Source organism: Tinamus guttatus, unplaced genomic scaffold (assembly GCF_059628265.1).
Source record: "Tinamus guttatus ecotype Peru unplaced genomic scaffold, ASM5962826v1 Tinamus_guttatus_pri_ptg000376l, whole genome shotgun sequence".
Taxonomy (NCBI): Eukaryota; Metazoa; Chordata; class Aves; order Tinamiformes; family Tinamidae; genus Tinamus; species Tinamus guttatus.
In genome coordinates, this window is record NW_028288910.1 from 1,589,406 (window position 1) to 1,719,302 (window position 129,897).

General features: G+C 49.1%; 1 protein-coding gene across 1 annotated transcript; it reads right to left on the reverse strand.

Annotated features, from left to right (window-relative positions):
• Nucleotides 1–3,993: 3,993 nt before the first annotated feature.
• On the reverse strand, nt 3,994–75,337 carry ARHGEF26 (Rho guanine nucleotide exchange factor 26). The gene is made up of 17 exons (XM_088530442.1): nt 75,256–75,337; nt 74,458–74,520; nt 67,085–67,224; nt 36,280–36,480; nt 35,157–35,196; nt 33,207–33,352; nt 30,541–30,597; nt 28,153–28,313; nt 15,228–15,380; nt 14,506–14,635; nt 13,970–14,044; nt 12,275–12,364; nt 9,291–9,445; nt 7,165–7,347; nt 5,376–5,443; nt 4,834–4,938; nt 3,994–4,136 (listed from the first exon to the last, which is right to left on the reverse strand). The coding sequence occupies exons 1-17, from the start codon at nt 75,335–75,337 to the stop codon at nt 3,994–3,996; spliced, it is 1,992 nt and encodes a 663-aa protein (XP_088386568.1).
• Nucleotides 75,338–129,897: the final 54,560 nt, after the last annotated feature.

The window sequence follows — 129,897 nt, forward strand, 5'->3', positions numbered from 1 at the left end:
TTTGTTTTGGATTTTTATTATTATTACTTAAGCTGCTGTCAAATCCTCCCCCTTATTACTGGAGAAGAAAGAAAAACAAGGTTTAGCAAGACCAGAAGGTGCTATTCTGCTTGTTCTTGTGGTGTGTGGTGCTCGTGATTGATAATGGCCGAAACACCCTCCTAACCCGAGGCTGGGAGCGCACAGGGGTGGCTGCTGCTGCGTTCCCGCGTTCAGCCGCGGCGGGAGGGACTGTCGGGTTTCCTGCCCCCTGAGGACCCGTGGAGGCGGCCGTGGCCCCGCGGGACCTGCTCTCACCTAGAGCAGGGCGGCTGCTGTGGCCCTGGTGGTGTCAGCTGCGCTGAGCTGCACTAAACGTTGTAGTGTAACCTTGTTGACACAGGAGCCAGCCGGGCGCTCCTGGGTTCCGCAGAGCTTTGCAAACACCTTTTCTGAAGCCAGGCCGCGAAGCGCCCTGGAGGCTGCTGCTGAAGGCGGGTTAAGCTCCTTCCTGCAGCACCCGGTGCCTCTCGGGGCAGCTCCCCAGCTCCCACATGGGGCTGTTGCGGCGCCGGCCCCGCTGCTCCCGTCCGGCCCCAGGACAGAGCTGCCAAAACCCCCTGCACGAGGGCCAGGAGCAGAGCCTGGGCGCTGCCGCCAGGTCCTCCAGCTTTGCTGCCAACACGTGCGCCCTCCTGGGATCTTAACTGCCTCTTCAGCAGCAGGAAACAGACATCTGTGTGAACATGCGGGAGAGGACAGTGCATGCGAACATGGTGGGGTGTGAATTTCACTAGGCTGGGTTAAGTTGACTGAAGGTAATACGTCTTCTGCATCAAGAAGAAACATTTTAGTCTTTGCTCGGAGTGGCAATTCAACGCTGTGCAACAAAAATCCATAGCTAACAAGCATACTGGTTCTTATATTCTTAGCATGATAGTATGAAGATGCAGCAAATGCAGCATTAAGAGCTGGTCTTCATTTCTGTCACACTGGTATGTGGAATCCTGGAGCTGGGGCAAGCTGAGGTGGCTGCCAGAGCCCCGGTCCCCGTTCGGGCACCCAGGCTGGCCGTGCAGCCCCGGGCCAGGGGCACCCCGGGCTCCTGCTGACGTCCAGCTGTTTTTGACTGGTCAGTGTAAAACTGGTAGGTTGTTTCTGTCCTCATTAAGCACAAGGGATTTGCTGAGATTGTATCACTTACTGAAACAGTTCAACTTTAGGCTGCGGTACTCCATCTCTGCCAAACTGTGTTTTAATATAATTTTAACTGAATATGCATGAATGCAACTGCATGCGCTTTAAAGCAACGCTCCTAACGAGCCAAGGGAAGGGGCTGCAGCGCGACTGCATGGGAGGTGTCTGCGTGGAGCCTGGCATCTTCTCCTGGACATGGTGCATTCCTGCTATGAGTGATCATCTTCCTGCGTATATACATATGCACACACACACACACACACATATATATATATATATATATACACACACATATATATTCAGCTACACATTGCTGTAATGTGTTAGTCTTCCTACAGCTATTGTACTTTATCTAGCAAATAGTATTTTCTAGCAAACTGCAGTTTATCTAGCAGTCTTGTTTAGCACAAGAGCTGAATTCTGCCCTTGCCCTTTCCCCGTGGCTGCTCCACCCGGGTGTCCCGTTCAATGAGCCCGTCCCGGCCGCGCGGCGCTGGCGCAGGGCAGGGAGCAGCCCCGGGGGTTGGTGCTCGGGGCCGGCCGGGGCGCGGGAGGGCGGCAGCCCCTCTCCCTCCTCTCCCCCTGGTTCCCAGGGGCTGCAGGGCGGCCCAGGGAAACTCTTCCCTCCCCGGCCGCGTGGGGCAGGAGGGGGCACGAAACAGGGCCCAGGGGCTGCTCGTTAGCGCTAGAGCCCAGGAATCCATCACTGCCCCTCCAGCGCCAAGAACAACTTAATGACAGGAATGACATTAGCGAGTTGTAGTGAACTGCTGGTCACTGAAGAAAAACTGAGACTTTGTTAGTGAGAATTTAAAAGCATTTTATTGATTGTTGTCCTATAAAAACCACAGATGTCTTTCTAATTCATCAAAAGCTGTGTCTGGGAACAGGAAAACATGAAAAATAGCTTTAAAAACCACTACAGCATTTCTGGAAAAACTAGGTATGAAAAATATATACAATGTATTAAAAAATCTGAATATAATTAATGGCTGCATTTGTACATTCAATAATGTGTTAAAAATCTGCCTGTAGGCAGTACAATTTGTTAAAAATATTAGCATTTTTACTATGTTAAATAAGACTTTAATTTACAGTTTGTAGCTTTTACTGTTTCATCAGTCCATGTATATAAATTAATTTTTAAGGCTGTATAACCACTTGTCAGACTGAAAAGGTAAGTATTTTTGTACAAAATTACTGCTTTCCTAGTATAGTTTTAATTGTTAGAAATTTATTAACATCAAATTCATTCACAAATCAAATATCCAAAATATTACAGAATATAAAACAAGACCCCCCCCCCCTGTAAAAAATACAACAAAAAGAGTGTGACAAAAACGCAGCCTTTGTACACGTTTTTACCTTATTTTTTTGCCTTGTTTTTTTATTTAACATGTGCTCAACCCTACTGAGATATCAGCTGGTCCTTAAAGGGAGGAAAATTATTCCAAAGCAGCAGGCGCATTGTCACACTTCTCTACACAGAAACGATGCCCTGGTGTGTACGTCGCCTCTCGCGCGGTTCATCACCCCCCGTGAGGTGGTTGTTCTCCCGGTGCCATCCCAAAGCTGAGGGGCGGCCGCGCGGCTCCGTGTGGGGTAGCGTCACACGGCTGGGGCTTCGGGGCCACAGGAGCCGTGTGGAGCAGCCCCAGGGCCAAGGATGTTTTTATTATTTTCTCCTGCCCTCCTTGGCCCATGCCCGAAGCAGCCCCTGCCCTTGTCACGGTGCTGGAGAAGCAGCAGAGAGAGCAAAAACTACCGGGTTACTCACGGTGCTGAGGGCTCTGCGTCCCCATCTCGCCTCATCTCTCAAGACCCAGCAGCCCCAGAACATCCCTCCAGCCCTCACCTGCCTCCTGGGCCTTCACCGTGCCGGAGCTGGAGCTCAGTGGAACTCCTGTCTCCACAAAAGGACCCTCTCTCTCCTCTGCTCTTCTGGAGCAGCAGGTTAAAAGCAAAACCCACCCCATGTCCCCCAGACTGCAGCGTTGCTGGAGTTGTCATAGCAAGAATGTTAATAAGGCAGTAAGTTTAACTAGGACTTCAAGATGCAGGGAAAACTGAACCTGGGTGGACTTACTGCCAGCAGGTACAGGCTGCGTTCAGACATCCACATGCTGACCCAGACCGGGGTAGCAGCTAAGATAAAGTTGAAACTAGTCTGAAAACCTCTTTTAGCTGTTCTGCATATGGATATTTGCTGCAGTTTGGAAAGGCTTGGTGAGAATTAAGACTATGGCCCTAAATCTGAAAACAATGACCTCCCCCATGCCCCTGGCAAAGCAACTGCTCTGCAAAGCAGGGCCTGAGAGCTGGAAGCAGCTGGAAGGACAAGGGGTCCCTGGAGGGGCCCCTTTCTAGCAGCACCTGAGCAGGGCCACGGGTCCCGCAGGAGGGGCACGGGCTGCCGGGCGGGAGCAGAAGGAAGGCCCCGGCCCGGGGTGCTGCTCACCCGCACGCAGCGAGCGGCGGCGCTCAGCCTGCACAGGACACACAGAGCCTGAAATAAATTAACGAAGGGCTGGAGAAACGCAGCCCAAGTTGAAAGGGAAGTGAAGGCAGAAGAACACGTGGCCGCCCTCCAACACCAAGAACCTGCTTCCAGGTGGACGGTTCTGCTCGAGCCAGGTGTCAGCGCAGACGGCGCTCCAAGAACGGCACCGCAGCAGCGGGAACACCAGTTCCCAGGTGGGAGAGCCCTGTTGTGCGGCCGTGACTCACGGCTGCCGCGGTGCCTGCAGCCGGGCCCACGGGCAGCAGCTAGTGCAAATCCTGTAATAAGGGAACAGGAGGAAAATGGGGAAAAAATGTCTAAACGTTCGTCTCAAGTCCAAGTAGCCGTCCCATCCGCTCCATGTTTTTGTCGAGGGTGGCACGGCAGGTGATCTCCTTGGCACATTCCATTGGGAACCAGCCTCGCTCGCCGTCCCGCAGCCGCTCCCCTTCATACCAACCTGTAATGACAAACAGACAAGAAATAACTCGTCTTTACACCATTTCAAAGGCTTTTTTTTTTTTTTTCAGATGGTATTGCACTTTATATAGAGACAAATGACATGCTCATATATAGTGGATGCATTTACCTTTAAAAAATAATACAAATATATATATAAAGATAAAAGTAGATTTGGCAGGATTTTTTTTTGAGAGACATATGAGGAAGAACACTAGAATAAAAATAAATATGTTGATAAATTTGAAGTGATTTATTTCTGCAATCCAAAGCAATGCAGGCATAACAGAAAAGCTCAATTTCTTATGAATTATTAAATAACTGCATTGTCAAAATTTAACAAGAATCTAACATGACAAAAGACAGGCATGTCTATTTACTGTTGCTCAGAAAAAAAACGGTTCTCACTACCGTGTCTCCAAGATCTGTGCTGGGAGGGAGGATTTAATTCCATGTATTAGCTGTGGACATTTCACATGTCAAAAGCTCAGCGCATCATTTCCTCTGCAATTATGTATCCATACCCTGTCTCCAGGCTTTCACAGATGATGAGTTACTTTAACCATCTTTTGCCTGGGTCAAGGCTGCTGTTCTAAAGCCTGAACCCACAGTTTTCTTCCAGTGAAACTTAATTCCCTGAACTGCACTGCAGCTCCCAGCAGGACTGACGCGTTAGTGCCAGGGAAACGTTCACTCACCGTCGTTTACTTGTTGATAAACCAGAACGACATCAGCAACCTGGAGCGAGAGCTCATCCGCCTGCTTTGCGGTGTAAGTCCTGACGATCTCCACCTGAGTCAGAGCTGGGGAGGCAACGCGCCAGGCGGCGTCACCCAAAGCACATACAGCGAGCTCATTACTTAAACACCAGAACAATCAATCACCCACATGCTGTTATTGTCACCACGTCCACGTTGGGATACTCGCCTCGACGCACTCCGGCGGAGGCAGCAAAGGGCTTTCTAGGTGAGCACAACCAGCTCACCCAGGTTACACGAGTGATTTTTGCCAATTGTGTTATCAAGTTGAAACAATTCCCCAAGCCCCAGATTAAAAAAATGCATCTGAAATCCCTGCACACACGAGGCTGCGTCAGGAAAGCTCCTGCGCTCAGATGACGACAAGTTCAGTTGGCCAGACCGAGAGATGTCCTTTCTTTTCAGATTATTTACGGTCTCCCCTTGCTCGGGTCTCGGACAGGGCGTTTTCCTGCTCTCCTGTCTCCCCGGCTGTGACTTACTTGTCCGGTCGGTCTCGTGCAGCTCCCGGCCCTTGCCCAGCACCGCGATCCAGCGCGCTCGCTCGCTCCTGCAATGACAAGCACAACTTCTGCCCTTGCTCGGGGTACAGACCATTTCCTTTGCAAGGGCACATCAGCTTCTCCTGGTGCAAAAAACAAACCGCATAAGAACCTTCCCCCCGTCCCCCCCACAATATAGCCAGGAGCTGAGATGCTACTTTTAGTAAGGTACTATTCAAACGTAATTAATATGTAAAGTATGTTGAAGTAGAAAATAGCCTACATCCATGAGACCTGCCTGGCATGGTGTCATAGGCCTTTGCTTGTGCTACTTAACAGTAATTAATTTCTCTGCTAGGGTCCATGACTAATACCCATCATTAATCTACAAGAATCCATCTGGTGAACAAAGTGGCTGGCAAATGTAATACAGCAATTTAATGCCAACAGGTTTCTTGTAGGGATTAGTCACTGCATGTTTAGAATGAAGCTCAGGAATAGAGAAGGGGAATCAAAGCTGGCGTTTCTCAATAGGCCCCTTGTTGGTCCGAGAAATCAGAGCGAGCTCCGAGCTCACGAGGACAGAACTGAGCCCTAAATTCATCTCGTGCATCTGGCCGGGTTAATCTGGGAAAGACGTGACCAGCTCCGGTCCAAGGGGCTGCAGAGCCCAGCCCGGAGAGGGAGGGCGGGAATTCCTCCAGGTCCTGCTCCTCCAGGTACCGCGTCCGAGCCCTCCGCTTCCTGTGCCCTGGATTCCTCCGGATGCAGCAGGTCCCCCGCGCTCCCTGCCGCAGAGCCCGGCCCCCGCGCGGCTCCATATCCGAGCGCTCCCGCCAGCCCGGCCAGGCAGGAAGGCACCTTCTCCTGCACCCCAACACCACGATAAAACAGTTCCAAAACAAGGAATTATTTACAGAAAAATTTCCCTGAGAATGACAATCTGCTAGACCCCTATTTATATGACAACACAGCAGACACCAGAATAATAGTAAATCCATAGAACAAAATGTCTTTAAAGGAAACCCAAACAACTAAAAATGCTCTGCATGTTCCCCCCAAACACGGTCTGCAAACAAGCGTGACTCATCTGCTGCTGTCCGAGGAGATTCAACAGGGAACGTTACTGCTCTATGGCGTCTTTCAGGGTTATTCTGAACGCCCAGCAGCAGCCCCGCGCTGTCATCGTTTCCAGACCGAGCGCGTCTGCTGGCCCGGCCTGCCCTGCTCCCCTCACCCTGCTCCGTCCTTGGCCGGGGCTCCCGGCGCTGGGGAGGAGCCGCGGCCTCCGCAGGGACAACAAGGGGCTCCTTGTGGCTCCCTTGGGAGCCGAGTGCCGCCCGGAGCCGCCGCTGCTGCGGGATGAGGGCCGAGTCTGTCCCCGCGACGCGGCCGTTCCCCGGGGCGACGGGCGCTGCCCGACCCGCTGCCGCCGCGACCCCGCCGGGCCACGTTCCCGCTGCTCCCGCCTGTCCCGGAGCCGCGTTCCCGCCGCTGCTCCGTGCCCGCGGCGCTGGAGCCCCGAGCTGCGTCCCGGCCGGCACCGCTCAGGCTCAGCACCCTGAGCGGGTGGTGCCGCCCTGCCATTCTTCACCCATCTGTGAACGGGGGCTCCTCCTAGGACGAGCTGTCCACTGGTGACAAGGAGCCTCCTCTAGCTGCCCGCGAGCAGACAGCCCTCAGGGAGGGCCCCCTCTTGGTCTTTGCTTATTCCTGAGCTCGCCAGGTAGCCGGGAGCCCGCGACAGGGCGCAGGGGGCACGAGGAGCCCAGGAGGGGCGGCCACTTACGGAGTGTCGGCGCCCAGGAGCATGTGCGCCCGCTCGCCCGCGTGGCTGCTGAGCGCCAGGCGGAAGGGGCCGTGGCGCGAGGCCGGCACCTTGGCCAGGGAGGCGCCCGGCTCGTCGCCCTCGTCCGGCGCCACCGCCAGCTGCTCCCTCAGCGAGTAGTCGGTCACCGTGTAGCTCTCGTCGCTGCAGGAGGAGGGAAGCGACAGCATCAGCAACCTGCACCTTGGTGACTTGTACAAAACACGACACACCGCCCCGACGTTTCAGATAGTCAACTTCTCCATCTTGCGAAATGCAGTGTTTAAATTACATTTTAAAAGTCTTTCCGCATACACGTGTAATTTGTAAATAAATATATCTATCCTAAATGATATGAATAAGGATTGCTATATGTACCTATGAATAAGACCTCAAATAGAAGACAAGAACAAATGTCATTTTCATGATGTTTCCATTTGTATTTATTTCTTACAAATTTCTTAATTTATTTCTTATTAATAAATCAAATTCTATGCTACAAATATATATAGTCTAACTGAAAGTGAAATCTATTTGGATCTCCACCCGAAGTGATGAAAACCTGTGCCCGAGTTCCACCCTGCAGCACTGCGGGGCTGTGGGATTTTGTGCCCTGCCAAGAACCTTCCAAAAGAGCAGCAGACGCAGCTGGCAATGGCTGATCCGCCACGGGAGCAGCCCGCACCGAGGGACAGCAGCCCCGAACGCGGCCGGCGGCCCCCTCGCCCGGGCACAGCCCCGCGCTCGGCGCGTCCGGAAGGCTGCGGAAATCTGTCCCTCGGCATCCCGCTCGCCTGGGGGGCTCCGCGCAGCCAACGCGCCAACCCCACCAGGAACGCCGAGTTCTCTCTCATTCCTGGGCCCTTAAGGACACTGGCACTTCCAGCAGCTGGAAGTCGTTACAGATCAGCAGTCCGGACAGGGACATTGTTATAAATATCTCGCTTACAATCTGGACAACAGGCCATCACATAGGAAACCAATAAACAATGTAACAACACAGATAATAGATTTTTCATTGTTTTCTCAACTCAAACATTTACTTAGCTACTGACACAATAATATATTAGCCATAGTTCCATGAGAAAAGAAACGCAGTGTTTAAAGAACGTGTGATACAACTCTGATGTGCTGCCAGCATCGCAGCGAGCTCCTTGCAAAACCGCTTCTGCTTCGATAAACACTGCATCCCAGGAACACATCCACGGCACGAGAGACCTGCAGAGGGTCCGCTCGCTCTTCTCGACATTTGTACACACACACTTTCACTTAAAGCTAAGCAAAAATGGAGGAAAAACGGAAAGAAGAGAAATTGTATTTCTCTCCACTTAAACATCAGCATTTCCTTCCCAGATTCTGTATTATACCTTATTCCTCAACTTAAGTTATGGAATCAAAGTTTCACAGAGGGAAATCTTTTAAAAATAGCTCTTTTCACTTAACCGCCCTACCCAAGAGCAAAGTAATTGTTCTTTGAAACTACTTTAGCCTCAGGACTAAGGTTTCTCTCTCAGAAACGGCACCAAGCGAAGCCGTAAATGCCGTTAAACGTAAATCATTCTGACCCTGCCCTCGAGTCTAGCGAGGAAACCTCGAACGGACACTGTTAGCAGCAGTCTGCAACGCTCCGCTCAGCTGCAGTGCAGCCAGGGAGGGCAAACAGAACCACCTCTTCCACAGCCTCTCCAACCTCCTCCCTCTGCATGACGGATGGACTTCTTAATGTGACAATTCGGAATTTCATTTCAGTCTGCCAAAACCCAATCCTGTTGTCATTTCTAAACACAGTCTGATAGAGAAATATTAGAAACTCAAAAGCCTTCACAATCCCTTTACTCTAAGACGCAGTATATTAAAGCACATAAATAGCTTCAGAACTGCTGACTAATTAAACGTGCTTAGCCCATTTCTACCCGTTTTATGTTGCAAATGGACCAAATCTATTAATTTCCACTTGAATCTCCTTTATACTTTCAAAGGAATGGCCAGAAAACACACGCTGGAGGCACTGCAGTGTTCCTGGGTGAACGGGGCCCGCGGCAGCTCGCCCTTCCCCAGCTCCTGCCCTCTCGCACCCAAGGCGCCCCGGACGCAGGCGACGCTCTTACCTCTTCTTCTTGGTGATGATGAGGACATCGTTGAAGAGGAAGAGGTAAACCTGCTGCTTGGAGGTTCTCTTAGAGAAGAGCCCAGTGTCTTCTACGTAAGCTGTTAATTCACCCCTTTTCACTAACCATCGGGAAGAGGAAACCAACGGAAATGGCTATAAAGGAAAAAAATATACTATTTTAATCCTCCAAACCTAGGGGTTTTTTTTTGTTTTTTTTTTTTTTTTTTGTTGTTGTTGTTGTTTTTGTTTGTTTGTTTGTTTTTCCAAAAGTGAATAAACTCAGAGATCTTGACATGGAACAAGCATGGAACTGAGATATCAAGATTTCAGATATTTTGATCATTCAGGAAGTAGACAAGTAACAGCCCATGAACATTTGAAAAAAATCGCTCGTCCTCCTCATGGCCTAATTGCTCCTCTGAGCTAACAACTGAACAATTCAAGGAGCCAGTCTGCAAGGCCAGAACGGTCCCAACGCCTGACCCATCCTGCAGGCTCCGCAGAAGGGCCCCGCGCAGCGCGGGCGCCTCCGTGGAGCCCCCAAGGCCTCCGCGAGCCCCGGTGCCAGCACGCTGCTGCCGTGCTCCCCGCTGCGCTGCCCGCTGCGCCCCTCGGGGTCCCGCATGAGGGGATGCGGCGCTGTCACCCTGCTCCCCGCTGCACCCCTTGGGCCCCGCACGTGGCGCTGCCGCTCTGCTCCCCGCTGCACCCTGTCGCGTCCCGCACGTGGGGACGTGGCGCTGCCGCTCTGCTCCCCGCTGCGCCCCGTCGCGTCCCGCACACGGTGCTGCCGCTCGCCGCTGCCCGAGGACCAGGCTCCCAGGGTAGCGCCTGCCCGCGAAGCTCGAGCCCGGCCGCCCGCAGGCTGCAGGTCTCGGACAAAGTATCCGCCCCGCCACAGCCACTACCAGGGTCTGCACGAAGGCAACGGGCACTCACCAGGGGATTTTATGGGGCACATGGGTTTTTCTTATTCACCCAGAGAGCTTTACTGAACTGACATCAGTCTGTCAATACTTGACCCATAGAATTATGCCAAAACCACAGCACGGTACTTCAGCCCTGAACTTATAGGTGGAATGACAACACCTTAACTCCCTCACTGTATATGAGGGAGGATGGAGATATACATATATATATATCCATCCCATATACCTATCCCCTTGTTCCTGAGCTCTGAGGTCCAACCTGACTCTTACTCACCAGATGCTCTCCTGCCACCACACAGGGCCATGGAGCCCAGACAAATCGCTGGACCGAACCCCTCTTCTTGCCTCTTCCTACCAGGAGTTAACCCACCGAGCAATGGATGAGGATTCCTCTAGAATTACAGAGCTGTGGTAGCCCCTAGGAGCTATTGCAAGTTGTTACAAATTAGGAAAGCCTTTTCTTGCTTACCCCAGGCTAATTAATATTGCCACTATATCCAGAATAGACCCACAGAGCCAGTGAACGTTCATTTTCATCTGATCTTGAAAAAAGACACCCAACCTCACAGACTTGAAGGACTCTGGGCTAGGAGGTTCTTTAACAGAAAAATCGCAGAAGACTTTTTGTCTTCTAGAACCAATATGTTCACAGAAAACACTTCTATGCTACAGATGAAGGCTGCTGAAACGTAATTAGAAAAGAATCCTACAGAGAAAAGCTGTGCAGAAGTGACAGGATTTCTGAGTAGCTTCTCTTGTATTTCTGCATTTATCCATACAATTACAACTGACAAAATAAAAATCTCCAAACACAGCATGGAGTTGAGTAGGCAGAGAAACTGTTTACTTGGTCTCGAACACTTATAAACCAGAACTAGAGCACCATGATGACTGTTTAACAGGCAAGAGTACTTACAAGATTTCTACTTGTATATGAACTAAAAATGCTTCCAGTCTGGATTCCAAATGAGTTCATCGCATTTTCTGAGTTGACTCTATTCCAGAAGCAGCTAGTTTTTACTTTAACATAAATTTACTAAATTGCCAAAAGAGTGTAACATGTATATCATCTCCTCCCTATGCAAAACAAGCTGTCTGAACTTAAAATGTATTGAGATGTGGCCAAAGCAGTCTTTTACACTCCAGCTGGCAAGCTCTCAAACCTCAGAAAATGTCTAAGCCACTAAGAATTTATATCTAAGATACACAAAGTAGAAAAACTCGCCTAACGACGCGGAGAAACGAGGCTGCTGCTATTCCCAGCGCTCCGGTGAGGGCTCCCGAGCGCAGCGCGTGCGGCCGGACAGGGCGTCCCGGGGCCAAGCGAGCACCAAGCACCTGCCGCCTCTTCCCACAAGGAACGTAAGAGACTTGAGGCATTTAAGAAACTTAGTTCCTTTAGAAACACTTAAGAATCGATCCTGGTTAGTAAACTGAAGTGAATCCAAGCAGATCAGCCCAGGACTCCAGACTATTCAGAACTCTGCTTTAAACTATTTGAAGACTTGAGATGTTGGCCACAGCAGCCAGCAAAGCAGTGATGACACTTCTTTAGAGACAGGCCATTTATGCTTGTTGCAAGTAAATATTATTATTCATCTCAGTTTTTACTCGAAGGCTATAAATACAAACACTCTGGAAAAGCTGACAGGCATCACTGAAGAGAGTGCCTCCTCAAAGCAAGACGGAGCAGGAGCCTTTAAGAACTGTGTTTTTGAAACTATAAACCACCATGTACTGCAAGTAGGATTTAAAACCCCTTCTCACAGCAGAACATCCTTATGTAACAGTATGAGTCATTTACAGAAATCTGCCAGGGTGCAAACTTTCCCCGCATACTAAGCACAAGGGTATATGGCCTGTGAAAGCAGCTCTCCATCAGCCACCGAGCTGCCAGGGCCTCCACCACCCCCAGAGCACGAGCTTGGCCTCCTCAGCCAACGAGTTGGGCTTGCGCTATAAGCCAAGCTGATTTACTGTATTTGTTCTGGCAATGAAACTATTGAAACTTAACGTATATGCACATAAAGTACAGGCAGAAATAGCACCATACCTTGATCTTAAATTCCAGCTGGGAGTTAATGGTGTACATCATCTCTGTCCTTTCCATTTTGCGAGCTCCTTCATTGCACAAACGCACCAACTAGAAAGGAGGGATTTACAGGTTTAAGGCATTCAGAACCAATACCAAACACTATTCTAGGAATACTGCACCACAGCCAACTTTCAGAATGAGACTTTATGGCAGCCTATGGTTTCCGTGAGGTCCGCACTGGACGAGGAAGGCAGAGGGAGGGGATGAGAATCACTGCGTCAGCCTCCTGCAGGGACCTCCCGGGAGCCGAGGGGCCTCTCGTTGTTCCTGCCCTTCTCCCTGGCTAGGGATGCAAGGGGGAAGGAGATGCGGGCGGCGGGCTGGAGCCAGGACACCCTCCCGAGCCGGCGGTGCCGGGCGGCAGGAGCCCTGCGGTCTGCGCGGCGGGGACGGCCCGTACCCTGCTGCAGCCCACGGCCACGCTGGTGTAACGCCACCCGGTTTACAGCAAGGGTTGTTCTGCGGTGTTCACACAGCCACTGCGCTCTCACGGTTGAACAGGCTTGGATAACAAACAGCAGAACGACACAGAACCCTCAGCAGAGGACAACCTTAGTCCTTCAGGAGATTTTTCTAAAGGAGCCTGTGATAAAATCACTGCTATCAAGGGAGGCTTCCCCACCACGTGGGCACCGGGGAGCTGCCGACGCGGGGGAGGCGGGAGCCGGGCCTCGCTCGGCCCCGTCCGTCGCACGCAGCGAGCGGCTGCGCTTGGCGCCCCGTGCAAGGATCATTAACATGATTTAGGCATGAAGCGGCTCCCTAGGGGCTCTCCTAAGAAAGCAATTTAGTACTTGTATCCTTCACTGCTCTTCCCCTTCACATCATTCATGCAGGGAAAAGGCCACATTCTCCCCCGAAGCCGATGGGAATGCTCGTGGCCGAGGGTCCAGCTCCAGCACGCAGGTGGCGAGGCGCTTAACCAAAACCGCCTAACCAACCCCTTGGATAGCACTACCCATCCCCTTGGATAGCACTCTGGGACGCACCATCGAGAGCTTAACGTCAAAATGACAACTAGTCTGCAGATTTTCTTTAAAAAAACCCTACAGTGTTCTGCTTTAAACAGCTTTCCATTTCCAGATTTTTAAGACGTATGGTATTTCACACCAACATAAAAAATACTTGGTAATCTAGTTGCTAAGTTTCAAATGAAGCGAACTGCAATTTATTATACAATTAAGCACTGTTGGCATTTGAAAACTATGCACAGTGAATGGAGTTGTGCTCTTTCATCTTTGATTTTTGCCAAAAAAGCACAACTCCAGGATAACAAGAAAACAACTTTGAACAACTGGCAGAAGCAGAAATGGTCTACTTAAAACATGCCAAAAGCAGAAAGCATTCTTAAGGTTTCCTAGGCAATTCAGCCTCCTTTTCTGTACTGTCGGGTGTTCTTCCTGGCTTTTTATGGATGCAGTCTCTCAAATGGCTTTGTTGGAGTGACTGGCAGCAGATAGAATAGCTCTGTGAAACAGGTGAGCAAAATAAGCAATGAATGTGAAAATTCATTATCAAGTGACTAAAAAAACCCGAAGTAGCTATTCCTCAGAGTGCATTTTTGAAATCACCAAAGCATGCAGCACAATTTAGGGAAAAAAATCCCTGCAAGAGAAACAACCCTGCAGCCAAATAAAGCTTTTAGGAACGTACCTTACTCACTTCTTTCAGAGCTTGCTTGCAGCTCTCATATTTTGGTGAGTCTTTAGGCGTTTTCTGGCAAATAGTCTGAAACAAAAGTTTTGTGGTTTCAGAGGACCAAGAAGCACCAGCAGTAACAAACACGGAGCTGGGGACGGTGCATCGCAGCGTGACACCCGCTGGGACGCGGCACGGAAGCACCCGGAAGGTGACGGCCTTCCTCAAAATAAGGTCTTATTGCAAGAGGGCCCTTGGCCTAACCCTGCGGGCAATTTCTGTGCTAGCCTCTTCTGGGATTTCAGCAGCATTTTCACCTGCTACTGTAAAACTTTTAGATCAAAACAAAAATATTTTTGATCACATGTTTGACTGATACTTTGTTGTCAACAGATCAGTATCTACAGCCCCGTAAATGGTAGAAGCAAGATAGTATGAAGGGATTGGAACAAAATGGGAATTGAAGAAAAACGAACAAAAAAAACCCCAAAACACAAATAAAACATGAATGTACACCCATTAGAAATAAAAGAAAATAAGCCTGTTCTCACATCCATCAATAATGGAAGACGAGTAACTCTCTGCATTGGGAGTATGAGGAAAGAGATCATAGGTAAATTCCTGCAGTCTTCATGGGACTCAATCCGTGACAGCACCTCTTTAAATGCAGGATTTGTAGCTCTGGTGAGAAAAGGGGAAGGGTGGTTAAACAGAATGCTTTAACAAGAATTCCTTAAAAACCATTCTTTTTTGCTAAAATGGTAACATTATTCTGAGAGCAACTGAGGAGTCATAAAGAAAAGTGTGATGATGTTATACTGTAAGGGGTAATTACAAGCATTATCAGCATACCATTTTTTCTAAATCAATTATCAATTTGTTTCTTACAGGAAGTGCAGTTTGGGGGTTCTTCAGCTTTGTTTATTTAGATGTGGAAGACCAGTTTTAACACTTAGAATTCCTGCAGTCTCCCATGCATGCAAGGGTGCCAACGAGCAAATATGCAATACATAAAACATGACTTGAACAAATTAGTAAAATTGTACTTAATTGTACTTAAACAGAATTGAGCACATGACTATAAGTGGGATTGGACTATGCAACCAGGCTTATTTTCACACTTAATTACTCAAAGGAACTCGTGCATTAAGGAAAGCCGGCATGTAACTACATGCTTAGCTAGAAGCTATGGGTTTTGCACCAAAATATCCCAACCTTTGGCTCCTACTAAAAGAGGAAGATTTTGCAAATGTATTTTCAGATTATTTCTTACAGTAATTTCTGTAGTGTTCGCTGCTGATAGACTTCATTAGTGCAATATTTTACGTATGGGTCAAACGTTGAAGCAGCATGCTTTCCCACTATATCACTAATATCATCAATGAAGATGTTGTTCTGATGTTTTGCTTCAAGTTCTTTAAAGAATCTGCAAAAACAAAAAGAAGCTATTCTGCTCATCCCCCAAATAGCAGACCCTCTCCAGCAACAGCTTCCCCTGGCACAACCCGTGGTTTTAGTCAGGGAAAGGGCGAGTGCTTTGTGCAAGGGTGGGAGCCTCTCTCCTTTGGAGACCTCCCGAGGGCGGCAGCGCGACCCGGCAGCGCGGGTGCCACCAGGCTGCTCCATGTTCCCCATCACTGCCATCCCATGGCGAACAGGACACTCTAGTGACAGACAGAGGCTTCCTAGCGCTCTGCAGCGCTACCCAACAGCCGGGGCCGTGGGGAAGCTCTCCAGGGCCCCCAGGCTCCTGCATCTCCCTTCGGAGCACGAGATCCCGGGCCAGGCCAGGGCCTGCACCACGTTACGGTTCTGCTTCCGCAGCCCAGGAACGGTGCAGTCCAACAGAGGCACTAACTGGCAAGAGGGCTAAGCTGCAACGACCCTCCTGCAGCACATGCACTTCTGCTTAACAGCAGGTTTGCAATTTCACTGCAATTCTAGACTTAACAAGAAGGTAAGAAAATTAACCTCAGCGTGGCACAGCTGAGCATTTCTCATGTTCCCCCACAGCTGAATTCAACCACTGAGCACCACAAACTGCAGACAGCAACTGTGATCCGTTCCCACCCTCCCAGACGTATCCGCAGCGGGAAGAATTTCTCAGCACGCTGCCAATTTACTCTGCTCAGGAAACCAGGCAGCGCAACACTTCGTGCTGGATGCTCTCGCATGCTGACAAGGCGTGCGAACTCCCTGGGCCAGAACTTCATTTTTTAAACTTATCTGGGACTTCATCAAGGACATCATCATCAGACAGCACAGTCCTGGTAGGGGACGGTGCCAGCTCCTGGGTAGTAGGAAATCAAAAACAGAGAAGAGACCAGGACAGGCCCATGCTGCTGCCGCCGATGCTACAGGAACCACTGCTCTGAAAAATCACCCCTCAAGGCTTGAATCTAGGATTATCCTGCCGTGCATCCCATCCAGTAACTCCAATATACGTATCAGTAAAGCAGACACACCATAAAAACCCCGCATTTAAAATTTTAGGACAAAACCCATCATAAAGATCAGTATAGATAAATCACTGTCAATTTAGCCAGCTACCTGACTGCAGTGTGTGCTTGGCCTTTTGCTTAATACCAGGAGGAGCTATGTGAGTTTGCACTGTTTAAATCCAGAACTTTTCTGCTTAAAGCTGGATCCAAACAAGTGAAAGCCAGAGAGTATCACCAGGACTTGATTCGCTTTATCTTGCCCCTGTAATACAGGGGAACTCTTCCTGCCCTGAGGACTGTACCTACCAATTTAGAAGCACAGATGTAATTCACCTTCTACTTCCTTACAGCTCAAGATCCAGGAACTCTCGAGATCTCAGCAATACCAACTTTGTCCTGTCTTTGAGAGGCGCCTCCTCCTTGAGGTCTTGGTGGTTCTCGTTAAGGGTCTTCTCACGTCTTGACAAGGTCATTAACAGTCTGGTAATTGTAACCACCAACAAAGTTCTAACCTTTGCTCAGACGTGCTTTTTATTCTGATTTTTCCGACTTCCTTTATTCTCTGACTGATACCCATAATTTTAAGCACACTATGTTAACTCAGACGCATAAAAACAAATGCACAGTGGAAGACACACAATGCTGCAAATAATTTCCTACAACTCACCCTTCTAAAACTGAGGCTAGGTCTCATTCCAAATGCAAAACAATTTTAACAGCAGTTTCACCAAAATAGATGCCATGAGTACCCAGACAACAACAAACTTCCTAACATTAATCATGTTGGTCAAACTTCCTGGCAACTTCCTTCGCCGCTGGACCTGGCAACTGCGCCGCTGGACCTGGCAACAGGGTTTCGGCTTCTACGACCATGGGTCTCTGTTTGATGACCAACAGCTAGTGGGGAACGATGGTACTCATCTTAGCAAGAGGGGCACACGTCTCTTTGCAAAAAGGCTGGCCAACCTGGTTAGGAGGGCTTTAAACTAGGCAAGAAGGGGGAAGGGGAGTGGCACACTGACGCGGCAAGCAGTACCGCACAGCCCAGGTCAGATGGCGGCCAGTGGGAGTATGGTAGTGGGGAAGTGAGGATAGGAAATGATCACGGAGGGTCCTCTTTCGCCCCTCCTGGGAAACCTGTGGCCTCTGTTGCTTCCCTGAAATGCCTGTATACCAATGCGCGAAGCATGGGGAATAAGCAGGATGAACTGGAGATCTGTGTGCGGTCCCAGCGTCATGATCTCATCGGAATCACAGAGACGTGGTGGGATAGCTCGCACGACTGGAGCGCTGCCATGGAAGGCTATGTGCTCTTTAGGAAGGACAGGCTGGGAAGGCGAGGTGGTGGAGTTGCTCTATATGTGAGAGAGCAACTGGAATGCATGGAGCTCAACCTGGGAGTCGAGGATGAGCGAGTTGAGAGCTTGTGGGTAAGGATTAGAGGGCAGGCTAATGTGGGAGACACTGTGGTGGGTGTCTGCTACCGGCCACCTGACCAGGACGAGGAGGTTGATGAGGCCTTCTATAGGCAGCTGGATGTTGCCTCACGGTCACAGGCCCTGGTTCTCATGGGGGACTTCAACTATCCCGACATCAACTGGGAGGACAACACAGCCAGGCATAAGCAGTCCTGGAGGTTCCTGCAGAGCGTCGACGATAACTTTTTGACGCAGGTTGTGGAGGAGCCGACGAGGAGAGGTGGGCTACTGGACCTCGTGCTATCAAATAGGGAGGGCCTAGTAGGAGATGTTAAGGTGGGGGGTAGCCTCGGCTGCAGTGACCATGAGTTGGTGGAGTTCAGGATTCAACGAGGAGGAGGCAGGGCTGTAAGTAGCCTTGCGACGATGGACTTCAGGAGGGCCAACTTTAGCCTCTTCAGAGACCTCCTCGGTAGAATCCCATGGGCTAGTGCTCTAGAAGGCAGGGGGGCCCAAGAGAGCTGGTTAGTTTTCAAGCGGCACTTCCTCCACGCCCAGCAGCAGTGCATCCCTGTGTGTAGGAAGGGAGGCAGAGGGGGCAGGCGACCTGCGTGGATGAGCCGGGAGCTTGTGGCAATGCTCAAGCAGAAGGCAGCGGTATACAGAATGTGGAAAAAAGGACAGACCCCCTGGGAGAAATACAGGAACGTAGTCAGGGAGTGCAGAGATGCGACAAGGAAAGCTAAGGCACGTCTGGAAGGCAAGCTGGCAAGGGACGTTAAAAATAACAAAAAAAAATTCTTCAAATACATTAACAGCAAAAGGAAGATCAGGGAGAACGTGGGTCCGCTGGAGGACGGGATGGGCACCTTGGTTACAAATAACACAGAAAAAGCAGAGTTGCTCAATGCCTTCTTTGCTTCGGTGTTTACCAAGGGCAGCCCTTTAGAGCCCCAGGCCCTAGAGGCAAGAGAAGAAGCGGGTGGAGAGGAAGACTTGCCCTGGGTAGAGGAAGATTGGGTCAGAGAGCACCTAAGGAACCTCAATACCCACAAATCCATGGGCCCTGATGGGATGCACCCCAGAGTGCTGCGGGAGCTGGCAGATGCCATAGCTAAGCCGCTCTCCATCATCTTTGAAAGATCCTGGAGAACGGGGGAGGTGCCGGAAGACTGGAAGAAGGCCAATGTCACGCCAGTCTTCAAAAAAGGCAAGAAGGAGGACCCAGGCAACTACAGGCCAGTCAGCCTCACCTCCGTCCCCGGAAAAGTGATGGAACGGCTCATACTGGCTGTTGTCTCCAGGCACATGGAGGACAAGAAGGTGCTCAAGAGTAGTCAGCATGGATTCACCAAGGGAAAATCTTGCCTGACTAACCTGATAGCCTTCTATGATGAAATGACCGGCTGGATAGACGAGGGGAGAGCGGTGGATGTCGTCTATCTCGACTTCACCAAGGCTTTTGACACCGTCCCTCACAACATCCTCCTGGGCAAGCTCCGGAAGTGTGGGATAGATGAGTGGACAGTGAGATGGATTAGGAACTGGCTGGATGGCAGGGCCCAGAGAGTGGTGATCAGCGGTGCAGAGTCTAGTTGGAGGCCTGTGGCTAGTGGAGTCCCCCAGGGGTCAGTCCTTGGTCCAGTCCTGTTCAATTTATTCATCAATGACCTGGATGAAGGCACAGAGTGCTCCCTCAGCAAGTTTGCTGACGATACCAAACTGGGAGGAGTAGCCGATACCCCAGAGGGCTGTGCTGCCATCCAGAGGGACCTGGACAGACTGGACAACTGGGCGGTGAAAAACCTCATGCAGTTCAACAAGGCCAAGTGCAAGGTCCTGCACCTGGGGAGGAATAACCCCAGACACCAGTACAGGCTGGGGACCGAGCTTGTGGAGAGCAGCTCTGCGGAGAAAGACCTGGGTGTCATGGTGGACGACAAGTTGACCATGAGACAGCAGTGTGCCCTCGTGGCCAAGAAGGCCAATGGGATCCTGGGCTGCATTAAGAAGAGCGTCTCCAGCAGGTCGAGGGAGGTGATCCTGCCCCTCTACTCGGCCCTGGTGAGGCCGCATCTGGAGTACTGTGTCCAGTTCTGGGCTCCACAGTACAAGAGGGATGTGGAGCTGCTGGAGAGAGTCCAGCGCAGGGCTACAAGGATGATCAGGGGCCTGGAACATCTGCCCTATGAGGAGAGGCTGAGGGAGCTGGGCCTGTTCAGCCTGGAGAAGAGAAGGCTGAGAGGGGATCTAATCAGTGTATATAAATACCTCAAGGGAGGGAGTGCAGAGGACGGTCATGGTCTCTTTTCAGTGGTGGCCACTGATAGGACTAGAGGAAATGGCCGGAAACTGAAACATCAAAAATTCCATAGGAACTTAAGGAAAAATTTCTTAACAGTGAGGGTGACAGAGCACTGGAACAGGCTGCCCAGAGAGGTTGTGGAGTCTCCTTCTCTGGAGATCTTCAAAACCCGCTTGGATGCAGTCCTGTGCCACGTGCTTTAGGTGTCCCTGCGTATGCAGGGGGGTTGGACTAGATGATCTCTAGAGGTCCCTTCCAACCCTAAGCATTCTATGATTCTATGATTCTATGATTCCTTCTCAACATTTACTCCCTCTTCTACCCTAAATAAAATATATTAACTAAGGCTTACAGGATACTCAAAAGTGGGGATTCACTTAAACAAATACTATATTCCAAAAAATTAGCAAATCCTAATTAAGCAGCCAGAAGAGGTTATAAGCAGGCAGGCAAAAAAGGAGTTAGAGGAACAAGCACCCTCATGCACCAAACCTGCTGCGGGGCGCAGGAGGCGCACGGCTCCACGGAGGGCACGGCGGGGCACTCGGTGCCTCTCACCAGGCTCTGCAGAGCATCTGCAACCGCCACGAAATAACAACTGACCTCCCCTCGACCCGTGAGGAATCCCCGGGGGATTTTAGAGACCCAGATTTGTATGGACATAGAGCAAACAGAGCTCATGCTCCGTATGAAACCAATCTCAGCCAGCACATACCTCATCCTCCCTGCTTCTTCCATATAGATGGAAGCTGGAAAATATTTTTAAGGCTTTTTTTTTTTAAGGCACAAACTAGTGTAAATATTCATTAGATGCTCTGGAAGTTGTAAATCTTCAGTCTAATAATTGTATTTCCTACAAAGCAGAAAGAGCTGTAACTTTAACACTGACCACATTAACCTCCTTGGCACTGAGGAGCGTGAATTCCCAAGCACCAAGAACTAATGAAAAACAATATATGGCCTGCAGAATGTCGACGGCCAGTGCCAAGTTCCTGAGAAAGCAGCATATCCTCATGGCCGGGGCATGCGGGGAGGGGGATCCGGCTTCCAAGCTGCGGAAAAAAAAAAAAAAAAAAGAAAGAAAAAAAAAAATCACGGCTTTCTTTTTGGGGAGAAAGCACCACGGCTTCATGCTAATGGGAACATGCTGTGCCTGCTTCAGCAGGAATTCCCTTGCTAACAATAAGAGAAGTAGCACTCGCGGTTTTTAAATTCTCAGTTCTCTCTTCGTTGTAGTACAGCCGCTCTTTCGTCAATAAGGCAGAAATACATGAAAAGAGCTGCCACGAAATCATTGGGTCTCATGGAACATTCAAGTTATCAGTGGTTTCATTAAGGGCACCTATAGGCATTTGCTACCTCAGTCTTTTAAAGAGGCCAATCCTAAATAATGGTTCATATTTGATAGACCTAACACAAAATCTATAGCATTATCTCATAATCCACAAGAAATACTTTTGATTAGGCAATATCCACCGAGCAACTACAGACAGACACAAGAAGGAAGGCGCTGGCGAGCTCTTCCTGCAGAAGAGGCTGTTGCCCTCTCAGCGGGTCGTGGCAGAAAGCCGGGTCCGTGGAGCGGCCCGGGCAGCGCGGCCGGGGTCCAGGGAGACTCCCCGGAGCCCAGAGCGCCCAGCCCGACGCTCTGCACCACGACTCGACCAGCTGCAGCCGGGACAACGGGAGCCCCGCGGCACGAGCACCGTAGATCTTCTTGATAAAGCACGGGGATGTGACAGCAGGCGGGTTCCTTTTGGAAAGCTTTCCCATGCTGAACAAAGCAGTGCTGCTTGCTATGCTGCTAGGGTAAGGAGTGGGACTGTGCGTCTCCTGGGTCTGAAAGTCAGCTACGTTTAACCCATTTAACACAGAAATGCATGTTCGAACAGAATTTGTGAATTATCTTGTGAAGCTCCCCAGCCCCAAGAGCTGCAGCCACGTAGCACACTTGGCTGGATTAGACAGCTAGATGGATAAACACAGCAGAAAAAGCACTCGAGAAGGATCTAGGTGCTGTCACCTCCAGCACCCAGGTTCCAAATCAAACATTAGCATTAGCAAGTACTGCCTTGGTTGCTGTATGCAGGATAACTAATTCAGCCCGGTATTTTGGAAGGTGTTTCTGTTAACAACGCGCAGCCGAAGCGCACACAGCTCGCGGTGCGCTGCCCCAGGGATCCTCGCAGGGAGCCAGGGAAGGACATATATCCTCCCTCTTGACGGGCTGCCTAAACACAGCTATTTCCAGGCTTAGGAACGGCTCGGCACCTCCTCAGAGCTGTGCAAAAAAAGGCAGTGACCTTTTATCCGAGCCCCGGCTGATGTCTTGAAGCGCTATCGTTCTTTCAGTCACAGCAAAGAAACTCTTCCTTATTAGTCTTGGAGAAGGAAAGCAGAGATCCAAGCTCGAGCGTCCGGTTAGCATTCACTTTGCTACCAAAAACCGTGCAGATAAATACATTTTTCCTTTTCCATGCTTCCCGCAGCGATGCTCACACCGGCTCCCCGGCAGCACTTGGCTTCGGCAGCTCCTGCCCCTGTCCCGGTACGGACCCAAATGGTCCTTCCGTACCCGCATGCGCACGGCGAGGCCACGGGCAGGACGGCTCCGCTCCGCGGCTCGGCCGCGGCCCTCTGGGCAGGGCTCACCAACACGGTCATTCACCAGCTCACGGTTTGAATTCTTGTCCAGCCAAGATTTAATCTCTAGCTGAGATACCTTTCCTTGATGCCACTATTATCTGTTGCTGGATAACACAAAATATCCAAAGTCAGTGCGGGGGGAGTCACCGTCTGCTTTAAGAAATGAAGATATACTGGTAATATCAAAAAACGAGCAGAGAATGAGGCGGGTAGAGACCTATGAGATCCTAGGCCGAGGAGCCCAGGCGGCCCAGAGCAGAGCACTGAGCACCGCGGCTCTCCCGAAGCACGGAGCGATCGGAGCAGGGCAGGGCAGCGCGCGCTGCCGGCCTCCCCACGGGGAGCACGAGCTTCCCCAGGGACCAGGGAAGGGGAGCGGCTCCCCCTCCTTCGGCGGAAGGACTGGGGGTTGTGACGGGAGCATCTCAACGTTGTGACAGGAGCATTTTCATCTGTTACTCGGGACCTTGGCAAACGGAAACGCTGCAGGTTTTAACTGCATGGTAAAATAGACCAGAGGGTGTTCATCTCCATTGCCAAGTAAAAAACCCTGAAGTCCCAAGCTCCTTAACTGTGAAATCATTGAGAAACCATCCCCTGAAGGTTTTGCTCTGAGGAAAGCAGCAGATGGCAGCGCCAGGGCGAGGTGGATCCTGCTGCGTGACCCTGCAGGCGCCCGGCCTCGCGCCGCGGCGGGACATGCGCAGGGGGCTGCTGCCACCAGCTGCCCTGGCGCAAACAACCCAGGGCCACGGGCCACGTTCCAACCGCGAGAGCAGCGCCAGCATCACCGCAATCCAACGCTTTCCTTAGAACACTGCACCGGTTCCACTGAAAAGGTTGGGATACGGGATATATGTATACACACACACACACACACACACACACACATATAAAGGGGGTTAGACGTGCCCGTGCAACATCTTATGGCTATTTCAACATTTGTTGAGTGAAATGGTAGGAAAGAACAGAAAACCAGCTACACGATCAGCATTTCAATACCATCCCAAATGACCTCTGGGATTTGGCAGATTTTCTAATTTAAATATCAGTGGCATAAAATTTGCATTTAATTTCACTGCAGCCAGCATTGAAAGAAAAAAAAAAAAGAAAAAAGAATCCCAAAGACAGCAAGAGTTTTACGGGGCTGCTTCTTGGAGATGGTGCACGAACCAACGCATGGGAAACACATGGAATGATGGCTGGACCTGGGAGTTCTGCACGCACTTCAACAGACATTAAAAACCTTACTTTGGACCTCCAAGCTTACTGCACTTTCTACAAAGCCAGGTATGTTCCTCAAGGGTGCTTTTTTGTAGGTGATTGCTAGTTATTTACTAAAAGTGCAACTCTGTTCAGTAGTTATTTCTGGATATTACAGTCATATACCTAATTCTGCTTCCAATAAGCAAGCTAACATGTAAGAGAACTGGTCAGGAAACCAAGCACCACCGTATATTACTTTAAAGTTACCGCTAACCAAGACTACTTCTCATTTGCAGTGAAGGCCAACCCAGGGAGTTTCTTCAGCTGCCAAAATAGCTCAACAAATAACTCCCAGAAGTCAGGCAAAGCAGCTCAGAGAACCGATGCTAAACCACCAAGGTGGCGATGTGAAGAAACATGAATACAAAACCACCGTGCCAAGGAATCAATAGGATGTAAGATTCCACCTGTGCTCTGTGAGCAGGCAGAATTTGGAAACAAAACCAAATAAAAACAACAGTATTTTGGAGCCCCGGGCGCACGGCCCCGCCGGGAGCGCTCGCCTGGCCTCGCTCCCGTCTCGTGAACCACGGCCAGCACAAGGCGACCCGGGATCCGCTCGCCACCTCCAACGAACGGTCCCGTGCCAACGGCCGGCACGTGAGGGGCGCGCGTCGCGGCCACGGAGCTCCTGCCCAAATCACTGGGTGCCCAAACACCCACATCATTAAATCTCTCCTGAAACCACGCAGAACTGCAGCAACCGCGGTGAAAAGTACAACGTGGAGCACGGCTGTGACAGCCCACCCCGAAGAGGGGCTGAGGATAGTAACGACCAGCAGTACTGCTGCCTTACACCTGTGGATCAATGTGGTGAGCTATAATTCATGAAAAAACATGAAAGAAAATACATGTGCATATAATTTATGGGAAAATCAAGCTTCTGATGTTCCGTGAGCTTCTTGTCTTTCGTTGGTCTAATGGAAGAGAAACAAACGCCAGAGCCTTCCCTGGCGCCATGGACGTGGTGACAGCCCCGCTGCTCTCCCGCGCGTCTCCTCGTCGAGCCCGGGAGGCTCCTGGGCACGCAGGGCCGTCCCGTGGTCCCCGGGGGCTCTGCTCTTACCGGGCGCCTTCTGCAGCTCGCCGAGCTCGCCTGGGGGACCACAGGCACTGCAGCCACGTCCTCCAGCTTCTTGTTTTATGTTTGTGCAGAAAATGAAAGGCTGCCTAAAACAGAACACGTGCTGAGACAGAAACTCAACTTTCCTATGTTTTTGAAACAAAACGGTGGGTTTTGCTACTACCTTAAATGGGAAGTGATAGTTTGAACACAGTGAGACAAAGGCTTTATTTTAGAACCACTGGCATTATCTGCACAGTGAGATGGTAGAAATCCAGACTTTGTTAGAGTCAACAAGATTGTATAACTCTGAAAAGTCTTAATGGGAGTTATGAATTCTCTTTTCACTGTGAGTTATAAAAAACAAGTTCTTGAGCCATTAGACTTTCCAAACAAGAAAGAATGGGATCTTAATTTTAGGCTGCTGCAGTATTTTCCAGCTCTTTTTCTTTCCCCTCCTCCTTCAAAGACCGTTAATCAAAAGGGTTTCAAAAATTCTCCTAAAAATATTGCTTTTCTCCCCCTCCCTGTCTGTGCTTTAAATAGTTCAAGTGAGATTTTTAGAGGGGATTTAACAGCTTGGAAGGCTCCTGCATTGAAAATACACGAAAACCCAAACAAACACTATCCACATGGCTATACTGATGCTATGCACTGTGTAACTGTGTCTTACAGAAACAAGTCAAAGCAGCAGCAAAGTTTCCGGGCTACCTAAGCCTCTAGTTTCTATTAAACTATCTAAGATAAAGGTGCCAATGACATTTGTCCAGCAAACGTGGGCTCAGGATACCTTGTTTTCAGGCATGCGATTCCCGTGCCACAGAAGCAGCACCGTTAACGAGCACCGTCCCGTGGGGATGAGGACTTGGCAAACCTGCCCTGGCAGCACTGCTGCTGGGTGACCGCCCGTCCCCGCGGTGGCCGCGGGCCAGGAGACACCCGGCCCTGGCAACTCCCCTCCTTACAAGGAAAAGAGCAGCACAAGGGAGCGGGGCAGGGCGGAACGCGCAGGTATACGGAACCAGTCCGAATGCACGACTATTACCTGGCTCCTAGGTTATGTTTGAACTTGTCACTAATGTATTGGCCTCCTTCACACAAACGCTTCACGAAATAAAATCCTATCACCACAAAAACCTCAGATGCATCAAAACAGAGTGCTGCACAACAGATGTAGAATTCCAGAGGCTGCGCGTGGTCTCGGGGAGCCAGGAGAGCCTTACCACAGCAGCGACTGCAAAGCTGGGCAAGGTCTGCAAAGATAAACGCAGGCTTAATTCACAGCTTGTACAAAAACAAAAAGGGACAAAAGAAAAGGAAGCAGAAAAAAGGTGAAAGAGACTGCAGAAATATTCCTGGTCTGACACATTCCCTGTCCAGTCATTAGCTCCATTTCTCAAATAAGGCTCAGCACTTTTGTTTTTTGCACAGAAATGGAAATATACTTAAAAGTTCTATGACATTAAGAGTAAGAACAACAACTGGTGTCTTAGCAATTCTTTAGCTAGTGCTTGACTTCAAGGTAGAAAACTAGAAAATAAGGACTAAAGTATAGGCATTTGGGGGTTTTGGTTATGTAAGTGACAGTGATTACCTGCTAGCACCGCTGTGTAACCAGGCTGCGAGGATGCACCAACGAAAGCAAATCCTCGCTAGGCAAGTGCTCGAGGAGCTGAAGTCTCTGTAACTGCCACAAACGCAGCCCCGCAGCGAGCGGCCAGAACAGGCTCTGCAGCACTCGCCGCGTTCCAGCCCGGCCAAGGCTTCCTTGGCAGGCGGCCGCGAGTGAAGCTGCTCCCTCGGGAACAGCCGCGCGCTGAGGGCGCCCGGCCGGGCCCCGCGCTGCCGGAGCCGCCGCGCGCCGAGTGCACGGGCTAACCGAGCACGGACAGCGCCGGCAAGAGACACACACACCACAACTGCTCCATCCTCAGTTCAGTTCAGGCACAGTGGGTTAGGAAGTAGTCAGGAAAACACACGCTGAGCATCTTTGATCTCCCCTACCTGCTACATCAGTACAGCCACGAAAGCAAACCACTGTGCTGCTGGAAAAGCAAAGAGAACCTGGCACAAAAAGCTGAGATTCTTCCTAAATACGAGCACGGTGCCTCTCGGGAGCAGCAAGTAACGCACAGGGTGAGCTCCCAAGTACTGGCTATGCCACACACTGCACCCAAAGCTCTGCCCTCCAGGAGCTGCCATCAGGCACGCACAGAAAATGCAACCTGAAACAACGAGGGCTTGCTCGTTCATAACGCAGGAAAAGAGAATCCACGCTTAGCAAAATAAATAGATAAAAGTCAGAGCTTCATGAATTAGATTAATTTAAAAAGCACCACTTTCTCAGGGCCTGCATGAGGAACTGAGCCCTATGTTCAACCCCCAGGAATGCACAAACCATCGAGCAAAGAGACACGGCAGCACGTTCTCGAGCATGGACAAATCACAGACACCTGCAGCACTTCCAGTGACTGTTCCAGGCATTACTAAGCCTAACCTTGTTGTGAGAGCCCGTGCCAGTCTGGGAGGCGCTTGGGAATGTGTAAGCTCTCCGGTGCCCCGGGCAGAGGCAGCGCTGGAGCCGAGCGCGTGGGCACCCCCAGCTCTGCCGTGCTCCCCGCGGCGGGTTCTGCCTCGGCAAAGCTGGCGGAAAGGCCTGGCCCCTGCTCCTGCCTCCGCACGGCCGCGGCGCGCGGCTGCTCCCACCACGGGCAGCACCAGAGAGCACGAGGCCACGGCTGCTGGCAGCGCTGCGCGCCGGGGCCACCGCGCGGGCTGCGGCACGGCCAGCGACGCCGGGCCCCGGGCAGCACACACAGCTCGGGGCTCCCAGAGAGCCCAGCGCCGCTCTGAGCAACCCCCGGCCCGTGAAAAGCTGCCACTGGGGTATGAACACAGGTCAACCGGGACTGCTCTTTTTACAACAGCCAGCCTAAGCCCTTGGTGAGGGCCTGCCCTGCACACTGCGTCTCACTGTGTTCACGGATGTTTTAACTACGTCCAGTCACCTTCGGGTGAAGCATCAAGGAAACGAGAAGGATTTATACCCCCACACTTACTTTTTGCTTGCTTCATAAACATCTGCAATGTTGGAGAAAAGGTGGTGGCTCTCTGTTTTGGTCATGGTGAGGCTCAGTTCTTTGGAATTTTTGAACATCCGGATCAGGATCTCCAGGCTCAGTAAATACGAATGTTCAGAAGATATTACTTCAAAAATAGCCTGCAAGAGGGGGAAAAAAGACTATTGATTAGCCTTTAAAAATGATAAATAAAAAATTGGGAGGGAGGAAGAGGAGCTCAAATATATTTCCATGACTATTACTACACCACCTGCTCTTAGGAATACATGATTTAATAGTGGTAAAGGCTGTAGTAAGTCTAAGTAGTGGTAAAGACTGCAGTAAGAGGCCTGGCCGTTCCTGCAGCGCGAGGTGGCCTCCGAGCAGCACCAACGCAGAGCTCTGCCCCCAGCAGAGCCCACGGACCTCTGTGCTCAGCATCACTAACGTTAGTACCGCTAATTATTACTGTTAATACCAGGTAATACCATGGTATTTGCAATTAACTTCTCCACGCAGTCTCAAGAAAGAAGAAACACTTTAAGTGCGAAAGTGCAGACACGGTATTCAGAAGGTTAGACTGCCTCTGCCACATCCCTTAGTCACAGACCTAGGATACCCGTGTGTGCCAGGCAGCCCCTGGGGCAGCCCTGCCCGCTCCCAGACTGCCAAGGGCAGAAAGGTGTCTAAAAAGGGCATCTGGGCCCTTGCATTCCCGACGTTCAGCCTCCCTGCACTCGCAGGGAAAGGCCTGCTAAGGATCTCTGCAGCGCTCCAGGATTAATTGGGCACCAGCCAAATGTTTTTCAGCACAGTAGGAAAATAGAAACTTTTATTATTATTTTGGAGCGGGTGTTTTTATGCTCTCACTGAGGGCCCTCGTGGCTTTCCTCCAGTTTGATGACAGCAGGACCACATTAGCCGAGTCACAAGGAAACGGTGCACGTGGATACTCTGCTTCTGCTGTTTTCCGGGGGAATGAAGGCACGTACCGAGCAGAGCATGACAGAGAGCATCATCTCCCCAAACACGTCTCAAAGAATGGAAAGGCAGGATGAAGCATCCATCATCCTGGCCTCAACGCGTGGCACGTACCCTGCATTCCCGGGTGGTGGCACATGCAGGGCTGCAGCTTCCAGCAGCAGAGCCAGACACCACCCACGGGAGGGGATTCCAGGTCAGACTGCTCATCTGGTGCACTTGCCTTAGGCAAGGGGTGCACAGGGATCCAAGGCACTACAAGGTTCCTGAAGATGGGAGGCACAGGAATGCCTGAAACTTTGACATCTGACCAACGCATAAACCAAACGCAAGTATCTTTCTCTGCAGTGATGATACATCATGATGACAAAGACAATCTGACAAATAAACTCCAAAATGTTACATTAACCACAGAAAAAAAAAAGGAGCTAAAGCACCACTTGATAGCACAACTACCTCCTAAGAGTATTTCCTTAGCTCCCCTTTGAAAGGAGGAATCTCTCTAGCACTCGGGTTTGAAAACCTTTTGGTAGCATTAAAGAGTTTGCATTTGAAATGCATCTTAAAAACTTGTTCTCTTTAAGAGATGCAAGTATGATTTCAGGAAGCATTAAGTACACCAAGGGCTCATAAAGGATACAAGAGGACTGAAACAAATGCCTTGTGTCTAAAAGCTTTCCACCAGAAAGAGGCAAGGAGGAGGCAGCACTCATGAGCAGCAGCTGCTGCACACCCTCTCCCCAAAGAGCGAATGGAGCTGGCAGGACACGCGGGTTTCCAAAGCACAGCCCATGCCCATGTCCTGCACGCGCAGCGCCGGGCGCGCGGGCCTCCTGCTCAACACGGCGGCAGCAGCTCACGCAGCCGCACCGGCGCCTGCGGCGCGCGGCACACGTGTCCTCGGAATCACGGAAAGCCCCACGCAGCCTGATCGGATGAGGCTCCCACAGGTATTTCCTGAAGCGAAAGGGAGATTTGGGAGAAAATTAAACACGGCAGGCGGCTCTAGAGAGCTGCTGCTGCAAGCCCTGTCTGCAGGGCAGGACATACCTCTGCACGGCAGGTATGTGAGAGCTGGTCAGGGCAGGCCGCCCCGAGCGCCTCCTGCTCGCCCTGGCCCCTCTATGAGGGCAAAGAGGGGAAAGCGGCGGATGAAGGGGACAAGGGAGCACAGAGGAGGCGCAGAGCCGCGCAGCGCCCGCGGCCAGGGCTGCTCCCCGCTGCTGACGGAGAAGCCCTGCAGGAAGCTGCCCAGGAGCCGGCGCCTCCGCGGCTCCCTTCCCGGCACGCCGAGGTGCTGCACGCCAGGACAGGGAGCCGCGCACCCCAGCCCTCCTTACGGACACACAGCCCTGCAGCCTGTCCCGAAATAACCCCCAGGAACGACACACAATTCTGAATGAGTACCTCCTGTCTCTTCCTTTCTTCCAGGCTGATAGCTTCTGATAATCCGTTCTTCTTTACCTAGTAAATAAACATATAAAATTTAACAGCTTTGTTAAGAAAACAGCATTTTTTTTTTCAATCTTGTACTAACAAATCTCAATTCTAGTATCGTACTATGAATTCAGCTAAAGAACCTGGCTCCTCCAGACAGCAATAAACTAGCAGAAATAAATAGCTTGATAACGCCAAATGGACTTGCCCACAGAGCAAACCAGCACGCTGTGAACTGTCCCAGGACGCGCACAGAGGCACTTCAGCAAGCGCATTCCCAGCTTGTCACCCGTCACCTGCACGACGTGGTGGATACTGCACGCTCACCGAAGCGGGAACAAACTTCCTTCTTCCAGTTTAGGTTTCATGATTTACACACGTACAGCATCACTTGGTTTATTTTCTGAGTTGGTCTGAAACCCTTCAGCTACTCATTTGTGAAACAAACACATCTAAAGGCCTTTTCGCATGGCTAATTTCCTATCCAAAAATCGCTCTGGAGGAGCTCTGCTCTCGTGCTAAGCAAACCCTGCGCAGTGCTGAGGGAATGCTGCTGCACTGCCCACACTCGGGGCCTCCTCCTGCGCCCGCTCCGCACGACGAGCCCGGCCCGGCCGCGACGTCCAGCAGCTCCTGCGATAGCTCCCAAGGCTCCACCACCGCATCTGCTTTTCCAGCCTCCTGTTCCCCGAATTCTGCACGATCCTGCACACCTGGATGGGAGGTTCAGCAGCAGGAACAGCACAGTGTGAAGAACTGCTCTCCTTCTGCTGCACAGCACTGCAGTTTGTGCACGTTACTTTGTTTTATGTGCTTATAAAGAGTCAATAGGTATTCGGGTACGTTAAAGCAATTTATCTTTTGAGCACAAATTGCAGGTTCCTACGCCTCTACAAGTATACACCTCGGAGCACCAAACAAGAACTAGCTAGATGCCTTCCTAATTATTAAACTGAAGTAAGTGCACTTTCAGTTAACAACCTGAAAGCTTCAGGGCACTCCTAGGAAGCGCAATGTCACTTGTTTTCTGGAGGCCATTGAGGACTTTTCTAAAAATATGCTGACAGAGGAAATACCTATGACCGTATCCAAGAACCGAACGCTTCCTGTGAATACCACGGCCGCCGATTCCCAGCGAGGTCAGCGTGGCCACCGCGCCGCTCCCGTTCGGAAACCCAGCGGTGCTTCGGACCACACGTGGCTGTCACACGTGGCACGAGCACACAAAGTGCAAACATATACATTCTCCTTATAAACATCTGGCTTAACCTTATATTCTACACTTATTAACGGTAAAACAACTCAATACTGCCTTTGCTGGAAAGTAAACACATTTCATATGCATACACTATATTTTTGACAATATCATTCTATATATCTGCTGGAATTGTTCAAAAATGTTGGAAAATTTTTTTGCACTACATTGTGGAAATACTGACAATTCCTCCAAAATTAAAATTTTAGGTAGGAAAGAATAGAGAGAGTCATCAAGCTAGTTCAAACTGACTGACTGCACAGCCACTGCCAGGTGCCTAACAGGAATCCGAAGAGCAAAACAGTTTGACAGAAGAATTTCAAAGGAACTGGATTAAGATCTTTTTTAAAATAAGCAAATCTGTGTTTTGAACCAAAAAAAGAAGCCCAAAATGAACTTTCTTAATTGTACTTCTCCCTATACAAAAACCAATAAATGATCAAGATCCTCATGTTCTCATGAAATGAAAGTTCAGGGACAAAATAAACAAAAAGGAAGGCCTAGGGCTAACGGTTTTGCCCCGTGATGATTCCAGGCTGTTTGGGCTACCTGGGAGCAGCCGCTCCCCGAGCAGGGCCGCACGCACCGCGGGGCGGTTCATCCTCGCCGGGACGCGCGCCGCAAACGCCCTGCGCGGACGGGGCCCTGCGGCCGCCGCGGGCGACCGCGGAAAGCGTGGCCTTACACAAAAACAGGGTCTTACACAAAAACAGGGCCTCACACAAGAACAGGGCCTCACACAAAAACACGGCCTTACACAAAAACACAAGATGCATGTTTGACTTTTCCAGCACAGATTTAAAAAAAGGTAGGAAACACATACTCATGCGTAAACATATAAAGCATCTTTTGAAACTTAAAAGATCAGCAGAAATAAAAACTCTTGTGCAAATTTTATTTATACTATATACAAACTTTATACTATATAAAAAATAAAATTTTATACCTCCATACTATGTTTTATTTATACTATATAAAAACTTTTTTCCCCTTTGGTAATTTCAAAGCACATCCTCTATCTGTTCTGTTGTGTGGCCACAGGAGCCTGCAAACACTCCTGCCAGCAAAAGAAAAAAGGAGGCCTCAGGATGGGAACAAGTAACCAAGGGGCACTTGTTCTGGCAGGACTATTTGTCTATGCCTATTAAAAATGAGCCAGAAAGCATGATTTCAGGTTTCTTTGGGCTTACTTTATATAAAACCTGAATAAAAGCTAAGCTGTGTTCTCATGAATTGGGCAGTAGCAAATTTGACAGTAACAGGATCCTGAGAAACATGAAGTATTTTGGAAGGAAAGGAAGATGACAAGCTTCAGCTGAGGACACCAGCGTGCTCCTAGGCACTCTGCTTCTGCCTAGCTCTGCAGTGATCCAATACTCACAACAGAGAGCTGACTCCATGTTGATCTCAAGGGCTTATAGTGAATGACAACCTTTTCATCCAATTTCTGCTCTTGGGGCTCAGGCTCCTCATCAGAGTCTATATCCAGAGCTTTTTCTTTATAGTTCTGATATAATACAGCATTTTCTGTAAGAAAAACAACAGCATGTCATTAATCGCCAGAAAGGTAGCTTATTTGCTTTCATAAAAACCATTTAAAATAATTTTCATTTAAGAAATGGAATCAAGCAAAACATCAGTGTTCTGCTCACAAACTCCAGAGGACAAAGATAGCAGCTTATTCAGGATGACAATGGCTGAGGACAGTGACAATGGCTCACTGTACCACTGCTAGAAAGGATCCTGCTGCCTGAATTAAAATACAGATGTGCTCTTTGTCAAGGAAAAATAAAAACATAAGAATTTTTTCTTCCTTGGTTTGTGGTACAGTGTTTCATAACTAGCAGGGATTTAAAGAACAGAATACGCGTGTCAGCAGAGCGCTGTCACTAATGCAGAGGGCTGGCTCTCTTCATATAGATGACCATTATAAATCCACCACCCATGCTGCTTCCCAATCTGTCACTTTTCAACAGCCTTCACACTTCACTGCGAAGGAAAGGAACCAGGTTTCAGAGATTTTGAAGACAGAACTATTCCAGAGAGAAACCGCAAAGCACAATAAACATTTACCCTCGTGTCTGCATGAGGCTTGTGCTGAACTGAACACGTGTTACGTGTGCTGGACGCCCCTGCTAGCTCACCACATCACTGCCAGGCTGGGCGCGGGAGCACATCCCTCCTCTGCCACCCGCTCCACCGCAGCTCTGGGACCAGCCCGGGGGAAGGACAGAGACACCCAGCAACGAACGCGCTCGAGCCCGGCCTGCTGTGCAGGGAAGCTCCACGAGGAGCGTCGGACACGGCCGCGTCTCGGACGCCGTCCGATTCCCCCACACGGGGGAGAGGAGGAACAAGTACAAGATCTGTCTGCTCTGCGCACAGCGGGAGCTTCAGGTTTTACACCAGTCTGGGCAGATCCGTTTTACCTGCTCTGACTGCACAGCTCCACCAAAATATTGTACGAGGTGTGACCTCTTGTACAAGCAACATACATACATATACATACATTTTTGCTATTTGGAAAGTGCCTACGGTATTTACATATTCTAAAAGACAGGAAATTGTAGATAGCAATGGAATTCTGCAAACTATTACACAGAAAGTTATTATTTGGGTTTGGTCCAAGATAAAAGGGAACAATTGGAAGAGAGTCTAGAAGATATAATTAGGAGAGAATGTGAGAAAAGATGGGAAAAATAGATAGTGGGCCATGAAAATGGGAACATTGTGGGCAGTTTTAACATAGAGACAAGTGGAAAAGCAAGATAACACAGCAGCTTAGATGACCTTAAGGGGGAGGAAGCAGGGGAAAGCCAAGAGAGCAACAGTTACTGTAATGGAGCTATTCCACACATCCACGGACTTGCAACCTGGGAGGAATTTGCGTGCAGTTGAAATCCTGGGAAAAGCAGCAAGCTGGCAGAGCTCACGGCACGAGGACGCAGATGCCCGGGCAGGGTTTTCCCACAGCCGAAGCCTCCGCAGCCAGAGGAGCACGGGACTAGCAGGGCAGGGAGCCCCGCGCTGCCCCCGCGGGCACGGGGCAGGGACACGGGGACTGTCCCGCTCCGCGCGGCCCTATTCCTGCGTCCTACAGACCGCAGGGGAGGGGAAACCCTGCAAACGAAGCCACACCTGGAACCTGCCCTTCTGTTCTTTAAAATACTGCCAAAGGGCCTATTGGTGAAGCTGTAATCCAAGATTACAGTCAAATTATTGAAAACCAAGGACTTTGTGCCAGTATTCAAGAACTGTAAAAAAGGGATCCTGAGGTTCATTTCTCTTGTGATTTCAGCACATCATCAAGTCCGTATAGAAAAGGTCTTACCTTCCCCATCAAACGTCCCTTGTGCCTTCGGGATTTTCTTCTAATAATATCAACAAGGAAGAGAGAAATAAACGTTAGAAGAAGAACACAAAGCAACCAACAGTATCAACAGCTTGTATTTTATCTGATCCTAAGGCACTAAATTAAAAATCCCGAATCCGTGACCTTTTGCTGCTGGAAAACCATCCATGACAACTATTGTTTCATCGAACACATGTGGAGCAGCTCCTCCCTTTTCTTCTCTGGCACCTTGTTCACCCGCATTCCCCCGGTTGTCGCCTCCTGCCCGGCTCCTCCAGGCATTCTGCACAGGAGGCCTCGCAGCCCCTTCGCGCCGCGGCCGCGTTCCCCTCGCGCGGCACCGGGGCCGCGCAGGGCACCCGCACACCAGCGCCTGCAGACCCAAACAAAACCCTGGCAACCAAACAGACGGCTCGCTGCAACAACTTGTATAAACTAAGAAGTTGATAAAAGTGTTGCTAGTCAAAAGAGCGCAGGGTGTTCAGATGAGCACTGCCAGGTTGTCCCGTTTTAAGCACAACTTCTCACTGCTTTTGATAAAGATGCTCTGCTAGCAAACCCCTTGCTCAGAAGGGGTTCACAGCTAGAGCTATTGCTATTTTGTCACTTATGCCATTTTTGCAAAACCTCCCATACCCATGATTTTTAATTTGCCTGAAAACTGTCATGAAGCTGATAATTATATTAATAGCCACTGGTTTAGTGTGTTAGCTGAAGTACCTTATTACACAGTTCTGGAACACCAGAAATCAACCTATTAAAATAAGAACTGAAAAACAAAACTAAATAATAGCTTACAACAACATGATATAGCCAAGGAAAGCTCTGTTTCGGTCTGTGCTCATGTTGCAGCTGCAGCGCAGGAACGTTCGGTGCCGGCTGCCGCTCGCAAGGGCAGCGGCAGCAGCGCGGGGAGCGGGCACCCCGCTGCTCCCGGCACGCGCTGCCGGGGAGGCTTCCACGGGGCCTCCCCGGGTTCAGCCCCGCTGCGCTCCCGGACCCGGGGTTACCCCGCGCGGCGCTCCCGGGACGGGGCAGCGCCCGGGGCCGCGGCTCGAGGAGGCTCCGCGCGGACGCCCCCGTCCCCCCCGCGCGGACTCACCGTGCCCGGGCTGCCCCGGTCCTCGGGCAGCGGCCGCAGCACGGGCTGCGACAGGCAGTTCTTGTCGCTGGCGCCGCTGCCCACGGCGCGCCGGTACGAGGTGGAGCGCAGGCCGCGGCGCAGCGCGCACGGGCTGCCCTGCGCCGCCTCCTCGGCGTCCTCGTGCACGGGGAAGTCGGTGACCAGCAGCCCCGCGGGGCTCTGGTAGGAGCGCGGCCGGGCCCTGCCTGCGCCGGGCGGCCGCGGCATCGGGCGCCGCTCGCAGCGCCGCTCGCGCTCCATGGCCGGCGGCGCCGCGGCCCGGGGCGGGGCCTCCCCGTCCGGCCCGGCACGGCACGGCTCGGCTCGGCCCGCCCCGCGCCGGCTGCGCACGGGGCTGCCCCTGCCCGGGACCCCGCGCACGGCGGGGCCGCCCCGCTGCTGCGGGACCCTGCGGGGTCGCCCAGAGCCCGCCCGGGTGTCACGCAGAGCACCGGGACACAGCGGGCTGCGGCCGGCAGCGCTGGTGGCCCCGCGCTGCCCTCACCTGCGCCTCCCCGCGGGGACCACGTCCCCTCGCTGCGCCCCGGCAGCTAGAAGGGCTCTCCACGTCCGCGGGGACGGCGGCTCTGCTTCCACAGCACCGTGCCAGCGCGCGGGCTCCCGCCGGCGCGATCCTCACCCGGAGCTGGGACGCTCCTGGCGCAGCCCCTGCACCGCGCGGCGTGCCAGGCAGCCCCCACGCACGGGCACCTGCTCTCATCCGTGCGGAGAGGGCGCACAAAGTAATTCCCCCAGCAGCAAAATCCAAGGGAAAAAGTGATTAAGACTGAAGTGAAGCAAAGCGCACTGCTATTAGACCCGGACCGGCCGCGAGAGCAGCCCCAGGCAGGCCGAGCTCGCGGGAAGAGCCACAGGCGCAGCTCGAGCGCCAGCTCAGCTGCCACCCAGGTGTCACAGCCCTATGCACCAACGTGAAGAAAAATCACGCACAGGACTATTTCTCCAATTAACTCTAGACTTTCCATATGAACCTGCCAAAGAAATTGGATACAGTCACAGCACATTACTTAGATCATAAAACCCACTAATTAATAATTGAAGAAATCGGCTTTTACAAGATTATTCTCTTGCACATGCAAATTAAATATGATTCAATTAAAGAAATAATCTTCCTTTCCGAACGGTGACCTCAGCATTCAATTCCATACACTACAAAAGAGAAGCAAGACTCCTGCAATAACATTAAAGTTATAATAAAAGTAAAATCAACTGCACAGTTTTAGAGAAGGAAACTGAAATGTAATAATTAACATCTCACACAACGCACAGCTTCGGTACAAAACCCCAGAGGTTCTTTTCCAACGTGGAAAAAGAGCTGAAGAGCAGGTGGAGGGAGCTGGTTCCGCGGGCGCCACAGCTGCAGCTCGGAGGAGCCGGCCGCGAAGCGCCGCGAGCCCCGGGGCAGGACACGCGCCTTCACCCCCATCAACGTCGTCAACATTTACCAGGGACATTTTTAAGTCAATGCACCGTCTTCCAGCTGGTACCAAAGATCGAAACGCCCAAATTTGCACCGAACCAGGGTGCATTTATCTACTTGTCGGTCTTTCAGCATGCCAACATGCCTTGGTATCCATAGGACAGTTCATCGTAACAAGTTTCGGGCCCTACAAATTAAAGATGGCTACTTTTTTACTTTTTTTTTTTCTCTCTTTTTCAATGGTGAATGTGTGAAATCCTGAAAATCTCAAAATGAAGAAATCTCTGAAAACCAAGAAAAATGAAGAATGGGTCATGTTTCTCCCTGTCCAAATGCAGAATACACTTTTCTCAGTAATTCCGAACACTGACGCTGCCTCGGGCGCAGAGGCGGCCCGCGCTCGAGGAGCTCACGCTGCAGCAGCTCACCCGAGGCACAGCTCTGTTTCCAGCGCGACGTGCACACGCCAACCCATGCCGTGCTCGTGTACTGCTCTCGTCTGCACAGTGGCAGCACGGCAGCGCCAGCCCGGGAACGCTCCAGGCCTCCTTCCCGAGCTGCAGGCGCGAGCCCTGGCGCGTTACAGACCCGGCGTGTCCCACGGGGTGTCCGCGGTCGCCCCCGTGCCACCCGAGCACCGGCGGCGCTCAGGCTCCGCGGCGTAACGCCCAGCCCGGAACACGGCCGCTGCTGCTGCAGCATATCGCTAACTGCGTCTATCAACAAATTCCTATTCAATATTGTAACGCCGAGTTTTGCCTCTAGGCTTTAGGGACAGGGAAAATCTGCAAAAATAAAAGTATAATTTATAATTGCCAGCCTTAGATTGATCATGCCGCTGTATAAAATTCCAAGAAAATCAGAGACTGAACTAAAAAATAAGAAATTTCGAATCTAACTTCACAATTATTTTCCAGATAGGGCTGGCACTTCAAACATCAGGCAACCTACTGGTGATCACTGGGTCAAGAGCTACCGGCTGAGTTCAGTCCGCCAGGATCATCCGGGGCCCTCTGAAAGCACGAAGGGACCCGAGGACACACAGGTGTAAAATCAGCAGAACCGGCCGAGATGTACCTGACTGTTACTGCGCAGGAATCGGAGTTCAGCTCTGCTCCGTGTGCCCTCGATGCCCAACTTCAGCACATGGGATTTTGGCATGGACTGCTAACTCGACAGCACGATTCCCTCTAGGAAATCAGAGAGGAAGCATGGGTGAATTTATTTATTACGAAATTCCTGTGACTTTACAATACCTGCATGCACTACTAATTGTATGGAATCTGTAGGATAATTTTTAAATGGGTGGACAATATAATCACTATTATTCCCTAGATATTTTAAGTATTTGAATATATACTTCTCTCAAACCCCCTACAGCAGAATTACATTTTCGTTGTCATTTAGATTCAAACGGGAGATTGTCTCAAGATAACATATAACAGCCGACGTAAGCGTAAACATACGTCTGGGAAAGTTACAGCAGCAGGACGCGCTGTTCCCAGCCCCTGTGCGTGCGCCGAGGCCCGAGGCACTGAGAGGGCACGAGGGCATCCCGGGGCGCCTGCCAGGAGCTGCTCCTCAGTCTCCAGGGCACAGGATTCAGAGCGAACACGCAGCTCGCACAGACTCAGAAACATCTGGGAAAGTGTCGTGTTTTTGCTGTCTGCTTTAGTGACAGAGAGGAATTGATGGGTTTGATTCACGCCGTCCAACTGGCGCAAGAAACGCCCCCATTTCTGCAGCGCCTTCCAGGCCGAGTGTCACAGAGGCGACGTGTGCCAGCTCCTGACCAGGGACCCTGTCACCCTGCCCGTCCCCCTGGCCGGCCGCGCTGCGCCCTGCCGCGGGCAGCACGTGCAGCTGCCAGACCCGCACCTCTCTGGTGCAACGCCGGCATGCGGCAGCGCGGCTGCTCTCCAGGAATCCCGGCCCCGCTTCGCTTCCAGGCAGCTGGATAACTGATTAACCCGTGGCTGTGTGCAGCCTTCCCCTTTGCTGGCTGTAATGCTGGAATTTGGTGAATGTCAGAGCCCCCACGAACACAGAGCCGGGCAGCCGCTTCCAACAGCTTCGTTTTCAGCGGTGTGTCCGAGCTGGCACAGGGAGCACCACGTTTTGTGCACCACAACTTGAGGCTCAAAGCCCGTGCGCACCCCCAAAAGGACCTTGAACCCACAGCCTCCTGCAGCAGCAGCAGCGCAGCAGCCCGGAGCACAAAGCGAGGCAGGTGCCCGCGCTGCCCCTTCCCCTCACGCTCAAGGCTGCTACTGGCACCGTCTGCTGCCCCTCTTGGCCCAGCTCCTTCAGTGGAAACTGCGTGAGCACACGCAGAACAGGTGAGACCTGGCCCTGCTCAACACTGGGGCCGTTCTGTCACTGCCTCAGCCGGACCAGGATCATTTTAGCTGCAATATGACTAATTCCCCAATCCATTTAGTGGATCATTCTCTCACTTTATCAGTTGCTCTGCATGGCAGAGTACCACGCACACTGTGCTGTCCAAATAATGTCGGGAGGGTTTTTTGCAATAATATACTTTAAATATACAAAAAAAAAAGATTATTTAAGACTGCTACTTTCCTAAACACTTTGAAAATTGTGCACTTTTACAATCTTTCCTCTTCAAGCAGCTAAAGTGTTCCAAATTAATTCTCGATCTTCTAGTTAACTTCAATGGGTTTCAAATACCACGATGCACTCCGTGGTGTGCTCTGCAATTCAGCAGTACGGTTTCTTGAAGCTCAAGTATAATTTTCTGCAGTTATCTCCTTTCCAGTCAGACTTGTGCTCTCATTTGCTAGCAATCACTGGAGTGCTCTTCTCACGTGGAAATCACGTCTGCCATACGAGTCCCTTTTGCATCCTTTACCTTCACTGCAACTCATTTCCTCACCCACCAGGCAGCAGAACTGCAAGGGTCACTTGCACCTGGGCTTCTCAGAAGGTCCTTGAGAATGGAAAGATGCATCCCAGGTTGAACACTCGTTAAATCCCTCTGCTCTTCCACCCAACACATCCCCGCCTTCAGAACCAACTGCCTTTCTTCGGACAGCATGCCCCTGTGAAGTAATTTTCACAATGCACTGCTCTAAAACAACCTTATGTTAATTAAGATGAGAGACTACTCATAGCAAAAACAGAACTGCAGTGCAGGATTACCCACATAGTTCCACCGAAATAATTCCTGATGTTTAAAATGTTCAGACATGTATGTATATGTGTATATATACACACACACCCAAACAAGTGCACGAACCACCGAAGCACAGCAAGCACAACCATTAAACACAACTCGGGCATCCTTCAGGAGCCCTCGCCCCGGTGCTCGGCCGGCTCGTGTGCTACCCCTGTCCCAGTGTGCTCGGGAGGACAGGCACCCCCAGCTGCGGGGACAAGGACCTCGATGGCCTCTCCGTGGCCACCCAGGACGTCTCCATTGCCAGCAGGGCAGCCAGGTCAATCCACATCTTCCAAACTCCAAGGTGGCTGCACCACCACCGCTGCGTATCATACAGGAGTATCAAGAGTGACTTCGGCAAACCCAAGAGGAAGACTGTGCAAGAAATGGGATTCCAGCCAAACACCCGTGGTTCTTGGTGCTTTGTGTTATTTATATTCTTCTCAGATTTGGTAATTTTTACACTTGTACATACAAGATGTAATTATTTGTTACAACTTGTACGTGTAACAGCTTATTTGTGATTATATTTCAAACCCACCCGAGCTGGCTCTACCGCTCCCATTCCCAGGGCCACGGCGCTCCCGCCGGGCACCGTCTCCACGGCGCTGCCGGGTCCCGCCGCGGCGCCGAGCGAAGCCGGGCCTGGCCAGAAGGGTCCTCCCGGCAAGGGAAGCGCTGGAGCTGCCGGGCAGCGCCGAGGGGGAGCGGGAAGGAGAGGAGCCGTGCCAGGGTTGGGGACGCCAGGGACCTCCTGCGTGAACACGAGCGGCCGAGACGCCTGCGAACGTGCGGGAAAAACCGCTGCAGAGAACCCGGGGAGAGGAGCAGAGGGGAAGGCTGAAGTCGCAGCCCAGAGCAGGGCCCCCAAGGCAGCAGGCCTGGATGGGGCAGGGATGCAGCGCGCTCGCTGGGCCGCCCCGCCGGGCTCTGCCGAGCAGCACATCTGCCTGGCTGAGATTAGCGACGTGATTTAGGAAACAAGCTCCCGCAGATGGAGCGTTCTCGGTGCCCTTCGGTCTGCTTTTGGAGCAGTCGCGCACTGGTTTTATCGCTGAAATCCCATTGCAGGTGGCCAAGGCCTTGGGGACGGCCTTCTTCCAGAGCGGCAATGCCCGACCCAACGCAAGGAGAGGCCCTGCCCGCTGCCGCCGGCGCGCAGAACGCGCTCTGTTATAAACCTGAACAAGAACTCGCACGCTTTCCAAATGACTCGGGAAAAACCTTATCGCGAGGGGCCCGCAGAGCTCTGCCCCAGCGGGAACTGCAGTCAGGTTTGGCTCCTTCACACAGCAGGTGGCTCCTCGGGGCACGGAGCCGGGGAAGGAAGGGGGCTGAAGACCTGCACACACACCAGCTTCCTGGGAGCCCAGCCCAAAACCGCCCGGCTCCCCACAGCTGCCCTTCTGGATTGCTGCATCGGGTTAACACAATTGCGCCCCATTCTCATTTTATACAAATTTTCTCAGGAAATGAAAAACCATGTGCCTGAAAGTATTTAAGAGCTGCATTTCTTTTTCCTATGTGAACATTGAAAAATGTGTTACGAGTCAATTTGCCCAGCTTGAAATTGATCTTCCTGCTCTGCATTCATAACTATCCCTTCCTTCAAATAGCAAATTAAGCAAAATAAATGATGTTAATTACTTTGCCTTGAGTTCAATGTGTGTTTTAGAAAGGGCAATTATTATTAAGACCCAGCTCAAGGATGTTAAACGCCAGCTAGAAATGCGTGTGAGCAGTGAGCGCCCTTGTGCTGAAGGGAAGAGGACTGGCATTTTCACCACGCAGGAAGATTCTCCTTCCACGAACCTCTATGGATTTAATGGCACCCGTGTTTGCACGTGGACTCTTGTGACTTGGCAACAGCTGCACAGCAAAGGTCCCGGGGAGGAATTTGGCCCTGCACCGCGGGCTGCGCCGCGCCACAGCCCACACCTAAACAGCTCTGAATACCCTACAGCAGTTCAGCGCCGCTCAGCCAAACCCCTCTGCAAATACTCCTACATGAGTTTACTATTTAGCGTGATTTTCTGAGCTAGATTTATAAAAGCCAGGTTTAAACTGCTTTAAGAGTATCACAGGGATACAAAAAATTACAGTTAACCATATAAAACTGGGACGAGGAGGTGAATTGCAGCACCTTTGGTAGGGAGTCTACATGACGCAGAGCGAGCAGAGCACAAGCCCAGCACAGCCCCCAAACAGGGTGACACTCACCACGTCCCTGCTGGGCATCAAGCCGCGCTTAATCAATAACATGAAGTTCAACTGCCGATTCCCCAGCATCCCCTCCATCCCATTCCAAGGAAAATATTTAAGCTTAAAGTGAGAGACATTAAAAGGGAAAGCTGGCTACAGATGTTCCCATGTTTGTGAGCAAAGACCTAGAAATATTTGAAATACTCCAGACAGTTATGACTGGCTAGCAAACTCCACAGCAAATATGTATCTTTATTTTAAGTAAACCATTAACTGAAAAGTCCAAACAGAATGATAAAAGCCACATTGATATTCTTGGCCCAGATTACTTAACTGTAACCAGCCACCCCAAACCTCAGCTAAAACACGGAAACGGTCCAGCTGGGACTCCCGAGAGCTGCGGGAAGAGCAGGAGCCGTGGGGAGGGCAGGCTTGTGTGAAACAAAGCCTGAAAACCAGCAGCAGGTCTGCAACCCAGGAGGAGAGGCCTGTTAGAACCACGCTGCATTGCACCAAAGGGGCTACTCGAGGTCTAAAAACCCTCTCCCATCGTAAGGGCACAATCCCACTTTGCACCAACGCATTACTTAGTTACTCTGGAACCAGAAAACCTTTTTGGCCCCTTGACTACATAGCCTAATTCTGCTTCTTCATTAGCCACTGGATTTAATCCACGGTTATTATTTCAGAGAGAAAACAGTGTTTTAACAGAATCACACGCCTCTATTAAACTCCTTGCATTTCTGCACTTGGAAGGACTTTAAATACAGATCTACTTGGCATTTTATGCACTGTTTGCATTGTGAATGAGACGATTTGGAAGCAACTGATTCCTCAGGTCTCCTGTGCCCCGTCGCAGAGCAGGGAACTCTGAACACCCACGTGCACCTCTGTGAGCAGGAGCCTGCGGCGGGGCCTCCGCCGCGACCCGGGAAGGGAGGGATGTGCACAGGACACCATCAGAAACGGGCTGCACCTTCCCGAAGCACCAAGGTCCTGCTCCGAGCAGCCGCCGCGACGCCACGGAGCGCTGCTCCCAATCCGCGCAGGGCTGACGAACCAGGCGGCAAGCAGAGAGCAGCCAGTGCACACACATAAAGGCTCTTGTCAGGGTGAAAGAAAAGCCCAGCGTGGTTTTAGCTCTGTGTCTGAGAAATGCAGTGTGAAAGGCTCTTCTCAAGCTAAAGAGAGGCAGGCGAGGCAGCAGATATAATAGAGCCACATTAACAGGCAGGCAGGGAACACTGGGATTCATTAAGAGAGAGGTTTCAAGACTTAGAGTTCCCTATTCTCTGCTGGGCTATGGACACTTTTTTAGTTGCACATGCTTCGCATTTTGTCTGTTTGGTTTTATTTGGAGAAAGAGAAGTGAAAAGACTGTTCTGAAACATGAGAATGAAACAGGACACATTTAATTGTACATTAAACTATTAAAAAACTTAAGAATGAAATTAATAAAGGAGACCCTTTAAAAAGAAAAAAAAGTAAGATAGGGAGAGTTGCTGGGATTCTCGGGAATGCGGCCGCCACTGCGCCCGTGTCCGCAGCGCCGAGGGCAGGCCGGGCAGCGCTCGGAGCGAGAACGGCTCCGACACTGGGAAAACAAGCGGAAGGCAGGCACTGCCCAAGCCTGCACCCACAGGCCAAAAATATTTTCTGTGAAAATGAAAATGACTTAATCATTTTAATAAATAAGGCCTCTGTTTTGGTTTCAGTGCTTTGAGAAAAAGTTTCTAATAGGCTTTTTCATGGGCCTTCCGTGATGCCCAGCTCTAGGTCGGGGCTCTGGAGCAGCAAGGGCAGTCACAAGCGATCATTATGGCCAATTAGCTACTTAACGAAGTTACTGTTTGGCTCCCTCCTTCGAAAGGAGGCAAACAGAGCTCCGAGGAGCCGGGCACTGCTATCCCTGCGTTGCGAGGGGCTCTGTTTGTGCGTAAGTCAAACGTGAGGAGCAAATCAGAGCCCTGTCTGGGACCCTGCGAGAACACCAGAGCTCTGCAGGGCCCACAGGAACACAAGTGTCCCTTGTGGGGAGGATGACCTCAACGCCGGCTGCGCTTCCCGCCGGGAAGGCGGAGGGAGGGATCTCCCGGCGCTCCCGTGCCTCAACGCACACGATTCCCGTTGGATTGTTATGCACAAGGAGCTCACAGGCTTATGCTTACCCGGCTGCTAAACTGTCACTTACACTGCACGCAGCAGTAACAGGCATTAGAGCATTTGGGGCAAAAATCAAAGCCCTGCTAATCCTCTGTTCTTCTCTATTCAAAGTCTCATGTTAGATAAAGAGCTACAGAAGTTAATGACTCGCATTATTAAACCAGAAGTTTCTTTCTGAATAATCTTTACAAGGCTCCAGCTGAACATGCAGTCTACCCCAGCCGTGAAGCTGCGAGCCCAACATCCTGCCCGTATGTAGCAGGGTTTTTGCAGCCTTCCACGGGGAACTATGAGCACAGTTACTGGAAACAACCCTGAAGGCCTCGTCAAAGAGGCTGCACAAAGCTTAGCTGGACCGTATACAACACCCATCCAAAACACATTCCCTTTCCAGGGCGAGATTCCCAGGACCTAACTTCTCTTCCATATACACCGGTACAGATGCAGAAAGGCCCCTGGTGCACTTGGACACGGTCTGCCTCGGGCCTGCCCAGAGCCCAGCCTGACACCAAAGCAGAGCCACCACAAACAGCACAGGCAGGAGAGGAAATAAAGAAGGCAAAAAACACCCCCCAAACTCCCCAAGGGAGCAGATCCCGGCGAGAGCGCGGGGTGAAGCCTGCAAAGCGAGAGGCGGCCAACGCGCGGCAAGCGCGGGCGATGGCGAGGCCTGGAGGAGCCAGGAGAGCACGAAGACAGCGCAGTGCATCAGGACTTGTAAAGGGAGGTGCAAGAAGAAGCCACAGCACAAGAGGAGACCGGAAAAAGGGGGACATGATCCAAGACTTGCAGCTTTAAAGACATAGGACAGAAATAGCTGAGAAAAATAACACACCAGATTCAACCTGCCCTCCTAGAGAGGAAGGAAATAATGCAAAATCATGGGGCACGTGGTGAAAAGCCCTGACAGAGCTCAGGAAAGGATGGGAATCAAAGTCCTGAACTGCTTCTGGGCAGGGCAATTTGCAGCCTGCAGGTTTCCATCCTTGTGTCTCTCTGCTTATCTTCAGTGTTTGCTTATGCAGAAGTGAGTCAAGGCTGCAGGCTACATCGCTTAGGGGAGGTGTTAAAAGGGAGGAGCCAGATTTAACAAGCGCATTCCTTTAAAACATTCCCTTGGCTTTACTGGAAGCATCAGGAAGGCACGCAAGCTTGGACCTCACAGGCAAGTCCTGCCACACTCCATTCCCAAGGAACAGCCGTGATCCTCCTGCTGTCCCCACTGCTGGGCTTGCAGGGAAGCGGTTAAGCTTGTCCCGCTAGAACAGTCCTTGTTTCAGCAGGGCTCTGGATGTAAAGCACTGGTGGCAGCCGCGGTGCCAGCGCGCGCACTCCCGCTCCGGCCTCCTGCGGCAGCAGGACACGCTGCCCGCGACGCTCGTGACACCCGGCCCGCCCAGCTCCGACCTCTGCCCGGCTCCGAGCCGCGGGCGCCAGGCAGGCGGCGCACGCCGAGCCCTTCCCCGAGCTGCTGCACGCGCTCTGCGCTACTTGTGTGTGCTGTGACTCACCGCGGCGAGGAGCAGCTCTGCTCCCGCACCTGGCTGCACTTTGCACAGACGCCTGTGTGTATCCAGCCACACACAGACACACACGAACCAGCCGCAACCCCAACGGCCTGCCCACCTCCTCCCCTCGCCTGCCCACCTCCTCCCCTCGCACTGCTCTCCCCCTTGCGCGGGGAGACCTTCTTTGCTCCCGCTCAGGAACAGGCCCGTGTGCCACGGCCTGCCTGGTGCGGGGCTGAGCCCGCAGAGCGGGACAAGGGACGCGGGCAGGGGAGCCACCCACTGAGCAGCCACATTTTTTAAGACCCCAGGCAAAAGCTTAGACACAGAAAGCTGGTGGGACAAGGGAGAGGGTGGCCCTACGGCCGCAGGACATGGCCTTACCTGTGCCCCAAGGCTCCTCTGCTCCAGTCATGCCAGAACAGAGCATAGGATAAAGCTGCCGTCAGGGGAAGCTTCTGCAGCCTACGGGCATAAAACCCCTGTGTCAGTAAAACAGCTTTCAGCTGAAGAAGAAGTTCTGCTTGTCTAGGCCCATTTGTATGATTCCATCCACCTGAGCAAATGCTAGGGCTGCTAGAAAAAACATCACCTCCCAGGTTTAACTGATCACTGTGGTACTGAGATACTCCAGTCAAAGATCAATCCTACTATAAATGTAACCTTAGGAGTTTTCCAATCCTAATCCTACCCTCTAAGCCTAACCCTAACTAATGAGTTTCCCTAACGCTAAGTATGAATTTACTCACGAAGAACACTTGTTCTCTACAGGCTGCAGTGCTCGGGAGGTTGTTTTGTCACAACATGCCAATGCTGAATCAGTGCAGCTCCAGCAGTACCTGCAGCCTTTTCCACGCGACAAAGTGAGCCAGCAACGTATTTTTAAACTCACTCAGCTCAGTACATATGGCTTGGGTTCTGCTGGAAATAATGAAGCCCTTCTGCTGTAGTTATTGGAATTGCCACTAGACAGAGCTGTTTATCTCCCTCTAACCCCGGGAAGGGGCCGCACGGCTCTGCTGCGCGGCGCTGCCGCTGAGGGGCTGCATCCGCACAAAGAGTCTCCAGCAATTCCTGAGGGCCGGCAGAAAGAGATGACGGGATTTTTTTTTACTCCATGAGAGTACAGTGCTTCTGCTGAAATGGATAGTAAATCTTCTGGAGAGGTACAAGCCCTGTGAGAAGTTGCTAATTCTGTAGTTAAGTGTCCAACATATTTTACCAAGAGACTCTTGGAACAGGGCACCTAACTGTAGCTCTGGGGAAAACATCCCAGGCAGGCAACACACATCCGAGTCAGCAGTGGGTGTGACAGCAGACTGGGTGCAAAGACCAAACCGATTTGAACCGATGGGAACGCAGCGCTGCAGGTTAATCACTCCCAACGGCAGGACTACTGCACGCAGCAGCTCCTCCCGCCGAGCACCGCAGAGCTGAAGGCCGTCGTTAAGCGCTGGGGACACCGTGGAGCCGCCGCGCGGGTTTGGCCGTGTCACGACCTGGCACGTTGCGGTAACCGCAGGGCCAGATGCACCCTCCTCCCCTGCAGCCGCAGCGGGCCGGACGCCGCGCTCCGCGCCGCACGGCACACGGCCATCCCGACACCGACTTGCTACAGCACGCCAGGTCCAGCGTGACGATGCCGAGCCGGGTCCTCGTCACCCTGCCCAGCGGCACAGGCCCGCGCGCGGCGTCCCGCTCTGCTCTTGGCACACGGGTCCCGGTGCCGCGGGGACGGTAACGCACGCGCGGCCCCGGCACCGAGCGCCGGCTCCACCTCCTCGGGCGAAGTCCGCAGGCCCGGCCCCGCTCTGAGCACGCTGCCCCGCGCTCGGCACCTGCAGCTCCAGCGCTGGCGACTCCTGCAAAGCTGCATTTCTTGCACCCGTCAGCTGGTGACTGCTGGTGACAGCACCAGGTGCTTCCTGCTGCCTGCACCCAGGCCACGTCCACGCGGGAGTAAGAAGGAGGGAAGGAAACGAAGAGCCTGTTTCCAGGATGATCTTTGGATGTGGGTAGAGTACCACTCAGGTTCTGAAGATGACGGCGCAGGTGTGTGAGCAGCAGTGCAGGGGGACAGGCAGGGCTGCAGGGAGCCCAGCAGGACCGGGGCCGCTCTGCGTCCTGCTCTGCCTCCCCGCCACGCCGCTGGGAGTGACAACTGCGTGAGGAAGGGACAAGGGAGAAGGGAGAAGTCCTTCTGCACTAAGGGCAGAACTTCAAAGATGATCATTTTAAGGCCCTCACATTTCCATTTTTCAGAGCGTGACACTGATCCGTCATGAAGCTGGAGGCCAGGGCCAGCTGCAGCTCCTCCAGACTGATGGCAGGGCTGTCCTGCCTGCGGAAGCAGCAGCTCCTCGGCCCGCTCCATCCCTCACGCTTTGCCCTTACACGGCAGGTGTTTTGCAGCAGAGAAGGCAGAATGCTTGCCTGAGTTTTCCTCTTCTTCCCAAACCTCCTGAGTTTGCAGAACCCGACTGCAAAGCCCCTGAGCGCTCTCTGTGCCTGCAGCTCTCCAGCGCGGCAGCCGGGATCCCGCTTGTCAGCTCTGATAAAACACACGCACTTCCAAGCTTTCACATGCAGCTACAGGGATTTACTTCGCAAAGGAGATTATCCAAGGTGGCAGAGCAGATAAAAATCTCCCTGGATAATCCTTTTGCAAAGGCAGGTCTATCAAACCAAGGCAATCTCTGGTCTTCATCTCATAAAAACGTGTTTGTTCTTGGAAGGGAAAGCGCAGCTGCTGCAGCCTGCGGGTATTGAGAGAGCTACAGAGCACCCAGGCAGACTCCACCGGCTGCAGCGCCGGGACAAGTGATCAGCCACGACCAGCAACGCACAGCGGTGCCGGGGGCAGGGGGCTTCCACCCACCCTGCAAAGCAAGGAACACTCCTGTCCTTTGCAGGGGCCTCGACTCCGTGCATTAGGAGCTGATGTCTAAAGATATCCATTACACACTATGAAATAATCGTGAGCGTAAACTGAACACAAAAATATGTGAGTATAAAAATACAGAGCTGACCAAAAAATGGCCCTTTGGGCAGTGTGACCCAGAGGAGGTGGGCATGCTCTTTTGCTGTTAAGGGCTCAATCCTTAGAGGTTTTGAAGTGCGTTACCAGCTCTTTTGGTTTTGTACAAAATCCGTTTGACTGACCTAACTAATCTGAATCATGGTTGTAGTAATCTGGATCCTAGTAGCAACAGCTTCCTAACAAGCACTGACAAGTCACAAACAAGAACTTGATTAGCGCCTGCCATGGTGACTTAGAGGAGTCAAGAGAGAACAGAAACAGTAGGACACTTCGTGAGAAACCCGTGTCACATACCTCCCAGAAAATGCTGCTTATGGGCAGATCCTTTTCTCTTTTAGGTTTTTGTAAGTGTTGTAGAGTGTCTCTCTCCTACTTACTGCATGGTACTTCTTTAATCACTGTTATCCTGACGAAAGTATCTATGTCATCCAGAGGTTTTGAGCATGCAAAGATCAAAATACCACATTATGCTTGCTCACAGCCAACACTGTAAACATCTGCCTATCTACCACAGCACTTGATAACTAAACATTAGTCGCTGAGACCTGATCAGCATTTGATCCTTGGAAAGGCAGGCCGGGGAGGAAGGCTCCTCTCTAGATATTTCCAGAGCCTCTGGCAAGCAGTAAAACACAATGTTCATTTTGGACCATGTTATCGCATAGGTGGGAACTCTTATCCTTTGACAACCTGTCTTGGGCACTTTGCTCCAGATGCACCAGCATCCAGGTTACAGTGAGGCCACTTCTCTCTGGCAAAGTGTCTCCCTGTTGGTTTCATGTCAGCCATCCTTCAGCACCAAAGAGGATATGGGGGCTCAAAGAAGAAATATTTTTCTTGCAGTGGATCCCAATGTTATCCCAGAACCAATGTTTGGATAACGTACGCTCCAGACACAGCGACCGTGAGCAGGATCTGAGTCTCGCCTGAGCTAGGGGAGAAGCAGGGGACCGTGGTGACCCTCTCCTGCTGCTGTCCTCACCCTGCCCAGCGCTGCAGGAATGCTCTGGCAAGAAGAGACTGTAATGAACCACAGAACAGCCCGCGGGCATCTGCTGAGGAAAACGGACTGCACTTGGACGGAAAATGACTCACCAAGGGCAGAATGCTGCCAGGGGAAAGGAACAAAGCAGGGAACGATCTAGGCAGCGCTGCGGGACGGCACGTGGGCAGCTCTGGGGGCACCAGGGCTGCAGCGCTGGGCATGGCTAAACCACGGGCAGAACCTCCACAGCTTGGGTGACGGCCTTCTACGGAGTGCAGGGAAAATACACACATGCACACGCATGCACGCACACGGACACGCACACATGGACATGCACACATGGACATGCACACACGCATATGCACGCACACTCACGCACACATGCACAGACACGTGCACTCACACACAGACACACACGGACACAGACATGCATGCACACTCACACGCACACACACAGAGGCACGCACAGGCATGCACACACGCGCACACACATGCACACTCATGCCCACACGCACATGCCCACACTCACACACGCACACTCACACACCCACGCACACTCACGCACCCACGCACACTTCTCGCTTCCGCCGCAAAGTGGCACTGCAGCAACAGCCATTCCCTGGGGCAGCGGCTGGCCCGCGGCGCCCTCATCCTGCCCCTGCTCCCAGTACAGCACCCTGGTCCCCAACCATCACTGGGCGCTGTCCCCGCTCCCGCACGGCGCCCTGCCCGCGGCGCCCTCGTCGCTGTCACTGCGCGCGCCGCGTGCATCCCCGCCTCGCTGCTGGACAGAGGGAATCCCAGAGCCCCCACCGTTGCCTCTGAAGAAGGGCAGGCGCCCGGTGATGGCCCAGGCGCGAGGGCACCGCGGGACGAGGCTGCAGCAGCCCGGGCCACCAGCCGAGACGCGCAGGGCAGCCCTTGGCCACCGAGCGGGCGACCCCTGGCGAGGAGCGCCTGCCGCCCACGGCCACGCCACGCGCGCCCTGCGCCTGGTCGCGATGTCACTGCAGCCACGGCCACGTGCCCGAGCTGGCCCTGGCAGCGACCGCACGAAGCAAGGGCTGGGAACGAAGGGAGGCAGCAGCCGTGCCCTGCAGCACGCCGTGCCCCGCTGCACACCGATATCCCGGAGCACTGGGCAAGGCTGCGATGCCACCTCACTCCGTGTCCCAATATCCCACAGCGCTGGGCAGAGCTGGATGCCGCCTCACTCCGTATCCTGATATCCTGGAGTGCTGGGCAAAACCGCAATGCCGCCTCACTCCATATCCCGATATCCCGGAGTGCTGGGCAGAGCCGGATGCCGCCTCACTCCGTATCCCAATATCCCGCAGCGCTGGGCAGAGCCAGATGCCGCCTCACTCCATATCCCGATATCCCGGAGCGCTGGGCAGAGCCGGATGCCGCCTCACTCCAGGCTGCTGGGCAGACCCTGCTCCCTCCCAAGGGGCTGCTGCTTCTTCCCGCCCAAGAGCCAGAATAAATCTCTAAAATGATCTAATGAGGTTCGAGCAGCCCAAGGTGCTATGTCTTTTCCTAATGTGTTTTCTTGAAACCCCTTCCTATAAATTAAGTCTACAAAAATACATAATGCAAAGTTTAAAGAGTTTTGAACCTGAACGGCCTTGAGAGACAGGTTCATGTCTGGAATCCAAGAGGAATGAAGAGGTCTCCAGGCAAGGAGATGATGCTGGTCGCAGGCAAAACCGGCCTCGTGGTTCTCCACGGAGCCCTCAGGCGCAGTGTCCGTAACGTCCCGGGCAGGGACGCACAGAGCTCTCTGCAAACAGCGCTCGGAGGGGAGGAATCTGCTACGGTGACCTCAGCACCATGAAGACAGGTGGAAATCTCTTATTATAAGGGTGCGAAACATCAAATTTTCAGCACTCTCTTAGCAGGTTTTAATGGTTTTCATAAAATAATGTAAAAAACACTAATGCAGAAAAAATAAGGAGCCCTATAAAATTCTTTCCAGCTGCAAGGGAAACACCAAGTTTTGCCCAGACTCTGCTCAGAGAAAAGGGTCTTGCAGTAACGTGGCCACGGGCTGCAGCAGAAACCCTAGCGCTGAGCCGAGCTGCTCTGGGAGCTGCAGGCGCCAGGTGTTATTTTTATACTTCTGTAAATTTAGATGCTGTATGGAAATGTATGTGTCATGTAATTGGGGCCTTGCTTGGGTAATTATTTGAACTAAATAGCAATTACCACAGAAAAATCAAGCAACTGATGTGCCTGTTAGATCTGGCCTTTGACAGGCTTTCTGCCAAAGCGAATTTTTACCCAGAGAAATTCACAGATTTGCTCTTTGGAGCCAAGCAAACCTTCTGTTCCTTACAGACCTTTATCCTTCTACCCTGGTTCTCCCTCTCGTTAGGGAGGTGCAGAAGGTCTGTGCCTCACTGAGGGGCTTTTCTTGCACAGAAAGCACAGGCTCATTTTGAAACATTCAATCAATGGAAATCCATGTAAAGCCGAATGGCTCCACGCCAATTTTTCCTTTTAGATGTAAATACCTGGCTTCTCACAGCAGATTTTTATAATGCAGCGATACATGAACATCACCAGCTAAATACTTAAATGCATGTTGTTATATGCAGTACTCGATTCTTCTCTCTTGCTCTCAACAAGCCACAATCCACAAAGTGCAAGGCAGGAACAGCCCATTACTAACAGACAGCAGATTCCTCACAGGCCACTATTTATAGTGAGCTGTTAGTATTAATTACATTTCTTATGAAAGGCATGTCTCTATAATCATGCTAGATCTAATGTTACTCACCTGAAAAACACACTTTGATATTTTTTAATTTGTACAGTCACAATGAAACTAGTGGATAAGTTACTTTTGCTACTTTCCAATCCGCTTTGTAAATACAAACAAAACCTGGCTTCAGTTTGCAGTGCGAGTCAGCACACGTCCGACACCTCAGCTAGGCATTATGAGCGTGTGATGAGCAAACCCACAGAACGGCATCGCGCAGCCGGCCCGGCACGATCCCGATCCCGCAGGGCTCCGACCCCGCCGCCTGCCGCGCTAACCAGGAGGATGAGCCGCGCGTTACCAGTGCAGCGCTCGTGGGGAGCCTGCCCGGCCGCGCAGCGCGGCGCTGCGAGGGCGCCCGTGCGCAGCCACGCGGCTCGGCCGGCGCGCGCTGCCGGGCGCCGCGCACCACTCGTTACTCGGGAAAGCGCTCACCAACGGCCATTCACGTTTCACTGATCATTACTGAGCTTATCCTCCCAAAGAGGGAGGGTGCTCTCGGGAGTTCTCGCAATGGGCAGTACGATTAAAACCAAAGAGCACCCAGGAGATGTCGCGAGCAAACACGCTCGCCCTGGTCCCGGGATCCGGGGGTGACTCTCTTGGAGGCGGCTCTGCCTGGAGCAGGAACCACCAGCAGCTGCTGCCGGAGCAGGCGGGCAGGAAGAGGCCCAGCAAAGCGGGAGCGTACGCAGCGGCGCCGGACAGCACGGCCGGAGCTGGAGGAGCCTGGGGCCTGGTCGCAGCCTGCGCGGGAGCGCTGACACTCGCGGGCACGTGGAGCGAGGCTGCAGGGTCACCCAGCACGGCAGCGCGGCACCGCCGGCGTGGCCTCGCACAAACCCTCCGCTGCAGCATCCACCAGCACAGGCAAGCGCCAGCCCTGCCTGGTGCCGCCTCTGCCTGCACCGGAACCACCGGGGCCTGCTCTGCACCGCCGAGAGCAGCGTGTCCCACTGCACCGGCCCTGCCTGGTGCTGCCTCTGCCTGCACCGGAACCACCGGGGCCTGCTCTGCACCGCCGAGAGCAGCGCGTCCCCCTGCACCGGCCCTGCCGAGCATATTTCCCTAACCGTTCCGAATGACGGATTTACTGCACAGCGCTCTTCTTTGGATGTAACCCAAGGGTGCCTCTTCCTTCCATAGTCAGTGATTGAAACGACCCTAAAACATACTACTTTGACTACATGTCTACGTGTATTTTTAACTACCACTTACTATAAATTTCTATAATGCTTTACTTATTTTCCCCATATCACTAGCACAGCAAGATGGATTTCTAGAGCTTGGAACACAAAAACGAGCAGTGCTCTGGATATTTAAACTCACTGGCTGTTCTTTCAGTTAACGAAGTGCAGATCCGCTCCTTAAGTTGCAGCTGTTCAGTGCTTGCAGTGCCTTTGCCTTCTCCCTCATTTGTAGAGACAGGTTATGATTTATAATCACTGTGAAGTGGAAATGACTTTTTTGTCACATTTTTGTCATCAGCAGTTGAAGACAGTCTACAGTTCCATGAACCTTCTTAAGAACACGAAGATTTTCCCATGTCGAAACATGGCCAAACGCTGCTGCTGTCCTGCCCATGCAGAGAGGGTCTGCAGAGCTCCCACACGGACCGCCCCGGGTAGCAGCACGCCCAGAACAGGCCTACACCTGGAGCCACGCTTTGTTGTGGCAGCAAGACCACACTCAGACACGTGTCTGCACTCCTGCCCAAGCACAGAGCAAGGCCAGGCGCTGCTCAACAGGCAGGGCCCAGAGAGTGCAATTCCGCGGGTTTTATTTTAGCTCTCTAAACTTTTGCTATGGGGCAGAGGTGCAGAATATAGCGCCTTCTTTTAATCCTCAAGCAACACTTACACTGCAGCGACGTCTGAATAAATCCATCCTCAGCTACGATTCCACCGTGTCACGGGAAGGCCTTAGGCTTGCCAAAGGAGAGCAGCTCTGGCCCAGCACCTAAGGTAGAGCTGAGTCCCTAGCTCTATGCCCGCGTGTGCCTCTAACCACCAGCGAGTCCTGCTCCTCCCGGAGTAACCAGAGGCAGCAGGAGGGATGCGAGCTCGCACGGGGGATCAGCCCCCAAGCCTTGCACCGGCTCTGCCCAGGAGGCTGTGCCTCCTGCAAGCCCCTTTCGGAAGCCCTTCCCGGCCCCAAGCGAATCGCCCGAGGAGGCAGCGCGCCCGAGCAGGAGGTGCTCCCAGCTCTCGCTCACGGCCCTGGTGACTGACTCCTCAAGGCTGTTTAAATGGCTTGGTACGCCCCAACGCCACACACACCTCCCACTGCTGGCAACATTAGGAGACCTACAGAGATGCACATGACGGGATTTTCAGTGTTAGAGAGGAAGAAAAAGGAAGCAGCAAATGCTTTCCAGCTGGCATATTTAAATGCTCCCCATCTTCATCTGAGACATGTGCAGGTTAATGTCAGCTGATGACAGATCTCTCGTCCAAATGCTGCTCCAGATAGTTAAGAAGCCATTATACGTCCCCTGCGATGAATCTAAACAAGGGATCATTCTTAAAACCGTGTCTGCATGACGGCAGTCACACCATGGTTAAACACTATATTAAGTGCAAGTGCAGAAACAAGGCACCAGGTTTGAACACAGCCCCTGAACTGATCCCGCACGCTGCAGCAGCTGCCGCGGCAGGGACGGCAGGCCACGGGCTGGAGCGGCGCCGAGCGCCACGCAGGGCCGTACGGCAGGCACGCAGCATGCAGCGAGAGCAATGTACACGCGGCAACCGTACGTCCTGGCACTGCCGCAGGGCCCCTCCTGCTGCAGAGGAGGCTGCACGGACTGCACACGCAGCCAGTCCCTTAGGTTCCTTTTGCCCTTTTGCACATCGCTTTCACCACACCCACACGTGCGGCACGGCCACGGCGGCTGTAACGGCAGCGCAGGAGCGGCCGCGCTGTGCGGAGCAGCACACCCCGCCGGCACGTACAGGCGGCAGGAGGGCTGCTCGGCGGCTCCGGCGCTGCCCAGGGCGGCCGGTCCGTGCGGAGACGCAGCGCCCGCCGGCCACGGCGAGGCCCGTGCGGCCGCGCTCCGGAACGCGAGGCACATCCCAGTGTCACCGCTCTCCAGGGGACCAGCAGCCAAAGCCCGGGGACGCTGACGCAGACGATTCCTTCCCTCGCAGCCCAGCAACCTTCCCCACTAAGCAGGGCTGTGCGGCTCCCACCCAGCATCTCCTCAGCTGGGCTGGGCCTTTCTGCCCCCATCTGCCGCTGCCGCCGCACGCCAGAGGTGCAGGAAGCTGCCACTTGTGCCCACAGCATCACAAGGAATTCCTGGCACAACAATTGAAAGGGCAAGATTTAGACAGAAAATTTGTGCTGCATTTCAATGAGGAAGAACTGTATCCTGGAAATAACAGTTCTAACAAGGAATATCCATAAACGAAGCACTTGGAAAGAAACTTGATGCTAATCATATGCTAAAAAAGGCAATAAATATTAACACCCTCTTGTCTATCTACTTGTTGATTCATACGAGACTGTGGTAAGGAATCTATGGCATTACTTTTTGCCTACTTAATTACAGAATCATCTACCAAATAAGCATCTTCAGAAGAGCAAACTCCCTTTGCACTCACCTAGGCTGTTGGAGGAACAGCTGAATAAATAATACAGGGTCAGGAGGTAATATAGTATCAGATGTCCTATACAGGAGGCAAAGCTAGGGAGTCACCATAAAGACAGAGCAAAGTCTGAACACTAAGCCTTCTCTAGTACCGTATCCTATCTAAAATTGTGTTTGGTGAAACAACGATTTAATCAACAGAGACAATACAAATCACAATTTCTCTTACGGCCGTACATAAAAGGTGAATATTCCGTGGTCTTGTTCACTAATACAGACCATAACACAGAGCCTACATCTCACCTAGTCAACCCCGGGCAGAGGCGCACGCTGCTCAGAGCGCTTGCACCGGGACGACGCCGTCACCTCTGAATCCTCCTGCCCTCTGCAGTCACTGATGCTCAGGAGACAGGGCAGCGACCCAAGGCAAGGTTCAAAGAAACCAGTACAGAAAAGAGCTGTCACCAAAATTCTTTGGTAATATCTACACAAACTACATTATCCTATAAACTTTCTGCCCCTCTTTAATTGTAGCTGAACATTTTGTCAGTGCATTATCAAATATAGAGAGGGTTGTAAGAGACAAAACCTCACAGCACTGACATCAACGCAAGGATCAGGCCCTGCAGGCCCTGTGGTGTTTGTAATCTAATTATAATTGCAGTTAATCTCAAATGTAATTGCAATCTAAGATTCACAGGGCGCCGCGTCCCATTCGAGCCCGGCACGCTCTCCTCCCTGTTCCTGGGCACAATTCCCAGCACAGAGGGTCGCTCCCGCCGTCTCCCCGCAGGAGGAGCTACCAGGGAGCTCGGAGCGGCGCCCAGCAGGGCCGCGAGCGCCGCGTCCATGAACGCGGCAGCAGCGCAGGAGGCTCATTAGCAGCAGGGATTGGATTTGATTAATTTCATGGGAGCGCTGATTGACTTGGACAGCACATTTTGCTAACATTTATACTGCCATGAAACCTAATTGCAAGTTATTTTACTGAGTAATTGAGTAAGATGACAGAAAGCATGCAAGCACATTCTGAAAGGACAAATTAGGTTGCTCTTTCTAATTGCTTGACAATGACTTTTCAGTGTTATTAGGGCAGTTCAATAAACACATGTGATCAGATGAAGACCTGAGATCACATCAATAAACAACGGTCACGGGACGCTCTGGAGCCCGCGTGCCCATGTTTCCATCGCTCGCCTGCAGCGCTGCACCAGGACCGGGCCCTCTTCAAGCTGCACCCGCTGCCAGGAGGACACTGTCACCTGTCACACAGTCGCTCTTCTTTTCTTCCATGCCCTGCTCAGCGCCCGGGACGCCGCGATGGCCTCGCGCAGCGCAGCGCCCTGCTCGGCACCCTGGCAAGAGGCAGAGCTTCCAGAGGAGGAGATGGGTGTTCGGGGACAGGAGGCTCTTCCAGGCCAGGACACCACACGCTTCCTCCAAATCCTTCCCCAAGGTCTCACCCTGCCGCAGTCACTAGCCCAACTCACAAAGGTCTCCCTGTTTATAGACACTTAAAAACATTCTATAACTGCCAATAAACAGCCCCATCTTTCTTATTTACCAGGCTCACGCTTTTTAATATAAGACTGTTTTGTTATGGATTGAGCTACCCAGAGGACAGCAGTCTTCCTCCATTTCATCTGAGTCAAAGATATTTTCTGAAAAACAAACTTCTCTTTTCAGTGAAATAACATGGATTGAGAGTTTATGACAAAAACAACATCTAATTTAATGCCAAATCAGGAGAAATACGAAACAACATGAACACGAATCCAGAGGAGCTGCCTCCTCCGTGGGGCCGCCCCGCGGGCCTCGCCGCTCGCCCACCTGCACGACCCGTTGGACCGCCCGGCCGCAGGGCAGCTCCCGCGCCACCGCTGGAGGAGCCAGCGCTGCCTCGACAGAAGATGCATGGGAGTTCAGTATCAGGCATCAGGCCAATGTAAACCAGATGGTGTTTGAAAAACTGTCTGTATTTCAAGTTTCGTACAAAATTCGAATCCCAGGAGGGATTAGCTGTGGTTTGTGCAGCCACTCCTGACAAGGCCAGCCCTGGGGAATCGGCTTCTCTTAGGAGATGTAACTCCAACTGTTAAATGTCACCTCCGGTGATCATTCCAAGGCCTGCAGCACGCTAGCTGTAAGTCCCGCACATCCTGTGAAATCCCCAAGCACAAGGAGCTGGGTTTGTACAAACCATGTAAAATGCTGCCTTTTGGAAAGCCTTTCTGGGGTTCTGCTGCAAAGCCTGCGCTGGGGTCCCAGGCTCCGCTGAGCACTGCCCCAGGATATTAACATAGGGAATACGTTAATATACATTACACATAACTATATATACAATATCTAACAATATAACAATATTATATAAATTATATATACCTAATAATATACATAATATTATTATGTCAACATGTTCCACATTAAATTTGGTCCAAATTCCTCTTGGAATCCCATTTGGTCTACTACCAGTACCCTGCCCAGGAATACTGCACATTTGTGTCTTCTTTTGGGATACTGTTAACTTGGCAAAAAACTTCACCAACAGAACTCATTTTGAAAAGGATTTTCTAGTTAAACCTTTTCAATTTCTTAAGAACATGATGAGCAACAGACTGCCAAGTGCAAACAGGGGCTCATCCTTGAAGATGACCTTATCGTTATCATCATTATCACGGGTTGCTGGTGCTTAATATGCAAGCTTCCTAATTCTCCTCTGAAAAGCTGTCGGAGGAGCAGTGCGCCACGAATACATAATGATGTAGTTAGTCCCCCAAGTCCTTCACATACACAAAACAAAGGAAAATGTAACAGAAGTTTCCTTATTATTAATGGACTAGACTATATCAAATATAAATTGATTTCACTAGCAAACACAGCTAGCTTAGAAAAAAAAAAGGATTTAACTATATTCGAATTCCCTATCATTTCCTATTGCAATGTTTAGAAATTTGTATTTAAATATTGCCTAGCTCTGCTAGAATATCAACATTATTTTTTATTCCCAATTCTTTCATTCACAAACAGCAGGAATGCTAAGACCAAATCTCTCTAGTTTTTTAGAGAAAAAGCGCTTCACTTATGTCAGAATTGTTCGCTGTTGAATGTCATAACTGAACTGGCACAGCAAGAAACCATGACATTTTTCCAGGGATATGTATCTCTAATTCTCTGCTAGATACTGGAACTACAGCCGTGGAAAATGGAAAAAGAAAAAAAAAAAAAAAAGGAGAAAAAGAAAAAAAGCAGCTTTAATTTACAGGAAACAAGGTGTTTAATTCTTCTCTTGTTGCTTTAAACAGGGTTAAGGAGAGAAAGGGGATTCTACACTATAATGAGGCATTATTTACAGTGGAGTAAAACCTGAGGGACAGGAGCTAACCCCTTCTTTGGGTGGAAAGAGAAACTAATGAATGAAATAGAGATGCCAACGTTTCAGATGGACTAGGAATTCGAAAGGCTTCTGTTAAGACCCAAAATAAGTTAACAGAGCATTCAGAAAAATTTAGAGTGCACATATGCAATGGGAAAAAGTATTTTTGAAATACACGTGACTGGTGGCTCGGGCCGGACACGCACGTCAGCTGCTGAACGTGCACCCCAGGGAGACACCCCAGGGAAGGACGGGCTTCGAAAAAGAAAGAGTTTTCCCTAATCCACAGATTTTCTTTCACCAAAATCTTTTTTTTTCTTCAGCAGATGTTGAACAGATGCTTTTTACTACAAACAGGTGTGGAAGATTTTTCAATTTCCAATTATTTGAAGTGACAAAAAGTTCTGCTGAATAACTTAAGAGATAATACTGAAATAACATTAAAAAGAACATTAAAATAACATTATTAATCCAGATTAGCATTAATTAACATTATTAATCCGTCATTATGAGCAGGGTATGTTACGGCTCTGGGTATGTTTGGGATTTCGCCCTGTCCACTCCGCCCGGCCGCGCACGGGGAGCGCGGCCCCGCTGCCGCCCTGCCCGCTCGAGCTGCAGCGCCGCGGGCAGCTCTTCGTCTCCTCCCCAGCCGGGCCCAGCCTGGAACCCAAGTTGCTCCCGGCGCTTCCGCAGACCCCCAGGAGTTTTGGAAAGCCCCAGAGCTTCAGCTCGCCCGAACAGTTCGTACAGTTAGGGAAACAAATCTGTAAACCGTGCACATCAGAAAAAAAAAAGGAAAAAAGAAAGGTGACACTTTTACCTGTACCCTCATGACTAGCACTTCTGTACTATTAACCTCATTCAAGATTTTTTAGCATTGTTGCCCTGTGAGATTTTTGCAGGCATTGATAATGCAGTGTGTGCTGCCCTCCCCAAGCACCACCAGCAGCAAACTTGGAAAAGCTTCACGTAACAGCAAAGAAAAATCACAGAAAAGGATTTATCTTTGGTTCCCAAACATCCATCAATGCCTTTGGCAACTGCAATTGTTTGATTTTCAGCAGATTTCTTTTTCAAATATTAAAACAAGAACAAAACTTCCTCTTAATTCCCATTTGATTGTAGAGGGCATCTGTGTGAAAAGATATTCCTGTATACAGAAAGGAGCTGCTGGAAACGATGCCTCATGCAGCGCCTGGGAAACACAGCAACAACGCGCAATCCGGGCAACTCTTTGTGGGGGCAGATGCAGCAGCGGGCGCAGGGAACACGAGCAGATGTTATTCTGCATATTTGCTGTTTCAGGGTCTTTAGAAATTCCTGAGGGCGTTTGTGGGTTTTGTGAATCCTCAGTCTCGGAGCAGCTGTTCAGCCCACGCTGCGAAGACGCCCCAGACGTTACTGCACCTCGGCCACGGGCTGGCAGGTACCGCGGCCGGCGCGGGGCAGCGACGGACGTGGGGACCCTCCTCCCCTGGCAATGGCCCTGCCATGCCCAGCAGGTCCCACCTGTGTTAAGTACAGACCGCAGGCAGAGCGCAACTTGCTCAAAGCATCGGGCTGGCACCAGCAAGTGCTTCAGCCTTTCCTTACCCGGGCGTCACAACACGGGCCACGCGGAGCTGCTTCCCGCACAGTTACACTTACCTTAGCACAAAAGTACTGGCCAGGGCAAAATTCTATCAAGTTCCTGAGGCCCACACTAGGTAAGGCTGAATTTGTCAATGAAAGGCAAATGAGAGCCACCAAAACACGAAATCAAACTGGAAACAAAAGGCCCTGCAGGCAGGCCAAGGCAGGACGCAGGAACGTGAGGCCACGGCTACCTGCACATCAGACACTTGCCCCGCAGTGCACCGGCTTGTCCAGCTTTGTGCTGTCGCCCAAGGGCCCTGGAAAGGGCTCAGGGCACTGAGCAGTGTCTCAGTGCCACCCCAGCTACCCCGGCCAACAGGAAATGCACTTGCAGCAGCAAAAGGAAAGCAGGAAAGCGCCAGTCTGTGTCTGCCCACGGACATGGGGACACAGCAGCCGTTTTGACACTTTCAATATACCTGCAGGAAACGCCTGAGGTCCAGCTGGCCTTTTAGCATCTCTCCGTGCTCCCACATCACACACGGGTGACAGGGCTGTCCCCATCCAGGGTCTGCTCCGAGGTGCCCAACCTCGGCTCTGAGTTACGAGCTGCCTAAGCCTCTGCTGCGACTGAATTTCCCAAAGGAAATGAAGCTGTTCAGGAGTAAGAGCAATCCTAACAGCGGAAGCAGAAAACAGCTCTGACAAACTCAGGCATTTGGACTGCCAAATGCTCTGGGGTTGTGTTTCACCTGCAGCCCTGTCAGCCAAGGCTGGGGGCCTTTACATGAAAGCGCTGAAGATCTGCATCTGAGCAGACATTTGCAAGGTAAGATGTTTATCTGGAAAGCAGACCCTGGTGAAATTCTCCTTGCTGAGCTGTTGAAGCCTCCTCCTGCACTCGCCCGCGCCAGGGCTTCCCGCCGTGCCTGCCGGGATTCCAAGAGCACCTGCGGAGCTGCAGCACTTCCCATGCAGCCCTTCCCTTCCCGCGACGACGTTCCCTGCCTCGTCGATGCCTCGAGTCTTGCACCCAGCCTGAGCACTAGGCTCTTCTAAACCGCGTTTAGAGACGTGTAAGCAAACAGGCTCCGTCGGCGCTAACTCCCTCCTCAGCCAGCAGAACCCAGGGAACGCAGTACCGAGGACACGGTGACGGGCCGGGAGCCCCTCATCCGCACGCCTGCCCACTGCCCCTTCCTGAAATTCCCACTTCGGATATAAAAAGTAGGAATGACTTCCAAACCATACTCACCCGTTTTTTTTAATAACTAATTATTAAATAAAATCTTACAAAATACAGGCTAATTGAGAGTGGTCATGCTTCTGCTGAAAGTACACTTAATGAAAAAGATGCAGAAATCTAAGGTTTAAGGTCATTTTAACAGAACAAAAAATACAGCTTATATGCCATTTGGAACTGGAAACTGCTTTCATTATCTTAAAAAGTGTCATAAAGAAAGAATACTTATCTGCACATTAAGTAATTGTCAGAACGTTCCCCAAGCTATCCAAATTACCATGTGTGCAAATTAGCTGTCATTCTGATTGCTCATACAAGCCAGTGTGTGTACAGCTCTGAACACTCCAGGAACAGTGTGATTTACTCTTTATCAGGCTGGGAGTAAGAATAACCATCAGAAATAAATGCAGTTTTTGATGCAGCACCAGAGTATCTAGTGCCGGCACGGCCCTGTGAATCACTCTGCCCTTTTAAATACGGAGCCAGCACCTGGGAATGCCCAGGCTATGGAGACCCGCAGCTGCCCCACAGCAAACACGTCCTATCACTTTGTTTTAGAGTCCTGTCTTCTTTGGCAATTATTTTAAACGTTCTCAGGAAAATCAGTTTTGATCTACAGGTTTATACACAAAACATTCAAGCCTACAGCCACGGAAAAGCAACCCAGCCAAGACAAGTGCAATAATTAAACTACCAAAGGCACTACTTCCCAGGTAAAATACACACAATCCCATGGGTTTTTTGAGGTGCTTAACTGAAAATTCTGCAGCATTTACAGGACATGCCATCTACCCTTTCAAAAGAGTTTGTCTCCAGTCAAACCAGTGCTGAATCTTCTGCTCTGACTCTGCTTCTAAGCACAACATAAAGCCCAGCAGGAGCAGGGCCCTGCAGCGCTCTGGATGAACGTCTTGGTGCACGTCCTCTGCACAGCATGTGCAGAGCACGCAACACACGGCTGCATCTTCGTATTTCCACCATGCCTGGAAGTTACTGCATAAACAAAACAGCTGTATCAAGAGCATACAGTTCCCAAGTGGGATATTCCAACACCTGCGGTGCTGCTGGTGAGTGGAGCTATTACTAGAGAAAACAAGCACCAGCTTTTAAAATGGAATGCTAATTTATAGCTTATACTGCAACTGCTATATACAGCGAACCAAAACAGACCTCTCATATTTCTCACTTTCTAAACAATAGTACTAACATAAATGCAGAAGTTCATGTTCCGTGCTATCAGAGCAGTCTGAAGAACGGCCACACAGAATTCCCTTGCAGAAGCAATTTAGCAAGACGTGTCAATAAAGAGATGCCCTGGCTGCGATCAGTGGGGATTACGGGAGCCACCTTGGCTGTCCGGGCACTGATCCCTTGGAGAGCACCAAGCGCCAGCTCATGGAGGCCCGCAGGGAAGCGCTCCACGAGCCCAGCGCCGGGTTTGGGGGTGCCCCCTCCGGGCACGCGCCCGGCCTGCCCGTCTGCTGGGTGAGGGTCCCGCGGCTGCCCCTTCCTCCGTACGCCCACACGCGCGTCCCGCGGCTCCAGCCAGCCTCTGCTTAGCACCAGACACTCTGAGCACCTGGCAAATGGAATAAAAGCACTTTGTGCTTGACACAAAAAAGAAGCAATGGAGACCTATGCTACTTTGTTTTCCTTCCTTAGCTGTTGCTGAAGGAAGGGTTAATTTTTTCCGAGGTTTTGCTTATGAAACTCTGTGAAACTTGAGCCTGGCCAGCCTGAAATGCACTGTTCAAGTGGCTTCGAGGAGGACCACTCGCTTGTGTAGCTGTGTCACTGTGGCTGCCCCCCAGGGCCTACCCTGTCTTTACAATGTCCACTTTGAAAGGGGCCTCTTCTGACAAAGGATTTTTTTCTGCTGTCTCCAGAAGTTTTCAGATCAGTTTTAAACATTCAATATTACAGGACTTTATACTTAAAGAAAAACAACCACGCACACACGAAACATTGTAAAATAAAACTTCTACCAGGCCACTGGGAGGTCTGGCAGTGATGCCACCCATACTGCTCTTGCGCTTATTCGGTTAGCCACAAAGGCGACGTTTTTGGTACCTGTCGGTGTGAGCCCCGCGCGGGGCCACGTCCACGGCTCCCGCGCAGCAGGGCCCCGCTCGCCGCCCTGCGAATCCCACCCGCACCCAGAGCCTTCCCTCCGGCTCCGAGCATCCCCACAGGCTCCTCATGGGCAGACCATTCCCAGCCGGGTACTCTCCATGAGTCTCCCCCAGACACGGACTCTCTCGAGCAAAGCTTTTGCCCTGACCAAGTCCCGTATCTATGTTTTGGATCAGTAAGGACACGACAAACAAACAGTAGTGCACAAGCATCTTCAAAATGCTCTTTTGAGATCCTTCACCAAATCCTAAGGAACCCAAGAGCACTAACAAGCTCGCAGCTCCTGCTGTGGTAGGAGGCTCTACCTCCACAGCAGAGGAGGCTCTTCCTCCAGGGAGCACACAGCAGGGCAATCCTCTTTCAGACCGAGTTGCTCCTACCATTCCTCACAAGTGAGTCCTTGATGGCCGCGCCATGCACGTCCCACCCTCGCAATAACGGAGGAGTGTAGGATTGAGATGTAATTCCCTCCTGTGCAGAACACCTGACTACTGTTTCTTTTACTCTGGAACCTCAGGTGTCCTGAATTTTCCTGTCATGCTGGCAGTAAACCCAGCATTTCACTTGGTAAAAGGGAAGCTCCTCCTCGGTCCCACGGAGCAGCGGCGGTACCAGGCACTGCCATCTCGCGTGTTTGTCTCTGCTCAGAAGCTGCTTGTGGAAGCGGCCCCCACGGCACCTCCCCGGCCCCCTGCTCGCCCGCCGCAGCCCGCGACCGCCCACGCAGCTCCGCAGCGGCCGCACTGCTCACGGCACACGAGTCCTTACACAAAACCAGCCCTTGGAAAGGGCCGCGTGGCCAATGCCGTCCTTTCATCCTAGCTTTGGTGTCTTCCACTGGTTCTGTTGAGTAAATTGTGGCTAATGTTTACAATACAGAAAAAAAGTTAAAAAAAAAAATCTTCCCAGTTTCTGTAAGGTGAAGCAAGCGCAGTGCGGGATCCAGCATCGCGTGAGGCACACAGGAAAGGGGCCGGGATCGCCTGCGTGCACGAGCCGGCTGTGTTGGAGCGCTGCTGCTGGGCCCGCACGCTGGCCACGCGGGACCCGCCACGACTGCCGGCGCTCACGAGCTCCTGGAGCGCTTCCACGTTTTCGTCATTTCTAAGCTCCAAGTCAAGCAAGAAAGGGCAAGCGAGCAGTTCTGACAGGACGCTGACAACACGCTAACGTTTCTGACGCTGTGCTGGGCGCTTTCCAAACGGGCTGCGGAGCTGAAGCGCGGAGGAGAAGGCAGCGTGCGCAGCCCGCCGCGCTGCAGGGCGGCTCCCCCGCGCCACGCACCATCACCCATGTCCCCTACCTGTCACGGCCGCCTCACGTCCCGTCACTGGCGTGGCAGAAACCTGACGCGAGGGCGACCCAAGGGCTGAGCGTGGCCGGATGGGCACTTGCAGCCTCGCGCCAGGCTGCGGCGCCCCGGGCAGCCCCCCGGCGCCACGAGACCGGCCTCGCTGCGCCACAGCAGAGCCTGTGACCTGCACACGGGCTCGCGCTGCGCGGCACGCCGTGCAGGAGCGGGGCGCGCTGCCGGCCCCGCGGCCGCACCACAGCCTGTCTTTGGGACAGGGCACGCACTGCGCCGAGCTGCTTCTGCAGCACCGTGAGCTCTGCAACGGCGGCCCAGCTCATTGGCAAAGCGCGGCGCTCCACGGCTACGGCAGCGCGGAGCACGGCCTTACTGAGACTTGCTGCTGTGACGTATCTGAACTGCAAACCTAGGCCAAAGTAAAAATCACTGTGTTAAAAATAGCTCACAGGAGGATTTAATAGAGCGCAGTTTCTGTACCACTGAAGACACCCAGTTCTACACTGAAAATTGTCACAAAACATGGAAGAACAGGAATGCCTTTCACAGAATGCTCACCCATTTGGTATACAAATGAGTGGGATCTCTGTTTAGCATCTAGAAGTCCATTATGGACATTTTTCTACTATACTAATACTTGTGAACACTATTCCCATTTCTTTTATTTTTTATAATTTTACAGGCTCAGCAGTATCTTCCTGAGCTTTTTCAACAAACGAAGTAACAGTGCCTTGCCAATTCATTGCGGATTTCCTTTTTTGGTACCCGTCAGGGGACTTTATTCCCTATAAAATTGTGATTTCTATTTAGGACTTGTTATGTGCCTGTGCAAGAAGTCCTATGCGATCTGGCACAGAACAGCCACCGTGCTGGAAAATCATCCGCTGCACCATGTGGCAGGGATGGTACATACGACAAGGGATCGGAATGAGCAAACCCTCGGCCGTGTCCCACCGTCACCCTTCATGCTGTATCCAACGCTCAGACAGGTGATTAGGGGAGTAACTTCTCTCAGTCGCTATTCCAGTTCCTCCAAAACTGCAGTGAGAAGGAAAAACGGATCAGCCAGTGACCCAGGTTCAGGAGCACCTGTGTGATCTTCCCAGGTCAGAACAGGGAACGAGGGCCAGGCCAGCGCAGGGCAGGGCGGCAGCGAGGCCCCGCGGCGCGCTCCCCGCCCGGAGCCACCAAACCGCAGCCACAGCTCCCACGGCTCCTTGGAAAACGCTCGTGTGCATTTGGTGGCGTGGTACCCTTGGCATGACTTCAGGAAAAAGAAAGGTCACGGTTTTGGCTGACTTGTCCTGTCACACAGTTCCAAAAAAGCATGTGGAGGAGCTCTCTATTCACAGAAAAAAATATAAATACTTCACATGCACAGCAAATTATTAACAGGCTTTGCTTCCTATCACTATTCCCACTTGTAAGCACTTACATTCCTACTAAGTGCAGAATGACACAGATTTCTTCAGGATTACTGTTCTGGGCAGGTAAGAATGGCACCTTTTGACCCTCTGGACTCCATCTCTGCTCTCGTTTCAAAGTGTGGCCTTTGCCACCTGCTGGCAGGCGCCCCGGGAAGCCGGCACCGACCCCAGCGCCGACCGCGTCACAAGGCAGGAGCTCCCCTCGCCACGGCCGGGGCAGCTCCGTCATGGACCTGGGGGGCAAAGGGAACACGGAGACTTCGATCCAGAAACCAACCACACGGCTGCGACTGCTGTCCTGCGACCCCTCACGTGTGCCCCTTCCTCCCGTCTCTAATGACAGCGCTGGCTCTCTTCCAAGTGTTGGACTGTACCTGTTTGGAGCTGTATTGAACAGCAGTGCCTGACGAAAACGAAGGCTTCCCACTCAAGCCATCACCCAGTGCCTGCAATTTTCCTTAGGAATTTTTTTCTATTGATAGCACTTACAAGAACTTTCCTGCCATTGATGGTTTTAACAATATTGTTCTATTATTAGAATAGGAAATACACCATTTTTGCTCTTGCGAGTGTTGCAACCACAGATTTGTCTTCTGTTAAACTGTCAGTAGCTGTTCACTGAAACCACTCCCATCTTCAGAAATCCTATCGCCTTTTTCCTAGTGGAGAAATTAGGGAAAACGGCACGCGAGCTCACTGCAACCTCTGAGCTGGCACCCAAGCTCTTGCCTGGCTCGTGCCCGGCACGCACGTTCGCTGCAGCAGGGAGCTGGGCTGCCTGGAGCGCCATGGGCTGCCTGGGCACATCGGGCACGGAGCGGCTGGTGCCGCGTCCCAGCAGCGTTTCTGAAGCGCCACGCTGAGGGCAGCAGCTGCTGCAGCTCTGGACCTGGAGCGGGCCCGGCTGCGGCGCTCGCAGCAGCAGCGGGGTCAGAGCGGCTGCAGGGCCAGCTCGCCCGGGGGTCCTCAACCGCCGCCTGGCGCAACAGGCGACAGGGACCGCTTCAGGCCAGAGCAAACGCGAGACCCGAGCGGCGGCACCGCCTGAGCTCCCAGGGAAGCGGCCAGCGCCGAGCCCCTCGGCGCGACCGAGCGCGCTGCTCAGGAGCCTGTGAATTCCTCGGTCAGGACAGCCACACACGCAGCAGTCACTGCCCACGTCACGCTGTCTTGGACAGAGGCCGGCAGGGCGCTCGCTCCTGAGGACAGCCGGTTCCACGGTGCCAGTGCAGGCACCGATCCTCCCTCCCACCGCGACAGCGCGGTCACAGCCCCAGCCTCAGCAGTCACACACAGCCAGGGGTTTGCAGGTATTCAACTACATGAAAACTTACAAAACATGGCTCAGCTTGAAATCCACCGTATCCGCAGGAGTGGTTCTATTCTGGTGTGTGAGGGTAGGGAAACATGCTCATTCAGTGTCTTTCCTAAGAAATTATCCTTTTTTTTCCCTGGTGTAACTGCCAGGCCTTTAACCCAGCTCTCTCTGTGGTGCATGGCAAGTCTGGGGCCTCTTCTCCAGCAGCTGTGCACAAGGACTGCATGGCTTAAAGGTTGTTTTCATAAGGATCTCAGTTTGTCTGCCTATTTGGAGTTGCAGCGTTATAAAGTTGACAGATATAAGATCCTAGATTACAGGTTTTTTGTTTGATTTTTTTTTAACATGTTATTAAATAGCTGGCACATACAGAAAGCCACAAGCTCAGCTAAGAGCAAAAGCCATATACATATACAATACGTATACATTTACACACACACGCTCATTAACGCATCACGAGGTGCGCACACCACGCAACCACATGAACACTGCGGCACAGAACTACTTGCATGTCATATTCACCAGTGAAAATGTGAACAGATGACTACTGATTCACACCGTGCTTTTCCTGCTTGTCAGATTTTGACAATTATGAACCATAACTCGAAAAAGTACTAAAAATAAAACTGCTTCACAGCCTGGCTCTAAATTCTCCTTTTTCCCTCCTGTTTTCTCTTTGATACTCTGCTTGGTATTGGCAATAATAAAACTAGCATGACTCATAAAACTATCACATTATTTTAAAATAACATAAAAAAATGTGTTACCTATGGAAAGGGGGTTAGTCATAGTATCTAGAATTTGATCTTGTACATAATTTTTAAGGGTAAGTGATGTACATACATACATTCAGGATGCATATATGCACAAGCACTCACTGCATTTAGGGGATTTTTTTAAAAAAATGTGATTTAATATGTACTTGCAAGAATAAATTAGAATTGTTTATATACCTTGGGGTTGGGAACAGCCTACACTCTTGTTAACACTGTTTTTAGTGCCAGACTGAACACTGTATATGGCGAGCAAAGCAGACAGAGAGCAGTTTCAGCTGGGCTTAGGGACCCTGACCTTCCTCGTGGCAGAGCTTCCTAGCAAGGTCACATTTCACTCCCTGGAACTAAATTGCCTTTTCTGTCCAAACCTGCTCTTACTTTCATCCAAGCCTGCAGACAGGTGCACCTCGTTTGACACTCATGAAGTCAATGGAAGGACTTCAGCAGTTGCTTCTTTTAGGACGTAAATGAAACTTTGATCTGTGCAGCACACAACATTGGTAGACACTATTTTTGTGTGCTCAGGTGGGCATACATCAGCAAATGTTCTTAGGGAGACAAGTTTTTCATTTATGTGCAGCACAGAAGAGCTGTGGTGTTGCCAGGAGGCACCTTATCCTAAGGATGAGGCAGCTTAATCCTTGTGCTGATTATGAGATAATTCAGACAGGAAAATATTAGGTGAACGAAGATTTCGAAGCCTCTCAAAGGTGTCCACCCCCGGGATCACCCCAACGTAGAGCCGACGTACCTCAGGACCTCCCAAAGCAACTGCTACGGGACAGGGAGGGCAGTGCAGCTGGAGCCAGCTGCTCCTCAGAAAAGCAATGGAAATAAACCCCTGGCCGCTGAGCCGGTGGAAAGCCCGTTAGCAGACGCAAAGCACGAGGTGCCACCGGCAGGCCGTGAGCCCGGACTGCTCCTCGAGGCAGTAGAAGGAAGCACAAAACTCCAAGGGCTCAAGGCTCTGTACGGAACGTGATCCCTGTTAAGACTCGCTTCCTTATTCATGGGATGAGTAAGCAGAGCTGGCCAGAATGCTCCTGAAAACGTGTCGCCGTTTTTCCCTTCTGCCACGAGCTTGGTTCCAGGAGGGCACCCGCGCAGGGAGACCCTGAGGCCCTCCCGGGGGCAGCCCCGGGCCAGGCGCGGGGGCTCGGCATGGCACGGTGCGCGGCGCCAGCAGCCACAGCACGCTCCCTGCCGCGTCCCCACGCGTGCACGAGCCTGCCACGCCACCATTCCATAGGTAAGAAGCAGCGTTTCCCCCCAGCAGAAAATCTAAACCTCTGAATTAAGAAGAAACGAGACCGCAGGTATTCCTTGGCTTGGGGAGCAACAGGACTTGCATCACCTCCCTTTCTCCCCTCTGCACCTTTGCTTTGCGTGGATTTAGCACAAGGGCTTTGCTTCCTGCTTTGGCCACTGTCCCTGCCTCCTGGCAGAGGCTCCTACGGAATCGCCTTGTCTTTCCAGGCGTCGCGCGGCAGGAGAGCTCCCCCAAGCCCCCAGAACTACCAGTCGTTGAAGGCAAATTACCACTGCACTGGAGTGCTCGATTTTTAGAACTACACACATGGCTTCAGAGCCTCGCCGTTCCGCCGCCTCGTGTAACACATGGAATACAAACACGCGAGGAAAAATTAATTCAGACAAAACACGCTGCGTTGAAAGATGAAATCATGGGTGCCAAAATCACTGGTAGAGCGTGCAAACTAATAAACGGGAAGGTCATTTTCCAAAAATGACAAATTACTATTAAAATCTGCTTAAGGGAATACTGAGATAATCTTATTGTTAAAGCGAATAAACACAAAGCACATTAACAATGTTTCCTAAATATCATTAATTTTGAAGCCTGATTATCATTTTCAATAGGAAAATGAGTTATCTTAAAGAGCTTTCTTGGTTGCACACTGTCAGCTCCTGAGAGCAATTAGCAGGCTATTGCTATTCTCTGTGCAAAAATCTTGTCAAAACACATTTTAGGTCTTGAAAGAAGACTAAGGGGAAAATATAACATCATACTGGAAGTAGTAGACGGTTAAAATGAAATACTGTCTTATAATGAAATATCTTCTAAAATATGATATTTAAGACAACGTGAACATCTATATACCATTCTGCCCACTTTTCATACAGCAATATTATTTAAAATTATGTGTAGCTCAAATAGTCTAATTAGCAAGAGAAAAATGGTCTAATTTTATCTATAGCATTTTTCAAGACTTACCCAGCTAACCAAAAGCATAAGCTCATTTGCAAAAATCACCATAAATGCTGTTAAGATAAGGAGTTCAAAAATGACATAATAGAAATAAATATTAAATAATACCAATTAAATAGCTAGCTGGCAAATCTGCATAGATGTTATTTCTATTTATGATGAACAGTCAATTAACACAATAACGAACACACTGGCTTGTTTCTGTAAAATGATTAATGCAGCTTTTGGAAATGCTGTTCTGCTTTAACTGCCTTAGTCATAGCTGTCACAGAAGCTATGATTTTGTCTTCTTTCTTTGTCAGATGCTTGTTTCGGAAAATATATTCCAAAAAGCTTGAGCGAGAAGCTTGGTTCCCATGGCTCTAAGCAACCAGCTACCCTGTACCAACCTGCACGTACCATCAAATGGCAGCGGCAGCAACTGCAACCCAAGGCCAGATTTGTTGGTACTTTGGTGTGTTCAGAGCTTGACCAGATTCCCAAAAGCCCTTTGGCACCACACTTGCAATGATTCCCTTACGAGATATGCACCCCATTTTCCCTATCAAATCCTCAGAGTGGTAACTTGGCAACCTCAAACCCCTTAAAATCTGGTGTCTAGTGACATTTTTGTGGTTTTAAAAAAAAAAACAGGTCTCTAGTTCATTACAAATAGAAGATCTCAGGTTGTCCTGCTGCAAGCCCCATTCCAGCTCTGACCACTACGCAACGGTTCTGCCTCCCAATTGTGTCTCTGCTTGTGCTGTTACCAGCACCACCTCTGCGCGGCCTGCTAACACCAAGCATGGAAAGGGGGGGAAGAAGAAGCTACTGGAAAGCAAAGTTCACATTTTGAGAACTGCAGATACCCTGTGCCTATCCTGCATGCTAACTTCAATTCATCAAAGTACACTTCAAAAGATAGAAATTCATCACTTCTACTATAGCAAACAACTTGTACAAAAATTAATTAAACATCTTGTTCTAATGTGGCACAACCTTTGCTCTGCCCAGCACCCACCGTTAATCTCTACAACTGCAGCACCTTTCCAGGAACGCGGCTGCTGAGCTCTGCCTGGACTGGGTGGGTGCCCTGACAGCTCCGCGCTCGTTCTCGCACAGCGCCGCAGACAGGGGCAGCACGTCGCTGTCACAGCGCCGCGGCGGTGGGCAGCTCCCTACGGAACACAACCCGCCTGTCCCCAGAACTCCTGCACTGGAGCCGCTGGCCTCGGGGCAGGCTCAGTTTCAAACACCACCATTTCTCACACACAGCAGTACGGCTGTTGCAGGGGTTCTCGCTGCCCAGTACGGGAAGCTGCAGGCTCTGCCCTTGCCTGCCAGGCTGCCTAACCAGGCCCAAACTAGGGAGCGTGACCTGCTGCCCGATGAGCTACTGTTTCACACTGAGTAGGAGAGAGATCTTCGAAACGCAAAGATACGGTAACAGAGCTGATTATTAATCCTCATGTACAAGTCAGCAGCACCAGAAGAGGCAAAATGCAGACAAAACACAGGCAGGGGGGTTGGACTAGACGATCTCTAGAGGTCCCTTCCAACCTTAACAATTCTATGATTCTACGATTTTAGAACATAAGGTAAAATACAGCCTTGTCAGTGTTACGATGCAAGGGAGGCACAACTCTCCCACTGCAGTACACATGCTGCCAATACGTATACATGTATGTATACTGCGCAGTGAGCAGCGCCCCTCGCTGCACAGCGGGCAGCAGGCAGCGCACCTGGGCGCACACGGCACATCCAGGCTGTTGTTTGGTCTCTCGGGTGGTTTTCTTTGGGGCACACACTTTTAGGAGGGAAACATGCTTCCTGTTCAACAGACACATTTCTTGTGAAGGAAACCACAGTGTCAAACTTTTCCTGCAAAGGCAGGAACCTACCTACACATGCTCACCCGTAACTTCAGAAAGATGCCCCTGAAACACATTCCTGGCCAGCCTGGAAGGCTCCTGAATTCCTGCGGGGGCAGCGGAAAGAGGCACGGTATCTTTAAAGGAAACAGATTTGCTTCAGAGAGGGGCAAGTTGAAGAAACATCTGCAAAGACTGATAATAGTTCAACTTCCTGAAATTCTTACAGACCCGCTGCTGAGGAAAGCAGGAAGCAGAAGGGAGCGAGAAAACCACAGAGGAAAAAGCAAAGCTCTGCTCCCAAGAAGGGGCAGCAGCTCCTGGTGCTGGAGCACAGGCCACGGAGGGGGCGCAGGGGCCGGTCGCGGAGCAGAGCCGGGCGCAGAGCGGGGTCGTGAGGGTCCCGCGGCCGCCCGGGGCGGCCCCCCTGCCCAGCTCTGCGACGGGCACGCGCCAGCGCCAGCCTCACCACCACTGCAACCTCGGGCACATCCCGCATCAGCTGTTCCGACTTTGGGAAGCGGTACTGGAGTGAGGGGGCCCTCCGGAGCAGGACCGCACACCGCTGCGTCTCATCCTGAGTACTGCAGGTACACACACATACACACACGTTCTTCTTTCTTTACAGAAATCCTACACAAGAACAGCAGATCCTGTATAGTTGCACTTATTTATATATTAAAAAACCACACATATTTCTCTGAAAAGTATTTGCGACTATTTAGCACTAACCTCAGCCCAAATTACCCCTTCTCTTTCTTCTTTTTTCTGAGGGGTGCGTGGATAGGAGATCCAATCCGTACATTAATCTTCTCCTAAACCAGACGTCACCCCAAACTCACGGAGCCAGCACCTCTCCTCCAGCACGCTCCTGTGCAAAGGAAACTCCTGGAACTGCACAGAGATATCTGAAACTATGACCATCTTACCCTGCAGGTCAAAACCCTTGTATCCAACTGCATCCCGACACGAAACTGCAACTCAGGCTGCCTCTCAAGCAGAGACAGCTAATAGCAATTAAAACCCTCAGTAACTATTACACAAATTCTGATCTGGCTTTTCCATTTAGGCGCCTTTTTTTTTTTTTTTTTTTGCATCCATGGAAATTGCTTTTGTTCACACTAATATTGAGAAGGAGGCTTTATTTATGCAAATAAATGCATTTGTGAAAAAAGCATATTTGCATGTAAATGAGCATATCCGTGCATCAATTAGTAAATTTGAGTTCTTCTTTGCTGCAAACACATCCATTTCAGATGGCCATAAATGACTAGTTAGAGAGAAAAAGGAAACATTAATGAGCCGATTTTCCTGGGCACTTGGCAGATATGCAAAATGCCTATTGTAGACGAGAATGGGAAGCAATACAAACGTAGAACGACAGCGGTATAAATCAGCGTATCCAAGGAACTACAATTCTCAGTTAGCCTTCTTAATCTTCTGAGAGACAAAAGCATCAATGCTATTCTGAAAAACAAGGTTTATCCTGTCTGTGTTCTGCAGACGTGCTAATAAAACTTCATTGTAAAGGGCATCAAAGACAAAACTAGACAGATGCTTAAAAAAGTGATAGTCAATGGAGAAAGGCTTGTTAGTAAGAGCAATCCCAGTGATAAGATCTCCCCTGAGAAGAAACAACAGGCCACTAAACATGGGATCTAAACCATGCTGAAAACAGAATTGGAGTAAATCCTGCTCTTGTCTTCATCTGTAGCATGAAGATGATGAAGAACAACAGGACAAACACCTCCAATCCACAAATACCACCACATTTATATATACAGTAGTGGGAACCAAATATTCCAATTATCGGTTGATTTTTTTTTTTCCTTAATGCTGCTCTTCTTTGGGGTTATTTCTGCACATAAACGTGCTCTTTCCACATCCTGTCTCACACGTCAGTCCCGGGGACAAAGGGTGGGTGCCGTTAGCAGCCTCTTCAGCAGGCAGCGCCGGGGCTCCCCGAGCCCGGAGCTCTGCCACCGGCCGCCCGCGCCGAAGGACCATCGGAAACGGCCGTCTCTAACTGCGCACGGAGCTTTATGGAGATTTAGTGATGGCAGGAATCCTAGTGAACACACGGAGCCTGCTCCCGGCAGCATCGCCGCGCTGGATCCTGCACCACGCCGTGCATGGCCTCCTGCCACACATTGTGTTAACGCGGAGGGAAGCGAGAGGTTTCCTCGAGAAACACCCCTGTGCACAGAGGCTGGGGTGACTGAGGAATAGCCCAAATATCCTAGGGGTTGTCACTAGGGTGGCTGTACAGCTGCTGGCAGGGCTGGGAAGGCATGTCCGCACTTCCGTCCTGAGGTTCAATTTCAATCAAATAACCACATCTCAGGCATTTACACAAAATCCTGCTGCTCAGGAATAAACTGGCAGTCGCTTTCACGCATCTAGGGTTCATCCGCACAAGGAGCCCACCAAGGACAGTGCCACACACCGGCGTTGGCCCCAAGTCCTGTCTCACTGCTCACCAGCACCCTGGGCGGATTACGGCAGCCAAGCCATTCCGGAGCTCCTGGTTTGGAAACGTGAGCTGAAAAGGGGAGCAGCTCCCGCCATTCCCTTTCGGGACAGAGCCGTCCAGAGGAGGAGGAGGAGGGAAGTTCCTCCCACTCACTGTAAGGGCAGTTCCCTCAGAAGCAGAAGCTTCAGTCCGCGCCACGGCACGGGGTGCCCACGTTTCACTGTAAAATATTCACACATGCAGGACACATGGCAGCAATTAACTTGCCTGTGGCCCTATATGTTACTGCCAGCCTTCAATGAAACGGGAAGTTCACAGGACCATCTGCTGTTTATTAACTGCTATTTGATCTATTCTTTCTGCCTACTTCTTTGAAGAGATTTCTTGAGGTCTAAAGTCAGGGAGAAGAGAGGAAGAGGGAAAAACTGCAGGTAGACTCCAGCAGAGCCACTGTGGTGAAGGGAGGCCCAACTCCAAAGAGGTGAACATCTTGCCCACCACGGCTTGCCCTTTGCTTTTATCTCAGCGAGGACCATGGCACTTAGGTTTAAAAAGCGCAGTTTTCTTTGGGGCAATTTTCACTTGAAAGGAGTAGATAAATCTTGCTTTTGGGGAAGGGCTCAGGGACCGTTCAAGCACATTTCTACCCCTCTTTGCACACACAGTACCTTTGAAGGTAAAACGATAATCCCGCAAATTGTAACGTTTGATAATGGAATTCTCCTTGTGCCATGTAGAGCCAGGAGCACACGACACAGCTGGGGTTTAAACTACAGGGCTCTACAATTATTTTTGCTCCGTCCATTTCAAATCCCACAGTGAGCTTGAACACACAAGAGAGACAATAGCTCTGATTCCTACGTGTGTCCTTCATAACACAGACACCTGCTCGCATTTTCTCGTGTGATGGAACAGTAGAATTCACAGGGAGTCTCTGAAATGAGAACAACAAAAGCAGGACGGACTCCTTGGAAAAGCCACTAAAGAGAAGGAATTTGGAGAGATGGCAAACAGGAACACACACGGTCCCCTTACAGGAGAGGGGTTATAAAGCAGACTGCTAAGAATATTACTAATTATTACTGTTAAGTCACATCAAAACCAAGCTATTTGCCTCATATATTCCCTCCCGTGGGTTACAGAGCTGCAACGAGCTTTGTGCACATGCAGTCTGTATGCGAAAAGGACTAGTGCAATCACTGCTGCGAGGAGGGGAGGAGGCCGACAGCCCGACCGCACGGCCTGCCCGAGGAGCAGCTCTCCCTGCTCCCGGAACGACGCATCGCATCCGCAGGTCGGAGCGGCCTGGGCCTCCTTTACATCACTCCTGCATACGGACAAGTGTTAAATATCTATATAAACTTTTAAGTCAAACACAGAAATAACTCTATTCCATTACTTTAACACATCATTTAATTCCAAGAGTTCTCTTTTCTTCAGCAGAGATGTTTGTGAGTGAACTGAAATTTCTCACACACTTACCCAAAAACAGTGATAATTCTACCCACAATGAGCTTTGAGCAGTGAAGTGAGCCTGTGTAATGCATCCCATTACAGATAAAACTCAGACATTTGTAGTAGTCAGTGAGTCTCAAAACTGCTTCTTTAAGCACTTTGCCAGAGAGGCAGGTGACGAGCGTGCCCGCGAGGCCGCTGCCACCGCGCCAGTCCTGCTGCCGTGTCCCCGTGCCGTGCGCGGGCAGCCAGGCCGCCACTCGGACCCGAGCACACCGAGCACGGCACGGGGACACCAGGGACACCTGGGCATATCCCTGTCGTTGCCGCCTTTGCTATCAGTGTCATTTGGGGTAGTTGTACTTCCAGAAAAAGGGATAAGAATGTGTTTGACCAATGTCACACCTGTGGAGGGACATTAGACACAAGGAAGCATTTACTGAAATAAAATGTCCCTGGTTCTACAATGGCTTGTTCTTAAACACTGCAATTAGAGCGTGCCATCGTGCAAACACTCCCTTATTCTGTCATCCACTGCACAGAGTTTTTTTCTTAGAAAAGAATAAACCCCCTTTCTTTAGACAACCATGTAAAACACAAAAACAATGGGCATTTCAAAAACCTAAGAAGCTGTTCAGGCAATAATATTCTCAGCTGATGTTTATGCAGCATATGCAATTAAAAGCTTAATTAATCAGCTTAATCTTAGTATTCAAAGAGCAGAGGAAATAAGCTTTTGCTACTCATTATATACCATGCAATTAGATAATGAAGACATCAAATCATAATTATGTGTCATAATAATAATTCCATGTCAGAGAGGTCCCATATATGTATGTGTGTGTGTACATATAAAAGAAAGCAGTCCTGAACAGTTTGTTCTTAGGCCCAAGAGAATGATTTTAGAGAGACTTAGGCATTGCTGCATCCTAAGGACCAAGGGGATGCGCAGGGAGGAAGGGGCTCCCGCCTCAGAGAGCATTTAACACAGCATTCCACTGCCACGCTGGCCAGGCGCTCACAGGGAGCACGGAGCCACGGAGGACACGGAGCCACGGAGGACGCGGAGCCACGGAGGACACGGAGCTGTGGGGCAGCTCACGGACATGAGGTTTGTGTCTTGTTCTCAGCAGGCAGCAGAACAAACAGCAGTGCATGGGGGGTTCCCCACAGCAAGGCTCTGGGAATGAGACCAAAGGCTTCTTCCCCTCACTGCGTCGAGGTATGATCACACTGACAATTTAAACAGCACCTCAGTGTCTCCCGGGACTAGATTTTTAAAGCAGCTTACCTGTATTCTGGCTTACCTTTGGAACGTCATCTGTGCGTGGGATGTGACTGGGAAACGATCCACAGGAAACACTGCACCACGTAACCTCTGTGCCACCTGAGACCCAGTTGCCACACTGGTGGCAGCGCAGGGGTACATTTCATTTACAGGAGGGCCGGGCAGCTTTGCAAATAATACTGCCTTGTTTCAGGATCTTTAGAGCAAAAGCAATCAGTAAATCCTTCACAAGATCCCAAACCAGCCCATTTCTCATAACATACACAAAGGTTCCTGCTTACAGATGACTGACAAGGTAGAGGAAAAGAAGATTCTCCCAAAACAAGCTGGTCCATCCTCCCAAGCCCAGGAGAAATGCTTAGCTGAGGCACGCTGCCCAAAGCTGCAGAGTGCGCGTCTGTGCGTTCTTTGATGCAGCGGCACTTTGTGCTCCTTTGAGACCCACACACACAACACCACTTCTAAGTGCCCTTTGCACCATTCCGTCCTTCCTCTATCTACATCTATCTATCTGCACTGGGCCTGCTTGCTTCACCTCATCTCCACCTATGTGTCTAAACTGACTTCAAAAATTATGATTTCATCCTTTAGAGATACTGCTCAGGGCAGCACCCAGAAAAGAATCGTGGAGATTTTAATTGTATGAATGATGGTTGGTTTTAGCTTGATAGTTTAAGTGTGAGCATGAGGAGTCATGTGGGGTCAACCCGGAAAAGGCTTCATTTTCCCTTTATTTATTTTTTGTCTTTTAATCCCTGCAAAATAAGAAGGCCAAAATTGTAATTTCATATACGTTTTCCTAAATAGGTTTCATATTTGGGTATTCATGGATTTTTAGATACACCAACAGAGGTTAATCCTTGAATTTAACATTAAATGTGAACTGCACTTTTTAAAGAACAAATTTATTATTTGTCAAAATACGCCCAGTTAGGGATACACAAGGCTCTTGTGAAAAGGCCCTGGCTGTTTGTACAGGCCCCACAACTCTGGCTCTGGTGTTTAGCAAGGACACGCTGCCCATGTCCCTCTTTAGAAGGGGCCTGATTTCCTATTAAACACTGCAGAAGCATATAGGCTGTTTTAAAGACTATCTGAAAAACATTTAACATTCTTTACCATTTCAGATAAATTCTTATTAACATCCAACTAGTTCCTTTATCATTTTCTTGATTTAAGCCTCATTCGGCTCTGTGTGATTACAAACTCCGTGGCTGCTGGTGTTCGAAGCCCATGTGAATAACTGCTCCCATCTATACTGCAAGTCAGGAAGAGTGAAAGGTCCCCGTTGGAAAGGACAGAGCACTCACCAGTGTGACACATCTCAATCCAGGTGTTTTAGATACGGACTCATTCCGTGGCTCTGTAGAGTCGTTTTTCTTTAGTGTGGCATATTCTGAAGAAACACGAAACAAATGTGTAAAAATGAGCTGAAGTAGAAATATCAGAGATGAAAAAGAAAGTATGCCCATTTAATGTAATGCTTCCCTAAAATCAGGAAGGCATAGAGTCAAATAAATAAAAATTCGGATCAGGCTGAAGTGGCAGGATTAAAAAAAATAATGCTCATGTTAAGATATGTTACTAAAAACAACAAAATACTGTGGCAGTACTAGAATCTGTACTAATTAACAGAAAGTACTTTTCAAAAAATATAAAGCTCAAACTATTAATCTGAAGACACAGATCTACATCCATTTTTTCCTTAAGGCATCCACCCATGGAGTCTGGATTCTCGGACACCTCCGCTGCTCAAGCTGCACTGCGGTTCTCAGTTACGTCCGCTGTTTGCTCCAGCCATGTCCCCACTGCCACCAGCCAGCAGGGCTCACTCCTCCTGCTCTCCACCTTAACTGCCTTTCTTCCACGCACCCAGTTCCTCATCACACAGCGGAAAATTATGTATGTCAGAAATACATTCCCCAAGTACCGCAAGAAATAATTATTTTCACTGCTATAGAAACCCACAACATTTAATTTTCCTGTAAGGTTATTTTACAAATTGTGACCTGTATTATAGTTATTTAACAGTATTCCATATTTGGGATTTGACAGGTTGATAAGGTCTTCCATTACACTATTTTTAAAAATGCTACACAAAAACACAGGAGTTCTAATGAACCAGTGACTCTGCTCTTTGTCAGACACTGGCTCTGCTGCCTGAGATGCGGATGACGAAGCAGTAAGGCCCTTAGGGGATGTTTCAGGGCTGGGTGGCTGGCTGCAGCGGCTCTGCTCAGCGGGGCAGGGCAGCCGGCGGCTCCGCTGCCGAGAGCCTCCCTTCCCCGGGCCACCCGCGGCGCAGCCCCCGCCTGCTCCGGAGCAGGGCCTCACCGCGCCCGGCCGGCTCCGCTCTGCGCCTCGCTGCACCGCGCACGCTGCCCTCCGCTCGCACAGCTCCTCGGGCTCCGCAGTTTAGCCCTCACAACCAACTCCGCTGGCAGGAAGTTCTTCTAAAGAATACAGAAAAGCAGCTGCTTTTTTTCAGACTCAGAAAAATCTCAGAAGACGGGAGGGAAACTTCTCCATCTGCTGTCAGAGGCTTCTGCAAAGCTGAGGAGGAAAGTCCAGTGAGGAAAGGGCCTCACTGCTCGGCACGGCCTTTCGGGGCATGCCCACCAGCACGCATTCACCTCCTCACAGCACCAACTGCCAATGGGGCATGAGGTTTTCTACTAACTCTCAGACATTCCTTTAAAAACATGCCATGTTTTATCCGATTAGTAAACTGATATTAAAAACAGGATAGCGATTTTGTTTGCAATCACTAGTGCTGAACTTCGGAGCAGCTGCTTTCATACAGTGAACCCCACTCCAGAGATGTGCTGGCAAGGCAGTCAGGTATTGATAGATATTTCCAGATATTATTTGCTACATCTACCTCTTCCAGGCCCAGCTGCAGCTCTCCGATGGGGATTTTCTACGCCCAGCACACATCCTGAAGGCCCGGGCCTGCTCCTCTGGGGCTGCTTTCAACAGCAAACAGCTCTGGACTTGGAGCTGATCTTGCCAGAGAAAGCAGCGGGGAGGTAAACCAGCCCAGGGACACGTGCAGCAGCTTCACCAAGGACTCAGCAGGTAGTTAGAAGAACTCATCTCCATTACTTATATCACATTCAGGCCTCCTGTGAAAAATAAGAGGATAAAGAGTTTAGTGCAAGCACCATACCTTTTTTCATGACTTACAGTCTGAAAAACACTTGGATGCAGGGGGAATACAGAGCACTGCTGCATTATCTGGCAAGGAGACCACAAAGAACTTTAGATATTTCCCAATCAGCCCTTTCCTTTTCTCTGCAGGGCTAGAACCGCATGGCTAGAACACAGGATCCACACGGAATGTCACATCCCAAAGAAGCAGAGCAAGGTGCAGCCTCCAGGAGGAATGTCCTTATTCGGGACACCATGACCCACCAAAGAGCAGAACTTGCCACACAACCATAGCTCCTGCCTGGGAGAAGTGCAGTATCCAGCACTGCAATTTCTTCTTGGCTAGGCAAGCAAAATAAAGGGTATTCAATTTTCAGCATGGCTTTACTGCTCTTTGGGCAAACATCCTTCTTCAAATTTTCTGCCAAAATCTCAATAAAAGTATGAACCATAAAACTGATCTTTATTTTGATTAGCATCGTTTACACTTCCTGTAAATAATGACCAAACAAGATACTATTTGCCTTTGCTAGTAACAGAACCACATGCTTTCATCAGTATATTAGATAAGAACAATCAACTCCATATACTCCCTATATGCGATAGGATAATCCATGATAACATTGAAATCCCATTTACAAAGCAAATGCACTAAGTCAGAAAACAATTATTTCTCTTATTCTAGTATAAGCAAGAACGGAGATAATTAACAGAGAAGGCAGGCAGTTTTTTATTTTATTTATCAAAAAACACCACAGCTCTAAATTACTTATGCAAATAGATTCAGTCATGCTCGATTAACACAGCCAAATGTGATTCATTCAAAACAATATGTTTAATTTGTCAGCTCCGAGTGCTACATTTGACGTGCTCCAGCTCAAAGGAACTCCACTCCACGCGGGCTCATTCCGCATGCCCAGCTCTCAGAACTGCACACGGATTTGCACAGAGCAACAATGAAAACACAAAGCACCATCCAAAGTGCCAGTGCGAGCGATTACGAATGCTCCTCCTAATGATAAATAAGTTTGTATTTCTTTAAATAAATAACACTAAGGTCCATGATCACTCATCTTCACTGTCACTATCGATTCACACAACAGCAACAACATCTACAAAATGGCTCCATCCAATTTCTTTGGATTGCATTAAACCGTATTTTAATTACTCATTCCGACAGTTACAGTATCACAATGCATGTACTGCATCTGAAAAAGAAGTCCTAAAACATGGAGCAGTTTTTACACATCGACTACGTGTTGAAAAGCAAGAAACAGCTGCCTCCAGCATTGTTAGGCCAGACATCTAACAATACTAGCGTTCAAATCAACAGTTCACCATCTGAAATATTAGTTCTACTGAGGTAAATGACTGCATCAGCTTAAATCCCAGTTCAGAGTATAGCGAATACTTGAGGGCCAGGAAAAGTCTGCACATGAAACACCTGATGGCTTCTGGAAGAGGGCAGCAAGGGCACTAAGCCGCACTGAAAGATGTCAGACTGAAAGATGATGAATAGGAAGAGCTTCACACACAGGCAGTGAGCCTGGGTATGTCACCTCCCCACGCCACCGCGCCCAAGAACCTCCCACGTGTCCAAAGCACCCCTCGGCAGGCAGCCCGGCAGCAACGCCAACGGGAACCACGAGTTTACACGAGCGCCCGCCGCGCCGGCCTCCTGCCACTGCTACCGCAAGCAGCCTCCGCTCGGCCCAAGCGGCTACTGCCCACCCTTACCATTAAAGTGTTATTCACTCAGGAAAGGAGCAAAAATGCCATTTCCTATAAAATTATATTAACTGCTGGTGGTGAAAGAGGCAAAATTCATCCTTCCTTGAAAAGACACAGTATGATAGTGACTTTTGCTGAAAAGAAGTCATTAAGAAACTCATAATCATCAGATTTTATGAATTCGTGCAGAGATAAAATCCCTTCAGTTTCTATCCATTATAAGATCCTTTGTGTTTTTTGTGACATAGTGCCTTGCCATTCAAACCCATGTACTGTAAAGAACTGAAATAGGGGGGAAAAGAAAAAGGTTGTTAATCTTAGCTACCTGTAGCTAAACAGCTTCTCACAGGTATCCCCGTATTTCATTCCATACTAACTGCTGCTATTAGCACAGCATGCGTAAGGTACGTTAGAGAAATAAAATTAATTAACCTTGGCCTTGAGATTCTTAACTCTCTATATTTAGCACATGGCAAAACAGTTCCTCAGAGGCTCTCCTTAAATCCTTTTCCATACCCTTTCAGGGGCCTTTGCTATATGTTTTCCTGCAAAAAAAGCTTGGAATACCTAAAGGTTCCTTTTGCCTAAGACTGCTATACCATCTCAGTATAAAAATAAACTTCTGCAGCAAAACATCATTTTATTTTTCACTGCAAAGGAAGTACAGAAACGCTCCATGTCCGCATGCAGTCTCCAGGACTATTAATCTGCTATTTCAGTATTGTACTGCATGTACTGTACAAATGACAAGCTCAGTACTCCCACACACCTATCTGTCTAATACACTGATGCCTAGATTTCGCTTGTCACCATGAATTTCTTTCTTACTGTGGAATTTCAGGAGCCATCTAACCATTAATCACTACGTGCAAAGTTTGCTTTTGCTGTGCATATACATATGCACATTCCTATGCATTCCCACAGAAATAAATGTGCATCTAAGCACCTTGTTTAGAGGCACATATATGAAATGCGCATCTAAACATTTCATATGTTTAGATGACTCTCACCTTGTTTTGCAGGGACTTCCATTTCTCCGGTGGAAATCCAACAGAAGGGCATCAAGCGCCGGTGGGGGGACCTGCCGCTCTCCCCCTTCTGCAGAGTTTACAGACCTGGGACCTCTTCCGTCCAAGCTGCCTTGTCCCGTGGGGACGCTAGAGCTGACGAGCCCTTGTGGCCGCTGGCTGTGGCGCTCTGTGAGCCCGCACTCGCCCTCCGCGCGGTTCAGCCACAGTAACTCCCTTTGCTAGGGCACTGCACCGAGGCCCATCACTATCCTCTGACCTTGCTGTCTCCCACATACTCAGTTTCAGCTCCTCTACATCATTATTTCAGTGTCAGGGCTGATTGTGGATACATGATCCCACAGTACAACCACGCTGATTAGTTCATTTTGATTTGCATTAGTTAAGAGCAAGCCTTCCAAAACAGAGCTTCTTCCTTAGTGAGGATGCAGTAGTCCAGCGGCAGCCTCTGGCTACTCTGCACTCCTTATTTACTGCTTCTGCAAAGCCTAAGTCTAAAGGGGCTTACCACAGGCCAGAGATGGGGAGACACTTTTAAGACAGTGCTTGCAGTCAGTAAGGACAAACATTGTCTTAAGATCTCTCAGTTCTTCACCAGGTCACTTCCCCTTGGTGAAGCAGACTGATTAGCAACATTGCTCTCCTTGACCCTTACTTACCTTAGATGTGGAATTCAATAGCATGTGGCATTCAACAGCATAGGAAACGTGGCATGTATACACACGTGCATGTGCTACTGAAAAGTGGCATTAGCTGCTAGGACACTGCTATTTTATTTTAACATACATTGTAATACATATTCTTTCCTCACACGTGCATTATTTCTTAAGCAAAACCAGAAACAGGTTATTTTTCCAAGACCTCCTTGCTGTCACTGAATCTCCTTGCGCGTCTCGAGGTGGGAAGAGGTGGGGGAGGAACATGGTGCAGTGCCACTCCAGCCTACGCTGATGTGCAGCACAGGGAAAGGAGGTGGGAAAGGAGCCAGGCAATAAGAAACTTATGTGAATGCCAAAACCAGCATACATCAAACACCTTCCATTTTTGCTCTAGAATTCATCATGATCAACAGAATTTTAGGCTTTCCAGGTTTGCATCCAACCACGAAGTCGTAAGAACGGACACGAGGCTGCCAGGGACACGAGGGCAGCCTGTCCTGGCCGCGCTCAGCAGCGGGGCCCCTGCTGCCACCCTCAGAGCACCGGGCAGGGCCTCAGCGGAGCGGCGGTGCCGCCTGCTCATCGAGCGACCCTGACACCTTCCGCAGCTCCCTCACCTAAACTGTCGCAAGGAAAAATTCATCCCTAAATTAAAATAAATGTTTAATTAAGAAAAAGAAAAAAGTACTGCCATTGCTGTGATTGGGAGACTTCATAATGTGCAATAAGGTGTATTTATCAACTTATCTCCCAGGTGAATCCTGAAGGGCCCAGCAGGAAGCCGCGGAGCTGCCTTTCTGCACCGAGTTCCCAAGGGAACGACTGCGCCGCGGCAGGTACCCAGCTCCAGAGCTCGTCCTCCCAGGGAGGCTGGGCCCACTCGTGCAGTGACAGCTCCAGTTACTGCCTCGCTTGGAGCTACTGCTTTTTCCTTGGGTTATTCACTCTTCTTCAAACACGTATCTACAACACCTAGATATAGGTTAAAAAAAAATAGTAGTTCTGTGTTACAAACTGGAGAGACGGGTAATACAAGTCTTCCTTTTATTTATATTTCTTCCTTTTGTATTTTATTCACTGTTGGTCCCTCAATCCCCAAAATACAGTGGCAGAATCCATGCAAGATAGAAAATGTATTTCTCTCTTTCCAGGTAATTCATAGCTGCCATTTCCAGATTTTCTTATTATTTTCCTATTATTTTCTCACTGAATTCTTTCTTACTAATGAGTAGAAAGCATTTTCTCCTGTGACTGGGAACCCTCCAGGAGTACTTTAGCTTCTCAGCAGAAGAATATTTGAGTTTTAAGCTGCTAGTTCCATGAGCTTCCTGTGGAACTGGCTCACTTGACAAGCTTAGCTCTGTAATTCATAAAATGATTGTTACTCCTACAAAGGGAGCTGTAAAACCCACGTGTTTGCAGTTTCATCATCCTTAACAGAATGCTGGACTCATATTTTAGAGCCATCCTTTCGGGGAATTCCTCATGTTCCTCCTATTCCTAGTAATTTAGTTTACTGATTTCAAATAGTCCAGAAAACCTCCAAACAAAAGCCTGCCCCAGAAACCAATGCATTTATGTAAATAATGCAGCACAGCCTACTATGTTCTCAGAGAGACCCACTCCATTCCAACTACCTCAAAGCGCAACACAACACTGCTATTGCCTGCTGGCCTCCTCGAGGTTGCCCTTGGTGTACAATATCTTTGGATGCTCTAATTAGTTTTTTATCAGACATTGTTGCTATGTCATGAGTAGCCATTTAGTCCACATGCTCATTACCATTAAAAGGACACTTGTGGTTACAACTGTTTGTTTACTCACATCTTGTCTTTATCTCTCACAGTTACTAATTTCTGTATTTCCTGGGACAGTAAAAGCTTATTCAGAGGTTACTTTTAATGATGTTTTAGAAAGATAGAGAATGCAAGGCACACTTTTTGTCTTTAGCTAGCAAACCCTATCAGCTTTATCCCAGTGTTGTCCCCAGCCACCTAAATGCCATCATGACATGACATAGTTTCTATGGGAGGGAATAAATACAGTAGCTGAAATCAAAAGACAAAACAAAAAACGGAGATGTTATTCTGAACAGACTGTAATAGCGGAATTATTAGGTGAGGTAAAACAGAGCTGCAATTAAGCACATACCAGCGGTGCCTACACAACAGACAATCTTGCTCGCATCACTATATACCTCTCTGGAAAACGTGGAAGGGAAAACAGACAAAAAAAAAAGGCCCCTCATCCCAAACATTCACACTCTGTGCACCTTTTTTGGCCACTGACAGAATTATTTTACTGCTGCTCAGCTTGTTTGAGACAGTATGAAAGCAATTAATACAAAAAGAAAGACACTTCCCCTACTCTACTGCATGTTGCATTTGTGCTCTCTTTGCTGGCCAGGGTCACTTGCTACGAGAACGGGATGCGGCAGCTGAAGGACACGGCCTTGGGGACGGGCTCGGCTGCTTGTGGCCTCGTCCAGAGCCAGCAGAATGCGGGCAGCTCATGCAGACAAGGAGCAGGTTGCTTCCTTCAGGCGCACAGTCCCTGGAGAAACAATAGGTCTGGAGACATTTTGAGCAGTTTCTGCCTGAAATTTCTGCATTAGCTTATCATTAAAAAATTAGTCTGTCACAGACTGAAACTAGAGTAAGAGGAAATAACTGTATTCTTGGAGAGAACATAGCAGGGAAAGTTTTGCATTAATTACCCTGCAGAATTTCTAATTTAAATTAGAAACAGACATATCTTCAATTAAATGGCAATTCTGCAAGGCTTCTGTCCATCTCCTACCTATCAAGGCAATCATAAAATTCACCAATACCAATACCCAGCTTTCTACATGGGGCACTTGAACTGAAGGCTTGTGTTGCTTTAGAATGTGCAGGATCACCAAGCGAAGACCAGAGACTATGTTCCTGCCTTTACAAGTGGTTAATTTAAGGCTCATGAAGGTTTCATCTTTTACAAAATCCCCCCTACATACCTTGTTCTATTCTTGTTTTTTTTGTACTAAAATTCTAATATCAGCTGCAGGCAGAAGAGTTAAAAACTGGCAGGAGTATCAAGGTTGGTTCTGTGTCACAGCAGGACAATCTGTAATTTTCTCCTTGCATTATAACTAGAAACATTCACCAAAGGGATTAAAACTGTACAAATTTGATAAAACCATAGCAAAAATGACAAACCAAAAGCCAGTTAGTAATGAAGCATAAGCTTTGTTGCTTCTAGAATCTAAGCATCAGCAAAGCTACTACTTGAGGCTGTAGAATCACATTAGCCCATCATCTCTTACTGGAAGTGTAAGACAAAATTACTCCTTTCCCTCCCACTCATGGTCTTTATGGAGAGCAGTAGAGTGCATCACAAAAGTCCGTTGCTTCCCCATTTCTCGATTATTCAGTTTCCAGATTCCATCCAGCAGGATTTCCTCCGCAGTCCTAATACACCAAAAAACCCCAGTATACCAAAATCCCCTAATTCCTACGGTTTTGTTGAAAACAGAAATATCCTTAGGATGAGCTACCCTCGTGGCAAGCCTGCGTTTTGCAGAGCTGTTGCACAGGAAGCATTTCCTGAGTGAGCCAACACAGTTCACACGTGATATCAGCCTCCCTATTCCAAGTCTTTACCAAAACATCCTGGATCAAAATGGATTCTTTCTCTTACCAGGAAACCCTGATGGAGGTCATGGTCCCTTGGCTTTTGTGCTAGCATCTATTACCAATATTTATCTACTACTATTATCTGGAAAATTGCATTTTGCTTTACTTACATTTTAAAATGTTTCAACTGTATCACTGAGTACCACAGAGATGCCAGCTAGCCTAAACCAAACAGCCACGTAACTGTTCTTCAGCTTTACCTTTAATAAAACCCAGCAATTACATCTGCTTAATGTTAGTCTCCTAAATGTCACTCCAGTCTTTGTGTCTGTATGTCTTCACTGCATAGCCCAGGAAGCTGGGAGATTCACAGGTTACATACCATCCAACTAGCAACAAATAAAAAATTAATAAGGAACAACCTAGGGGAAGAATTCACATCGAAGCTACCTTCTGAACTGAGGATGAGCAGACTCTTGACCGGCACACCCAGAGGGCACTGCTGAACCATGCGGCTCCAGCACGGGCACACGTGCAACCCCACGGCCACCAAGATTCCTGACCAGCAAACAGAAGTGTTAGTTTTACTCATCTAGTCTTCAGTCTGGATTTCAACTTTGTCCAGGTTTCAATCTATGAACAGATTCCACTTTTTAAAGCAACTCCTTACAAAAACCAGAGCAGGATCCTGGTAACAGTAAAATCAGTAAAAATGGCAATACAAAGAATGTTTTCCTGCTAGGGCTGAGATGGGAATTCATTGCTTCAAAGACATAAGAAGGTCCTAGCCTGCAACTGACAAAATACAGAATTTCAGGCAGCACGAGCAACTCTTTCTTCCTCCTTAATTCTAGCCTTCCATGATTTTATCCTTATGATAAGGAAATAGCAAGAAAAAAAAACTCCAGCAGAGAGATTGCCTTGGACGGCACACTGCTGAAACTCTCTCAGGTGAAGTTAGACACCAGCCTTCACACAGGCCTATTCATCCCGAGTTACTGACGTTTCTGTCCCACACCTCAGCTTTCCGCTCAGGACCCCTTCAGGGGCACGGTTATTCAGACAATAGCCTGCACAGGCACTGCAGCGATGAAAAGCCACGTTCTCAGGTGAGACTCACCCCAACAGCTCGGCCGAGGGCCGTTCCCCTGCTCCCAGCGCGCGGGGACGCCGGGGCAGGAGGCTCCCTGGCGCGTCCTTCACCTGTGTCCAGCGCTGCTGCTGGCCCTACAACAGAGCTCTGCTCTCCTGCCACGCACCGTCTAATTGTGAACAAGATCTGCTTGACTAACCCGTGCGATATCAGCGCATTATAAGAGCTTTTAAGATAACTTTCCAGTCTGTGTCCACCTTGTGTTTATTTCCTAGTATAACAGTTCCAATTAAGCTTCAGAATATGAATGTTTAACACTTTAACAATGGGAACAGTGGCAGGAGAGCATTTATTGTGTTGAACTAAGGAGTATGTGCCACACTGAAAAGCTGCTTGGTTTGAGATAGCTGACAGCCTCAGTGAAGAAATCAGCTTTAGTTTTGCATCTAGGTTTGCAACTGATTCCTAAAGCAGATCCGTTGAGCAAAACCCAGAATGAAAGGTCTTCTACCTTCTCCTGCTGATGCAGGAGAAATCTGCTGTTGGATTTCACCTCGAGGACCAGCCAATGTTTATACACTAGCAGCACCGTTCGGTTTGCAGTCCCTGGAGAGCTGGGCATGGTTTCTACTTGTTTCCACAGCTTACTTAAGTACTTACTAGCTAAGTCAAAGCAAACCTATCTTCGGCAGGCTGTATTCACTGTGAACGATGGAGATGCCTAGCCCCACAAAAAGCGTCATCACAAACGGCGAAACCATGGAGCAAGCCCACGGCATCCCCGCGGCCAGAAGGAAGCTCCTCCTGTGACACCAAGCTCCCCGGATAAGCAAGCTTGTCCCAAACTCCAGGAGTCCCTCAGAGGAGAACGGCTCCATTGCACACCCACAATATCACGGTTTCTTTCCCCGGCTAACAGCCTCCTATTAAATTTGAGCAGAGGGTTGGACTAGATGATCTCTAGGGGTCCCTTCCAATCTCAACCACTCTGTGATGCTGTGAAGATCTGACCTTTACTAAAAACACAATATACGAATTCTCAGGAGTATAAAGAACAGTACTGAGAGGACAGCCTGTATTTTGTCTAATATTTAAATGCTTGCTTTTTCTAGTGAAAGGAGTGAGAAGTGCTGTCAGCACAAGCATACTGATAGTTTGAACTTTGGAACTAAAAATAGTAATAACAAAAAGTCAATGCTTTTCTTCCCCTTGCTTTCTGCTTAATTTCTCTTTCCTAAATGTACTTTGCACATTGTTAGTCAGCTATAATGTGTGTGGGATGTATTGTTGAGGTTGCCATGGTTTCTCATTTTTAATGAGCTCTGAGACTTCATAATCTAACTAAATACACTAATAATTACTACATTCTTCTTTCTCCCTTCTCCCCTCCCTCCACATCCCTCCAAAAATTCCTGGCGGTAAAGGTAAAGCTAGGGATCTGAAAGACAAGAAAACATAAAAGTAAAAACCCATGAGGAAAATATTCCGTGCTTGCCATCAAAAGTCGGCATGGCATTTTGCTCTGTTGGGTGCAGAATTCCCCAGCACACACACACACGCCATGGGTGTCATCAGCACTGCTGCTGAGCCACTGCTGGCCACCTACATCATCTATTTTTGCTTTTTGCTACGTCTGCTCTACACTTGAGACCCCCACATTGTGGGGGAGGCTGTCCCAGGGCGTGAAGCCTTGAGCCAGCAATCGCCTGATGGCAGGAACAGGAATCTCAATGGGACAGCTCACGCACTTAAAGGCAGAAACTTGTTGGACAATTTGCTGGATCGAGGCTAACAAAACTGAAGAGGCAGAAACGCTGTTCATTTGAGAAAGAGAACCTATTTCCTCATGCAAGCAATTCTGCTTTTATACTACTGGATCGAGTATATTGAGATAAACGAGATTTAAATAAGGCAGTTTGTCAAACCTACAACTAAAGAGAAAAACGCTTAATACTTAAACAACAAGATATTTCACATCAGATCTTGTTAGTGAAAGTCATTTTAAAACACATCTACTTCTGACTGAGTGCTGAATTGATGAAAAAGGTCAACTGTGTAGAAATAGCTTTTCAAGGGCAAACCGAGGCACTTAATGAAGGACTCCTCTCCCAAACAAACAGATGAATGTGCATTTGTCTTGTACTGTCATTGCTAGTCTTACCTGGTAAAAGAACAAGCAGAAAAAATCTTTCCTTCATTTGTAAGTAGAACAAATGCGACCACAATTTGATAAAAGGAAATGTGATTTTACCGCATTCTTATATAAGAGAGGGTGATTTTAGCGTCCAAGAAACTAGCAGACTGAGCCCACTGTGGTTATACAACTTCTCATTACCTAAACAGTCGTGGCTGACAGCTCTAAAAAGCATCTGTCGCCACAATGACAGAAAACGCAATGTTTGATGGCTCCCTGTGGAAATTTCTTTAAATGTTGTCCTAAAAACCTTGCAAAGTGCCCACACGTGTGCTGGAATACGCTGCTTCACAGGCAGCTCGCACAGGAGCGCGGGGAAGGCAGGCGGCTCGCTGCCCCGAGCGGGAGGCTCTCCTCACCGCTGCCACTGCGGCCACAGGCAAGGAACGTCCCCAGCGCCGCCTCTCCCAGCCCGGGGCACCGAGAGCGCCCGCTGTGCTGGGCATTACACAGGCCCGCGCGCAGAAATTGGGATGAAAAAGAACGGATTTTGCAGCATGGATCAACTTTAACACTGTAAAGTGAGCTTGCAATGCCAGCTGCCTGCACGAGCTCTCTGAGGACCCCAGGCCTCTCCTTTCGGATACCCTCTTACAGAAGGAAGGACAGTCACAGCGCAGCGCTCCCGTCCGCACCGCGCCGCTGCCCCGCAGGAAGCTGGGGCACCGCAGAACCGACGGGCACCGAGCGCGGCCGCAGCTCCCAGCAGGATGCTCTTCCCAACAGGCGCCTTCCTAGCCCGTATTCCTGTGCCACGTGCTCCAGGTGACCCTGCATGTGCAGGCGGCTGGACTGGGTAACCTCTAGAGGTCCCTTCCAACCTTAAGCATTCTGTGATTCTATGATTTTAAATATCCTTTTTTAATATATAAATGCTTATTTTAAAAGGTATTTATATAATTCCACCATGTGAGACTGCTTCTTGCAAAACAGAATATCAAAATGCAAAGTGCTATAAAAACTGAGTATTCCAAGTATACGCAGTAAGGCACACAATATTAACGTATATTCCAACAAAAAGTTTGGTTTAACTTGTATTTAAGTGACAATCCAAGCAGCAAAAATAACAATTTTATTTTCAAGCCTCTCAAAAGCGTGAAGATCTATTATAAAGAAAAAACAATATGAAGCACTCCAACAGTGCAGGAAGAAAGAAGGCCCATAAGGAGATTCAATGGACTGGAAGTATCTTTTCAATTATTCTGTATTACTGACAAACACTACCTGTGGCATCCCCTAATGTCTAAGCATTTGACTTCACAAACTCAGTCCAGCTTCTGCCGTTGGAGACCTTTTGCAACAGGGAGCGAGTAATAAGAAGATCTTTTTCATTACGGTAGTGTCAACACTGTGAGGCTAGAAAAATACATAGTAAGTAAGTATACTCTGACTAGAATGTGAATAGATAAATTAGCTACAACGGAGTGGGAAACCAAGGTGAGCTATGGCAAGAAGCACAGTTTGTCTTTTTTTTTTTTTTTTAATGTGGAAGACAAGACTCCTCATGTGTATTACCATAAACTCAGGACCTAGCTGCAATACTAAAGTATTCCGGCTGTTTCTGCTCGCCTGTGTAGCAACAGTAAGTGCAGCTCTCCAGATATTGCCATGATGATAGACTGAGCTTCTCGCTTGCTGTTCACAGCAGCAATGAAGTCACAAATCAGATACACGCTTTGAAAGCGTGTATGTTTATTACAGAAAGCTTTTCTGTTATACGAAGTCCCACCTTTGCTTCCCTGAATATCTGTTTGCAATCTCTCTTCTATCTGAAGAACTGGATCATTTCCATTTGGAGATACAGTTACACAATTCAGAATTACCTTCCTGAAATAATGCAAAGAAAGCATCTGCTCCTATGCTTACAAACTGCCTTCCAGTAACTGAAGCTACCTGCAACCTAGAGGTAGCCATTTAACGTAAGAAGTCCTAGCACAGCTGTCACAGCTCCTGAAGCTCATCCTTCTCTGTACGCACTGGTGTAACGGGTCTGGTAGATACATTTTGCCAGTAGAAGCACGTGAGTATCTACTGACAACAGCACAGCTCCAGCGCTCAGCATTCTGGCCGCTGTTGCAGAACAGACTCTGGGGAAGGGCACACACGAGTGTCTGCAGAGCCTCCTGCCCCGTGCTCAGCTCCAACCACCTTGTTCGTTTATCGCCTTCCAGCAGAGCCTCCTATCAGCCAAGGACATCCATTTCTAGGTAGCCCCAGAGCACTAAAACTTCTCCATAAACTACTGTAGTATTTTGTTTAATGTGAGCAACAGAACAAACATTCTAGTTCTTCTAGTCTCATGCTCTTTAACAGCTAAGTGTTAACGCCACTACTAGGCAACCAACCTGCTATCCCATGAAAGAAGATCCTTGGGAAATGCCCCTTCTTGCAGCTATTCAGAGCCGGATTGTGAGATGGAGCATGGCAGCCTGCCTAGCCCGAACCTGAAGTAGGACATGTAAAGCCCTCATGTAAGACTGGGAAAGCAACCTCTGCTTTCCTAAAAGCAGAAACCAAAACCAATCTTTCCTAGATATTAATTTCATATTTACAGTATTGTCAAAGCCAGGCGGGGGGGGCATCAAATAACATGCTTGGATTCAGCATCACAAGAATTTAAAATTCTATTACGTTGTTTGGAGGATGGTATGTCAAAGAGTTGATGAATAAACAGCTACTCGGACTAACATGTCACAGGCCTTTCCATATCAAACGCACCCAGGCTGCGTTCCCCTGCAGCCACATCTGCAGCAGGGCTGTGCACTCCGCGCTGCTGCTCAGATAGCAGGGTCTGAATGCAAGTGGTGAGAGCCACCACACCTTGCACATCTGAACTTGGGACAATCAAACCTCACACACTTATTTCTCGTTTCTATTCAAATCAGTTACTGGCTTTACATTTACAGTCAGTCCAGTGAAGATAGAGCTGACGAGGTCTTGAACTACATGAACCTAAAGTGGATGGTTTGCATGCATACAGCTGTAACAAGAACGTATTTCCTGCAAACCACTGGTAAACGGCTTCTTGCTCATCTATTTATGGAGATCCAACTATATCACTTAGAGTACCTGCTTTTTCAGTCTACAAAGAAATTTTGCACGCAAGTTCCATTTCAAAAGTTGAATGCATGAAATTCTAGATATTTAAAACACTTTCAGCACTGATTGATTATATATAAAAACTGTGGGATACCAGTATCGATCAAAAGATAAAAGAAAACCATTTGAAACACATTAAAACATAGCCTAAATCATGCCAGGAATATCACTGGCCATAGCCTTGTCCTTAAATCACTCTTCACAGAATAACCCCTGGCTTGCTTTGCTTATCAAAGCAATACACCAGGCAGCAAACATTTCCAGCCAGTTTCACAGAATCAAACACATGTTCCCTAAACTAGACTTGCATGGCCACTTCCGAGGAGAGGCGCTGCAACGCAGCGCTGCCACCCGCATGCAGGCGAAGCTGCTAGCGCAGCTGGACAGGCGCCTTCCGAAACCGCCGAGCGCAGCACGGCAGGGAAACGGGCCCTTCGGAGCACTGGGCACACGCACGGAGCTCCACAGACAGACACTTCCATGGCTCCGGAGTTTGGTTGTGTGCCTGATCCTCATCCTGTGCTAGTGAACCCAGCAGTTTTTCTCTTGATTTAAGCGAGAGCAGAATCCTAGATTAGCCCAGAAGGGTATTTACAACACGACGCGCAGCTTGGTGCTGTGCGGCTGCAGGCTCTGCGAGCTGCCGCTCCGTCTCCGCTGAGTTTGTTTTCCCGGGTCTGAAGGGCTGCCCCACGTCCCGCGCTGCAGAGCCTCCTCCTGGGGCAGGGCACGTGAGCACACACCACCCCGGTGCAGACGCAAACACCCGGGCTCACAACTCTCACTGCCACCTTTTTAAAACAAATTTATTACACAGATTTGTTACCATTGATCACTGAAGTCTGTAATTACAAGGGAGTCAGTTTATAATGCAGTGCCAGTTTCAGTCGGAATAACCCGTTTCTGATGCCACGAATGCAGAAGGTTATTATCTAGGAGTACAATGGCACCTGTCACCCAAGTTTTGCTGCTCTTCACATATACAAAAGACAGAGACAGCCTGGCAAACTGCTACGGGTTCAGCCTCTGCGGCAGCATCAGCCACACACACAGTTCTACCCGACCTCACTGATCTGTTTCTCATTTGCCATAAATTCCAACCAATTCTAATTCATACATTTAAGTTTTAAAGCATCAATCACCTTCAAAATCTCTCCTCAGCCTAACTACATTTCCAGTGAAGCCAGCAGTATTTGCCTAACTTAGGCCACTTCTCTAGAAATTTTCTGTGCCTTTCGAACTTGCTCTGCACTGGAGCCCATGGCTGAAGCCAATCATTGTTTGTCATTTTAACACAGGAACCTTCCACCTCCCAAGCCTGAGATGACAATTCACAGCTGTAAGCTGGGAGAACCCATGTCTGTGGACAGAAATACAAAGTTTTTTGATAAAAGCTTTTCTCTCTTTGACAGTGGCATCCATTAGTCTACCTAATTTTGTGTGACCTTGAAATTGAAGTTTTGCTAAAAATAAAACTGGCTTGGTGTAGGAAATGCTGGGTGCTCTTTGCTTCTCTTTACTTAGTTCTCTTTCTGATCTTCATGCCTCCTCTCCCGGAGAGCACAAGAGCAGAGAGCCGACTCCTCTCCATTTCATAATGGAAGAGAACCTGGGCAGTGCAAATTCACAGCACACTGGAATCAGGATCCTCAGCATCTCTATTTGTGTAAAGAGGCAGCAACATGGAAATACTTCCTGCCCCAGATCAAAAAGCATATACAAATTCTAGCTATCCTCCTCAATATTAAGGGTTAGGAAACGCGTGCCTTAATTTTAATCTCTTCTACTATTTTATCTAAGTATTTTTAAAAATACCACTAAAACTAAAAGCACATGTCAAAACTAGTCACATTCTCTGCTAAGCTTCAAATATTTACAGGTTCAGGCAAGTAACTTATGCTCAAAGGTCAAACAAGAGCCACATTACAGGAAGAACTGCATATTCCTCTCCTACAACCAGAGAGTTGGTAATTATTAAACAAACAAAAATCTAAGACTAGGATTGGCAGCTACATCTAAGTGATCTTGATTCAGCCACTAAATATCTGCTGCCTGTTGGCTGTTTTCCAAGTACTACTGCCGAGACATACAAAAATTGTGGTTTAAGAGAAGAATACCACTAGGCTGTCCACAACACCTGTTACTGCAATACCATTACTCTCTTGGGCAAGCATGAAGTGTGCAAACACCAGCGCACGCACAGAAACCCACACTACCACAGCAATAAAATATTGCTCTGGTTTCTCCGCACAGGTGGAAATTACCTCAGCAACTGGGATATTAATAACATTACCTACACAGGCCCCTTGATTCTGCTGAATAGGATATTTGAAAATCTAAAAAAAAAAAAACAGCAACAACCCACAGTGTAGATTTTTATATTTCCTACTCCAGAGAGGTCATAAATACCCAAAAGAGTATTTTAAGAGTTCAGTTTCCTGGCAGAACCAAGGACAGAAACTTTTGAAAATGACAAATATTTGTGTGCACAAAGTTTCAAAAACGCTTGAAGAAACCAAATCTTGAGTAATGAGGGGCTTCCTCTCCTGAAAGGCCCATCTATTTAAGAAGAATCGTAAAACAATTTAGCTACTAAGTGTGAGAAACGGACACATGTTGTGGTGATGCAGCAGTATCCTCACGAAAGGTGCTGAGTGTTCTGCTGACCTGCCCTTCTGGATACCTTTGAAGAAAGTAGCTCTCTCGACATGCAAAGAAGCTGTAACACCATCTTTCTAAAACCATCCTGCATTAGTAAATGTTATTTGTGGCACATAGGTTTCACAACTTGGAAAGCCAGTTCCTGTCACTGACACTTAAAAGTTTTTACTCATAAATTTACTAGAAAGTTTAGCTCTTTCTAATCTTAACCATCACTTTCTTGGAGCTCACACTAAATCGCTCTTGACCTTTCCATCAGCCAACTCCAGCTCAGTTTTAAGGATTTCCTTTTCATTTCCGCAGGACATTTAGGCCTTTGCAAAACATTATGTTAGCAAAGGAAACGTCCCACATTTTCCCTTGCTGTTGATCCATATGCTGCTAAAAATAACACAGCCTCTTCAGTGGTTTCTATTCTCTCCAATAGTCCTGCTGTATTCTTTAATATTTTTCTATTTCATTATCATCACATTCCTTTAGCTTCTCCAATCTCAATCTTGGAAGGCAATTATTTTTTTAAAAAAAGAAAAAAAAAAAAACCCTTTTGTCATCATAGCCCTGGTATCAAGTACATGAAGCCCAGAAATGTAATCAGCTATGAGCAACACTCATACACTCATACATACCACTATGTGTTTTATTAGTAAAGTATGAATTCCCATCACATGACTCTTAACATGAGCAAAGATTAGAACTTCTCACGTGGCTTACACAACCGTACAGTCAAACACTGCAAGAAGTTACAGAACTGCAAGGCAAAGCAGCTCTCAAACCACAGCTACGCATGGTGTAGCAAACACAGAACAGGCAGGCACTCTGCTGCCACTGAACGTTCACAAACTGCTTGCAGTCCCCACCTGTTTCTCTTCCCAGCACCTCCCATGGACTTCACATTACCCGAACTCACCTGCTCTGTTCCTTGTGATACTCTACTCTGTCTAATCCAAACTGTCTTACACTTTTGCCACTACGAATCCCTTTTCAAAATACCATGTATTTATTTATTCTATGTAGAATAGACTGGAAAACTTCAGCAGCCCTCACATTTGAAGGATTCCTACGAGTATGCGAAACACAGGGAGCACCCAGATAGCTGTTACCAACTCCTACTGGCAAGACACTGTCATGGCCCCAAGTGCACCAGCAAGCTCCAGCCGTCCTGGCAGACATCTTCATAAATACATAAATAACTCATCTGTATTTAACAGACAACGAATAAAGCCAATGGCTAACAAAACCATTAAACATGAAAACTTCTTATCAAGCGTGCATTTTAGGTTTCTATTTGCCGAATACCCATAAGGCAAGTTAAGTTGAAATCCTGGTCATGAACATCAACGTATTCAGTGCTCTGGGCTCGGGACATCTCCAAGATGATCTAAAACCAGCAGCAGCCTCGGACAAACCTTCCCTGCTGCGCCGGAGCTCTGCGAAGCGCACGGAGCTTTCCCAGGGAACTCCCCCAGGGAAAACGTGGGCCTGCTCCTAATGGAGCACCGCTTAAAAGCTATCATGACAATTTGGGTTTTCAAAAGTATACGCTTGCAAGCCAAGCTAAACTGCCATTTAATTTTATTGAAATTTTAATTAGTACTTAAATATAGGTAGAAAATTATCTTTCTACACTCCCCTGGACTTCGGTAAAAGATCTCAGAACATGAACAGATAAATTGTATTCTTCCTCTTCAACGATCTTTTTTATCCCAACAAGAAACACTATTAGTTAGACATTGAGGCCATATGTTGAAAACAAGATTAAAAAAAATTGCTTCAAAATCTGTAATCATAAAAATTGCTTCCAAGCAAACAGCAGCATCTTTCATCTGGTAGAGGTTCCACCCAGGCTACCACATTTGTGGTTTATTCTTTTGCTTGGCAGCTGTTCAGTGGCCTGTTAGGATAATGAGGAGATCCTGACACTTTCTAATTCTTTGGCTAGTGATTCATCAGTTCTCAGAACTTCTACCATCTCCTTTCTGAGACACAGGGCAATTGGCAATTGGAGGTTAGCCTTGAACATTTCCTATTTTTCCTGACAGCTGAATCTAAAATAAATAAATAAATAAATAAATCACAATTTAAAGAAAAAGCTCTAAAAGAGCACTTAAATTTGTTTGCCTCCTGGGAGTTAGAATTCGGTAAGCAATTTAAAACCATTCAAGTCTGTCTTCGGTTTCATGGCAAACACATCTTTCAGCAAAACCAGCAAGAATAGCCTACGAAGGTTTCACGGCCCGTAAGAACATGATAAAATCTGGTGGTTTTCAAGAGAAATTAGTAATATAAAATACTTTGAAGGAGCACGTGATTTTTCTATGGAACAAGTTGCTGTTAATAACTAGTGAAATTAGAAACTTAACAGAATTCCCAGATGGAAACTTTGTTTCAGTAACTGAAGCAATCCAAAACATTACAAAATGGATATCATCTTTGTGCTTTAGGGCTTTAGCAAACCACTAACAGATGGAAGTCTGTAAAAGCTTTTCTCTGTGGGCAGGTTATTCTGTAAGTTTATGCCCTAGGCTTTGTTATAATTCCCTTTGGAATATCCAGTTATTCCCACTGATTATCAGCAAAAGCGCTCAGGGATCTGACATACATCTGTATAGCAAATAATATATTTTTAGAGAATCAAGTAGTCAACTTCGTACAATTGCTACTTTCCTGAAAGTAGTCTTACAAATGTGGACTTCTATAAGCTACCTTAGGTAAGCCTACATCGCTTCTACTCATGTAGTCAGCCCTACCTTAATCTCATCTCATTTTATGCATATGAAAATATGAACAAAATGTTTTTTTTTTTAATTTTTAACCAAGAGCTGAAAAATCAGCTACACCTGAAGAATACAGCATGTAGCCTGAGAGACATATTTCATTAATAAAAAGAGAAAACAGTAACAGTCAACTATTTGCTCTTATAGCTTACACTGAACCATTTGTTTTTAAATGTACATTCATGATCTTATTGGGGTATTATTACCTTCATTTCAAACCTGATCTTAAAATTACAAGTCCTTAGGGGAAAGTATTTTCCATAGCAACGAATCAACTTTGCTAGAACATACTCCAAAGCAGGTTCCTTGCAATGTCATTGACTTTGAGAAACATTGGAACTGTCTGCGTTACCTTTATGAGAGCATAAATATTGTCTCCTTGACAGGGATCCAAACAGGCTTCTGCTTTATTTTGGGTTTTCCTCTTGTGCGTGAATCCTTTCACAGTTCTGCCACTCCCATGCAAAGCAACTAACAGGGAACTCTACAAGGTTTCTCTCCTTCCTCACACTTATTCCCATGCCCAGTATCTTCGGCTCAGAATTCTTCCCCACAACCACCTTGTTCCCTCCACGTCCCTTCAGAAAACAGACATATCCACATGCCCCTCAGCGCATCATGGAAAGGGCGCATCTTGTCACACCACAGGGATCTGCACTCCACGGAGTGCACCAGTTAGATCATTAATTAAAAAAAAAAAAAAAAAGTGCAGGTGAACTCTCATGGATACCTTACTTTTATTCTTACAAAGAATACGGTATACAGCATATTCCCAGGTAAACATCTAATCTATCAAATCTAAATCTGATTTGACTAAAGGCTTCTTAAAAGAAAGTAAAAGATTTTTTTTTAACATTTTTTGCTGTTTTATTTGTGGACTTAAAAAAATCAGTACAATTTCAGACTATTCTATAATAATTAAGAGTAAGCTTGTTTTTCTTAGATAATTTGCATTTTTTCATTAAATAGTGTATCAATCCACAAACATCTACATACCTCAGACTGCAAACCAACATCCCAAACAATCTGTGAAAATGGTTATACAAAGATGCTGTAACTGCTGAATTAACAGAGGAGTGCTGTTTCATTACAGTGTCATTATATCTTTCAAAAAACACAAAAGCAGAAAATGAAACAATTCCTGCTTTAAAAGCAACTGACCTCTCTGCTGCCTTTTGTTTACTAAAAAAACCCAAGGCCATTGTCCTAAAGCCAGCACTGAAAATCCAGCTGCTTCCAAAACAATCACAAAGCTTCTTCATTATATGGCATTAACTGGGGAGAAAAAAAAAAAAAAACCCTTCTCAAACACTAGACCAACTTCTGCTATTTCCTGCACCGTATCAAAGCTCTCATTAGAATAAAGAAACTAAAACTGATTCAGGTCTAAAGCCAACACACACGCACACAAACAAAAACCCACAGTGGATACGGAATTGCTTTTGGATGAGCTTCTCCCAGCTTCTTTTTGTGTTGTTCTTTATAATACCAATTCACTTACACTGCCAGAAAACAGCAGAGATGTCCTTGGCAATAATGAATGCAAAACCTAGACTATTTTTAACAATGAGACATCTCTAGTACTAGAAATGACTGCAGCAGCAAAATAGGTACTGGAATCAGGTAAAAATACTGAAAATCTCTTTTCTCTCAATCCTGTTCTGGCACCTTTGAAATTTCTTCTGCATTTCCTCTTCTGGATAGAACAGATGGGAATTAACTGCTGCTTTTTAGCTAATATGACACAAAAAAAAAAAGTAGCAAAAAATCTAAATTGGCCTCAGAGTGAGCCTGTGTGTGGAAAGCCAGTACAAGAGTTCTGCACAACACACTGTAACTTTCAGAACACCGAATTTTAACATTTCATTTTATTCAAATGCCTAAAATTGGACAGCAGCTATAATGCAAGGAATTGTGTCTCAGTGAAGACAGCAGAGCTTGCTGTACTGCAAACGCCCTTCCTCTCACAATGCCATTCCTTTTAGCTCAGTAATACGGCTACCATTGCTATTAGGTCTGAAGAAGCTTCCTGTTCACTCCATTTGGTCCTACAACACACACAGAAATTCAAAGAATTCGGTATTCTTGTTACGTACCAGGGCAGAAAAAAAAAAAAAAAATAAAGACAAAGCCTCTTTTGCTTAGAGGGAAAAAAAGTCCTAGCAATCAGAAGCAGCTGAGGAAGTTGTAACATCCTATACTGCTCTCTTTGCAAGCCATTTTGGCAATGCCTTCAAAAATGGTTAGATGAATGTTACTGTTTTACCTTGGCCATTTACACATATCAGCTCTAAGCTTCAAAACTAACCGCTCTTCCAAGCTTTTTCCTTGTATTTTCTTTTAAACAACTAGACACTGGCCATAGTAAGAGGCAGGATTTTGAGCACACGCTGGTACCACACACACACACTAAAACGGCTTAGGGATAAAGCAGCCCTGATATTTGGGATATGGGAATTCCTCCGCAAGTCATACTAGTAAAAACTGTTAGTGAGATTTTTGTTTCCTATAAGAAAAGCTTCTCCATTGGAGCAGAAGGGTTTGTTCTTGGTATTTAAGCTGTTCATTATGACTCAGTGTAAATATCTAATTTGGAATATTAACTATTCTCAATAAACAGCTACCAAATCATTCAAATAAAAAGGCAAAATGAAGCAAAACCACATGTGGTTAAATATGGTCACAATATGGTTAAAATGGTCATGAGAAAGGAGATTAAAATGGTCCTGTCTTCCACCTAGATGTATCTAGGCTGTATTTCAGTACAACATGTACCATCCTTGAAGGAGCACAGAATGCTGCACTTGTACAGCTTTTTTTCTTGTCTATTGAAACCTTTCTGAAATAATACCAAACATGGAAGCTTACCTTGGTGTGGGTGGTGAAATTCCATTCATATACTTTTATAAACAATTTAACAAACTATCAGTACATTTTCATCCCACAAAATCACCTTAGCAACTCCTGCAAAACAACCTGAGCTTTCAGAAGCAGCAACCGCATGGAGATCTACAAACCCTCCACAGGAAAAACCACCATCAATGACTTAAATAACAAAAGCTTTTACGTTTTAGTAAATGGAACCTTATAGTCCCTAAGAGACAAAGACACATGCCTCAAAGCAGCAGTTTTTCATGCAAAATATCAACATTCCTTTTCAGGGTGACAATTTCTGCTTAGAATACAGTGCTGTCAGGGGTTCTTCATGTGGGTTCAAACTTCGCCTGTTTAATGAAGCAAACAGTGACCCAAGGACTACCAGAATGAATGCTCCTCATCTCATCTGCTGATATGACCCTGGCAAAAGAGCTGGCTTAACAGCAGAATTTTTCACTAACAGAATTTTAAGGAAAAAGGATGAAACTCCATCTGAACTGGATTTAAACCAACGTTTTTCAGAACTTCCCACAGATTAGAAACGCTAAGAAAACTTAGCAGAAAGAGGATGAGTGTATTTTTCCCTAGATTCTTATTGAAATGTACTTGTGGAGGCTTGTTCAAAGACAATAGTACCTTGTTAGCAGATAGTTAACCACAAGGGTGTCAGTCTTTGCAGCAGATGGGGGACAGAGCCGAGAAAGACGAGGACTGAGGAACACCTCCCCCTGCCTCGTGTGCGACGTGTCTTGCCAGAAGAAAAGAAACAAAGCCAGACAACCGCGCAGGTGGCCAGATGCTGATTGGTTGTGAGCTTTGCAACACTTGTGTTAAGAAAGTATAAAAAGAAGTTGGTTTGGAAATGAAGTTGTCTCACTCTGCATCCCAGACTGAGTCCGTTTCTTCACAAGGTGCAACAAATGGCGCCCAACGTGGGGCACGAAGACTAGCTGTCTCTCCGGTTGCACCGCCCAGCTGAACTCCCGGGAATCACGCTGAAAGGAAGCGTAAGGATCAAGCTGAAAGGAAGCTTACTTTGTGTGCACACTAAAAGCCTCTTGAAAGGAAAGAGGTAAGCGGCTGGGAACTATGGGTTCATACCTAATGAAGGAACAAAAGGACGATTTAGAAGCTTCTCCTAAAAACTTGAAACCGCAAAGAAAAAAATTAGGTGAAGAAGAGCTGCAAAAGGTTCTTGCATGGGCTTCTAAAGACGATCCTTCGGTGAATAGTAAGAATGTTTTTAATCTGGAAAGATGGGACCAAATTGGGGTCCGACTGTGGGATAGTGCCACGCGCGGTGATAAGGCTGCTGCTAACCTGTTGCCACAATGGCGAGTTGTACTCGAAATATTGAAATCTCATAGTGGGTTGCAGTCGAACATAAATGACGGGATCGGGGCCCCTGCCATCCCCTCCGCGCCTCCTTTACCTCAATCGTGTCCTGATGAGAATCAGAAAAGAAAACGTGCTGCAAAAGCCTTTGCGGTACTGCCACCTGATGACCAGGACGATGATCCTTTTGGTCCGGGTCCTATTGACCCTGGAAAGGAGCCAGACCTATACCCCCCGGATCCTCACGATAAATGGCGGGGAAAGGAGCCAGACCTATACCCCCCGGATCCTCACGATAAATGGGCCTCAGTAAAACGAGGAGCAAAACAGGCGGGGGATGTGGGCATGCTGAAAGCCTTTCCCGTTATCTGTGCACCAGACCAGAATCTGCGTTGGGAAGGTTTGTCGTATAATCTTATTAAGGACGTGCGACGTACGGTGACAGATCATGGCCTTGGCGCACCATATACCACCCACCTTATACAATCTCTTTGTGATTCTTCGGTTTTTACTCCCCATGATTTTAAAACTTTGTTTCGCCTCATTATGACTGATATGCAATACACGATGTGGGAATCGAAAATGAGAGAGCTTGCTCGAGCTCAGGGGGAGGAAAACCAGCGGCTGTCGAAAAAAGGTCCTTTACGGGCTGTTACTGTGGACGTGCTAATGGGGGAGGGCGATCACAGTGCTACAACAGCACAAGCAGAAATCCCCCCTGAGGGCTTGCAACAAGTTAAGGCACTTGCTCTCCGCGCCCTTAAGGCCGTTCCGGAGAGTGGTAAACAAAGACAACCTTTTGTTAGCATAAGACAAGATGCGAATGAGCCATATATGAAGTTTTTGGATCGGCTTAATGAGGCTCTGGAGAAACAAATTGATAATGAACAAGCACGAAGCTACATTTTTAAGCAACTAGCAGTTGAGAATGCTAACCCTGATTGCCAGAGAGTTTTGCGGCCACTAAAGAACCCTACTATTGATGACATGCTAAAAGCATGTATTAATGTCGGTACCAAACAGTATGAATATTCACTGATGGCCGAAACATTTGCAACAATGTCTATGAAAAAGCCATGTTTTGCTTGTGGCCAATTTGGGCATATTCGTAAATACTGTCCAAAAACGCAAGCAAACAAAGGAGGAGCGCCTGGACTATGTCCGCGCTGTCACAAAGGACAACACTATGCTAATCAGTGTCGATCAAAATTTGATAAGGAAGGTCGACCGCTAGCCCCTTCGGGAAACTTCAAGCGGAGCGCGGCGAGGGGTCGCGCCATGACGGCAAATCACCCCTCGGAGTGGCTCCCACCGGGAAGCAGCCGCCGCCTGTGCGCCCGCACAGGGGGCAGCGCCGGGGTGGACCTGGCCACCACAATAGAAGTGCTAATTACTGATACATCAGTTGTGCTAATTCCAACTGGTGTCCACAGCCCCCTGGGGCGAGGAATGGCAGCACTGTTAATTGGGCGATCTTCAACCACGAGACAAGGGCTGTTTGTGTGTTACCTGGAGTTGTCAATGCAGATTTCAAAGGAGAAATTAAGATAATGGTATGGACTCCGATACCACCCTGTACTGTGCCGATGGGAAGATATGGACGATATATTGATTGCTGCAGAGCAAAAGGAAACAGCAGAAGAGGCTCTGCAACAGATTACGCGAGCAGCATCAGCTGCAGGATTAAAAATTGCAGAAGATAAAGTACAGGAAAGTCCGCCTTGGCGATATTTAGGATGGAGAATTTCTGATCATCAAATTCGACCACAATCATTGACCCTAAAGACAGACATAAGGACTTTGAATGATCTTCAAAAACTTTTGGGAACTATTAATTGGATCCGTCCCTCCTTAGGAATTTCCACAGAAGAATTACATCCTCTATTTAAGCTCTTAGAAGGAGACACGAGTTTGACATCCTCAAGAAAGCTCACTCCTCCCGCGCGAGCTGCGCTTGGTAAAGTTGTGGACAAATTAACCACTCAGACTGTTCACAGACGAAAGCAGAATTATCCTGTCAGTCTTTTTGTTTTTTATTCTAGCTTCCAACCTTATGGCCTATTAGCACAATGGATACCACAGGCTGTTCAAACAAAAACAAATAAAGAAGGGTGAGATGTGGAGGCTTGTTCAAAGACAATAGTACCTTGTTAGCAGATAGTTAACCACAAGGGTGTCAGTCTTTGCAGCAGATGGGGGACAGAGCCGAGAAAGACGAGGACTGAGGAACACCTCCCCCTGCCTCGTGTGCGACGTGTCTTGCCAGAAGAAAAGAAACAAAGCCAGACAACCGCGCAGGTGGCCAGATGCTGATTGGTTGTGAGCTTTGCAACACTTGTGTTAAGAAAGTATAAAAAGAAGTTGGTTTGGAAATGAAGTTGTCTCACTCTGCATCCCAGACTGAGTCCGTTTCTTCACAAGGTGCAACATGTACTCTTTCCCTAGTTTCCTGTAATTAATAGATCCTAGTCTCCTTTCCATTCTCATTACTCAATGTTCACCCTGCACAGACTTACCATATAACATACTTCTTTTTTCCCCATTGGTAGAGTGGTGTAGGAAAAAAAGGTAGGACACTTCAGTTAAAATCCCAGTTTGAAATGCTCTGTGTTCTGTTTGATTTCCTAAATCAACTGATACAGCTCATTAGCCCCACTCTCAACAACCTGGTTCTTAACTTGGACTAAATCATCTGGCTAGCAAGAATCCCCAAGACCTGGCGGGCTGGCCAGAATGCACTAAAGATAGGTTCTTTTTACTATCAACCTGCACTATTACTGTGCTCCTAGAAACACCGTGCTCGAATGTTAGGTCTCATGCACATTCCATGCCCTTAATACCTGATACTCAGAAGATACAAGTCTACTTAGGGAATATGTTTCACTGGAGAGAAAAGCTAGCACATAGTCATCACTAAAACGGAATTGCAGGAAGGTGCATTCATTTAGAGCCAGCTGAGAAGTGGTGCCATTGTGTCCACCTGAACGCCAGTACTCACTGGCTGTAGTGTTACACACAAGGCACTTTGGCAAGGTGAGGCAGGCTAGTCTAACAGATTTGTTTCAATGAAAGATCCAACTGCAAGTCTGTTTCTGCTAAGTTGTGAGCAGCACTTTGAAGTCAGAAGCATGAAAGGGTGCTCGCTGCCTGGCATGCCCAACAGCTCTTGGATAAACAAGCAAAATGTTCAAATACTTGCTAAGCAGGGCCAGGGCCTACCGCGGGGATTCCATAGTTTTAAGCAAATGGTCCATGGCCTTTCTCTCTCACCTCACACAATGCTGCCTACAGGAAATTCTGAACTGTGGATACTAACAGGTCAGATCAACAATGGTTTAAACAACCTTAGAATAAAAAGCTTAATGTACAGAATGTGCAACATTTGCTTAATAGAACCTGTCCATTCTTTGCAGTCAAAAACAAGGCACTCAAACCAAAGCCTATTTCAGAATTAAAGCAAAGGGAGCAAAAAGGAGAAGTTTGCGAAGAAAATACAGATTTCTTTGAAAAGAGAATCAACTCTTTTCCCCAAAAAAGCTAATAAAAGAAGAAAGTTTAGGTTTCTAAGTGTCTGAACACCTGCATAACCTGCCTTAATGCTGTCAGAAGAGAATTCAGCAATTACAATATCCCTGCTCCCATTTAAACACTATTAGAAAACTTACTAAAATAGCTTTTGAACAGTTAAGTAATCACAAAAATTACAAGAAATAAATAAGTAAAAAGTTAAGAGTTTCAAATGTTTTTTGCTGCCTGTCAGACAGTTAAGTTGCCTAAAATGTAAATTACTCCTCAGAGTAACCCTAACTGCATTCAAGTACATGAGCTCTGTTGTTTACGACTGCAACGTCTGTTATAACAGGATCCTATACACAACGCAGTAACATTATATGAACTGCACAGGATCACAGCGACACGATACGCTTCTCTAACGCTTGCATGGTTCAAGTGCAGACTGCTCGTGCAAGGGCCCAAACGTACTCGCTGCCCCCAGGAATGACAACGGTCACTGACACACACCCAAAGGCACGAGCCCCAACGTCCCAGCAGCTTACCACGACACGGAAGAGGCTGCCAGCGACTTGATTGGATTGCTGGAAGGAATGCGGGTCACCAGTCGCCAGCTGATGGCCATTTCCATGCCCACCCATTAACTGCAGTGCATATAAAAACAAAAGCAATATTTAACATGGAAAAAATGGAGGTCCATGTCAGTATCTTGCCAAGTCTTGGCCTATCAAATCACAAGTTAGCCTGAATGCTATTGCTAGGAAACAACTGGTGTAACTGATGCAATACTCCTAGAAGTTTGCAGCCTTTCTGAATTAGTTATGACCCTTTTATCCTTTTTTTAGGAAAAAAGGAAGCAAAACTACGAAGCTAATTTCTCTCTGACACCCTTTCCCCTTCCTGTCTTCAGACAGTCCGAACATCCCCCAGCAGTGGCTGGGGAGGAGGTCAGGTATCATGTGAAGTGCTGTTGCTGGCGCAGTAGCGGTTGTGCCATGCGCACGGCCGTGGCCGCCGCTCCCGCGCTGCGCGTGCACCGCCCGGGCCGAACCCCGAACCGCGCCGCACACAGAGGGCTCTTTGAGGGAGGCCACGGCTCAGAACGGCCCGAGGGCTCCACTGCCCTCCCCCCTTTCTGGAACGCAGAAATGCATCTCAATCACATACATTTAGAGCAAAAGAGCACACATGAGCAAGGAGATCAGGGAGCTCTCTCCTTCAAAATCCACAGGAATGATTACTGCCACAAAATACCCACTGTATCAGCCTGCAACCAAAGTCCACAGCAGAAAAATATTCAGATTTTATTCAAGCACTAAGACTAAAGGATTAAAGCATTTGGAAATTTTATTTCTCTCTATATAAAATCCTGGGGATAGTAAAAGCTCATTTTATTTTAGTAAATAAATCATATTAAATAAAACAACAGTATAAAGATAATAACCCATGATCCAGCACAGGTTTTAAGCTTTGCTGCTTAAGGCCAGCAAACATGCAAAATTAAGCACATACTTAAGATGGTTGATGAAAAGCACAGGTTTGCGTTCACTGAACTTTTTTTTTTCTGTACTGTTTCTGAGCAGTTATTATCATGCTTTTAAGGTTTTCTGTAGCACTTACAGCTAAAACACTACAGCACTATGCTAGTGCATAGCAACTAAGAAAAAAAAAACCTCTTCAGAACAAGAGTGAATTCATCTTCCCTTCCTCTCAATTCTCCTCTTTTCAGTCTCTACTATTAGACAAACGCACGAGAGCACTCAGTGTAAACAGCAGCAAACCATGCAGCTGCTGCTGAGCAGCAAACTCAGCACACGGGCGGCGTCAGCCGAGGCCGTGCGGCAGGAGGGTAGTTCAGCCTGCCCCGCTCTGCCCCGCGCAGCCTGCCCCGCTCTGCCCCATGCAACCTGCTCTGCCCCACACAACCTGCCCCGCTCTGCCCCGCACAGCCTGCTCTGCCCCACGCAGCCTGCCCCACTCTGCCATGCGCAACCTGCCCCGCTCTGCCCCGCACAGCCTGCCCCGCTCTGCCCCGTGCAACCTGCTCTGCCCCACACAGCCTGCCCCGCTCTGCCCCGTGAAACCTGCCCCGCTCTGCCCCGTGCAACCTGCCCCGCTCTGCCCCGTGCAACCTGCTCTGCCCCACACAACCTGCCCCGCTCTGCCCCGCACAGCCTGCCCCGCTCTGCCCCGTGCAACCTGCTCTGCCCCACGCAGCCTTCCCCGCTCTGCCCCGCGCGCCTCTACCCGCAGCAGCCACCCCACTGCACAGCCCTGCTCAGCAGGACCCTGTGGCTCTTGGAAAGAGTTTGTTTGCAGAGGTGCCCTAAGGGAACCTCCAGAGGGCTGGGAGCTTAGAGCAATAATATGTCTCTGCAATATAATTTGTTCTATTTGGAGCTAAAAAAAAAAAAAAAAAAAAAGTTTTCTTGAAAAATTAGTCTTCTTCCCCCATTGTAAAGTAAGACTGAGTAAATCAGACTGCAGAAGGGGAAGATATAAAATTGTGGTAGGATTAGAAGTGAAGTTAGTTTGTACTTCACTCCAGGCCTACATTTGCTCATATGTACATTTTCTGTGTCTACAATTTCAGTTTGATGTAATTTGACATTTTTTTAAATCATTAAGTAAAGGGCTGCACTTTGAGGCAGAACTGTTAAGTGCACGGTAGGACATGGCAAGATGCTGTCATCGCCAACAGAAGTGGAAATATTTATTCAGTTTGTAGGTCTTGCGATGTCTTTTACATTTTTAAGGCATTATTGCCTTTTGGTACAGCAAACTGGAGAAAGATTTCTGAAGGGAGGACTCTGCATAGTAATAGAAAAGCAATAATAGCTGTGAGGATTTGGATAGGTACACAAAACACACATTCTCACAAGGATTGCTTTTTATCTGCTTGCTAAAGCAGTGAACAAAACGCACCAAGACACCCAATAAAGTGCTAAGCGCTGGTGATTAGCCTCTTCAACACATTCATATTAGCACCACGTCAGCAGCTCACAGTTCTTCAGGCATCTTCTGTGGTAAATGGAAGCAAACAATACACAGCAAAGCACTTATACAACCTCTTCTTTTAAATTGTTTTCAATTATTATAGCAAACAACTCAGAGTATTAATTTTGCTTAGTATTGTTTCCAGGCAATTTATCTCCCTTTCAAGCTATTTTAGAATTGCTGGTTGGATGCACAGTACTTTTCTGGGACTCCTGGATGAATAAACATAAGATAATAAACATAAGATCTATGAATCTTATATGTTTCCAGGGAGACGTATAGGTCTCACAGAAATGCTTCCAATATCCTCTTTAGCATTCACGGTAATTTCATAATAATAATTTCGAATATTACATTGAGAAATAGCTCAGAAGACTATAGTCAAAAAGGCAAAGGATAGCAAAAGAAATGAAATGGAAGCAAAAGTGGCATCAAACAGGTCCAAGGACATTAGCTGCTCTTAAGTATTTGGTTTATGCATCCCACGACCAATAGAAGCAAAGTCACTCTGACATCTCAAATGTCCATCTCAACACAAAGATCTCTCACAGTTACTAGAGAGTCCACTATTTCCTAAATTTCCTATTCTTCAGAAAAAAATGAAATCACTGCCTAGAAAGCTTGATCCTTTTACATGACTTCCACTGCAGATGTTTTATATTAAGAGCTTTTCCTGCAAAAAGAGCACAGCTAAAATTGCATTAGTTAGAGAACTCTTTTGAATGATAGTTCAATCTGTAACTGAGCTGGCCACCAAACAACGTAAGCAAGCAGTGTTTCCTCTCAGCCAGCAACCTTCTTCCAGGGAGGGAACATCAGAGATCCAGGCGCTCTGTTCGATACAGAGGAGACCTTCCGTGAAGAACTTTGCTCCTTTTAAGTGACCCGGTTCCCCAGTGCTACCTGGTGCCTGGAAGCCTGTTATCTAGCCGGCAGCTACAGGACTTCAGCATGTAACTGCTCGGCGAGCTCCACCACCTCGCCTCTGCTCCCTGGGCGGTTCTGGGGATGCAGCTTCAGTTCAAAAGAACGGATTTGGCCACAGTTGGGTGATTCTGTCTACTGCCGAGCCTCAATTATTCCAGGATGGAGGACTGAAAAAAAGGAATCTAGGCTGCTATGGTTCCCACTCATTCCTCTGGTCCAAAGACCAAAACCTCTTTAATTCATTTAGAAACTGACCAAATTTCAAATTAAGATTCCTTGATTCCCTGCTGTTACAAGTCAAGCAAGGCCTTCAAAACAACCCTAGGATCTGCTGCAATACATAAAATGTAAAATTTATACACAGTAACTGCAGTATTGTTCTCCTCTAATAGACAGAAATTTAAATTACAAAAACAGAGATTAATGCATTAAATATTAAGTTAGTCTATGAGAATACCAATCTGTTATTTTGATACCAATCTTTATGCATTTTATGCTGTCACTCTAACACCAATTTCCAGTGCACTGTAGGAGAGTGAATAAGCCCAAGTACACCGAAGATAAATAAGGTTTCTGCAAGTAAGGAACAACCAGAACTTTCCCCACCTAAAACCAGTGATCTCATCCTGTCACAGCTCATACAGACTGCAACAATTTAGCAGCAAAATGCTAAGCTGTACCACTTTAAAAGTGAGTTGGAGCAATTATTAGCTTTACTTTTAAGCTTTGCAGAGCCTGAAAATGGCATCCATAGAGAAAGTGTCTACTTGGGCCACCCACTCCAGCTAACCACATTGCTGCCCACCAGCCATGCCCCAGTGGTGAGCGCTGAGCATGACTGTTCAGACCTCAAGAGGAGGTGATGAATCAAGCGACATCATCCTGCCCCCATTTCAGGCTGCGAACACGCGGGTGGACATTGATCCTCCTCCCTCCTGACTCGACCAGACGGAACACGAACCCCTCATCCGCCATGGCGGCTCCGCCACGCCGCCGTGGAACCTTCGAGAAGGACGGGCCGCGCGCGCGGCGCCAGCCAATCACCGGCCGCCGCGGGAAGCCTGGCCAATCGGGAGCGGGCTCTCCTCGCCGCTGCCCCGCCCGCGCGGGCGGGCTGTGGTGGGGGGCGCCGTGCGCTCACGCTCCGCGCTGTGAGGGGAGGTCGCGCTCTTCATTAACTCGCAAATATCCGTGACTAATGCGACCTGGAGTGGCTCTGGCGCCTGGCCCATGCCCCACAGGGCTGGTTTGGTCTCCAGCTGCAACACCCAGTTAAGCATGGGCACATCTCTCAGTCTGGAGTTAGTGGTTCATATCCGTGGTACTGACTTCACCCTGGGCTAGATAAGCCATTAAATGATGTAGATCTTGGGACAGCTTTCCAGCATCATGCTGGAGAATACGCGGTTCTGGAACGCGGAGTTGTAACTGCTTGGTAAATCCCCTCAGTCCGGAGCTGAGAGGGTATTTGCCCTTTGGCTGCAGGGTGCTCGGAGGCAGCTGCCCATAGCGCGAGGCGCTGCGTACAACAGCGAAGCTGTCCGCGAGCATCCCCCATCTATACAAACTAGCTTGTTAGCGCTTTTTCTAATCTACTTATGCTGATAAGTAATTAACTTCTGCTAATTATACCAAAACAGTACGTTTTCTTCAAGCAGAGGGTGCCTGCTCAGAGAGCACAGGGGTTATCGGCATTGATGTGGCAGCTGGATTACACCGCAGGCGTTCGGATCGATTTTCTTAGGTAAACACATTGTTTAAGCCACCTAGTCAAGAGGCAGAAACAAATACCATTACGAGCTGGCTGTCCTAAGTACCCCCGGAGTGTGACAAAAACAACAAGCTGTGCTGTGCTGATGAGCTGATAATGAACTTAATACTAAAGGGATTGGTTTTGCAGATCCTTCTTCTGTTTCCTAGTTAAGAATCTGCTTATACAGCGGTCTGTCTGTAAGGAGACACATGGGAAAGGAGGGTATATCCTGCCCCCAAGAGAAAGCTGCAGCCTTTCTTCCACAAGGAAAGAGATTGCAAGAGGAATAAATTGCAGCATTTTATAGTGATGTTCTGTTGTAATTAGCAGATACTGTCTACTGTAATTAATTAGTAAATACACAGAAAATCAGCATTCCCAAACTGAAATTAGTAACAGCTCTGTACAAAACACACATTTACCATTTTTTAGTAAAGTCTTCTTGTGCTTTTCCTCGTTAGAACACTACAGGATGGTTAATTTTATTGCTCCTAGCCTATAAAGCTTAAACTAACTTTGCAGAAGTCATGGACCATACACACCATCTTCCTCCAATCCCTATTTCCTACAGGGGAAATCCATTTGCCTACAGGGATGCTTCCAAATTTGCTTCCAGCAGTTAAAGTGCTTGGATATCCTCAGGGGCAGCACGCCTAAAGGCCATCAAAACAAATTGTTTTGTGATGGGAGCCCATCTGCGACATGAGATCTCAAAGAAAAGCCCCCAGCTTTGATCAGTCTTGCCATAAAGAGCTCTAAGGAAAATCCATTTACTACGTATACAGATTGCGGGGCACATCAAGGCATGCCTGTGTGAGCCCTACTAAATCAGCTAGAGCTACATAATTGTGAATAACTGAGCACGGCCACTTGTGAACCACTAATAATGATCTCTTGCAGATGAAGCTTCCAGTTAATTATCTATAGAGGCATCTACTTTTAATTATATATGATGATAGTACACAGCTTCTCTTCCAGGAAGCTGTGTTTTGGGAGGCGCCAGGGCAGCAGTGACAGGAGGAGGATGTTCTTTCACCTTCTTTTCACTGGACTGGGCAATTCGTGCCCGGCGGTTTGGCAGACACGGGTATGTGTGAACGCTCAGGTAACGCTAATGCCACCCCGGAGTTAAGGGGAAGCGCTACGAACACTTTTAAGCAATTGTAGCTGAGCTTACCATTAGTCATGTTAACGTCGGTGACCCAAATATTGTAAATATCAACACAGACTCGTGCAGGATTTAAATAAATTTAGGGAAATACATTTTCTAATGCATTTCTGCTAGGCCTTTCTGTTCCTCACTCCCCACTCCACGCTTCTGTGCCTCCCACATTTCTTTACTTCCTTGAGTCAACATCTCTTTGTTTCACTTCTTCCTGTTCAGATGCGGAAAGGATCCAGATTTGTATCTTTCCTAATCTTGCTGCTTTCTCCTCAGGTTATTCACTGCCAAGCCCTGCAGCAAGGCAGAACCCCGGCCCTCGGCGTGCCCCTCAGCGCAGCCCTTTGCACGTGCTCACCCTTGTGTCCTCACCCTGTCCTTTTGCTGACCCAGGCTCGTCACCTCGTAATCAGCTAAGACTCTACTTTCTCCATTTCTTTTTACACCAGACGTTAGCTAATTCCTGCCCTTATTATATCATCTTTCATTTTTTTCTCCTTATCTTTATTGCCAAAATCACCCAGACCATGTTGTTTTGTTTTGCTTCATCCCCTTCAGTTCTCTTTCTGTGTGAATTTTGGCCATACCATTTTTCTGCTTTCATTGCATCCAAACCCAGTTGCAAATTATTTTGATTTTGTGGCCTTCTCTCTTTCAGCATATCTATTCCAAGCAAACGCAAAGGGAAAGGAAGAATGAGCCACCATACATAACTGCTTGAAAATTCTTTGGAGATCAAACCTGTAGATTAACAGGCCGATTCAGTATGTCCTTAACTAAAAATCTTTCACTGTCACATAGTTGTCTTCACTAAATTTTAATAGAATGAAGCTCTTTGGAACTGGTCTTCTGAGGTCTTAAAGCATTTCTAGGAATTCTGCCCTCTGTTTCAAATATAGTTTGCTTTGCAGATACCCTGCATCAATCCTTAGGTTTTATCTTTAGCCCTTTCTGAGATATTTAGAATAGCATGCAAGCCTGCCCAAGTTTCATAGAGCAGCTAGTAAACCCTACACTTGACTCAAATATGATTTTAGTCTCCTAGACATTCTTCTTGACACGCCGTCTTTATTTTTGCCATAACCAGATGTATGTTTTGTGCTTTGCAGGCATTTCTTCAAGGACAGCAATGTTATCTGACACGTTATTGTGTCTGGGGTGTTCTCTGTTGGTTGGAATGCTGTTTCTAGAGTTTTGACACATTTCTGCAGGCCCCAGAATATTGTTGTCTCTTTTCAAAGCCTTACACTTCGTACAGCACTCAGTATTCTCTCCAGCAACAAAAGAAAAAGTTCCAAACAATATTTTATTGCATCTCTAGCCTGAAGCTCTTAAAATGAGTATTAGGTAACATTAACTTTCTTTTTAATTTATACTCCCAGATACTACTAAGCTATGCCCTATGAACACTAGAATTATAAACGCTTTCATTTCGTAATTGCACTAGTCTCTAAGGGAAGAATATTTATAAAATTATATTGTCCTCCCAAAGATCTACGTGAAAGACTTTGTTACCTAATGTTTGCCACATCAGGCAAGAGTTTCATGAGCAGTTGTTTCACGAGGCCAAGTATATCACATCTCTGATGTCCTTATCCATACTGTATCCATACTGACTTGTATAGGAATTAAGTTCTCCATCAGCTCCCCTATCATGCTGAGGTAGAAACTTGAATAAAGGAAACTCTGCTTCATTATGTAAGGAGCCAATACATTAGTAGGCCAGTAAAGGTTTTTATAAGGATATCATTCCTTTATTTTTAAGATATGCTCAATTAAGTTTAAAGTGAAAGATTTACAGTGAAAGATGTAAAGATGTTTTCATAATGCTCTAAGTAGGATAAAGCAATCTCACTGGACTCTTTTTTTTTGGCCTTCATAGTGCCATTTTGAAATAGTGTTATTGTCTAGAGGCTTTTATAACCTTTAGAACATTTTAGAAACAATTAAACATGCCTTTCTTAAAATAAAATCTTTCTTGCTACATTCAGCTGCGAGACTGCTGAGGTCTCAATTTTCAATGCCATGACTTTTGCTTCAAGCAATAATTAAACCTATGAAAACAAAGAGCCTGCCTGTGCTTGCTGATTGCTGCTTTCTGTCTTCTTTGTTCCCCTTGTGTTTTTCCAATTGTTTGAGGTTACTTTACAGGAAGCCAAGAGCAGTTGATTTGTACCAGCAACTGTGGTCGCTAATGTCATGGAAAAGATAGCGCAGAAGGAAACTTGTGCAGGAGGGGCTGTCCAGTCCTGCCTACCTATGTCCCTCCCCAGCACTGCAACCACCTCCGAATACCGTGACCCACACCCAAAACTATGTCTACAGAGCATTCTTCAAAAGCAGATACCCAAGCTCTGAGTCAGTTTGCTTACAGGCTTTAAAATTAGTCATGAAACTCATCAATATTACAACTGAAACAGAAGGCGACTACGATTTTATCCTGAGAGACATTTCCATATAAAACTTCCTTCATGCTCAGTGGTGATCAACGAGAGCAGCGGGGGTAGCTCAGCAGGAACAGGGCTGCTCTGGCTCCTGCTGGCGCCGGGGCGCAGAGCCCTGTGCTCCCCATGGCCGCGGTGGTGCCGCAGGGCCAGGCCGGGGCGGTCGGCCCGCGGGGCCGCGGTCCCCGAGCTGCACCGGGGCTCGTCCTGCACAGCCCGGGCTGCACCGGGGTCCTCGCGAGAGCCGTGGATGTGCTCCCGAAACACAACGTCGAGGACCGAGTTTCATCCAAAAGATTCACGTTCAGACCCCAGAAATGCTCTGTGAAGTAAAGAAAATGTGGCCCAAGGGGGAGATCAGGACACGTGCTTCAAAAGCATGATCCCTGATCCCAACTAAAGCCTCAGGCAGGTTCACAAGAAATACCATACGACATGAAGCACATATAATGCCATTTATCACCTAGCAGGAGTGTTTATAGATAAGAAAAAAATACAGGAAAAAAGTATATAGAAAATAGTGGGTTTTTTCTCCATTTGCAAAGAACAAATGTAGCTAAATATACAGTCAACCTAAATACAGTTTAGTCTTTAAAACCACAGAATAACTTTACCAGTGGGAGTCTTTAGAACCTAAACATTCATTAGCTGTTGTTGGGTGCTCTCCTACACACACTGTTCAGACCCTTGTGCTTCCTTTAGCTAGGGGTGAAAAGCAGCTCGGCGTCCCCAGCCTCAGGTATTTGCTATGGAAGATACGTAACTTGAAAGAGAACAAGCCGAGGCTGCGTGTGGGGAGAGGCAGCCCTGCAGATACAGAAACTGCAATCCGTGCACGACTGCAGACTGAAACCAAAACCGGAATATCAGCCAGGTCACTTTCTGTTCAGGAATGGTTGCAGATATACAGTTTTATTCTGGTTGGATTGATAATTACATTCTCCAAACACCCTGATAAAACAAAATGTGCAGCCAAATGAGGTCTCTAAATAGCAAGCAGTCATGGGCTTCCTATGAACAACTCTATGAACTCCCTTGAACAAAAACAACAAAACCCAGCAAGGCTGCCCTGCAGTACTGCCACGAAGGCGAAAATGGCTTTGAGCTGTAAAGCAATTTCCCTTGTTTTTCTACTTAAAAAAAGGAAGTGAAAACTAGGAATGCTTATGCCCTTTCTATCTCCAGAGAGCTGCTGGCTTTCTGGCATTTCAGGTTGCTACTTTGCACGATGTGAAATGACATGAAACCAATTTCTGTCACCTAAACGACTTGCCATTGACAGAGTAAATCAGCAAGCCCATACTTACAGCCGGGACAAGCACATGGAGATTACACCACGGCTTTCTCCCAGTGAAAAGGCAGCAGTATTTCAGACAGCCCATCTTATTTGTGAACTTCTGGGAAGACCAATTTTAGTGCCAGCGCTATAACAAGAACAAAAGATCCTCTTCAAATCAGAAGGTTCTGAGCAAGCTCCCACGAGGAGCCCAAATCCTGGGAGGGAGCTGGAGAGCAGCAAGAAGCCTCTGCCCTTGGCATCCGTCCACCTCGCCCGGCGCGTGGAAATCTGGCCTGCTGCAGCTGACAGTTCAGACAATAAGCAACATTAAATTCCTGTTTTAAACAAAAGAGCTCTACTTCTATGAAAAGTAATATTGCTACTGCTGATGGTGCTATGTACGTAGATACGTTTTCATTCGTATATTTCATTCATTTGCCAGCGCGGGCTTGTTACTAATCCGTTGATCATGCGGCAAGGTCCCCTGCCCAGGAGATTTAGACTAAAAATAAGACAAATACCACAGAAGTAACACAGGAAATCAGGTGCATTGTGATGGTTTCTCTTTGCTGGAAATAGCTCGAGCAAGGCTGTTTTTCTCCTCTGGAAGCCGTACCCTGGTTCACGGGCCGCGTTTCGCCCTTGCACTAACGTGTGCTGTATAAAGCTCTGCTGCTGTTTGCGTGGTGATTTTGCCCACGAGAGCTAGGAGGGTAACCACAACCTCCTGGCCATCTTTCCAATAACAGCTTCTCAGACCTGACCCGTCTGTATTTTCCTCTTCCCGAGGGCATTTCCAGATGGATATGGAGTGAAGGCTGCTGCAGAAATTTGCACTCTGCCATTTTACGTGGTGAGTGTTTTTGCATTAGATGGTGACGGACTCTGAGAAAATAATTGTCCAATCCTAGTTTGTGGATTTTAGATAATTTTCTGCTTATCAAGATAAGCAAAAAATGTTCTTTCCTGACATTCAATCGAGAGCTATTTGGAATCAACATACAGAGAGGATTCAGTGGGAGCAGTTATTGTTTGCTATGTGTAATTCTGAATTTGCTGCTCTAATGAGCCCCTCTCCATTTCCTTGGTGATTGTCACTCATCTGGGTGCGGGCAGCTTGGTCTGACAAACCCTGTGAAGCCTCAGAGGTTAAAGGAGATCTCAAAATGCTGGAGTAAAACTTGTGCTTTAGCCTGGGCCTGTTACCATGACACAATGACCCAGCTAAAGCAGGAGTTTGCAGCCAAACCACATCTGTCTGGTGGATAAGGAAGAAAGCCCTAAGTCGCCTTCCTTCAAACGGCCGGTGCAGCCCGGGTCGTGTGGCGACCCCACACATTTGGCCACGCTTGGTCCGGGTCTCTGTTTGGAGTAACCGGGATTTTCAGACTGAACCACAGTCCCTTCCAAGGCTGACTCCCGTATTCATGCCCGGTCTGTGCAGGTGGATAGGAGCCCTTCGTGCAAATCCATTCCAAGCACAAATTTAGAGGAATCCTTGGAAAGTCGCACTAACAATCTGGATTGGGAAACAAAATCACAATTCAATCTGACACACTGAATTTACAGCTCAGCTTTAGCCTTACAGGAACTTGCCCTACTTTACCCCTACTTAACCTAACTGCCTGTGTGAATCATTGCTGACTCATGAGTCCAAGTCAGATATTTTACTGCAATTTCATCCACACAACAGGCCAATGCTGCTTTCACATACCAAAGATTTATACCAGCAAAAGAATAAGCTAAATCTGATGCAGTAAAGATAGCGTGAACTTCAACATTCATGATGCACAATCTCATTCTGCTTGCGGTTGCTTTGGGGGTTTTGTATTCTGTCTTGGAGAGTAAATGTTCGGCTCTACAGTCATAGCAACGTAACACTTTTTTTTTTTTTTTTAATAGTAAGTGCATTTTTGCACATCATCCCGAGGAGGGGAGAGCGTGGGCCGCGCAGAGGCCGTTCCCGCAGCCGCTGCGGTGAGCGGGAGCTCCCGCGGGGCTGTCGCCGCTTGCGCACCAGCCGCACACGCGACGCGCGGCCCCTGCCCCACGCTGATGTGGGAGCGCTGACCCTGCCCCGCGGTGCCCGCGCGCAGCCCCGCGCCGGTGCGGGAGCGCTGACCCTGCCCCGTTACCTGCCTGCCAGCAGAGCTAGGGTTTCAGAGTGCCAATTTCGTGCAGTTCAGGCAGATTGCATTGGGCGAGCTAAACAGGGCCCACAAAGTTAACAGCAACTGCCCTTTGCCAACTATCTCAGGAGCCAGAAAGGAGGTATCCCAGCCCGGGCCTCGGGGCATTCCCGCGGGCAGCGCCCCGTGACTGCCATGAGCTTTGTGACCGCTCCTCCTTGCTCCCGGAGCGCCCCGTTCCGCGCAGGCGCCCGTCCCGCCGCGGCCCCGCGCGCCCGAGTGCACCGCGTCCTGCAGCGCCTCCTCCGCTGCACCGCGAACCGGGAGACACGGGCGCCGCTGCAGGGGACAGCGGAACGGGGCACGGGGCAGCGGGGCGCTGCGCTGCCGCATCCCTGCTCGGGGCCAACGAGCCGTCGAGCCGACCCGGGGCACGTGGAGCAGTCTGCAGGCTGCTCTAACTGAGCACAAAACACCAAGAGGCACCAAAGCTTCAGCCCGAGGGCGGCACGGCCTGCTAAACCTGACGGGCACCGCAAGCCTTCAGCACCGCTGCCTCGTGCCAGCGCCCAAAGCTGGGCTTTCCTCATGCTGAGCGGAGCACGCTGAGGGATGGAAGTGCTTAAACACCCCAAATGCACCAAGGAGGGGGAAAGCAGCTGTTTGCGGGTCAACCAGGTAATGATGTCAACCCGCTAATAAGTGACATGACGCAGGCGCGCAGAGCTTGGGCGCTGGTGTGGATATCCGTGCCCACCAGGCTGATCCTGAGCGGTCGAGGCAGGAGCGGGAGCGCCTCGTGCGCGGTCCCTCGCTGCAGCAACCCGTGAGCAAGCGCAGGCGTCCCCGGCGGGCAGGCCCCGCTGCGGAGCCGGCGGTGTGCACGGAGCCGCACGGGAGCCCCGCGGCCTCCACCGCGCGCGGCCGCCGCGCAGCGCTCGCTGGGGCTGCCGCCCGGGGTGGTTGTTAGCACCGGACACATCCAAACCGCTTTGCTGACACCGCCGCGCAGGGTCCACAGAACGGCTCACAATGTGCGTGCAAACCTGGGAGCGACACGCGCGCAGCCCTGAGCCCTGCGCGCGACGGCGGCACGGGAGGCCGGGCAGCCCCCAAGGCAGCCGGGGCTTTGTGAAGCAGCAGAGGCAAATCCCAGCGTCCAGGGAGCCCTGTTCACTCGGGCACCTCGAGCTGCAAACCAGGAGGAAGCCAAAGCGAGTAGAGCTGGAACGCTCTCCTCGTCATGAGGAGCCAGAGCCCTAGTGACGAGCAGCCTCGCTCTTCACTGACAGCTCCCGAGCGCAGCGCAACGGGGGGCACCGCTGTGACGAGGGCACCGCTGCAACGGGGGCACTGCTGTGACGGGGGCACCGCTGCGACAGGGGGCATCGCTGCGACGGGGGCACCGCTGCAATGGGGGGCACCGCTCCAATGGGGGGCATTGCTGCGATGGGGGACACCGCTGCGACGGGGGGCATCGCTGCAACGGGGCACAGCTGCAATGGAGCACCGCTCCGATGGGGGACACGGCTGCGACGGGGGCACCGCTGCGATGGGGGCACTGCTGTGATGGGGGCACCGCTGCAACGGGGGCACTGCTGCAACGGGGGCACCGCTGCGATGGGAGCACTGCTGCGACGGGGGCACTGCTGCGATGGGGGACCGCTGCAACGGGGGCACTGCTGTGATGGGGGCACCGCTGCAACGGGGGCACTGCTGCGATGGGGGGCATCGCTGTGATGGGGGCACCGCTGTGACGGGGGCACCGCTGTGATGGGGGCACCGCTGCAACGGGGGCACTGCTGCGATGGGGGGCATCGCTGTGATGGGGGCACCGCTGTGACGGGGGCACCGCTGTGATGGGGGCACTGCTGCAATGGGGGCACCGCTGCGATGGGGGCACCGCTCCCGCCGCGCCGCAGGGTGCAGGGGCCGCCCCCGCGGCGCTCCCGCTGAGCGGCAGCTCGCAGCGAGGCAGGAAATCGCAGGCGGATCCACCCTTCCTTCCTGCGCGCGGGGCCGCACGCGGCGCCCGGGGCGCTGCCCGCGCACAGGGCGGCCCCAGGAGCCCCGCACGCGCCCTGGGCACGGGGCTCTGCCCCACGCACCCCGGCCTGGCCTGGGGGGAGCTCGAGCACATGAAGAAGGCCCAACTTCACACAGGTCTTGTTTGGACCTCAAAGCGAAGCCCGTTTTTTCTTTTGTTTATTTGCAAAAATAACCAGCTCCTGCAACCACAGAACCGCTGCCTGTTACAACACTCCGCAAGCTTGAAATAGTAAAGCTGACGTAGCAAATGACAGACCTTAGGACAGTGAGCTGGTGCCAGGGAAGCAGGGAGTTTTCCCCCAAAACAACCCAGATACACACTTTTAATGCCACATTCTTTAAACTATTTTTTCCAATACAAAAATAAACAAAAAAGCAGCACAAAAAGCCCTGCACAACATTGTATGCAGCCAGTGTAAAACCGCTTTCTTCAACATAGTCACAGTGCCCAGGATTTTCTTTTATCTAAAATTCTGCAGAGAGGAAACAAGGGGTTCTGTCTCTGCTTTACACAACGGGATCATTTAGGACCTGTTTTTATTCAAATCCCTGATGAGACAGATTCGGGTCCATAAAGACTGATGGAAAATCTTCAGCTCAGCAGGAGCATTACAGGCAAAGGTAAACAAGCCACAGGGGTGTATTTTTCTTGGCTACCTCCATTGTATTTACAGGCAGACGGAAGAGTTGCCTCTTTTTCCTCCAGTGGCTCTTCCCGGACGGAATTGCTACATAGTGAAGCCAGATGCCAGGGAGGTGCCGCGTCAGGGATCCGCGCACGGCCGAGCCGCTCCGGGGACATCCCGCTCCCAGGGCCCGCGGAGCAGCGGGAACAGCGCGCGGAGCGGGGAGGTGCAGCCGGAGCTTTTGCTCCTTTACGCTGGCCCAGGACCCAGTCCATGAGTAAATGACCCGGCCACGGCCGTGCTGCTGCCTGGGACATCGCGACAGGGACGGAGCCGGCAGCTGCGGAGGGCAGCGCAGGAAGAGCTCAACTGGCACCAGTCACTGAGGAGCCATTTGTCTCAGGAGGAGAACACACCAAAGTGCACGAGGCTTTTAAAGGTATTGTCCTTCCCTTTCCTTTTTAATGAGAACTGCTGGACAGGCTCCTTAGTAACGACAACTGACTCATGTTTTGGCATTTCTGTATTCTAGCCCAAGCCTCCTTTTCCTCTCTTACTCTTTCTTGATCTTCCCACAGAAGAAGCCGTTCCCACCTTCAGCTTCCTCCTGCTTGAGCAGTCCTGCTCCCATCCCCGAGTGATGGCGAGTCACAGCTCCTGCTGCCGCGGAAAGCACCGAGCAGCCACGGCGAAATCCTATTGAACGCTTCCTGTATTCATTTGCAGGCCAGCTATAATCACAAATACTTTGACCATTAATCTGCTTTATGTACATGTAAATCAGCCAGTGCCTTGCCTTTTCTTTAAGAAAAATATTTTCATTATTCTCAAGAATCATTTATTATATTAGCTATAAACAACATAGTGTAGCATTAATAAGTATTGTTCAGTGATTGAATTACCTGCAGTCCTGGGCAGCAGCTTATGAATGCGTCAAACTGCAGATGCCTAAAGCACGTTAACGTGGTTGCATTGGCCACGGCATTCGCTCCTCGCGCTGCCGCATGGCTCCCAGCACCAAAGCGCCGGCTTGGAGCCTGGTGGGAAGGCTCAGGCCCCTAGCTGAGGCCGGGGGACTCGGAGGCCACATTCGGCCTCCTCCGATTGCCCAGAGCGCGGGGAGCCGCGTCCCCCTCGCCTTACGCAGGACGTCCCCAAGGGGCAGCGCTGGAGGTGAAGCGGGGCAAGGGCAGCGCAGACACAACCTCAGCATTGCTAAACACACCAAAACACGCGGCTTGCACAGATCCCCTCTCTGCCCCTTCTCTGCATTTGCCGGTGCCAGCTCGCTGGTACAGTATGGAAACAGCCTGACCAGGAGATGCATCCGCGCGTTTCTATGGTGATGGGCGCATTAAATTGTCTGCCCAGCCGTGTGTGAAAAACCGTGGGATTCGGGAAGAGCAAACGCTGCGCGAGACGGAGCGGCTCGGCGGCGACGGGGCCCTCGGCACCGGGAGCAGCGCGGCCGGCAGCGCCGCCGCTCCCCACGCGGCACGGAGCACGCCACGCAAAACAGGATTTGTCACAGAGCGGCCACGCTGCGTAAACATTCTGAATATAAATATCGTGTATGTATAAACATAAAAATGATTTATGCAGAGAAAACCCTGTAAAGAGGAATGAAGTGGGCAACTAGGTGGTTCCTAGATGCGGTTACTCCGCAAGATGTGCCGATGAGAAGGAATGGGCTAATTGGAGTTCAATCCCAGGGGGAATGGGCAGATTCCAGCTGGGCCCTTAGAGGAAGCGGGAAGCAAAGGAGCGTGGCAGGAGCGCAGGCTTTTAGTTTTCCCCTTTTCTGGAAGAGCTACCTTGGAAATGCCATCTCCAGGGTGCAGGAAAAGGCTCCTGGTGCCAGTGCTGACCCTCGTGGACTCGTACGCCTGCAGGTTTGGAGGGTTTTTCACGTTCCTTAGGAGAACCTCAGAGCAGGATGGAAATGGCAAACAGATCTCACCTAAAGAAATTGGGGGTAAAGGCCATAAAAGCAATACCAAGATGAATTCTGACAAAGTGAGATTATTATTATTATTACTATTGCTGAGAGAAGGAAGCAGAGGACAGGAACAGGTCGCTGGGCGCTCTGGAGCCCATAGTGATGCCCTGGAGACACAGAAAACTGCCCACACTGAAGCTCCCACGCTCTGCAGCCGGCCTGAGATTCTGCCAAACCTTTCATTTAGGTGCACAAATTACCTATAAATAAAGAGTGGACAGAAAGGCCTCATTTATGCTCCTCTTTTGGCTTTTCATTTGCTTGGGGTTTTGCCTTGGCCTTAACTGCAGAATGAGTATGATGAGTATGAGCAGATTATGATCTTAAACACATGAAGAGAGTGGGTGCAAAGAATAAACTGTAAATAAGAAAGTTCAGTCTTTCCGGAGGGTCAGAAAACTTTCTTTACACGTGGAAGGAGGAAGATTCCAACCTAAGACTGTACAGTATAGTAAATAATAGCTTCATACATATGCATGTGCATATATGTATATATATATAACATCAGTACCAATGTATATTAGTCAAAAATATACTATTTTGGCCATATATATATGCACACACTCTGGCACACCAGTGGAGCAAGGCACATACTGTTCCTCTTTACACGTCACAAAATATAAATACTGTATCAAAAATTCCTAAGTTAAATTCCCCAAGCTTGCTGACCATGCACAAAATATTTTCCACTTCACTTTGTGAAAATTAAGGATAAAGAGAAAATCTGAAGTTCTCTACCCCCCATTTTTGATATAACACCTTCTAGTCCCATTTCTGGACCTTCCGCCTGTCCTCATCCCCGTTAGCCGATTCCCTGACGTTCCCCAGCAGGAACTGTGAGGTTCAGTGCAACCCGGAGCAGGGCCGGGATCGGCGCCGGCACAGCCAGAAGGCCGAGTCTGTCACGAGCAGACATGGACAGAATGAATTAGCATGTTCATTACAATCCCCACAAAAGTTAATCGCACTCGCAGACAACCAGCTTCATATATATATATATATTTTCATCAACGAACACTCATGTAGATAGCAATTAGGAGGATGCATTTTAAGAAATAAAAGCTACGGGGATTTTTTCCTTAAAACAGCCCTGGCTCTTTTGCAGTGCAGAATCCTGCACAGAGCAGGTCAGAGCGGGTCCCGCTCGGGGGGCGGCTGCGAGATGAGCGCTGCCGGGACCGGGATCCGCGCGCTCCGCGTGCCCCGGCCGCACGGGAGCCCTTGGAGCTCCCGTTCCCTGCGCAGCCGAGCAGCAGCGTGCAATGCTGGCACCACAAAAACCTGAGCCCTTTCCACATCCTCCTGATCCCGGGGAAACCGCACAGCCACGGGGCACCGCGGAGCTGTGCACATCAACAGAACCACTAGTTGATTCAGTGTAATTTGAAATATTTGCAAAAGTGTGGAAATATTTTTATTTTATTCCCAGAATAAAATGCAGCACATGGAGTAAAATGCTGGCTAGCACTTCTCACTGGTGAAAACATCAAGTACATTTTTCTTGAATATTATTGAATATTCTCCTGCACCCAAGATTTATTTGCCAGTATCTACAGCTTTTGTTGGGAGGTGATTTCCCAAAGGAAACAGAATTTGCATCTTTTTAAGAATCAAACCTACAAAGTGCCAGGGCAGATAAAAGTCACAATGACGCAGGATTAAAAAATGGTACATTTTCTCTCAACTTTTCCATAAATAGCCTTGGAAAGACCAGCCACTTTTGTTTTACCCCGTTATGGGGAAACATCAATGCAAACTCCTAGAACAGATGAAGGAATCGCTACGGCTGGGAAGGAGGTACCAGGCACACGGTGCCTGTGGCCTGCAAAGGAGCGACGCCGGGTCCAGGCTGGGCCCCAGCAGCTGCGGAGCTGGGAGCGGATGTGTCACTAAAATACACACGTGTATAATATATAAAAATACTTATATATAATATACATATGTATATCTGGCATAGATGGCTAAAACCTGCAGAAGATGCGTCTATTCAGGATGTCTGATCAATGAATAGTGACACTAGTCACCTCTAAACTATAAATCTGTATTTTTTGGTGCCATGTTCCAGAAAATTCAATAAATCTGGAAGATTTTAGAGATAGGGAGAGAAATCAGTGTACTGATTGCTTTTAAATGGAGCAAGCCATTTTACTTTAAAAATGCCTAAACTGTGATCATTAATCAGTTGATTTATTGCTTAAAATTAGAGAGTCAAAGTTAATTATTAATTTTTGACAGGTCTCAAAGAATATATGCTCAAATTAAGTGAATTTCAGTTAAATTCCTGGATTTCTCTTAAATCAAAACAGAGCTTCTGTCATGTGACTCCTATTCTATCCCCAGTGAAATCAGTGGCAACAGGAATAACCTCTGACTGGAAAATTAAATTATTTCTAACGTTTGTGCAAAGTTCTGGAACTCGTCACCCGGCGCTGCGAGGCCCAGGGTTTTTCCCTCGCACCAATCGGCCGGACGGTCCCGTCGGTGCCGCCGGCGCCGCGGCCGCGTGCGAAAGGCCGGCCGCGCCGGGAGCCCCCAGCACCCGTGAGCGTGCTGAGGCTTTCAAATTCCACACATTTTTCTTCCACGGCTATCAAGGAAGCAGAAATAATCATCTACCAAGGAGAAAAGAGCAATGAGCACAGCGCGATGCCTAAACAAAACAGAGATGGGCCGCCCCGTCACAGCACAGCGTGTCAATCACCTTGTGTAACACAGCCATAAATCATCTGCCTTTGAGCTCCCGTTTGTCCTCAGGAAAGTTACCCTTATTTAACTTAGAGGTTTAAATAACGGAGACTCCTCCCTGCACAGAGAGAAATTGTTTCAGTGCTCAACCGCCTGGACCACTGAAAGGATAAATAAATAACAGCAGTAACGCAGATCGCTCCCCTCCGTCCTGCCCGGCGCGCGGGCCTGGCTGCGGCCCCACGGCCCGGATTCGAAGGAACGCAAGCCCCGGCCCTGCAGACGCGGCCCTGGAGAGCAGCGGTTTCTCCCCCAGCTCTAACTCCGCTCAGGAACCTCCTCGGCCCCGACAGGACCATCCAGCCCGGTGCGAGCAGCCGGCGCGCTGGGGACGAGGAGCTCCTGACCTCCCCTGCTCCGAAGGAAAGGCAGAGACGAGCCGGTCGGACGGCACCTCCAGGCTGCAGCGTCTTGCTCGGTGCTATGGAAATGAGGC

Excerpts from the sequence above, each read along its gene's own strand:
- ARHGEF26 (XM_088530442.1), bottom strand. The coding sequence starts at position 75,337 with ATGGTCATAGTTTCAGATATCTCTGTGCAGTTCCAGGAGTTTCCTTTG. Across the intron at positions 35,197-36,279 it reads ACCGGGGCAGCCCGGGCACG|AAGAAAATCCCGAAGGCACA; the intron begins GTGAGTCCGCGC and ends TGATATTATTAG. Across the intron at positions 7,348-9,290 it reads ATCATCACCAAGAAGAAGAG|CGACGAGAGCTACACGGTGA; the intron begins GTAAGAGCGTCG and ends CTCCTCCTGCAG.